Raw genomic sequence first — 137,201 nt, forward strand, 5'->3', positions numbered from 1 at the left:
ATGGACAGGGAGGCCTGGTGTGCTACAATTCATGGGGTCACAAAGAGTCAGACATGACCGAGTGACTGAACTGAACTGAACTAAGGAGACTGCTTTCCAATTAGTGTTGGAGAAGACTCTTGAGAGTCCCTTGGACAGCAAGGAGATAAAAGCAGTCAATCCTAAAGGAAATCAACCTTAAATAATCATTGGAAGAACTGATGCTGAAGCTGAAGCTGCAATACTTTGGCCACCTGATGCAAAGAGCTGACTCATTGGAAAAGACCCTGATGCTGGAAAAGATTGAGGGAAGGAGGAGAAGGGGGCAACAGAGGATGAGACGGTTGGATGGCATCATCAACTCAATGGACATGAGTTTGAGCAAACTCTGGGAGATAGTGAAGGACAGGGAAGCGTGACGTGCTGCAGTCCATGGGGTCAAACAGTGTCAGACATGGCTCAGTGACTGAACAACAAGGAGACTCCTAGCCCCAAGGGGACTTGAACACAACAGAGCCCTGGCACCAAAACAGCTTGGTTCTTAAGCATCTGCTCACCCCAAATCGCCAAGCTACAGTTAATAAACATACACTCTAAGTAAAACTAGTGTTGTCGTTTAGTTGCTAAGTTGTTTCCGACTCTTTAGTGACCCCATGAACCATAGCCAGCCAGGCTCCTTTGTCCATGGGATTTCCCAGGCAAGAATACTGAGGCTTCTCCAGGGGATCTTCCTGACCCAGGGATTGAACCAGAGTCTCCTGCATTGCAGGTGGATTCTCTACCACTTAGCTACCCAGGAAGTTAACACTCGTTGAACTGTAGGTTTAAAATAAGTAAACGCTTAGGCATGTAAATTAAATTCCATTAAGCACCTCTGGACATGAATGCAAATAAAACTTTCTGGTTATAAAGACAAATATTTTGATGCTAATTGGTTTTGGCAAATGGGAAAAATATTTGATTCTTCACCAAGTACAGGTACCTTTTATTTTATTTTTGGCCATGGGGTATATTAGTTCTCCAACCAGAGGTTGAACCCATGCCCTGCAGTGGAAGTGAGGAGTCCTAATCACTGGACTGCCAGTGAGTTTCTCCAGGTGTCCTTTAATTTTATGGATGTCACAATTAAAATTCCTTTAAGGTCAGATAAATAAGATTAAAATTCCTTTAAGGTCAGATAAATAAATACTGTATGAAACCATACAGGTCTATTGGTTTCAACTGGAGCCCAACTTTTTGCTCTGGAAATTGTGGTTTGTGAAATATAAGTACATGTGGAATTTTTTGGGAAAAAAAGTTCATCTATGACAAGTGTCACAAAAAAAGAAGTCTGGCATATGGTGTTATAAGGACCTGATATCAGGGGCATTTGACCTGGTCAGGGAAGTTTGATAGCCTCTCTGAGGAAGTGGTCCTTGAGCTCTGCAAACAAAATAAGAGCACTTAGCCCTCAAGCCTGGTCTTCCCTGGTGGCTCAGACAGTAACAAATCTGGCTGCAATGTGGGAGAGCTGGGTTCAATCCCTGAGTCAGGAAGATCTCCTGGAGAAAGAAATGGCAACCCATTCCAGTATTCTTGCCTGAAAAATCCCATGGACAGAGGAGCCTGATGGGCTACAGTCCATGGGGTTACAAAGAATCAGATACCACTGAAGGTCTAACACTTTGATTTCACTTTTCGAGCCTAGAGCCCATGCTCCACAACTCAAGAAGTCCCCGTGTGCCTCAACTAGAGAAAAGTCCGTGGGCCACTCTGAAGACCTACTGCAGCTGGGAAAAAGTTAAAAAAAAAAAAAAAGAAGCATCTCAACATCGTACAAAGATTAACCTGCCGCAGCTGCTGACCAACAGCACATGTGGTGTTCAGACGAAGAGATTAAGTTGATAATCAGGTGAAGCACTTTGTGCTCCAGACAGAGGAAGTTAAGGATAATAGGATGCTCTGGGATTGGAATTAACAGGCTGTTAGGTAGTTAATACTCATTTCAAGAAGAGTTTTAATGAACCCTGATGGGTGCATCTTCCCGTACATAGAAAAGTACTATAATCATTAATTTGAGAAAACTGTTCTTTGTTCTTTGTTGTTCTTGTTTTCTGTTTTTGTTTGTTTGGGACCACACCTTGGGGCATGCACGATCTTAGTTCCCTGACCAGGGATCAAACCCGTGCCCCCTGCAGTGGAAGCATGGAGTCCCAACTGCTGGACCGTCAGGGAAGTCCCCGAGAAATCTGTTCTTTGTGACTGTCAGTAATCTTTTACCAAAAAGTATACTGACAGCTTGTATTTCCTGACCAAAATATATACATGTAAATTGGCCTTGCCTGCTAGCTCTTTGGAGCAGTTTCTCAGTAAGCTCCTGAATAAAACCTCAGTTGTTGGGGAGGAGTCAGGCAGCAGAAGAGCATGTGCAAAGGCCCTGTCACAAAAGGAAGCACAAGGAGCACAAGGATCTGAAAGGGCAGTGTGGAGAGCAGTGAGAGTGGGAGACTGGCTCGGGAGTAGGCGGGGAGCAGGCTGGGCAGGCCCGGGCCATGTTTAAGGATTTCCTTCATTTTGAGTCCAATTTGCATTTGAGAAAATCACTCTGGCTGGATGGGAAGGGTTCAGAGATGCAGCAACCCGTGGCACTAGGCTGCAGGCTGTGATGGCCTGTAACAGGATGGGACAGAGGCAGGGAAGTGAACTGCTTTGGGGCAGTTGATTTGGTGATGGAGAAGATATGGGAATGAAAGGGGTGTGTGTTAGTTGCTCAGTCGTATCCAACTCTTTGAGATCCCATGGACTGTACATAGCTCACCAGGCTCCTCTGTCCATGGTGTTCTCCAGGCAAGACTACTGGAGTGGGTAGCTATTCCCTTTTCCAGGGGATCTTCCTGACCCAGGGATCAAACCCGGTCTCCTGCACTGCAGGCAGATTCTTTACCATCTGAGTGTGGCTCCATGAAAGAGGTATCAAGAATGAAACTTAGAGGGACTTCCCTGGCAGTCCAGTGGTTAAGACTTTACAATGCAGGGAGTTGGGGTTCAATCCCTGGTCGGGGAGCTAAGATCCCACATGCCTTGTGGCCAAAAAAACCAAAACATAAAACAGAAACGATATTGTAACAAATTCAATATAAAGACTTTTTAAATGGTCCATATTTTTTTTTTAAATCTTGAAAAAAAAAAAGAACAAAACTTAGGGAATTCCTTGGCAGTCCAGTGGTTAAAATTCCTAGGACTCCATGCTTCCACTGCAGTGGGGGCTGGATTAAATCCCTAGTCAAGGGAACTAAAATCCCACATACTGTGTTGCTGCTGCTGCTAAGTCACTTCAGTCATGTCAGACTCTGTGCGACCCATAGATGGCAGCCCACCAGGCTCCCCTGTCCCTGGGATTCTCCAGGCAAGAACACTGGAGTGGGTTGCCATTTCCTTCTCCAATGCAGGAAAGTGAAAAGTGAAAGTGAAGTCGCTCAGTCATGTCCGACTCTTAGCGACCCCATGGACTGCAGCCCACCAGGTCCCTCCATCCATGGGATTTTCCAGGCAAGAGTACTGGAGTGGGGTGCCATTGCCTTCTCCGACAGCCAAAAAAAAAGAGTTGGACTTAGGTTTGGGGCTCATGGATGGTAATGGGATTCTTTGAGATGAAGGATTTATTTATTCAACAGACATTTGTTAGGTTAACTACTATGTGTCAGACACCGGAGAAGGCAATGGCACCCCACTCCAGTACTCTTGCCTGGAAAATCCCATGGATGGAGGAGCCTGGAAGACTGCAGTCCATGGGGTCGCTGAGGGTCGGACATGACTGAGCGACTTCACTTTTACTTTTCACTTTCATGCATTGGGGAAGGAAATGGCAACCCACTCCAGTGTTCTTGCCTGGAGAATCCCAGGGACGGGGGAGCCTGGTGGGCTGCCATCTATGGGGTCGCACAGAGTCGGACACGACTGAGGTGACTTAGCAGCAGCAGCATGTGTCAGACACAGAGCTAGGGAATCTTTGGGAAAAACAAGATACAGTATTTTTTTCTAGGAACTTACAGTCTAGTAGGGATGAGAGACACAGACCAAGGAAGACAGCTTGGGAGTTTTGAGCTAGATCCTTGGTCCAGGCTAAGGTGGGACACACACAGGAGAACATGACCAGTCCTGGGGGGGGTTTTATGGAGGGAATGGAAAGGATGGGGTCATGGGAAGCTTTAAAGTTGTGAAAGTGAAAGGGTTAGTCACTCAGTCCTGACTCTTTGCAACCCCATGGACTGTAACCTGCCAGGCTCCTCTGTTCATGGGATTTTGAACACTGGAGTGGGTTGCCATTCCCTTCTCCAGGGGGTCCTCCCAATTCAGGGATTGAACCCAAGTCTCTTGCATTGCAGAAAGATTCTTAACTGTCTGAGCCACCAGGTCACCTTAAAAATGTGAAGCTCTAACAAAAAAGGAAAACGGCATCTTGCCACTCAGCAGTGTGGCAGCATCTGGGAGCACTGTTAGACATGCAGCAGCGGACCTCTCCGGTGGTCCAGTGGTTAAGAATACGCCTGCCACTGCCGGGGACACGCATTCAATCCCTGGTCTAGGATGATCCCACATGCCACAGGGCAACTAAGCCCACGCACCTAGAGCCCGTGGCTCCACAAGAGAAGCCACCACAATAAGAAGCCCAAGCACTGCAACAAAAAGTAGCCCCCGCTCACAACTAGAGAAGGTGGCATGCAGCAAGGAAGACCCAGAACAGCCAAAAATAAATAATTTTAAACCAGAAATGCAGCATTTCAGGCCCCGCCCCAAACTGTGGGTCCCCCATCTCCATCATGACAAGCTCCCCACCTGATCTGTGTGCACACTGAAGTGTGAAAAGCACCCAGCTCCTTAATTGAGTCATCAGCAGGCCCACCTGGTTTTCCTTCTTGCTCTGCATTCTGTGGCTATGTGGCCAGGGACAGGTTATTTCATCCAAGCTTCTATTTCTCTTCTGTAAAGTGGGAAGTATCACACCTACCTCCCAGGATCTCCCTGAGGATGAATGTGATTAGGAAAAGTGCTGAGCTTGGTACGTGCTACCAGATTAGGGCTCCTTCAAGTTGTGAAGTTTCTCATCGGGAGAATGGTAGAAAGATGTCCTGACAGGTGATCAATCTGTTTGATTAGAAGGATGAATAATCACTCTCATCAGAGAACTGCAAATCCTTTTACAATGCGGAATCTTTCCTGAATCCTCCCCAGATGAAGTGCCGAGAAAGAAAAGAAGAAACTGGAACCTTCTAGTATCTGCTAAGGCATTTATCATAAAGAGGTCCAGCCACTTGTACTCAAGTGAAAATGGGTAGGTGCACATTTGAGGATCCGTGATTCCATCCCTGGATATAAACCTGAGGAAATCCCACTCAGGGTCACTACAGCACTGCTTGTAATAGCACCATCCTGGGCTAGGATGGGGTTTGCTTACAAATGACAGAAATCCTCCAAAAGTAGGGGTTTTTTTTTTTTTTTTTTCTGTCTTGCCACATGGCTTGTAGGATCTTAGTTCCCCAACCAGGGATCAAACCCGGGTTCCAGGAGTGAAAGTGCGGGGTCCTAACCACTGGATTGCCAGAGAATTCCCATCCAATAGCAGTGATTTAAATAAGACAGGAAGTTCCCCTTCCTGCCAAATCCAGAGGTCAGTGGTGCGGGGCTAGTAAGATACCGTATGGAAGTTGAGACCCACGTGCCTTCTCTCCTCGTCCTGCCCTGCGTGGCTTCCTTCCCCAGGGTCACCAGGTGTCCATGGGGATGCTCCACCTCCAGTCAGCAGCTTGAAAAAAGCCAAAGAGAAGGGCACACGCTGCCCACTTAGGACTGATCCTGGAAGTCAAACCCCATTTCCCTGTATTGGCATTTGGCTACACTAGGGCTACAGTGGAGGCTGGCAGGCACTGTCTTCACCCTGAACACTCTGTGCTCTGCCAAAAACCGGGGCTTCTGAAGAACAGATGTGAGGGGCCAACTGATGGTCTCAGCCACGGGATTCATGGGGGTGGTGGGTCACACGGGGAGGCAGAGACAGAAATCCTCAAATATATACAAGTTTAATGTATTCCTGTTTATTCTGTTGACACTGAACATATCATTTTAATGTATTCAGACTTATTAATGGATATATCTTACCTGAAAAAAATGAGCTATACCATATCATGGATTATTTAAATATTAAAAATTTTCTTTCTATATTTCCCACATTATAAGTTCAAACGAATGCTACATTCCAACAAGAAGAAAAAAACTTTTTGAAGAGAGTGATGTGCTTTTGCCAAAATCATACCACATATCAGGTGGAAAATTCATGGCTTTATTAGTAGATGGCAGAGAAAACTGGCTCATTATACAGTGAAACTAAAACTTGGATCTCATAGACAAAGGTGAATTTTAAATAGTTTAAAAGTACTATTCAACATTTCAGCCTGGCATCAAGCAATGAAAACAAATATTTGACCACGCAGGGCAGATGTCAGCCAGTACACACACCAGCATGTACTGGCTGGACTTCAGCCCAATATTTAGTGGCCTAGATGTGAAAGAAAAGCCAATAAAACTAATAGAAGAAACTGCAAAAGTATTGTTAACTATTTTTAAATAAGAAATCAAAAAGCAACAAATGATATAACAAAATAGCTAATTAACCTACATTAAAATTAAGAATGTCTGTTCAGTGAAGGACACCCCTGGTTATACAAACACAAGTGCCATCTTCAGAGTTTTTGCAACTTCCCAGGAATACAGGAGGAACTTTTGAGAGTAAACAAAAAAAAAATGCTAAGAAGCCCCCATGAGAAAAGGAACAAAGATAAATTAGCAATTCACAGAAAGGGGCACCAGAAAGGCTGACAGGAAAATGAAGAAATTCCTCAAATTACTGGTGACCAGATGAATGTACATTAAAACAGGGCACCACTTTCTACCCAAGAGACTGGCAAAAGTTAGAAAGTCGGGCAGTAATAAATGCTGGTGGGGATGAGCAGAAATAGGAAGCTTTAAGTGGGAGAGTCAAAGACCATTCTAAAAAAACAATAGAGAAATTAATCTGTCTGATGCATAATTCCATCCTGGGTACCTCTGCTGGAGAACTTTACATAAGTATGGAAGGAGACATAGAAAAAGATGTTCACCATGACCATGGCCTTGCCTGTGGGCCGAGGAGTTGCAGGTAACCCAGGTGTCTACCACTTAGCAAATGTCTAAAAAAAATGCACTTAACACCCACCATGGAATATCTTGGAGCAGCTCAAAGAAATAAAGCTGATGTAGCCTAAGCAACCCATGTTGAGTGAGAAAAGCAGCAGGGCAAGATCAACGGGATTATATTACATGTGGGCAAAGTATATGCACACAGATAGCAGAGCATGTTCAAGGAAACATTCATATTCAAAGACATGGAGTCAACACACTAGAACGGATGCTTACAGGAGAGGATGACATGAAGGGAAAAAGCCATAAACCCTGTGTGGACTGCGATCCTGAGATCAAAACCAAAAGGTTCAAGGTGCTCAATTATGCTTTAAACAACACGTGTGCATCAGGAAGGTGGCTCAAAAGGGTCCTAGGGTGAGGAAGACACCCAAGCCTGAGAATCTACTGTACTCTTCAAAATAATAACCCAGTTTGCCTCTGGTGAAGCTATTGCATTTGTGAGGCTCATCATCTAGTTTCCGGCTGGGCAGAGGAACCACACCTTGGTTCAAGTCAACTTCACCTCCATCCCCGGATGACCCTGAGGCCACGGCTGGTCCTGGATGTGGCAGAATTCTGAGGCCTGGAGTCCCCTTCCAACCCTTACTAATTTCAACTCACTCTTTCAGTATGAGAAGTTTCATATAAGAGACATTTCAGTGAGTGATGGTGGACGAGTGAAGGTGAGGGATACCTTCTCCATGTCCCAGAGGGCCGTAAAATTCAGCACACCCTGTGGATGGAGCCACAGTCCACCTAAGGCAGCAAAGACCATCATACAATTAAACCAGGTAGCTAACGGCTTGAAAGTGGGGTCAAAGGAGAGGGAGTCAAAGATCACTCCTGGATTTTGCTTCAGCTTGAAGATGAGTTCTAACTCAGCTGCAGCTAACAAGCCCTTACGGGCCAAAATGGGGCAGCCCATTCTCCCCAAGTCCAGGCTGGGCCTCCAAACAGGGAGTGGGGTTTCAGCCCCAGACCTCGATGAGGTCCCCAGATTCCATTCCCAGGTCAGCCGGCAGCTCCTTGCCTGAAAGCTTCGTCCCATCAAAAAAGAAGGAGAGCTTGTGGCCGGAGAGTCCCATAGCCTCCTCGTAGCGGGACATGAGGGTCTTGAGAGGAGAATCCTGGGCGGAGAAGAAAAAAACATGGACGTAAGAATCTGAAAAGAGAGACTGAGGAAAACTTGAAGGGACAGACAGAGAGCTTGGGACATGTCAAGTTGGAGCCCACAGAGGGGGATACAAGTGGACGAAGAAGCCAGCAGTAGCTGGTTCCTTTCTCTAGGGAGCTGGGCCATGGAGCCCAGGGCTGGGATGCTGGCTCTGGGTCGGATACATTCTCCAAAGCTGGTCTCCTCACCTAACATGGAGGCATGATGCACAAGGAGGAAGCCAGCCAGGCTCTGGAGTGAGCATGACCCAAGCTGGGGGCCAGGTGCCCTTATTAAACTAGATGTGTAAGCTTAGCCAAGTGCTATGGGTTTGAGAGTCCCTTGGACAGCAAGAAGGTCAATCCTAAAGGAAATCAACCCTGAATATTCATTAGAAGGACTGAAGCTGAAGCTCTAATACTTTGGCCACCTGATGAGAAGAGCCAACTCATTGGAAAAGACCCTGATGCTGGGAAAGATTCAGGGCAGGAGGAGAAAGGGACAACAGAGGATGAGATGGTTGGATGGCATCACCGACTCAATGGACATGGGTTTGAGCAAACTCCAGGAGATAGCGAAGGACAGGGAAGCCTGGTGTGCTGCAATCCATGGGGTCCCAAAGATGGGGACACAACTTAGTGACTGAACAACAACAGTGGATTGACTGTGTCCCCCAAAAACATACCGTGTGCTCCTAACCCTTAAGAAATGTGCATGTGACCTCATTTGGAAGATATGATCAAGATAAGATGAGGCTGGGACTGCCCTGTGGTCCCGCTGCTAAGACTCCACCTCCCAACGCAGGGGGCCCAGGTTCAATCCCGGGTCAGAAAACTGGATGCTACATGTTGCAACTGAAGATTCTGCACGCTGCAACAACTAAGACCCAGTGAAGCTCAATAAATAAATACACATTAAAAAAAAAAATGAGGTCATGGTTGATTACACTGTGCACTAAGGTGACAGGACTAGTGTTCTTGTAAGACGGGAAAACAGATACATACAGAGATACACAGGGAGAACATCCTATGACAAAAGAGGCGGGAGGCAGCTGCAAGTCAAGGACTGCTGGCCACCCGCAGAAGGTAGGAGGAAGCATGGACCCAGAGGCTCCGAGGGAGCGTGAACCTGCTGACAACTTGATTTCAAACTTGCAGCCTCCAGAACTGGGAGAGAACACATTTCTGTTGTTTTAAGCCGCCCAGCCTGTAGTGGTTTGTTACAGCAGCTCTCAGAAACAAATACAGCAAGTCATTCCACCTCTACAGATGTTGGTTTCCATATCTGTTAAATGAGGGTAGCAACAGTGCTTTCTCATACAAGACTGCTGTGAATTTCAATAATATCCTGAATGTGAAATAATTAGCCTTAGCACAGGGACTGTCACTTCTATGGTACTTTTGATCGGTCTTACTGGTTACTATTCAAGGGTGATTTCCACTTTAACCAGGAGGAGTTAGGAGACCAGAGCCAGCTTCCCAGAAGAGGGAGGGAACCTAAACACTGAACGTTATACACTCTCTAGGATGGGCAGGGACCCAAGACCACAGAGGGCAGGGACTCCATCCTCCAGCCACTGAAGGGAGACTGCAGAGCACAGGGCAAGGGGCGTGGCCAGCCGGCTCCCCCACTCACGGGAGGCAGCGAGACTTCCAGCGTCTGGTGCTTCTCTTTTCCCTGGACCCGAAGTTGGAGCAGTGGCGACGTCTCTGCAGCCTCCGGAGAACTTGCTAGAACCACACAGTCTGTGGCAGGCAGGATAAGGAAGCCAGGCCTAAACAAGGGTTGGAAGCCAGGCCCCCTCTGGGCCTCTCCCCACATCCCCTCCCTGTGGCAAAATCCTCCTCAGGCCTCGTTCCTCTCACCAATGATGTCAGCCACGCCGAGCTTTAGGGCCCTGGGGGTGGCGGTAGGGGACAGCTCGGTCTCTCCCAACAGCAAGAGGATCCTGCTTGGGGACACCCCAAGGCGGGCGGCCATGTGGTCCACCACGCTCTTAAGGGGCTCCGACTAGGAGGGGGACAGAAAGTAAAGGAGGCCTTCCTGCCTTGACTTGCTTCCCCATCCCCATCCCCCAATTTCTGGCCTTAACTACTCGCTGAATTCCTCAGCAGTGAGTTCCATCACATTTACCTGGAAAGGCACAAAATAAAATCATGTCAATAAGGGGTTCAGGCAAGTGACACAGACACAAAGCAGCCATGAGTTAGGAGGGGAAAAAAGGGAGTGGTGGGGGTTGTGGCCAACCAGAACTGGATATGCCCCATCTAAGCCTGGGCAGCTGTTCCGCAGCTCTGGCTAATTGGTACCAGCTGGGAATATGGGCCAGGTACTGATGCTTTTGAACTGTGGTGTTGGAGAAGACTCTTGAAGAGTCCCTTGGACTGCAAGGAGATCCAACCAGTCCATTCCGAAGGAGATCAGCCCTGGGATTTTCTTTGGAAGGAATGATGCTAAAGCTGAAACTCCAGTACTTTGGCCATCTCATGCGAAGAGTTGACTCATTGGAAAAGACTCTGACGCTGGGAGGGATTGGGGACAGAAGGAGAAGGGGACGACAGAGGATGAGATGGCTGGATGGCATTACTGACTTGATGGATGTGAGTCTGAGTGAACTCCGGAAGTTGGTGATGGACAGGGAGGCCTAGCGTGCTGCGATTCATGGGGTCGCAAAGAGTCAGACACGACTGAGCGACTGAACTGAACTGAACTGAACTGCATCTTCCTATTTAAGAGAAGCCAGAAATCTGGACCTCAGTACCCAATCACCCATTGCAAAGGTTGGAAATGAACTATTTGGTTTTAAAATCACCGTACAGCTTGAAAGAAGATGCACGGGACTTCCCTGGTGGTCCAGTGGTTAAGATTCCCCGCTCCCGATGCAGAGGGCACAGGTTCAGTCCCTGGTTGGGGAACTAATATCTCACATGCCAGATGGCATGGACAGAAAAAATAAAGAAGATGATGCACTGTTGATAAGGCCATGGGCTGCTAGTTGGCAAGTTTTGGCTTAGCTGCTTGTCTGATACACTGTTACTACTCAGTAAGTAGTCATTTCTGTTCTTCTTTTGGAATGGGGGTCATCCCTATAATAGTAGTCATCACCAGGAAGCTAGGGGAGCTTGGAATGACCAAGTGACCCCTGGGTGTCTGAAGCAGTAAGAACAAGCACAGGAGGGCAGTACAGGGTCCAAGGGAAGGAAGGAGGGAGGGATGCCCCTCCCCTGGAGAGGGCCTACCAAGCAAAGTTTCTTAGGATGTTTTAGTGGAGCCCTGAAGAATAGGTGGGAAGTTTGCCAGATAGGCAAAGCTTTCTTTCTCCTTGGAGAAGGAAATGGCAACCCACTCCAGTCTTCTTGCCTGGAGAATCCCATGGACAGAGGAACTATGTGGGCTACAGTCCACGGGTCACAAAGAGTCGGACGCGACTGAGCAACTTCACTTTCACTTTGCCAGATAGAGAGGGCAGAGGGAGGAAAAGATCTGGACAAAGGGGACAGTGAGTGCAAAGGCGCAGACGGCTGAAAGCGTGCTGGGCAGCTCCAGACAGCAAGATGGGCAAAGGAAGACACTAGTCTCTCCATGGGCAGCTCCTGGAACCCTGCTCCCAGACCCTTCAGGCATTTACCATTCTGATGGGCAACCTGACCAGGTCAGCTCGGCACCGGATTTTGAGTGGCAGGAGTCGAGAGTTCTCTGGGAGACTGGGCCCTTCCACTAGCACCACCTCATCCTCTTGGCTCAGGTGGTCTTGGCCCTGGGATTGCTTGGGACTCAGGCAGGAACGGAGATCTTGGAGACGCTTGTTCACCTCCCTGAGGTGCAGAAAGGACTGTGCGTCAGTCAGGGTGGGCCCCCTCCTGACCGTCCCTTCTCCAATCTAGCCCAGAGCAGAGCACACTCCCCACCCCTGCCCTTGGTACCTTAACTTCCGGAGTGCCTGAGTATGCTTCCTGCTTTTGGTACGTGGCAGAGGTGAGGGCAAAGGCGAGGTGTCCTGATCCCTGCAGACAGAAGAGAGGGACAGAATAGGGAAAGAGATGAGACCCCAGCCTCACCCACAGCTCTCCTTCCAGGGGGCCCCTGGGCACCAGATGGGGACCAGGAGGATCAAGACGGAGCACTTCTGGTGACATCCGTCTTATTTGAAGACTGGGGTGGGTATGGGTAGGGGGTGAGGGGTGGAGGACAGGGAAAACCTGAGTCATGATTTTTATACTTATATGGCCCAAATATGAGGGAGGAGAATGCCTCACTTTTAAGATAAGTTGCTTTCCAGGTGAATATCTCATAAAATCCAAATGATACCAAACACTTACTATATGCTAAGGGTTAACTCTTCATTTACCGTAAAATTTTGACCCAAGTACCACTATTATCTCCATTTTACAGAAGAGGAAACTGAAGCACAAAGAGGATGGCCAGGGAGTCCCTGGTGGCCCAGTGGTTAAAAATCTGCCTTCTAATACAGGGGACGCAAGTTCAATCCCTGGTTGGGGAACTATGATCCCACATGCAACTAAGCCCTTATGCCACAACTAGAGAAGCATATACACTGCAATGAAGACCCCTTGCAGCCAAAACAGAGAGAGAGGATGGCCAAAAGACAGGGTCTGAAGCACAGGGCAGCCTCCAGAGCCACACCCTTCAGTTCCACATCACTACCTTCTTAGACACAAAGCGGAACCCCTCCACTTCCTGGCCAGTCTGGAGGGTCTGCTGTCATCCTCCAGTGGGACTCACTGCTTCTCCCAAGAGTTTCATTCCTCATCCAAGCCTCAGGATGCCTTCTGGGAAACTTCTTACCCTTCCAGGAGCCACCCAAGGGTCCTGCCCGCCTCAGCCCACCCTTCCAATTCCCGTTCTGCTCCTGAGGCCCCAGTACTCTTGCCTCACTCACAGTAACATCTTTTTCTTCTCTTCTCCATCCTTACTCCTCAGCTTCTTCTTCCAGGGGGAACTGGGACATGGGAAATCCACTGCATGGGGACTGCTGGCATCCTCCACATCTGCCTCTGCGGACAGGGGAGGAGGAAGTGGAAAGGGTTAGCCAAGAGAAGGCAGTGGGAGACCAAGGAGAGACAAGGCAGGGGCTTCAGAAGGTTCTGAAAAAGGAGGAGATTAGGGGGCCCCGGACACACATGACCACTGGGGAAGGGTTTGGGGGGACGAATCAAGAGAAAAGCCTAGAGGGCTTCCCCAGCAGCACTGCAGTGGTGCAGTTAAGACTCTGCCTTCCAATGCAGGGACGTGGGTTTGACCCCTGGTCAGGGAACTAAGATCCCACATGTGTGTGGCCAAAAAAAAGGAAGGGGGCGCCTTAGAGAGAAGGATGAACTGGAGTCTGACAGTGAGATTAGGAAAGTGTCCACACCTCGCACCAGTGCATGACACAGGGCCAAGAGTGGACAACGGGCAGTGGCTCACCCAACTACAGCGTGCTCTTCTCATTTTGATCACCTGCACCTCACAAATCAAAAACCCTGAGCACACAACCCGGAAAACATGTATTTACTTAATACACAGGTACTACTGACTATACATGTACAAACCATTATATATGTTATGAATCATACACTATAACAAATGCTATCAAAGGATGATTTTTTTTCCCAGCTATTTCTCTTGTTTTCTGCCCCTACTCAATTTGGTGGGCACAAAGAAGACGTGTCTGGGGCGGGGGTGGGGCGCGTCTTTGGTAAAGAGGTTAAGTACAGGCCCTCTAAGTCCAGGCTTCTCAAACGTCATCCATGTGAGTGTCGTTGTGGTATTTTGCCATATCTCGGTATTACGTGATATGTTTCTTTAAATCACTCATCTTCACTTAAATGTCTTAGAAAAGGAAACCAGGTATTATTCTAGACCACAGAAGCTCTTTTCCATTTGCCTGCCACCAGATCATCATTAACCATCGTTATTTATTTTTATAAATAAATACCATGAATACAAAACAATGGTAATAAATCCTAGATCAGTGGTTCTCAACCAGAGGCAATTCTGCCTCCTGCGGGACATGTGACCATGTCTGGAGACAATTTTGGCTGTCGCAGCAAGGGGAGGAAGGGGTTGCAGGGGGTGATGACGTCTGCTGGGTGGAGGCCAGGCTGCTGCTCCACACCCCGCAGGGCATAGGACAGCCCCACACAAAGAAGGATCCAGTCCAAATGCCAGTAGCACCAAGGGTGAGAAACCCTGTCCTAGGAGCTGCCATTGGCCTGAGACTCTGCATTTCTAACAAGCTCCCGGGAGATACCTAACACTCCTGGGCCCACATTTTTTTTTTTTAAAGATTGTTTTTATATGGACCATTTTTAAAGCCTTTACTGAATCTGATACAATATCGCTTCTGTTTTACGCTTTGGTTTTTCCATGTAGGGCATACGGGATCTTAGCTCCCAGATCAGGGATTCAACCTGCACCCCCAGCATTGGAAGGTGAAATTCCGAGCACTGGACCACCAGGGAAGTCCCTGGGCCCTGCATTTTGAGTGGCGAGGACAGAGGTGCCTTGGTACTTCTCTGTTCCAGATACCATATATGTAAACCTTATATGCAGCCCAAGGTGGGAGGGGGGACATGTTATTAAAACATATTTTCTTTAATTGGGCTTCCCTGGTAGTGACTCAGCTGGGAAAGAATTCACCTGCAACGCGGGAGACTTGGGTTCGATCCCTGGGTTGGGAAGATCCCTGGAAAAGGGAACAGCTACAGACTCTAATATTCTGGCCTGGAGAATTCCATTGACTGTATAGTGGCAAAGAGTGGGGTGGCATAGGGTGGCAAAGAGTCGGACATGACTGAGCGACTTTCACATACGTATATAGTTCCAAGTACCATATATGTAAACCATATATGTAGCCCAAGGGGGGAGGGCTTTCTATTAATACATATTCTCTTTAATTAATTTCCACCAGAATCCTTTGACACAGGTCTATTATTTATCCCCATTTGGCTGATGAGGAAATTGAAGCCTTAAAAGATTAACTTGCACAAGGTCACACAGCTACTAAGGGGGAGAGCTGGTTCCTAAATCAGCTCTTCATCGCCCTGCCATACTCCCTCGTGGCACAAAAGTCTTAGTCCAAGGTCTGCATTTGCCCACTGGATCTCTTCCCTAGCAGACCTGATGTCTATTCACTGCCCTTGAGCAGTTTACAAAAAATCATGTCACTGCAGGAGGACAAAGGCTGGGCAGCCCTGATAAGATTCAGAGAACACCCTGTTGGCTCAGAGTGTTCCCAGGAAACTTGCTACAGATGTAAAAAGATGTTACAAATTCTCAACACTTCTCCCTTCCACTGCTCCCAAGGTTATACAATCAAAGTCTCTGGGGATGACACCTGGAAACCTGTATATTAGAGACTTCCCTGGTGGTCCAGTGGCTAAGACTCCAGTGCTTTCACTGCTGAGGGTCCAGGTTCAATTCCTGCTCAGAGAACTAAGATCCCACAAGCCACGCAGTGTGGCCAAAAAAAATTTAGCACATTCTGATGCTTATTAGAGCTGGGGGAAGGAGTCTGGACAACACTTTCTGTGTCTTCTGGTTAACAAGCCAGCTCCTTTCAGGACTGGAGGTTTTTCTGGCTAGGATGCAGAAGTCACCTCTTTCATGTCCTCCCCTTTAGCTTCAGGAAACAACTAACTACAGGAATGTAAACTCCAGAAAGTCTTCTCAGAGAGGCCAGTGCTGGACACCTCTCCCTAGAAGCCCTCCTTACCTTCTTCAGCCTCTGGGGGACATAATTTCAGGAGGGACACGTTATCTGGGATAAGGTGGAGGCTGCTTTTCACCTGCAAAGAAATAGTAGATCAGTACCAAATGCTCCCTTACACTTAAAGAGAAAACCGGGGTCAATTCTCTCATGCTCAGCCTCCTCCAGCTCCCAAGCCCACCCTGAGGATGTAGATATTACCACTCTCCCACAGGGACGCAGGAGCTCAGCTTCACCAGGATCCAAAATTGGACTACTCTACCATATGATATTACTTGTATGTGGAATCTAAACTATAACATAAATGAACTCATCTAGGAAGCAGAAACTTAGAGAACAGACTTGCGGTTGCCAAGCAGGGAGATGGGGGAAGTTGGAGGGGGGGGTGCGGTTGAGAGATGGACTGGGAGTTTGGAGTTAGTAGATGCATATTACATACAGAATGGATGGACAACAAGGCCCTACGGTATAGCACAGTGTCAATGTCCTAGGATAAACCATAATGGAAAAGAATATGTATATATATATATATAACATAACCTCAGATATGCAGATGACACCACTCTTATGGCAGAAAACGAAGAACTAAAGAGCCTCTTGATTACAGTGAGAGAGGAGAGTGAAAAAGTTGGCTTAAAGCTCAACATCCAGAAAACTAAGATCATGGCATCTGGTCCCATCACTTCATGGCAAATAGATGGGGAAACAGTGGAAACAGTGGCTGATTTTATTTTTTGGGGCTCCAAAATCACTGCAGATGGTGACTGCAGCCATGAAATTAAAAGACACTTACTCCTTGGAAGAAAAGTTATGACCAACCTAGACAGCATATTGAAAAGCAGAGACATTACTTTGCCAACAAAGGTCCATCTAGTCAAGGCTATGGTTTTTCCAGTAGTCATGTATGGATGTGAGAGTTGGACTATAAAGAAAGCTGAGTGCTGAAGAATAGATGCTTTTGAACCATGGTGTTGGAGAAGACTCTTGAGAGTCCCTTGGACTGCAAAGAGATCCAACCAGTCCATCCTAAAGGAAATTAGTCCTGAATATTCATTAGAAGGATTGAAGCTGAAGCTCCAATACTTTGGCCACATGATGCAAAGAGCGGACTCATTTGAAAAGACCCTGATGCTGGGAAAGATTGAAGGCAGGACGAGAAGGGGAAGACAGAAGATGAGACGGTTGGATGGCATCACCGACTCAATGTACATGAGTTTGAGTAAACTCCGGGAGTTGGTGATGGATAAGGAGGCCTGGCGTGCTGTAGTCCATGGGGTCGTAAAGAGTCGGACACGACTGAGCGACTGAACTGAACTGAACATATATGTGAGTCACTTTGCTGTACAGCAGAAATTAATCCAACATCGTACATCAACTACACTTCAATTTAAAAAACACAGGAGTACTCTGATGAGGAGCACCCTTCCCTAATGCACTCTAAGGATGCAAGTTTCATTTCCCTTTCTTACAAAGGAGCTAGCCATCCTGCTGTCTTAGAATCCTTGGCAATTTCAGGCCCCTCGCTCACCATACCTCGTGGGGACCCCAGTCCTCTCTGAATTTTCATGGACCCCAGTCCCCATCTTCCTGAATCTTTAGCATCGAGAAACCCAACATGCCCCAAATCCCACCCAGCCCTAGGTCCTCCAGCTCTTCCCTTAACCATCAGATATCTCAACCTCTTAGGCTCCCTATACCCCCCGCCCCGACACTCCAGGTCCTGGGAATCTCAAACTCCAAGCACACTCCAAACCCCTTCAAGCTCCCCAATTTGCATCTTTCTGCCTCCAAGGCCCCTAGCCCCTGCTTCCATTTCGTCTCCCAAGACCAACCCTAGAACCCTACCTCAGCACTCCTAAACCCAGTCCCTCCGCGCTAACCGTCCCGGGAACCCGGCTGCACCTTCTCCGAGTACACTGGAACCGCCGGTGCCTCCCCAGGATCCAGCAGCAGCCGCCGCCGCCGCCTGACCAAGACCCGAGGGGCTCCACCAGGCTCTGCGTCCGCCCCTTCGCTGTCACTGTCGCTGTCGTCCCGGGACGCGGCCGGGACGGGGGATTCGGGAAGCGGGACCTCGGCCGCGGCCGCAGCGCCGCGCGCGGTTGCAACCTCCAAGACATCCTCATCGCTGTCGCTGACCAAGTCCACGAGCCCCGAGTCCAAGGTGTGTCGAGCTGGGGATCGCTGGGCGCCAGGACATCCGCTCCGGCCGCCCCGGGATCCCCGAGCCCTTCGGCCGCCGCCGCCGCCTCTGGAACGACCGGGTCTCCTCACCGGCTCCGCCATGGCACGCACCGGGTCTCCACAGTCGCCAGCTTCTGGTCGACTGGCCTGGCCCCCTCCAGCGGATTCCGCCCTTCATTGGGCGAACCGCCTGCTAGTCAACACCTCTCTCCGTCCACGCCCTCTGGCTCCACCTCTCCGCCTTTTCATTGGTCGCTGGACCCGCCCATCACGCATTCACCACTGAAACCAAGGCGCCAAAGATTCCAATCAACCTCGGCACAATCGTCGTAGGTTTCGATTCGGTCCGCCTCACCCATTGGCCTGGCCTTCTACAAGGCCCGCCCACTGGATGGAGTCTTTTTCCTGGTTGATGGAAGGGCGAGGTATCCTGGGAATTATAGTCCGCAAACCCTCAGGCTGGCGTGGAGGAAATCGGGCTGGGAATAGCTTTTAGACACTGCGGATCTCATGGGTATCCGCTTCCCCTTTCCCCCAACTGCGAGGTGGGCTCAGTAATTACACTACACGCCGAGACCTCGCATACGCCCCTCCTCATGTACAGAATCCACGCAACACACACCCGGAGCCACACTTCAGTACCATACAACTCTCCGAATTCCCTCCTACAGCGTTCCTCACACAGGACGTCCCGACAGACACTACACGGGCTGTATCAACACAACATGTACTCTTGCAACACTGTCCCTCGATATACACCTAAGAACACCCGCCTCGCAAAAAACCTGGAAGGGCAAACACAAATGAAAAATAAGAGGTTTAATTCTCCCTGTTGAAAATAAGGATCATGACTTCACTCTTTCAGAATTTCTTCCTTGGAACTTTTCAAAATGTGTGTAAATCTGTGTATGTGTGTGTGTGTGTGTGTTAACTGAAGTAGAGTTGGTTTAAAACATTGTGTTAGTTTTTGGTGTACAACACGGTGATTCAGTTTTTGTTTTTGTTTTTTTTTTCTAAACGTTAGCTTTTTTTACATCAACATTTTATTTTATTTTTTTGGCTGGACTGGGTCTTCCTTGCTTTGTGCGGGCTTTCTTTAGTTGCAGTGGGGGGAGGGGGGTGGGCAGCTACTCTTTGTTTTGGTGCCCAGACTTCTCATTGGGGTGACTTCTCTTGTTGTAGAGCACAGACTCTAGGCATGGGCTTCATGGGATCAGTATTTGTGGTGCACAGGCTTAATTGGCATGTGGAATCTACCCAGACCAGGAATCAAACCCATGTCCCCTGCTAACGCAGGCAGACTTATCCACTGTGCCACCAGGGAAGTCCATGATTCAGTTTTATATATATTTTCTTTTTCAAATTCTTTTCCATTATAGTTTATTACAAGATACTGATTGTAGTCCTCTGTGCTATACAATAGGACTTTGTTGTTTATCTATTTTATATATAGTAATTGTATCTGCTTAAAGCTCAACATTCAGAAAACGAAGATCATGGCATCCAGTCCCATCACTTCTTGGGAAATAGATGGGGAAACAGTGGAAACAGTGTCAGACTTTATTTTTGGGGGCTCCACAATCACTGCAGATGGTGACTGCAGCCATGAAATTAAAAGACGCTTACTCCTTGGAAGGAAAGTTATGACCAACCTAGATAGCATATTCAAAAGCAGAGACACTACTTTGCCAACAAAGGTCCATCTAGTCAAGGCTATGGTTTTTCCATTGGTCATGTATGGATGTGAGAGTTGGACTGTGAAGAAGGCTGAGCGCCGAAGAATTGATGCTTTTGAACTGTGGTGTTGAAGACTCTTGAGCATCCCTTGGACTGCAAGGAGATCCAACCAGTCCATTCTGAAGGAGATCAGCCCTGGGATTTCTTTGGAAGGAATGATGCTAAAGCCAAAACTCCAGTACTTTGGCTACCTCATGGGAAGAGTTAACTCATTGGAAAAGACTCTGATGCTGGGAGGGATTGGGGGCAGGAGGAGAAGGGGACGACAGAGGATGAGATGGCTGGATGGAATCACTGACTCGATGGACGTGAGTCTGAGTGAACTCTGGGAGTTGGTGATGGACAGGGAGGCCTGGCGTGCTGTGATTCATGGGGTCGCAAAGAGTCGGCCACAACTGAGCGACTGAACTAATTGTATCTGCTAATCCCAAACTCCTAATTGATCCCAACCCACCCCGCACGCTTTCCCCTTTGGTAACCATGAACTTGTTTTCTTCTGCTGTGAGTCTATTTCTGTTCTGTAAATAAGTTCTGGAGCCATCTTTTTGAAAGCCAAGTGTCAGGGGAAATAGCTCCAGCTCCAACGGGAGACTAACAGCCTAACTTGTAGAAGCTCCCCTGCAATATACAAAACCACCTACCATCTGAAAGATGCTAGAAGCTTGTTTCACCCTTGGATAAAAGCCAATCGCCATGATAAAGGGTGATCTACTACGTATGTCTTAAAGGTGAAGTCAAGTCCCCTTCTTGAGGCCTAGTCATTGGAAACAGGATACAGTTTTGAATATTTATCTTGAAAAGAGGATAATGGGTTATACCTGCTTGGCCTATATGAAAGTGTGAGATTTCTTTCGGCTTTTGCAATCAGTCTCTTAGGGGACTGCCTGTGATGTGCATCACATTCTGTTTAATGCTTATTTAATAATAAAATGGTTTTCTGTCTCTACTACCTCTGTAGAGAGGTTTTCTGGGTTGGAAGAAGGTTTTGTTTTTTCATTATATTTTCCCAACCAACCCAGCAATGACACTGTGTACCCCAGAGGTTACCTACCCTCCACGCACTACAGTTTTCACAACTCCTGTATCAGATGCACCCCAACACACACAGCACAGATACACTCCCTCCTACATGTCACACCTCCCACATTGCCTCCAATTGCATGACACTTGTTGACCTAAATAAAAGTCAGTTATTGTAGAGAATTCCCTGGCAGTCCAGTGGTTAGGACTCCTCGCTTTCACTGCCAAGGGCCGGGGTTCAATCCCTGGTTAGAGATCCCTCAAGGGGAGTGGCACAGCCAAAAAGACAAACAAAACCGAAGTCAGTTATTTTTACCAGCAAGAATAGATTTATTCAGGAAGAGCATAGAACAAGGAAGTTATAGCAAAAGCCATAGGCAAGGCCAACAAACAGAGAAGGTTATTGTATAGGGAAAAAAGGGAAGACATTGGGAGGGGTTGTTCTGAAGGAATGTCCACTGGAGAAAAGTGAGAGTTCAGGGTAATGATGGCTTCTCACTGTCCGAGTTGCTGGGGTAATGGATTTCTTCTAGGAGATGAAATGTACCTCTTTTCCTCTTGGGACCTATAACTGATGATTCTTTCCAGTCCATGGTTCTTCCATTAGGGTCTTTAACTGACAGTTCTTCCTGTAATTGATGATGAGTGTCTTCAACTGACAACTGTTCCTGCAATTGACGAAAGCATCCCCTTCAACTGCATTTTAGTGAAAGTGAAAGTGAAGTCGCTCAGTCGTGTCCGACTCTTTGCGACACCGTGGACTGTAGCCCACCAGGCTCCTCTGTCCATGGGATTCTCCAAGCAAGTACTGGAGTGGGTTGCCATTTCCTTCTCCAGGGGATCTTCCTGACCCAGGGATCGAACCCGGGTCCCCTGCATTGCAGGCAGACGCTTTACCCTCTGAGCCACCAGGGAAGCATTTTAGTGAGGGTTCCCTTTATTAATTTTCACACCCTGACACCTCACACTATACATGCTATACCATATTTCACTCAGAACGCCCACCCAGCATACAGCCAATACCACCTGTCTCTGACACACATAGGGTTCATGTGGCTTGTGCTTCACACACCCATCCAATACAGCATCTTGACATCCACCCACATCCTATCCCATCCCCCTCTTCCACCACACTGATATCCACTACACATACACCTCAAGTCAGCCAAAGTCAAGACTGAGGTCACACAAGCCCAGCAGGTGGGGCTGTTTCCCAAAGGACAAAGACTGGCTCTGGCAGTGTGGACTCCAAGGACTTCCCAGCCCCAGGAAATCATCTTCTCTTTGCAGCAAAGCTGGAAGAATAGAGACTGCACCAAAAGTCTTTCTGCCACCTTGGTCCCTACCTGAGCATGCTCAGCCTCTGTCGTGTCTGACTCTTTGCAACCCCATGGACTGTAGCCCGCCAGGCTCCTCCGTCCATGGGATTTCCCAGGCAAGGGAACTGGAGCAGGTTGCCATTTTCTCCTCCAGGGGATCTTCCCGACCCAGGGATTGAACCCACGTCTCTTGTGTCTCCTGCATTGGCAGGCGGATTCTTTATCACTGTGCCACCTGGGAAGCCCCTCCCTACCTGAGAGGCTCCTGCAAACTAGGGGTGACTCAGGGCCTGAAATTTCCTTCAAGCCTCTGTCTCCCTAAATCCTGTTCACGAGATATAAGCGGTCCAGTACCTGCCAAAGAAACAGATCATGGGGTGGGAAGTTGGGAAACTTTGGCGTGTGGCCATCTTCTGAGCAGGTGCCTACGCTGGAGGAAGTCCTGACCCAAATGTTCTGGGTGGCCTCTGGCTCTTGGGACACAGAGGCCCTTAATAAATGCCAAATAATTATAAGAGCTAGGACTTCCCTGGTGATCCAGTGGTTAAGACCCCATGCTCCCTATGCAAGGGGCAGGGATTCAATCCCTGGTCAGAGAACTAGACCCCCACATGCCCCAACTAAGATTCTTCATGGTGCAACAAAGATCAAAGATCCCGTGTGCCACAGCTAAGGCTCAGCACAGCCAAATTAGTAAATACATATTTTAAAAATAATAGTAAAAATAGCCAATGTTCGAGTGACTACTATGCCACTGTCACATGCTTCATGTTTCACTTAAGACCCTTTAATGTAGCTATCATTACAATGGTTATTTTACAGACCAGGAAACTGCAGCACAGACAGCTTGAGTCACACAGTCAGAAAAGAGTGGATCTGTGATCAAACCCAGATAGTCTGATTCCAGAGCACTGGGCTGGAGTTGGCACACCTTGGTTCCTCTCTTCCCCCAAGCGTTCCCCAGGTAACCGAGTTCACAAGACTCCTGTTTTTGCCCCCAAATCTCAGGACTTGCCAGAGTCCTTCATTCACTCCTCCTTTTCCACTCATTTCTTCATCTTTGCCATCCTCTGATTGGGTATTGGAGGCACAGAGAAGACCCAGACCTGAATTCACCCTCAAGGAGGAAGGATGTTTTCACCAGGAGTCACAAATTTACATGCTTCAGGCAGAGACAGGAAACCTACATGAATGAAGCCCACTGGGTGAGAGGCAATAGAGAATGGTGGGGACTATGGCAATATGGAAAGTTCATATTAGTTGAAGGATAAGGTAGGGAGAGGGTGAATCTTGAGCTAGATGTGGGAATTTTATTTTATTTTTTGCCACATGGACTGTGTCCAAGATGGAAGCCTGAGGAAATGCTGAAGGTTCATTTCCCAACCCCCACACTCCAAACATACACTATGCAAATATAACAGGAAGCATCACTTTCTTTCTTTTCTTTCTCTTAGTACATACCTGAGCTCAAATGCAGGACAGAATTTTCCCAGTGCTAGAAATCAAGAAGGAAATCAAAGTCACAGCAGTGAAACAGAAGCCCATCAGAATGCTGGGGTCCCTAAGATTGGAGTTTTAATGTCCACCTGGGGACAGAGGTCAAGTCTGCAGTTTCAGGAAGAGCAGCAAGCTGAAACTAAGCCCCCTGCACAAAGCTGGGAGCTGAGAAAAGACTGTCTCTCCTGGGCACAGAAGACAGAGGGGGGAAAAAAATCCATCCACAAACCTTGGGATACAGCTTGGAAAAAGTCATCAGAATTCCCGGAGCCATTGGAGTATGGGTTTGGATTCAGACCAAACCTCTAGGGTAAAAGCTTGCTCTGAATAAAATGATAAGAAACCTGTGTAGCCTGTAAAACTGTGGCAGAAGCCAAATCAAGCTGGCCCCAGGAGATGTGAGTGGGGCCCAGGGAACTCAGGGGACTCCTGCAGGAGAAACAAAGAATGCTTCCATGGTGACATCGCCATGTACAGATGACAGTAATCACCTCCTCCCTAATCCTACTTTATAACTGGGAACACTGAGGGTCAATGATTTTGAGTAAGTTACTTAAAGTCAGTTAGCAATTAAAGTATTTAATTTCTCTGTGCCTCAGTCTTCTCAGTTTTAAGGCAACAATAACTTTAGTGTAACTTCTTCATAGGATTGTCATAAAGATAAAACAAGATGCTACTTGTAAAGCATTTATTAATATTAGAACTATGCCTGATACATCATCCTATGAGGAAGGCATACTAAAATAGCTAAAATCAAAGTGTCAGTTGCTTAGTAGTGCCCGACACCACGACCCCATGGACTACAGCCTGCCAGGCTCCTCTGTCCATGGAATTCTCCAGGCAATAATACTGGAGTGGGTTGCTATTTCCTACTCCAGGGGATCTTCCCAACTCAGGGATCAAACTCGGGTCTCCTGCACTGCAGGCGGATTCTTCACCGTCTGAGCCACCAGGGAAAAAGTAAGTTCTAAAGTTTCAGAGACAAGAAAGAACCGAGTCTCAACAATAAACATAGGACATTATGAAGAAGCGGAGCATTAATAAAAGGAATTCTAGGACTTCCTTTATGGTTAAGGTGGTTGAGAATCCCCCTGACAATGCAGGGGACACGGATTCGATCCCTGGTCCAGAAAGATTCCACATGCCACAGAGCAACTAAGCCCATGCGCCCTAGAGCTCTGTGCTCTGCAACAAGCGAAGCCACTGCGATGAGAAGCCCACACACCGCCATGAAGCCCCACTCACCGCTACTAGAGAAAGGCTGCTCACAGCAACGAAGACCCAGTGCAGCAAAAAAAAAAAAAAAAAAGATGTATGGCTGAGTCCCTTTGCTGTCTACCTGAAACTATTACAACATTGTTAATCAGCTATACTCCAATACAAAAGTTTAATTGAAAAAGAAAAGGAACTCTAGAAATAAAAATGTAGGTATTGAAAAAGTCTAGCAGTCTTACAGAGAGCAGGAGAGGAACTAGGTTTCAGATACCAATTTTCAGAGGAGCATTGGAGCTGGGGCGGCCAGGCAGAAGATCCCAAAACCGTCAATGACCAAGTCCCTCTTTGCCTGAGATAGGAACCCAGGTGTGGTGGAGCTTGCTACATCATAGTTTCAGGGCCTGGAGACTTTTAGCTTTGAAGTCTTTGTGATTTACATCACAGGCAGTTTACCGGGTAATAGGCACAGTGGCTGGAACAGGAGCCAGGTTTCTGGATTCAGCTCTGTGAAGTGCTAGTCATGTGACCTGGCCTCTCTGACTCAGTTTGCCATCTACAAAACTGCACTTAGGAAGGGAGGGTGTCAAGAATGATACAGGTTCTGGAATTAGACTGCCAGAGTTCAAATCCTGACCCCAATCTTTATTAACTAGGCAAGCCTTGTGCATGTAATTTAGTGTCTCTGCCTCAGTTTCCTCATCTATGAAATAAGGTTGTTCATGAAGGTAAAATGAGTTAATATACATAAACATACATACACATGTAATAAATATAAAATACTTTTATACAGTCTTGGCACATAAGAGCTCAATAACCTTGTGAGGTGATTGGAAAGATTAAATGCGTTCACTGATGTCAGACTATAGTAGACACTCAGTAAATAACAGTGATGGGACTTCCCTGTGGCTAAGACTCTGTGCTCCCAAAGCAGGGGACCAGAGTTTGAGCCCTGGTCAGTGAACTAAGATCCTACGTGCCATGGACAACTAAGCCCATGTGCCACAACTAAAGAGAGCCATGTGCCGCAACGACTGAACCCTCTAGAGCCCATGCTCTGCAACAGGAGAAGCCTGTGCTCCGAAATGAAGAGCCTACACAGCAGGGGGGAAAAATGCCGAAGCTAAAGAGCCCACATGCCGCATCCAAGGTTGCAGATCCAGATTGCTGCAACTAAGACCCGCCACAGCCAATACCATAAAATAATAAGTGGAAGTGATGACTGCCAATTCCTGGATTGCTTCCTCTTCAGTTGGCGCCCCTCGTACGACTGTTGAATGAACCATGGTTGAATGCCTGAATGGCGGGAATGGCAGGCAAGTAAGGGAGATGAGTGCAAGCCAAGTCACGGGCGTAAAGGCCCGGTGGTCCCCAAGACACAGTTCTTGCTGGATTCCAGAGGAGCACAAGCGTTTGCGTCTTCCCTTCCCCTCTCCTACAAGGGCACTATGTCCCAGGATTGGAAGAGCTCACTGAGTTTCGGCTTCCCAGGTGGCTCAGTGATAAAGAATCTGCCTGCCAATGCAGGAGACACAGGAGACATGTGTTCAATCCCTGGGTCGGGAAGATCCCCTGGAGGAGAAAAATGACCATCCACTTCAATATTCTTGCCTGGGAAATCCCATGAATGGAGGAGCCTGGCGGGCTACAGTCCATGGGGTTGCAAAGAGTCAGGCATGACTGAGCGACTGAGCACACAAACATACACAGTTTATTTGGGGAGTGCAAAGGGGGCTGAAGTTTCACTTGTACACACACACACACACACACAGAGTTATGCAAATCCAAAGGGTGACATAACATCGCTCCAGAGGCTCACGCTGTCTTCTTGGGGTCCCAGATTTCAAAGTCGGGTGAGGACTTCAGGGCCCTGAGGAGGCCCAGGCTATGCAGAAGAAAGGCTGATGGGGAACGGGCCCAGCAGCCAGCACCCCACTTCCATCCCTTTTCATCTCCCTCCTTTCGCATCCTCTGGAGGGCAGTTCCCAGCTCACCTGAAGGGAGTCACCTAGTGCTCCACCCTATTCGAGCCCCTCCTCCCCATGCCGGTTCTGGTCCATCGGGATTATCCATGTTCTCATAAGAGTCTGCATCTGGTCAGAACCAGGAAGGAGTAAGGTGGGAGTAGAGCCTGAAGTCAGCCGGGAGGGAGGAAGTCTCAGAGGACCACAGGAGGTGGCAGGAGATGCACCCACCTTCCTCATGATTGGCACCAGGCTGGGCTCGAACGAAGCGGAGCTGGGGAGCTGCATACAAGATCCCTCTCATATCCTCATAGGATTGGGACCCTGTGTGGGCAGGGCACAGAGAGTTGGAGGCCTAGGAGCCATCCTGGGGACTTGGGGAAGGGAAGTGCAACCTAAGATATGGAGGGAGTCTTAGGGCCTTGAGCAATATTGTGCTAGGAAGAGTTAGCACCAGGTTCTGGGCCCTTGTTCATTGTAAGGTTTGGTCACATGTGGGTTAGATTACCTTCATGGTCAGAGGAAAAAGTCAAGAACAGAATTGGAAGGAGTAAGAGTCAGAGTTGTCAGGAGGTTGTAGAGAGAGCTTGGGTCAAAGCTGAGGTCTGCACTGGGGCTGGGGCGAGCTGGAGGTCAAAGTCCAGGCTGGAACCGCACTGAGACTGGGGCACTGAGACTGGGGCTGCTGTTGATAGTGAGGGATGGGGGTGGATACTGGGAGTCAAGATAGGCCGTGGGGTCAGTGCTGAAGTTAGGGTTAGGAGTCCAGTCTAAGGTTAGGATTGGGCCTGGGTTGGGGGTCAGAGCCAAGGTCAAGGTGGGGCCTGATTTCAGAGCCAAGACCACATCAACCCAATCTGGGCAAGACAGGCAGGTCCCAAGCACTTCTCACCAAGGGAGGCTGCCTCTCTGCTGGGGTCCCAGGCTGATCCATGGGGGCTCAGCAAGTCTGGAGAAGGAAGAGGGAAGTCATTTCTGGCTTTTGGGTCACACACCCACCCACCCCACAGGAACGTGACCTCCTCACACACACCTGTTGTCCTGGTGACGGTAGGGGCCAGTTCTTCATCTTCATTCTCGTAAGACTCAGCTCCTGCAGGAAAAAGAGAACTTCAGGGACCACTCCGCCCTGTAGGGGATTCCCAGCCTCGTGGATTCTCCCGAGTCTCCGAGGCCCCACGAGGTCCCCAGATTACCGTTAGAGAAGGAGTCTTCATCCTGAGGATCCAAGCTCCCTTCCTCAGGGTTCTCATAGCCGCTGCCATCTGGTGGGAAAGGAGGAGCATCCACCGACGGCCCACAGCCCACGGCCCCGAGGAGGTGAGGATGGGGGAGGGCAGTCTTACCCTGGGAGAGTTGGTCCTGCCCAAGGTTGGAGTCGTTCTCGTAAAACTCGGAGCCCTCTTCACTGTCCGGCTCCTCGTAGGCCTCCCCTTCCTCTTCTTCTGGGCCTGGGGTTCGGGGATGGAGGTGGGAACCGGGTCACGGGCCCCCTCCTCTAGGCCCCAGTCCACTGTTCCTACCCCAGACCGCTCCGACACCTCTCAAGTGAGTAATCACCACCCCCATCAATCACCAGGTCCTGGCGGGCTCCGGGACCCCGCGGCTCTGGCCTCCTGGACGTCGCTGCGTGGGTTTCCGTAGGACGGCGCGGCGGCTCCGAGGCCCGCAGCCCACCGCAGGGCGCGTCCTGGCGGGTGAGAAGAGATGGAGGCGGTCAGGGGTACGGGCAGAGGATGCTTCCAGGCCCTGCTGGAGGACTCCGCGTCTTGGTACCCAGCCTTGAGCCAGGGCAGAGGCGGGACCTAAATATAGAGGCGAGGTTCTGCTCTCGCAACCAGACAGGGGTCTCGAGTCCTGGGGGCGGGGATATGAGTTCTGAGGGCGGGCCTTAGTCCTGGGGGCGGGTCTCAGATGTGGGTGGTCTTAGCGTCGCGGGGGCGGGCTCTTCACTGAGGGCGATGCTCCGGGCTCGGGAAGACTTGGAGCTCAGGAGATTGGAGGAAAATGGGTGGGATGCCCGCTCTGGGTCAGGTACCTACCCGTGCCAGAGTGGGGCATGGAGAGGGAAAGCATGTTTCCGTACTGGCTGTTGGCCCCGTTTCCCGGGGGAGGCGTCACTTTGAAGAACCTGGGGGAGGAAAAGGGAGTTGCACTTGAGGCCAGGCCTCAAGATTCAGGCTAGGGCTTCCCTGGTGGCTCAATGGTAAAGAATACGCCTGCCAATGCAGGAGACACGGGTTCGATGCCTGATCCTGGCAGATCACACATGCCGCAGAGCGACTGAGCCTGGGCGCCATAACTATGGAGTCTGTGCTCTAGAGCCCCCAAACCGCAACTACTGAGTCCACGCGCTGCAATTACTGAAGTTCTCTCACCCTAGAGCCAGTGCTCCACAACGAGAAGCCACCGCAAGGAGAAGCCCGGGCACCACAACTAGAGTAGCGCCCACTCTCCGCAGCTAGGAAAAAGCCCGCAGAGCAACGAAGACCCAGCACAGCCAAAAATAAATAAATAGAACTATTTTTAAAAGAGATTCAGGTAAACCCTTAGAGGTTAAAATGTGGTCACTTGTTGAAACTTCGCTGGTGGTCCGGTGGCTAAGACGTGCTCCCAGTGCAGTGATTGGGGAACTAGATCCCACATGTTGTAACCAAGAGTATGCATGCCACAACTAAAGATTCCGCATGCAGCAGGGAAATCAAAGATCCTGCATGCCTGAACTAAGACCCAGTGAAGCAAAAAAAAAAAAAAAAATTGTAATCACTTGTTATTAGTTAGCACCTCTCTTCTGACATAGTGAAGCGACTTAGCAGCAGCAGCTTCTGACATAGCCTACAGAGGGATCTGTGATCATCCAAGGAGGACTTCACAGAGGAGGTAGCTTTGGTGCTGGGCTTTGAAGGCTGGGCAGCATTTCAACCATAGAGATGGAGAAAAGACAGCATGAGCAGACGAAACTGAGAGCAAAGCATAAAGTGAAAGTGTAGGAGTGAGAGCCTGGAGGGCACTGGAATAATTACCTTCTATTGGGATCTGTCATTCGCTTTCTTTTCCTCCTCAGGATCAGGGCTGGTGGGAGTTAAGGGGAATGATCAGAAGAAAAACTCGAGAGTGAAGATTTGGGAGATGCTGGGGAGATAACTTGGAGGAGAAGGGAGTTCAAATTTCAAAGGGCTCAGGTAGTTTGGGGAGGGTAGGAAAGGACGGAGGGCGGGATTCTGAGGTCTGTTAGGGAGGTGTGGGAGGAAAAATGGTTGTCAGACTGGCTAGAGTGGGCTCTCTTGAGGAAGGAGGGATAAAGCTTGGGAAGACAAACATGACTCACCTCTTCGAAGATAAAGAAAACCCACCAGGGAAGTCAGGCAGAAGATCAGATAAATTAAAGTCACAACAGGGACTTTCCAGACACCAGTCTCCAGCAGCCAATGCCATACTGGTAGGGGGAAGGAGCTATGAGATGAAGATCCCAGGCTGGCATCTTGCTTTTCAGCCTCAGTTCCTCAAAGCGCCATAAGTCTGAAAGACCCTGGCCAGATATAGATCCTCAACATCCCAAGCTACACGGAGGGCTCTCCTCCCTCCCTCTGAGGACCCGGAACCTCACACAGGGCCTGGAGCGGCATCTATTAAGCAAATTGTTGACGAACTACGACTATCAGCAGATGCTATGTTAGGATTTAGAGGAGCAAGATGATCAGCTTCCTGCTGCAGCTAAGAACAGCTATGGTCAGTGTGAAGGGCAGAGTGGGGTTCACAAGGTTAGATGTGGGATGTGGCCATGTGCTGAGGTTAAGTTAGCAGGGAAAATTCAGGTTGAGTATGAGAGTTGTGGTTGCAGTAGCACAGTAGGATTGAATGAAGGGAGACAGAATGGGCAGAACATTATGACCAATTTAATGGACGGGTAAGAAAAAAGGAAGGATGTCCAGGTTCCTGGCTTGGGCCTGTGGGCAGGTGTCCTTCACTTACGCAGGGCCACCCAGAAGACTATCGAGTTTGATTGTGTAAAGGTTGAGCTTGCAGTGTCCATGGGATATCAAATGGCAATTCCAGGTGTTGGCTGGGTGTGGGGTGTGATGGAGCCTGAAACCATGCCTCTTTAGGCATGGTGGCCTAAAGAGGCATGGGGGTAAAGGAAGTCAAACAGGATGTGGGAGTGTAGACAGACATAAGAAGAGGGCTCAGGGCTTCAACAGTGAGGCGTGAGGGAGGGAGGAAGACTCCCCCAAAGTTTATGGGAAGAAATAACCAGTGGTAGGAGAAGACGGGGAAAAGTGGGTGTCTCGGAAGCAAGGGAGGAAAAGAGTTGGGGTCGGTGTTCAGTGTAGAGGTTGGAGTTTGGGATGATGAGACTGGTACTAGGTCTCAGGTCAAGGGGCCAAGGTTGCCTAGCATCCAATTCTTCCCTCTCCTCAGCCAGCCCTCCCTGCCCCAGCTACTCAGATGAGCCACAGTTGGGAGAAACTCACCTGACTGGGCAGTGACCTTCAGCTGCATCTGGGTGGTCTTGTTGCCGTGGTTACAACGATAGATGTCAGCATCTTGAGCTGTAGCTTCAGGCAGTAACAGAACCACCTTTCCCCCAAGGGTGCCCATGACCCACATCTCTCTGAGCTGGGCATGTTCGCTGACATATAGGCTCAGCAGTTTGACCTCAGGCTTCATGGGATACTTGTGGATCCAGGAGACGGAGCCTCTGACCAGGGAGGTATGGGAGGCCCCACAGGACAGCAAGAGCGTGGAGCCCGGGGCCACAGTGAGATCTGGGGCAGGGAGATCCATGGCTAGGAAGGCGTAATCCTTGGGGTGGGGGCTCCTCCTCCCCTGTAGATCATCCAGTTCCCAGTCACCTTCCCCGCTCTTCCTGGCACCACCCCCCCCACCCCCCCCCGCCCCTGCCATCACCTTACCACGGTTGTCGCTCTGGTTCAATGTGCTGTTAGGTGGAGCACAGGGCAGGTCTGCGTGTGAGATCTCCTTAAAGTGGTCCGTGCCCCACACATTCAGCTGGGACTTTGTGGGGTGACCAGAAGAGGACCTGGGGCCCTTCGAGGTTTTGTTCCTCAGGTCACAGCTTGGGTCATTGAGGTCTGAAGCATTCCACCGGAACAGTTTCCCTGGGAAGATACCCAGAACCAGAATACAGAGACCAGAATACAGAGACATCCAGGAGAGGAAGAGAGATACAGAGACCCAGAAAGGCAGATGCAAAGACCCAGAGAGAGACAGAGAAAGAGCGACTCAGAGAAAAGAGTGAAAGACACAGAGCCACACGGCGCTGACGTCATAAAGCCGCAGGGGGTTTAGAAGCCACCTAAAACTAGCTCCCAGCGTGTCTCTTGGCCCCTCCGGCCCCTCCCTCCGGATTCATTTCAGCTGCTGGACCTCCTCCATCTCTGGTGGGCCTCCCTCTTCTCACTCAGCCCTCCCTGCCCCAGCCCGGACCTCACCGCTGCCCTGCACGCTGACTGTCCAGCCGGGCTGCCAGCCCTGCTCAGAAGACAGGCCTGGCTGGCACAGGTAGAAGCCCCCCATATGTTTGGAGACATTGAAGAGGAACAGCAGGGTTCCCTGGGGCTCCTTCAGGGTGCCCAGAGGCCCCACATGGATGCCCAGGCCTGGTAACCCTAGGCTCAAATTTAAGAAGGGTGTTGTTTGGGAGCCCCGAAACCAGGCCAGTTGTTCAGGGGGACCAGCCGAGGAACCTTCGAGGCATGGCAGCACAGCATCGCCTCCCTCTGTGGAGAGAGAGAGAGGGACAGGGTGGGGTGGCAGGGTGGAAGCGGGGAGAAAGGAACCCCCAGCCCCCTTCACTCCTCACACTGGGTGAGGAACCCCCAGTCCCTACAGCAGGGAGTGGATGAGTCCTCAGAGTCCTTCCAATCCTCCCCTGGATTTTACAGATAACAAAATGGAGGCTCAGAGAGGGTAAGTGACTCAGCCAAGGGCACCCAGCCGGAACCCAGATTTCCAGCCCTTCCATCCACCTCTGCCCTCCGGACATACCTTTAGCCTCCACTAGGCGTGGATCCTCGGGCCTGACTCCTACAGGGGTAAGGAAGAGGAGGAGAAAGAGGAGAGGAGGTGGCATGGTGGCCAGACTCCCCGGGGCGCCCAGCTTCGCCGCGCGGGGAATGCTGGGGCAGGCGGGGACCCGGTGGGCACTGAACCATGGGCGTCTGTGGGGGCGGGCGGACAGTCCCCCCGGAGAGGAAGGGGTGGTCACGCCTCAGGCCCAGTCTCCATGCACCCCTCCAGAACCACAAAACTCGCCTCCTCCCTGCTTCCCCGTTTTATTTTCATCTCATCACTTACCACCATGTGAATGACCTTGTCTGTGTGTTTCCTTATTTGATCGCTTTCTGTTCCCCACCCCTCTAGAATGTAAGCCTCTTGTGGCAGAGATTGTCTGGTTCAGACTGTACACACGGTGCCCCAGAACAGGGCTTGGCATGCTGTAGTTGCCCAAGGAATATTTGTTGAATGAGTGGGTTCAGACTCCTTCCTTCTCCCCCTCCTCCCTCCTTCAACCTCAGGCTCTGAATTCATTTCCTTTCACACACACACACAACCCCCTTCATTCATTCAACCGACATCTCTTGGGTCTTCTTCCACCTCCATACAATCAGCCCATCACACATAAGGTGGGATCCGGCAGACCTGAGTTTGAATCCTCTGCCTCTGCCGCTTGGCTAAATGTCTTCATCTTTCTGAGCCTGAGCGTCATTCTTTTTATCAACTGGGGATAATAATAGTACTATCCAAATATTGTTTGTGGAGATTAAACCAGATGATATACATACAGCATTTGTAGCCCAGTAGAGCACATAGCAAGCCCTCTTTGTCCGTGAGAGACGGGGTCCATTAAGAGCTAAGGGTTCAAGTCATTTTGCCACTGGGGCTCCTTTGCAGTGGTCCTGAGAAATGACTAATGGTTAATGCCCCTTTGTCTCCGGATGTCCCCCCATGAAGCCCCTGCTTCAGTTATGGGAGGAACCCATTCAGAAATGGGAAGACTGAGGCCCCCCAAAGGGCAGGGTGTGTCTAAGAGCACACATTCCGCTGGTGGTATAATTAGACATCAGAACGCAGGAGTCCTGACTCTTAAATCTTTTCTCTGCCCCACACAACCCACCCCCACCACGTCTCCTCCCACCCTGCTTTCCCTCTCTCTCTCACCTCGCCCCACCCCTGCATGTGAAGCTCTGTGTCTGTCACTGCTGCAGTCACGCAGGGAAAAGGGCCAGACCCAGGAGACTGGCTCTCTCAGTTGCTGGTTCCCAGGCCCGTCTCACTGGGCTGTGGCTTCCTGTTTGCCTGAGTCGAACCTCAGGGGACCCTCCAGCCGCCAGGGCCCCCACTTCCCTTTGGTCGGGTTGGGGTGGCTACAGGGGAAAGATTGGGGCATTGGGAGAATGGAAGGGGCGAGGAAGCAGGAGCCCATGTGCCTTTCATTCAACAGAATCTCTCTAATCCCTTCACTGGCTACTCAGCTGCCTCACACGTCGAGTCTTCTTGCTAAAGCATGTCAGCCCCTTGCTTAGAACATTCCAACGACGGTCATCTGCCTAAAGTCAACATTCCAAACCAGGGCCTCCAAAGGTCTGAGTGAGGCTACCCGTGACTACATTTGCTGTCTCAACCCTCTGACAGTCTGCCCCCACTTAGGGCCTCTGCACTTGCTGCTCTTCTTCCTGGAACGACACTCGGCTCTGCGCTCCACTGGCTCCTTTCCATCACTCAAGTCTGTTCAAATGTTACTTCCTCCCAGAGACCTTCCCTGACACCCCAGGTACTTTTTTTTTTTTTAAATTATTTATTTGGCTGAGGTGGGTCTTAAATGCTGCTTATGGGATCTTTTGTTTCTGCATGCCAACTCTTAGTTGCAGCATGTGGGATCTATTAAGTTTCCTGTCCAGGGATCGAACCCAAGGCCCCTGCATTGGGAGCATGGAGTCTTAGCCACTGGACCACCAGGGAAGTCCCACCCCTGGGACTTTTAATTTCACACCTCTGTTTTATTTCCTTCCCAGCATTTGCCCCAGTCCCAAAGTCTGCTTGTTTATTTTTCAAGTCTTCTCATTGGCCTCCTACCCTAGATTATTCACTCTGCTACAACAATGGTCTTTGCTTCACTGACATCCAGAAGGTGGTCATTAAGTGTTGGTTGTATAAAGGAAGGACGTTAGTTATGGTCACCAAAGGGGAAAGGGAGGGGGGTTATACACTAGTAGTATGGGATTAACAGGTACAGACTGCTATACAAAAAATAGATAAGAAACAAGGATTTACTGTATAACTCAGGAAACTCCATTCAAAATCTTGTAATAACCTATATTGGAAAATAATCTGATAAAATACATGTATATAATTGAATCACTTTGCCATACACCTGAAACCAACACAATATTGTAAATCAATTATAAAAAATTTAAAAGTAAAAAGGAAAGGAAGTTGGGAAGAGTGACAGAATACTTTTCTCTTTCCCCCATGTATAAAGTCACCAGTTAGTCCATTTCTGATCCTTAATAATTCTAGTGTCAATTTCCCCTATGTTGGACTCTTCTCAACCAGAATAATTTCAACAGCTTCGTTTATTTATTTGGCTGCATCGGGTCTTAATTGTAGCACATGGGATCTAGTCCCCTGACCAGGACTTGAATCCCAGCTCCCCGCATTGGGAACTTGGAGTCTTAGCCATTGGACCACCAGGAAAGTCCCTCAACAGCATCTCCTTGGGGCTCTCTGTCCTCTACCTTCTAATTCCCATCCACATGGCTCACAGAGAGATTTTCCTTGGGATCAGCCATGTGCTTCCCCTGCTCAACAGCCTTCAGTGACTCCCAGGGTGTCAGGTTAAAATCCAAACCTGATAGTTGACTTACTTACAGGCATCATTTCATGCCCTCATTTCATGCCTTTCCCAAGAAACCCTGCCGCATATACAGGGAGTCTGGACTTTATTCTGAGGGCAAGAGGCTCCTGGGGATTTGTAAGCTAGGAGTTGACCTGGTCAGATTTATATTTTCTAAAACTCTTCTTGCCGCAGTGGCAGAGGAGGGGATTGGAGGGAGTCCAGAGAGATCAGAAAGGGAAGCGTTCATTCATTCATTCACAAAATATTGACTACTTTAACAGTCAGTGTCACGGTTTATTTATTATTACTATTTTGGCCGTGCTGACTTTCTCTAGTTATGGATCTCGGACTTCTCATTGCGGTCGCTTCTCTTATTTCGGAGTATGGACCCTAGGGCGAGCAGGCTTCAGTAGTTGCACCACCTGGGCTTCAGCAATTGTGGCACACAGGCTTAGCTGTGCCACAGCATGTGGAATCTTCCCAGACTAGGGATGGAATCCATGTCCCCTGAAAGGCAAGGTGGCTTCTTAACCACTAGAGCACCAGGGAAGTCCTGTTTACTACTGTTTATTTACCGGACACTGTGCTAGGTGCTGGGAAAATAACAGGGGACAAGAAAGACAAGATTCCTAATCTCATGGAGCTCTGATTCAAGTCCTGGGGCCACAGAAGGCTAAAGGGTGCCAGGTAATAAAGTGAACCAATAGACAATTGGTTTATTATTAACCAATAAACAAATGGGGAGACGTCTCTAACGTGATCTAATGGTGGACAGGTTATTGAGCTGGTGACTTAAGACAGCGTGATCAGGGAAGGCGTCACTGAAGAGGTGACTTTTTAAAAAATTATTTATTTTTCCTTTTGATTGTATCGAGTCTTCGTTGCCATGTGCAGGCTTTCTCTAGTTGTGAAGAGTGAGGGCTACTCTCTAGTTGCAGTGTGTGGGCTTCTCATTAAGGTGGCTTCTGTTGTGGAGCACAGGCTCTAGGCAGTTGGGCTTCAGCAGCTGCAGCATCTGGGCTCAGTAGTTGTGGCTCATGGGCGTAGTTGCTCTGCTCTGTGGTATCCTCCAGGACCAGGAATCAAACCTGTGTCCCCTGCCATTGGCAGACGGACTCTTATCCACTGCACCACCGAGGAGGTCCAAGGAGGTGACTTCTGAGCCAAGACCTGGGGTGGAGAAAGCTTGGTGTGTTCAAGTAAGGTCATGTTTAGTCTCTAAAAAAAACTGTCATACCCTTCCACAAAGCGGCTATACCATTTTACATTCCCATCAGGAGTACTTGAGAAACTGTTTCTCCATCTATTCACCAGCATTTGGTATTATTACTCTTTTTAAATTTTAGCCATCCTGGTAGGTGTGCCAATAGGAAATTTGAACTTCTCTAATGGCTAATGAGGTTGAGTACCCTTTTTCATGGTCAATTTGCCACCTACATCATTGAAACTCGTGTCCTTTGCCCATTTTCAAATTGGATTGAACCAGATTTTAAGCAGGGATGAGACATGATCTGTTTTACAAAGATCACTCTAACTGCTTTGAGAATTAATTAACGGGCCCAAACGGTGACACAGGCGGAGCAGGAGGCAGTGTGGAAGTTCAGGAGACAGATGATGGGGACTGGGGCTGGGTGTCAGCGCTGAAGATGCAGAAATAGGGACCCATTCTGGAACATTCAGTCCTTTGGAGGTAGAGCTTGCAAGATTTGCAGGCTCCTGGAATGTTACTTTACAGAAGGAGAAGCGGGTTTGGGAGAAGGGGAATCACGACTCTAGACTTAAGTCTGAGTTACCTGTCACTGACTAGGGGAGATCTCAGGTCGGCTGTTGGAGGGAGAGGTCACAGATAATGAGGGCTTGACCTAGGGCAGTGGCCGACAGAGGAAAGGAGGGATTTGAGCGGCACTGGGAGGGGAAGATTAGCAGGAAGCGGTGACTGGCTGAATATCAAACTGGGGTTGGGACATGGAAGTTTCAGACTTCCACGACTGACGACGCGGGGGCCCAGGCGCCCAGAAAAGTGAAGTCGACCCAGCAGCCCTGCTCCGAGGGACGCTCCACGAAAGCGGAGGTGCAGGGAGGCTCAACTACAATTCGTTGTAACCTGAGCCAAGCTCCGGCGGAAGGGCGGCCAGGGACCGATCAAAGGGGTCAGCTCCGGGGACTGGGCGAGACCGCGAGAGCTTTGTCCTCCTTAGGCTGAAGCCGGCGGGCGTCCCGGAGGACGTGTAATTTGAGCAGAGCTTCCAAGGTCACGCGGAGACGCGCGAGGCCTTTGATGAAAGAGCTACTTTGGGATTTGAAGGGTAGGCGTCCTTGTCCAACAGTGGAACTCAAGAAAGAACGCGGGGAGCGGCGGGACCCCGGGCCGCGGCCGGGCGTCCACTCGGCAATCTTCGGCTGAGGCTCGGCCACCGCCCCCACTAACTCCGGCCTCAGCCTCGAGCTCAGGGCCGATCCGGAAACAGCCGAGCGGATCCGGAAACAACCGAGAAGACCCGGAAGCGGTGAGCGCCGTCACCAGGGAGTGCGGGAACCCGCCGTTTGCGCGGAGGCAATGGCGGCAGCTGCGCCGGCGGCCGCGGGCGAGGATGGCCGGCGGCGGCTGCCAGGGGCCGGTACGTGAGGGCTCGTCCGTGCACGCGAGGGGCGGTGAAGCCGGAGGCGGGGCCGAGTTCGGCGTCGCTGGATGGGGGGGGGGGGGAGTGGGGGGAGCCTGGAGAAAGGGGCGGGACCACGCCGCCGGGAAAAAAGGTGGAGGGGGCGTGGTCTAGGATGCAAGGTGGAGGGCCAGTGGCAGGTTAGAGATGGGGCCCAGTGTGAGAGGGGCGGGGCGGGGCCAGGTGGGCAAGGGGCGGGGCCACTGGAAGGGAGGGGGCGTGTCAGAGAAAAGAGGGGATTGGGTGAACCGAGGGAGGAAGAGGCGGGGCTCTAGACAACACGAGGCAGAGCTAGGTGAGAAGGAGGCGGGGAAGGGGCGGGGCCAGGTGAGCAGGGCGGGGTTAGGTAAAGGTGCAGGGACCTTGGCTGTAGTACTAAGTTGCAGCACTTGAGGATTTGATACCTTGGGAATATTGGGAATCAGAGTGATGAGAAAAGAGGCTGATCCCTGTGCTCCACAGCGCTGGACATCCAGCCCCAGGAGGGGGCAAAAGTTGAGGCTGAGTCCGGGGAGCTCGAGCGGCTTCGGGCTGAGCTAGCAGGCGCCCTGGCAGAAATGGAAACCATGAAGGCTGTGGCCGAGGTGAGCGAGAGCACGAAGGCCGAGGCTGTGGCGGCGGTGCAGCGGCAATGCCAAGAGGAGGTGGCCTCGCTGCAAGCCATCCTGAAAGGTGAGGCAGGTGGTCCTCCCAGCCTCCCTTGGCCCCATAACGGGGAGTGCATGACAAGAAAGGGGTCATGACCTACACCCATGGGGTAGTTTGGCGGGACTGCCTAGCACAGGCAGGCTCGGGACTCCGAGGAAGAAGCAGAAGAAGCGTGCTTTTTTAATTTGCATAGAACCCCAGCCTGGGCTCCAGCAGCACCTCTGTCAGTTCCAGCTAAGTTTAGCTCAGAAGGCTACCTCTTCCCTGGCCTCATGTCATTTCTGGTCCCTCACTAATGACTGATCAACCCTGAAAGTGAGCAGTTTCTCAGTTCCCCGAGAACTCGTTTGAGTCTTTGGCCTTCAGACTCAGCCCTGGGCCTCATCTCTGTAAATCTCATTATCTGATTTCCTTGCTTCCCCAAGCAGCCCTACATCCTCTGCTTCCATGGCCACCGCTATAGTAAAGCTCTCTGTCTGCTCCTGCATATTGTTGCCTCAGCCTTCTTAAAAGTCTCCCTCCATAGTCTGGCCTTGACCTTGGCTTCCAGATTAAACTTCTTACAATTCCCATCCCACCATGCCATTTCCCTTTCTAATGACCACTCCTGGCTCCAGACTTCTCTGGGCCCATATTTCTTACATTTTAGGCATCCGTGTCCCATCTGTGCAACGTGGTTGTCTCCTTGTATGACTTACCTTGTAATCTACTTGATGTTTGTTCTTCAAATAGATCCACTTTTTAAAAACTTACACACATCTATTTTAAAGGGAACTTCCTATCTGTCTAAGAAACTGTGTCTTAAATAATAATGATAACCAACATTTATTGAGTGCCAGGCTTCACTGGTGGCTCAGATGGTCGAGAGTCTGCCTGCAATACAGGAGACCTGGGTTTGATTCCTGGGTTGGAAAGATCCCCTGCAGGATGGGATAGCAGTCCACTCCAGTATTCTTGCCTGGAAAATTCCATGGACAGAGAAGCCTGATGGGGTAGAGTCTGTGGGTTCCCATAGTCGGCCACAACGGAGCAACTGACACTTTCACTGAACTAAATACTTGATGAATATTTAATCTTCATCAGCTATGGGGTCACACAGAGTCGGACACAACTGAAGTGACTTAGCAGCAGCAGCAGCAGCAGCAGCAGCAGCAGCAGGAACTGTTATCCATCTCCGTTTTACAGAGGAAGCTCTGAGGCTCAGAGAGGTTAGATAACTTGCCTAAGATTATATAGCTGGAAAGGAGAAGATTTGAACCCTGGCAGCCTGACAACAGAACCTTTACTTCTGATGTTAGTACGTGTTAAAATAAGTAACTATGCAAATGAAAAATGACCATGTTCCACTCAACATCACCTTTAACTCCCACTGACCTGTTAAGATGAATTCTAAATCCCAGCATGGCATTCTGCATCTTCACTGCTGTTCTTCCAGTGTCCACTATGCCCCAGCCACACCATCCACTTTCCCACCCGTGAGCCTTTGCGCCTGTTACTTAATTAATGTGTCCTTTCTGTCCTTCACCGCTTGCTGGTGTCTCTCCTGGCCAGGCAGGCAGAGCGAGGGTCTCCTTCTTCTGGGACCCCCAAGCCCAGGAGTGGTCCTCTCACAAGCTCTTCTCAGACTGCTTTGTAACTTTCCACGGCTGTCTTTCTCATTGGACTGTGGGCTCCTGGTGTCAGGGTTTGTGTTTGAATTTCTCTATTTCCAGAGCCCAGTTCAGAGTCTGGTCCAGAATGAATATTTATCACTATTATTAGATATTGCTTATTATTCTTATGTATTAGTAGCAACAGATAGCCTATCTTTAGCATTTATTATGTACCAGGAAGAGGGTTAAAGCCCTTCCCGATATCATGTCATTTGATTCTATAACAAGCCAGCAGGGTTATCATTAGCTGAGGACATTATGCAGAGAGGCAAATTGCCCAGGACCTTGCTGTGCTGTGCTCAGTTGCTCAGTCATATCCAACTCTTTGCGACCCCATGCACTGTAGCCCGCCAGGCTCCTCTGTCCATGGGGATTTTTCAGGCACGAATACTGGAGTAGGTTGCCATCTTCTCAGTCCAACTGCAAAGCCTCCTGTCATCAGCACTCTGGTAAATTGCCTTGCAGAGAGCAGCAGTGATGGAAAGCTCCCTGTTCGCCCCCAGGTAGGGCTGACGTACTGACCCTCCCTCTCCTCTGCCCTTCCTGCCCTGCCAGACTCCATCAGCAGCTATGAAGCCCAGATCACGTCTCTGAAGCAGGAGCGGCAGCAGCAGCAGCAGGACTGTGAGGAGAAGGAGCGGGAGCTGGGGCGCCTGAAGCAGCTGCTGTCTCGGGCTCACCCCCTGGATTCCTTGGAGAAGCAGATGGAAAAGGTTGGGGTTGGGATAGTCTACTTGCCCCCTCCCCGGGGACTTGAGAAGATGTTGAGGCAGCCAAAGGTGACCTTGGGGCACAGGGTTTGTTGATGTCCTACTGCCATGTCACTGGGAGCAGGGCACTCAGCAATAATTCTAGGTGCTAACCCTGTACTCAGCATGGGAAAATTGGGACTTCTCTGGTTGTCCAGTGGTTAAGACTCCTTGCTTTCACTGCAGGGGCCACAGACTCATTCCTTGCTCGGGGAACTAAGATCCAGCATGCTGTGTGGCATGACTCAGAAAAGTTAAGTCATGTGTGGGGGGCAGCTAACATTTAAGGATACCTCTTATGCGCTAGGTACTGTGGACAGACTCAGTGTCCCCAGTCTTTCCCGTGAAAGACAGGTCCATTAGATCCATTAGATGAGTAAGGTGAGGCTCAAAGACGTTTAGTCATTCTTGCCAGGTTATGCGCATAAAAAGGAGCAGATCTGGGACTTTCCTGGTGGTCCAGAGGTTGAGAATGCTCCTCCTGCCAATGCAGGGGACACGGGTTTGATCCCTGGTCCCGGAAGATTCCGTATGCTGCGGAGTAGCTAAGCCCGTGTGCTACAGTTACTGAAACCCAAGAGCCCTAGAGCCCTTGCTCCACAACGAGAGAACCCACCACAATGAGAAGCCCACGCACCATAACTAGAGGGTAGCCCCTCCTCGCTGCAACTGGAGAAAGCCCATATGCAGCAAGGAGGACCCAGCACAGTCAAAAAAACAAAGGAGCAGATCTTGGACTTTAAAATCTAGGCAGGCTAGTTCTAAAGCTTTATTCTTAATCTCTATGGCATACCATCACTTTTATTCCTGCTGTCATAAACAATCATAGGAAACACAGATTACCAAACTCTTCACCTTTCAGGGCAAGTTCACATCTTCCCTCATTTGAAGCTCACAGCTGCCCTGTGAGGTAGGTACTTACCTCACATTATGCATGAAGAATGTGAGGCTCACCTTATATGTGAGGCTCAGGGAGATGGAGTAAATCTCCTGGTGAGAAGGACAAAGATCTAAACAGGAGCCCAAGAAAGGAAGGCTTCCAACCCACCATTTGCCTGCAGAGGCTGCCACTATACTCGGATTCCGAGTGTTCCTCAGGGAGTGGTTGCACAGGGTGGTGAAAGAGAAGGCTCTGCTAAATTAAATCTGCCAGGTACGGTGGAAAGAAGCACAGGCCCAGAGTCAGGAAGTTCCGATCCTGGCCCTGCATCCAGCCGTCATTCATCCACTGTGTGGGCATCTGCAGAGCATGTACTTCAGGCCTCCAGATGGGATCGGAGGTGTTTTGTGTGGGCCACACAGGCTTACCCTACCTGCTGGCAGTGTTCACATAAGAGATTTGGAGGTTTGCACTGAGCTTGTCTGAGATGGGTTTTTGAATTACTCAAGAGGCAGAAATTGTATGAATTGGAAGAGGATGGATGACTGGCCAGTTTCTGCCTTGGACAACTGGGTGGATAGCAGGGTCATTGTTGACCTGGTGCTAACGAGAGGAGAAATGGCAGTGTGAGGTGGTTTAGATTGGCTGTACAAGGACAGAAGAGCCTGTCCAACACCCAAGTTGAGGTGTCCAAAAGGCTGTTGACTGTACAAGTTCAACAGAATTCCAAACCTGAAAAGAGAGCAAAAGAAGCAGCCAGCAATATGGCGGTGACAGGAGTGTGGAGAGACATAACAGGTAGGACAAAGTTTGAAAACCCAAATCAACAGTGGCTTAAACGAGGTAGAAATTTATTTTTCTTGGGCTTTCCTGATAGCTCAGTTGGTAAAGAATCCACCTGCAATGCAGAGACCCTGGTTCGATTCCTATGTCTGGAAGATCTGCTGGAGAAGGGATAGGCTACCCACTCCAGTATTCTCGCCTGGAGAATTCCATGAACTGTATAGTCCATGGGGTCACAAAGAGTCAGACACGACTTTCACTTTTCACTTCTATTTTTATTAGAGTTCAGAAGTAGACATTCTAGGACTGATGTAGCAGCTCAACAAGTCATTAGGAACTCAGGCTCCTCCTATGTTGCTGTTATGCCATAGGTAGCGTACTGCCTCATGATCCAGCATGACTGCCTGAGCGCCAGCCATCACGTCTGCATTGTAGCCAGCCAGAAGGAGGAGGAAGAGGAGTAAATACAGCCTTTCCCCCTGAGGGGTTGACCTGGAAGTTACACCCAGCACATCTGCCTACATCTCATTAGCTGAAACTTAGTCATATGACCATGCTTAGTTACAGGGAAGCTGAGAAATGTAGATGGTATTCTAGGATTCAGGTCACGAGCCCAGCTAAAAATGTGAGGCTCTATGATTTAAAAAGGGGACACATGATATTGGGGGAGAAAAGTATGTCACTCTACAAGTGGGCAACAGGAAGGTGGTTGTGACTTTAGCCACCTACCATGTGACCTGGGGTAAGCCTTGTAACTGCTCCGAGCATCTGTGTTTCTGTCTCTAAAATGGGGGTGATAGCACGTGCCTGGGAGGATTAGAAGAGCTGATGTGCTTGGAGGGAAAGCTCTGGACAGGCCTGAGGCTCCTGCAGTCGGGAGGACTGCCTGTCACTGCCCAACGCCCCTTCCCCTTCCCCAGGCCCACGAGGACTCGGAGAAGCTGCGGGAGATCGTGCTGCCCATGGAGCAGGAGATCGAGGAGCTGAAGGCGAAACTGCTGAGGGCGGAGGAGCTGATCCAAGAGATCCAGGTGAGGGGGTGGCCAGGGGGCGCTGAGGGAGGCAGGGGCGCTGCAGGACCCCAGCCCCTCAGCCTCTTCCCTGCCCCATCTCCCTAGAGACGGCCCCGGCATCCCCCTTCCCTGCACGGCTCCACGGAGTTGCTCCTGTCCCGGGACCCATCTCCCCCACTGGAGCCTCTTGAGGAGCTGAGTGAGGACGGGGGCCCAGCGGCTGAGGCCTTCGCCCACAACTGTGACGACAGCGCCTCCATCTCCTCCTTCTCCCTTGGTGGGGGGGCCAGCGGCAGCGCCTCCCTGCCCCGCAGCCGCCAGGGCTTGAGCCCCGAGCAGGAGGAGACAGCCTCTCTGGTGTCCACGGGCACCCTGGTCCCCGAAGGCATCTACCTGCCCCCTCCTGGTTACCAGCTGGTCCCAGACAACCAGTGGGAGCAGCTGCAGTTGGAGGTGAGTGGAGAGGGCAGGGCGGGCTGCCAACACACATGCATCTATCCATCCATCTCTCCCTTCAAGTCCTGACTGAGCTAGAGCCGGGCATCCTGCAGTGAAGAAGAAAACTACTCTCTTGGAGCTTCCTCTAGTGAGGGAGCCAGGCCCAGACAGACACACGGGCCCATGAGGAAGACAGCGTCACAGGGTGAGACTCCCACCACAGAACTCAACAGGGCTGTGGAGGGACTTCCATGATTGTCCAGTGATGAAGATACCGCCTTCCAATGCAGGGGCCACAGGTTCGATCCCTGGTCAGGGAGCTAAGATTCCATATGCCTTGCAGCTAAAAACCCAGAACATGGAAACAGCAGAAGTAACATTATACAAATTCAATAAAGACTTTAAAAATGATCAACATACAAAAAAAAAAATCTTAAAAAAAAATTAGGATTATGAGGTAGAGACTGGCAGGGCAGGAGATCTTCCTAGCTGGCAAGAGAGGTGCTTTCTGAAGATCAGAGACCAAAGGATCTGCAGGTTCCAAGGCCCAGAGGATGGACATACCGTGGTGTGTCTGAGGAGCTGGAAGGCTGCCAAGGAGGGGAAGAGAGATGAGGTCAGAAAGGCAGGCAGGGGCCACAGGAGGTCGGCCTCGGCTTCTGGGTCAGCCATGAAGTTTGTGTTTCAGACCAAGAGCTGTGGGAAGCGTCTGTGGGGTTTAAGGCAGGGAAAGGCCTGCTCTACTTTGGGCTCATCATGGGTCACTGGGCTCTCTGGGTGAGAATGGATTATAATCGGGGGAAGGGGCAAGGGGAGAAGCAAGGTGGCTGCTTGGAAGGGTGACGCTTGATGTAGTTTAGAGGAAGGTGGTGACTGGGGCCGTGGTCCCAGGAGGTGGCGGCCGAGATGGAGACGAGTGGATTTGGAATTCATTCTGGAGGCTGCCGGGCAGGGCCTGCTGGTGGTCTGGACCCGGGTAGTGGAAGACAGAGAAGAGTCAACGTCCGTTCCTGAGCTTTCAGCTGGAATGACTGGGTGGATGCTGGTGCTACCCAGGGAGATGCAGGAGGCAAGGCGTGAGAGGCCTGGAGAGGAGGGAGGCCTCCCCTTGGCCGTCGAGCCTGAGGCCGGGATCTATGGCAGGGGCGGCAGCTGCAGAAGGACCTGGAGAGCGTCAGCCGGGAGCGGGACGAGCTGCAGGAGGGCCTGAGACGGAGCAATGAGGACTGCGCCAAGCAGGTGGGTTTGGCCTCAGCTCCAGCCCCGGGGGCCTCTACTCCCGGCTTCCTTCTGGCCCCGCCTCACCCTCGCCTCACCTCCACCCACAGATGCAAGTCCTCCTGGCTCAGGTCCAGAACTCAGAGCAGCTGCTGCGGACCCTGCAGGGAACCGTGAGCCAGGCGCAGGAGCGCGTTCAGCTGCAGATGGTGAGGGCTGCGGGGCCAGGGAAGCCAGAAGAGGAGTGGGAGGGGAATTGGTTGAGGCCCATGTGGAAGGTCAAGACACCTGTCCTACAGCCCTCCCCCTCCCCGATCCGCTCTGGCTTCGCCCTGGAGTTGGTACCAGGCAGATAAGAGGGCTTCCAGGGCACCCAGTACCTCATTTAGACAGAGCCCACCACACACTCAGTGATCTTTAAGCTAATCCCACAAGCCCAGAGCCTCAGCGTTGACGCGTTGAAATTGAGATAATGGGTCCTAGCTTGCAGAGTCATGAGGATGAAAAGCAGAGATTGCAAAATCGGATGCTTTTTGAGACAAGAGAGGCAAATGATTGAACCAGGTCTGGTGTATGGCCAGAAGGAGCAGCAGGCAAACGGAGACCCTGTAAAGGTCTCTTCATTTGTCAAGAGAAGCCAGATCCGGATATTTGTGTGTAGTCTCCCAGGTTTTAAAGTTGTGGTTTAGTCGTTCAGTCATGTCCGACTCTTTGCGACCCCATAGATTGCAGCACACCAGGCTTCCCTGTCCTTCATTGTCTCCTGGAGTTTGCTCAAACTCATATCCATCAAGTCGGTGATGCCATCGAACCATCTTATCCTCTGTCATCCCCTTCTCCTCCTGCCTTCAATATTTCCCAGCATCAGGGTCTTTTCTAATGAGTCAGCTGTTTGCATCAGGTGGCCAAAGTATTGGAGCTTCAGCTTCATCATCAGTCCTTGAATGAATATCCAGGGACCACATAAAACAACCAGTGTGGCTTGTGGCTGCCACTGTGTGACCTCAAAATCATCGAGGAGGCTGGAGAAAGAGCTTGAGGGTCTTCCAGGTGGTCCAGTGGTTAGGACTCCATGCTTCCACTGCAGGGGGAACCAGGGGTTCCATCCATGCTTGGGGAACTAAGATCCCTCAAGCAAACAAGGGGAAAAAAAAAAAATAATGAGCTTGGGAGCCAAAGACGCTTACTGAAGGGTGTTTCTTCCTTTCTCGGCTGAGAAGGAGGGCGTGGGCTTCCTGGTTCTCCTTCCAGTGTCTGGGAGGAGGGCTCAGGGTCTGGCCTCACAGGAGACGCCGATCCCCTCATCGCCTCGTCCTAACTGTCCACCCCCAGGCAGAGCTGGCCAACTCCCACAAGTGCCTGAGCCACGAGGTAAAGCGCCTGACGGAGGAGAACCAAGGGCTCCGCGCTGAGCAGCCGTCGTCCTCAGTCCCCCGGGTCCTGGAGCAGGATGAGGGCTGGGAGGAGTCGCTGCCCAGCTCGCTGCCGGTAAGGGGGGTGTGGCCCTTCCTCTCCACGCGCAGCGAAGCACTGGCCTGTGGCCAGGGGACGCAGGGACAGACTCAGGCTGCTGTATCAGCTGCATCACTGTGGTCAACTCATGCGGCTTTGCTAAGACTCAGTTTCCTCCTCTGCAAAATGGGGCCACACCCCTTCCCAGCATTGGCACGGAGAGAAAATGAGTTAACAGAGCGCTTGACATGAAGAGGGGCTTCCCCGGTGGCTCAGAAGGTAAAGAATCTGCCCGTAATGCAGGCAGGCTACAGTCCATGGCGTCACAAAAGGTCGGACACAACTGAGCGACTAACACTTTCACTTTGACACAAAGGAAGCAGTCATTTGGCTTGTTATTTTTACTTTATCAATTCTTTTGGCCACACAGAACAAGCCTGTATGCTAAGTCACTTCAGTCACGTCCAGCTCTTTAGGACCCTATGGGCTGTAACTCAGTAGGCCCTTCTGTCCATGGGATTCTGCAGGCAAGAATACTGGCGTGAGTTGCCATGCTCTCCTCCAAGGGATCTTCCCGTCTCAGGGATCAAACCGATGTCTCTTAGGTCTCCTGCCCTGGCAGGAGAGTTCTTTACCACTAGTGCCACCTGGGAAGCCCACCAGCATGCAGGACCTTAATTCCCCACCCAGAGACTGAACCTGCGCCTCCTGCGATGGAAGTACCACTTCTGAAGCCCTGGACCACCAAGGGAAGTCCCTGACTTATTTTTAAGTGACTGGAGATCCACAAAATTGAATTCATCGGAATCTTTGGTTTGTTGAAAGCTATCATTGATCCGTGCATGGCCTCCGTCCATCAATTGACTTTATTAAGAATATGAAGATCACCTGGAACCCTTGCCCACCCTGAGAACTATGACTGACATCTCCTTACGTGCGACCCCGCCCCACATTCCTTGGCTCTGCTTCTGCCGTCCCCAGCTTTATCATTCCTTTGCCTTCTTTGGTGTCATTTTTATTATTGGGTTGGCCTAAAGAGTCGTTCTGGTTTTTCCATAACAGCGCCCAGAAAAACCCGAATGAATGTTTTGGCTAACCCAACACACATGTATGTCTGCCTAAACTGTGGAGTGCTCATAACTTTAGTTGTTTCTGAGCATTACAAGAGCTCCAAGTCTTGCTCTGGGTAATCTGGAACTTGCACTCAACTCCACTCCCGAGGGTCCTCCTACCTGGGCTTGTGCTGCAGGAAGCAGCCATCCAAGGGTGTGTGTGTCCACCCTCCCCACCATCCCCTTTGAGTCCCTGGCCCCCAGGGCCTCTGCCCCTCCTCCCCCCCACACACACACACACCACCCTGCAACCAGCCAGTGACTTGCTTCCTCCCAGGAGCTGCAGCAGCTGGTGCACCGCACGCAACAGGAGGCACGGGCCCGCCAGCAGGCCCAGGAGCACGAGGCCGAGAGGCTGCGGATTGAGATCGTGACTCTGCGGGAGGCGCTGGACGAGGAGACGGCGGCGAGGGCCAGCCTGGAGGGGCAGCTGAGGGTGCAGCGGGAGGAGACAGGTGAGGAGAGGGTGCCAGCCAGCCCCCCTCCCTCCCCAGGAGGCCAGCTCTCACGAGGACCCCCCCACGCCCCCAGGCTCTGGGAGGGGTGAGAGGTGCAGGGCGAGAAGGATGAGCCTTGACCTGTCTTTCTTTCCTTCCCACACAGAGGTGTTAGAGGGTGAGTATGGGCGGGAGCCTGTCCCCGCCAGGCCGGGAGGGGAAGGAGCAAGGGTGTGGGCCTGACGTTTTGGCCCTGCCTGACTCCCCAGCCTCCCTGTGCAGCTTGAGGATGGAGATGGAGCGCGTCCAGGAGGAACAGAGCAAGGTGAGGCAGGACCCGGGCCAGGCCGGGGTGATGGGGGAGGCTGGCAGTGCGGAAAAGACCCTCACCGGTCCCTGCTGCCCTTTATGTCTCCCTCAGGCCAAGCGGCAGGAGGTCCTCAGGCCATCACAGGGCACGGGCCGCACAGAAGAGGTCAGGATCAGGGGTGGTACTGAAGGGGTAACCCCGTCCAGACATCCCATCCGAGACCCCAGCTCTATGTCCTGTGCCCCCAGGCCCAGCTCACAGACCTGCTCTCGGAGCAGCGGGCAAAGATGCTGCGGCTGCAGGCGGAGCTGGAGACCAGTGAGCAGGTGCAGCGGGATTTCGTACGACTGTCCCAGGCCCTGCAGGTACTGCATGTCCCTTCCCCACCGGGCTGGCGTGACTCCCGGCGACTTGTCCTAGGTCTTGCAAGGACAGGCCCCCGGCTAGAGGAGTCTTCTTCCTCCCCCTGGGGCTGGCACAGTCCTTTCCTCTTAGCTGTTGCTCCCTGTTACTCGAAGCCCGTGGCCCAGGGCCGGGCTTGTGGGCATGCCACGTGCTCATCTCGTCAGTCCCGCCTGCCCCTGCCCGCCCCTCCTCAGCCTGCTGTCTGAGGACCTACTTCTTCCCTTGAAGTCAGTTTCACTGTGGGTTGGGGAGGAGGAGTCCTGAGCCCTTGCCCCTCGTGGCGGGGAGCAGCTGGCCGGCGGGGTGGAGGCTGCATTTTCCCACTGAGGGCCCTCTGCCTCCCTTGCCGGCCCCCACAGGTGCGCCTGGAACGGATCCGCCAGGCAGGGAGCCTGGAGCAGGTTCGCGGCATCATAGACGAGGCGCCCCTTCGGGACGTCAGGGACATCAAGGACACCTGAGGGGCCGGCACCCGCCCACCCTGGGGGAGACCGCCCTTCACTCCTGAACCATGAGGCCGAGGCTTGAGGGGGGTGGTCTCAGGATGGAGTTGTCACCCTCTCCAAGGCCAGGGTCGAGGTGACAGGGCCACCGCTGCCCTGGCCCCTGCAGCACTCCTCCTAAAGACGGCTGGGCCTTCTGCTTCCAAAGATGACACCCGGGCGAGGGTCCCAAGCCCCTCTGTGAGCCAGCTCGGCCCTGTGGCTTTCTGGCTGCCATGCTGCCTCCTGGGTTCCAACCCTCCTGCGCCCGCCGCCACCCAGACTAACAGCCACACCCGTCACCTCACGTCCCCTTCCCCCAGGGACAGCTGCGAGTGGTGGCCAGGAGTCTTGGGGTGCGTCCCCAGGCCCTTCTGCACCCGCGCCCTGGGCCAGGTGGCTGCTTCCCAGACTGCGCTGACACTAAGATACTTGTCCCCAGGGGCCCGAGCCAGGCCCCAAGATGTGTGCATGGAGACAAGGCCAGATTTTTCTGTCATTTATTTTCAATAAATAAGCAGCTCAGCTCAATCAGTCGCCTTGTCCCTGCGAGCCCCACGGGGTCGGGGAGGGGAGGTTTCACAAGGGCAAAAGGGGGACAGGTTGCTGAGGGGGGAGGAGAAGTGAAGGGGACATAGTGTTTATAAACAAGAATGTCGGGCGGGAGGAATAGGGAACGTTGTGGAGGGTGGGGCCTGTGCCACAGCTCTGGCTGAAGATGCGTCACTATGGGGTGGGGAGGGAGGGCAAAAGGCCTGGTTGCTTCCTTCTTTCATCTTCTGGATCTGGAAGGGGAAAGGGAAGGATGAGACTTTCTCATCTTAGGTGGGGTGGGTGGAGTGGGACCCGAGAAGAACAGTTCCTCCCAGCTCCCTGCCTGTCCCCTGGCACACTCACCTGGAGGGCCCCACCACCACCCAACCACTCACCTGTGTCCCCAGCCCCCCTCCTCCCAACCACTGCAGCCCCAGCAGCAGACAGCTCAGCGCCCAGCCAGCGCAACGCAGCGCAGCCCAGCACACAGTGGTGCCCGACACCCGGCCCCACTCAGAAGCGCGGCGGTGGCGGCAGTGGCTCCAGGTGGAGCTGCGAGGATAAGTGACCTCGGCGCCACCTGAAGGGAGAGAGGCGGGCAAGGGGCACAGCAGCTGGGGCAAGGGCAGGAAGAGGGGTGATACCTGTGACACGGTTCAAAGAGATGGAGGAGGGGGAAACGGGTTATCCTATGGCCAAAGAGGACAGAGAGACACCATTATCCAGGGAAGGAGGCAGGCACAGGGGCCAAGAGGGCTGGGGAGGTTGTGGGGGTGCCTAGGAGACCATGTCTGCATGGGGTTCAGAGGGGCGGGTGGGGGGAAAGGAGGGAAGGGCCCAAGTGGGCCACTCGGCGAAGAGCACGGGCCGGCGGAGCCCGGGACTCACCCACCTGCAAAGGAAGGAGGAAGGGGGCAGGCGCCTTGGCAGCACGCAGGGAGGGGGCTATGCCGGGGCTTTGTGGGGGGGCAGATGGGGCTCCGAGGAGGGGAGCCTCTTACCCTCCAGGTAGTTTCGAGCAACGAACTTGAGGATTTCGTCGAGCCCAATGACTGGTAATGAGATCTTGAGGACCATGAGCCAATGGTACAGGTCCAGGGCTTGGAGCTTGAAGATCATCTAGGGGGGAGGCAGGAAGGGCAGTGAGAAGGAGCCCGCGGAGCTGCCACTGTGCCAGCCTGACTATCCCTCCCTCTGGATCCCTGAAGAGACCCCCGTGGGTGAGGTGGCAGGTGGCTCCTGGCCAGAAGGCTCACCGGCAGAGGGTCCACGTAGAGGATGAGGAAGTGGAGGGACATGGAGAGGCCGATGGAGCCCACCAGCCAGATGTTCACCCAGGGTGGCATCCGCACGAGGGACTGATTCTCAGACAGGCTGCAAGCAGGCGGCAGGCGGAGCCAGGGTGGGGGGCGCACAGGGGAGAGAAGTGATGAGCGGGAGGGCTGGAGGACAAAGGCGGTGGCCTCCAGACAGGTGGCGGGAGGGGAGGTAGGCCCACCTGTTGAGAGCATTGCACATCTCGATGGTGACCAGCACAGACAAGGCCATGGTCATGGGCTGCGGGGCCTCGAAGACCTCACAGTCCACACCCTCGAAGTCTGTGTTGTGCTCCGAGCACTTCATGAAGTGAGTCTGCCGAGGGCGAGGGGAGAAGCTGGGATCCCCAGAAGCCTCCGCCACCCTCCTTCACTGCCCCCTCCTCCCGTCTCGGTCCTGCCCTACCAGCTGGCTGTAGGTGACGTGAGGCCCGTCCTCAGCATACAGGAACCACCAGGCCGCTGCTCCCACAGTGGCTGCACCCACATAGCCTGTGTGGAGAGGAGATGGGCATTGGGGGGGCGGTGCCAGGGCTGGGGAGACAGGAGGGCTTGAGAGGGCTGGTGGCCATGAACAGCGGTGCAGGCAGAGGGCCCACCAGCCAGGGTAGCTGCCATGGGGAAGCTGAGGGTGGGGAAGAAGCTTGGGGTTCCGTCCTGCTCACCCCCAATTGCCATGTAGCGGAAGAAGAGCCAGCCACTGATGAGGGGCTCCTTGGGGGTCCGGGGGGGCCGGTCCATGATGTCCAGGTCTGGGGGGTTGAAGCCCAGGGCTGTGGCTGGGAGCCCATCGGTCACCAGGTTCACCCACAGCAGCTGCACAGGGATCAGGGCCTCGGGCAGCCCCAGGGCAGCTGTCAGGAAGATGCTGCCAGAAGGAGGCGGTCACAGGTCTGTCCTGCCTCCCAGGCCTGTGGTCACCCCATCCCCCATACCAGCCACAGGTTCCCCGCTGATAGCCCTTCCGGCTGCTCACCAGACCACCTCGCCCACGTTGGAGGAGATGAGGTAGCGGATAAACTGCTTCATGTTGTTGTAGATGGCCCGGCCCTCCTCCACGGCAGCCACAATGGTGGAGAAGTTGTCGTCGGCCAGCACCATCTCGGAGGCTGTCTTGGCCACGGCAGTGCCGGATCCCATGGCAATGCCGATTTCCGCCTTCTTCAGCGCAGGGGCGTCATTGACGCCATCACCTGTCTGCAGGGAGAGAAAGAAGGTGGGAGCTGGCCCCTTCCTCGTATCCTCCTTGACACTCTTCCATCTGGGCCCGAATTCCTCCCCTCTGCACATCTCAGCAGGGCCCCCGCTCAGCCATGTCCTCCCTGGGCCCCCAGCTTCCCAAGACCGACATCTCAGTAGACACTGAGCAGACCCCACGTGCCCCGGTCCCCGCACCATCGCCGTGATCTCATCGAAGGACTGCAGATACTCCACGATCTTCGACTTGTGGGTGGGCTCCACGCGGGCGAAGCAGCAGGCGCGTCGGCAGGCCTCCCGCTGCTCGGCCAGGGGCAGGTCATCGAACTCCCGGCCAGTGTAGGCCCGGTCAGCCACATCCTCGTTCTCCCCGAAGATGCCAATCCGTCGGCAGATGGCAATGGCCGTGCCCTTGTTGTCTCCAGTGATCATGATTACTCGGATTCCAGCGTCTCGGCATAGTTGGATGGAGCCCATGACCTCCTTGCGGGGCGGGTCCAGCATGCCCACGACGCCAACGAATGTCAAGTCCGTCTAGGGGGACAGAGCAGAGAGTGACAGACTCAGGGGAGGAGGCTTGGGGGGTGGGAGGGAGAGCTGTGTCTACGCCTGGTGCTCAAACCTCAGCCAGGCCTCTAAGCTCAAGGGCAGGAAACATTCCTTGTTCCCATGAGGGCCTGTGGGATGCCAGGCCCATCCTAGGTGGCAGATCCTGTCTTTCATAGAAAGAACTCGACCTGGAAGTGAGGGAAGTGCTTTCTGCTTTCAGCAGGGCCACTTGCTTGGTCTCCAGCTTTGAGTGTTACCTGCCAGACCACACTGTTCTCTCTATAAAATGGAGTGGACTTCCGTGCTACTCAGAGCAGGTCCACTATGAGATAAACAGCCGGTCCCAGGATACAGGTTGATGCACCTCTTAAGAAAACCTCACTGTGGGACTTCCCTGGCAGCCCAGTGGCTAAGACTTTACCTTCCAATGCAGGGGGTGCGGGTTTGATCCCTGGTCAGGGAGCTAAATCCCACATGCCTCAGGGCCCAAAAAATCCCAAAACATAAAACAGAAGTAATATCATAACAAATTCAATAATGACCAAAAAAAAACCCCACAAAACCTCACTGTGAAAGCACGTCAGCTGAACCCAAGCGTGCTTAGTGACCCGGCTGGCTTCTGTTCTGGAACAAGTGCCTCACCCTCATATCAGATGAGTCCACGGACCACAGGCCAAGTGGCCTGGACTGGAAGACTCCTAAGATTCTTTCAAACTCTGACGTCCTGTGACTCCAGGCCCCGTGACGAGGCAGGACATGACGGGTGGCAGAGGGGGTGAGGCAGGTGACTCACCTCGTACTCCATGAACTTGGTAGAGTCATCCAGGACCATCTCCTCTCGCTTGGGGGGGGTGTCCCGAGTGGCCAGCGCCAGGCAGCGCAGGGTGTCCCGGCCAGTACCCCACTCTTTGATCACCGACAGAATCTTCTCCTTCACCGGCCCTGTCATGGGCACCCGGGTGGTGCCCACTCGCACGTAGTTACAGCGATCGATGACCCCCTCAGGGGCACCCTAGTGGAGCAGAACAACACTCAGAGACGGCTGTTCTTTCCAGCACGTGGTGAGCGGCACGGGTAAAGAGAAGGGCTCAGGATTAGGAAGAAGGGGGGCCAAGGCACACTCGGAAATTCCTGACCTTGACAAACATCTTATTGCCCACAGCAGCCCGGGATTTTGCTGGAGAGCAATAGACAGACATGGACTTTCGGTCCCGGGAGAACTCCAGGGTGAATTCCTTCTTCATTAGCTGGCGGATCACCTGAGAGAGAGGAGACAGGGAGAGAGAGGCCAGACTTGAGATGGATGGGGAAAGAGCAATGATGCTGTGCTAGAAGGGTCCCAGACCCTTAAAAGCATAGCCAAAAAAGATCTGGAGGTCAGAGCAGACCGCAAGCTGAGTCTGAGATAAAGCTGAGTCTGCTACCTACAGCAGAAATGGAGAGAATTCCAAGGCTAGTGGAGCTATGGTCTTAGTGTCCAACTGAAAGCACAATAGAAACAAGATGACATAGTGCAGCACTGTCCAATAGAACCTTCCAGAATGATGGGTATGTTTAATAATCTACGTGGCCGAATGCAGTGCAACTGAACAGTGGCTACTGAGCCCAGGATACGTGCTTAGTGCATCTGAAGAACTGAGTTTTCACTTTATTTAATAATTTAAATGTAAGCAACCACATGTGTGGGTCTGTGTGTTGTTAGACAGCGGGGAGCTGGTGCCTGGCATGCAGTACCAAGCACCTCATGAAAATGAATGTGCCAAATGCAGTCTGGATGTTTCTCCACAAAACAATAATAGCAACAGTAAATAAAAAATGTTGATGTTTATATTATAATTTGTAAATTTTAAAAAATGAATCCTCTATTGATACTTAGGTGGCTTTCAATATTTTTGTTATATTAAAACAGCAACAAGCATCTTGCCTTTACCAAAAAAAAAAAGAATGAGCAGTGTGGGAAATTTAATAAGACAACCCTGAGGAAATCAATATAGACCTTTAGTAAATATTAACATTGGGAACTTAGAGTAATAATCTCAGATTTGGACTTGTGTATCAGGGAAGCAGACACATATGAAGTAGTCATATTTCTCAAATCCTAAATCAGGTCTTGAAAGCATTAGTCATTCAGTCGGGTCCAACTCTTTGCGGCCCCATGGACTGTAGCCTGCCCCCTTGACTGTAGCCCACCAGGCTCCTCTGTTCATGGAATTCTCCAGGCCAGAATACTGGAGTGGGTAGCCATTCCCTTCTTCAGGGGATCTTTATGACCCAGGAATTAAACCCAGGGTCTCCCACATTGCAGGCAGATTCTTTACCATCTGAGCCACCAGGGAAGCCACAAATCAAGTCTTGAGATCTGATAAAAAAAAAAAATGAGTGTGTTCCTAGAGGCAGTGGGTAGCAGTTGACATTGGGCTGTCCCAGGATAGGTCACTCATGGTTTCTGGGACCAGCTCAGTCCCTTTCCACTAGGAACATGGTGGGGAAGGTGACTGTCGGTGCATCCAGGGATGCTCCAGCTGGGCACCAGAAAGAGCGGTGTAAGTGAGGGTCAGGAGACCCCACCCCAAGTCAGCCTCACCAAGGAAAGCTGTGGACAGGCCAGCTGCTTGTTGGGGCTGGCTCCCAGCACAAGGCCCTGCGGGGCCCCATCTCCTGAGGTTCCTTAGGTCCTGGCCTGTACAGGGTGGAGACAAACGGGAGGGAGAGCCCAGACTCACCGAGTTGCAGGCGTTGGCCCTCTCTACCTTCGAGAGGTTTCTCACTTCAGTGTTGAATACATTCATCTTCTCCACCAGGGTGGTGAGGGCTGTCTCGGTGGCCTCTCCCACCTTCTCATAAATACCTTTGGTCTGAGAGGGCAGAGAAGGAAGAGGAAGTAGGTGCCCTGGGCTCCTGGCCCCTTGCTCCCACCTTCCACCTAGAACGGGAAGGGAGCAAACTACTCTCTTCCCCTTACACCCAGGAGAGGCTTGGTATGAGGGACCCCCTCCCCCAGATCCCTTCTTTGCAGCCTGTGGGGGAGGCCTGGACGCAGCCAGCTCGAGGGGCAAGGAGGGGCCGCTTCAGGAGAGGAGAGGTTACCTCATTGAAGTCCAAGGAGGAGTCATTGCAGAGGGCACAAATGGTGGCCAGCTCCACCAGCCCGTCATACTGCCCTGAGCGGACTGGCTTATCATTCTTCAAGCTGGCGGCGGGGCGGGGAGGAAGGAAGGGAAAGAGACAGGTAGAGAAGATGGGGAATGAGATGCAGAGAGAGCACGGGGAAAGCAGCGAGGGACGGGGGCAGGTGGCACCAACGTGGTGATGAGCGGCGGCGGGAGAGAGAACGAGGCCAGGGAAGAACAGGAGAGAAACAGGAAGACAAAACTAGAGGGAGGGCCCCGGGGGAGAGAGGAGGTGTGTGTGTGTCTGTGTGTGTGGTGGGGAAGGGGCACAGGGAAATGGAAGACGACCTTTGAGGGGACTTACACCTCTCCTTCAGGAGCGTAAGTGGAGCCAGTGACAGAGAACTCGTTCAGCAGGCAGAGGTCCCCATCTATCCTGTCGATGATGAACATCTGCAGAGAAGGGGGTGTGCACACATGGCTAACTCTCCTTGTGTCCAAAGGCAGTCTGCACCAAGGCAAGGCCCAGGCCACGAGCATCCCTGTCCGGCCAGCTGCACACACTCACCCAACTTCCCCCCACCATCCCCCCACTCATTCTTCCTTTTTCCTTCCTGCATCCTCCCCTTTCCCACCACTCCCTTGCAAATCATTCTTCTTATTCTGTGTCCATGGCCTTAAAAGTTACGGGACTTCCCTGGTGGTCCAGTGGTTAGGACTCCACACTCGCAATGCAAGGGGCCTGGACTGGCTCCCTGGTCAGGGAACTAGATCCCATGTGCTGCCACTGAGAGCCCACATGCCGCAGTGAAGATCAAAGGCCCCAGGTGCCACGACTAAGACCCCGTGCAGACAAATAAATAAAATGAACATGTATGTATTTTGTAATTATTGCAGGGCTTTCCTGGTGGCTCAGTGGTAAAGAAGCCGCCTGCTAATGCAGGAGACACAGGTTTGATCCCTGATCCGGGAAGATCCCACATGCTACGGATCAACAAAGCCTGTGTGCCACAACTGTCGAGCCGTGCTCTACAGCCCGGGAGCCGCAGCTACTGAGCCCACGTGCCATGGAGCCCAAGCTCGGCAACAAGAGAAGCCACCAAAAGGAGAAGCCTGCACACTCAACGAGAGAGTAGACCCTGCTCGCCACAACGAGAGAAAACCTTGCGCAACTAGAGACCCAGCACAGCCAATAAATAAATAAAATTATTTTTTTTAAGTTATTGAAGGTCACACTGAAGGTCCCTCCAGATCAATTGGTAAAATAAGAGGTGCATCACAAGGTGTTCTGGGGACTGTGGCCACCGGTCCACGTGCCAGCACGTGACCCATCTACAGCTCCAGCCTCTTGCAGCCAGATCTTCCAGTTTTGCAGGAAGAACTAGAAATTCAGGTTATTTTTCTATGAAATCTCTTAACTTTTCAAATGTGGGCAATGAGTTCATTTTTATGAAACATGACAGGAGCCCAGTGGCCTGGCTTTGACGCCTGTGCTTTGGAGGGAATGTAGGTCACACAGCACAGAGGCGAGAAGCCCACCCTGAACCAGAGCAAGTGTGGAAGGGATGGGGCTTAAGACATGTTCCAAGATAAAATGGTTCTGCGGCCAGCAAAGTCTGGGAAAATCTGGGTTAAAAAAAAAGTGAAATCCACCCTCTCTACAGTCAGCCTCCTCTGAGGCTTTCAAACGCCAGCAGGCCTGTGCCTGGTCTGAGAGGCCTTGATTCTTTGGACAGTCATTTCTATTTCACAGACATGGTAGTCCAGAGAATTGTTTTTAGGTCAGGGGTTCTCTGCCTGGGGTCCATGGATGACCCCGCAGACCAAGGGATCTGTGAACTTTGATGGCAAAACAAAACTAACATCTTTTTCAGGTATACCTATGGCTGATTCATGTTAATGTTTGGCAGAAACCAACACAATACTGTAAAGCAATTATCCTTCAATTAAAAATGAATAAAAATTTTAAAATTACATTTCATTTTTTCTCTTATATTTAGCATTTCCTTCCAGTTATGAATGTGGGCAATGCACCACGTTAGCATTAGCAAAAGCTGTGACTTGGCCACCAATAAAATCATAAACACTCTCCTATCACGTTGCACTGTTTCAGGGCTCTCAAAATAGCATTTATACTCATCCCTGCCTCAGCGTTACGGCGCTTATGAGAACTACTGTTGGACTTGCTACTTAATACATTATTAAAGGAGCATATGTGTTACCAAACCACGAATCTGTTTTTAAAATATTTTGATTGCTATATTTCAATCAGTGGTTTCCTCTGTAATCCAGCGCATTTTATTTCTGTTTTTGCCTGCGCTGCCCGGCTTGACAGGATCTTGGTTGCCCGACCAGGGATGGAACCTGGGCCACAGCAGTGAAAGCATCGAGTCCTAATCATCGGACCGGCAGCAATTCCCAATCCAGTGTATTTTAAAAACAGGATCTTGTGTGTTTTACTTTATACACTGAAAATATTAAATGTAGAGGTCCAGACGGTCAAAGGGTCCAGGGCACAGAAAAGATCAAGGGCCCTGGCTCAGGAAATGCCATTTGGGATTCATGCGACCAGGTTCCTCCTGCCCCGTCACAGAGGACCACTCTGGAGGGTAGTCTGGTGCACAGGCAGGTACTCTAGGGCCAGATAGACTTGGGTTTGAAACTCAATTCTGCTCCTTATTAACTGTGCATGGAATTTCCCAGAGCCTCAGTTTCCTCCTCTGGAAAACTGGGTAACAAAACCTTCCCCTGGTGGGGCAGCTGTGGGGGATTAGAGCTTACACACGGCAGTGTCTGGCACACGGATGGGGGCCACAGAGAGCTGTCTGACGAGGACAGGCGGGCTTCTCTGCCCCCTCTCACAGCTGGCAGGATGGCGCCCTGTGCCCTCCGAGCATTTCTTTCTCAGGCCCAAATGAGAAGCTGCCCGTGATGAAGGGGTCACGCCCACCATTTCACCTCCCATCTGAGTGGGAGTTGCCACCCTGCCCTGACCTTGCAGACAGACATCTGGTTGGTGGTGAGGGTGCCCGTCTTGTCGGAACAGATGACAGAGGTGCAGCCCAGAGTCTCCACGGAGGGCAGGCTCCTCACGATCGCGTTCTTCTTTGCCATCCGGCGGGTGCCCAAGGCCAGGCAGGTGGTGATGACTGCAGGAAGGCCTATGGGGAAGGAGGGGGGGTGAGGGAACTAAACCGGGGCACAGAGGGAGACCTAGTGGGCTAGGCTGAATGCGTGTGCGTGCGCGCGCGTTGTGTGTGTACAACGCGTGCTCAGTTGTATCCAACTCTTTGGGACTCCGTGGACTGTGTAGCCCACTAGGCCTTTCTGTCCATGCAATCTCCCAGGCAAGAATATTGGAGCAGGTTGCCATTTCCTTCTCCAGGGGGACTCTTCCTGACTCAGGGATTGAACCCATCGCGTCTCCTCCACTGACAGATGGATTCTTTTACCAACTGTGCCACCTGGCTGAAGAGCAGCCCCCAAAGATACCCGGTCCTAATCCTTGGGGCTGGTAAATGTTATCTTATTCAGATAAAGGGTCTTTGCAGCTGAGAGGAGCAAATGGGAGGAGACAGAGAGGTCGCCCTACCCTCGGGGATGGCAGCCACAGCCAGGGCCACGGCGATCTTAAAGTAGTAGATGGCACCACGGATCCAGGAGCCCCCATGCACGGGGTCGTTGAAGTGGCCAATGTTGATGAGCCACACGGCCACGCAGATGAGGGAGATGACCTTGGAGAGCTGCTCCCCAAACTCATCCAGCTTTTGCTGCAGAGGGGTCTTGTCCTGCTCTGTGGCGGCCATTTGGTCACGGATCTTCCCAATCTCGGTGCCCACACCGGTGGTGGCCACAATGCCGATGGCCTTGCCGGCTGCGATGTTGGTGCCCTGGGAAGGGGAAGAAGAGGCAGGGAGTCAGGTGAGGCCCCAGCTGTGGGCCTCATCTCTTCCCTTGCCGTCACATCTCTCCCAGACCAGGGCCCCCTGGCTGGAGAACAGGACAGCTGGCCCTGAAGGGCTCACCGAGAAAAGCATGTTCTTCTTATCCTGGTTGACAGCTCGGGGGTCGGGAACAGGTTCTGTGTGCTTGATGACAGAGACAGACTCGCCTGTGGAGAAGGGCCGGATGGGCTTTCAGATGACGTCATATCTTTCACTCAGACTTCCTGCCCCTAACTCTCTCCCTTCTCAGCCTAGGAAGGATCAAGCAACAATCCTGGAGGAAGTCTGGACTCTGAAAAGAAGCCCCTGGAGGTAGATGGGAAACTCATTGCCCTTAGAGTAAAAGGCCTTGACCCCAATCCCCGCCTGACTATGCACAAACTGCCTGGCTTTGGATGACTTAACCTCGGTTTGCTCTGCTGTGAAACGGGGACAATGATGTGCACATTTCAGAACACAGTCTTGGTAAAAATCAAATAAGCGGATGTACCTGAAAGTGCGCTCTCAATTGGAGAGCGCTTTCGTGGAAGGGAGAGGCCCCCACCCTGGGGACCTTGTATCCCTCACCGGAAGGGCAGGAGCTCAGGCAATCACCCTGAGCCAGCCCAGCTGGCCTCCTTGGACCACAGAGCAAGCTCACTGGCTCTCTCTTCTCTCTCCCAGGGCAGAAACGGAAGCAGCTGAGGTGTTAAGTGGATCTGAACCCTGTATCTGATCCTAGAACCTATGCTTCCTCACTTGAGGGCTTTTGAAGAGGCAAGATGGTTCTCTGGGTGACGGTGCCCACGTATCTGTGTGGAAGGGATGAGTTATGGGCGATCTGGAGATGGGCATAAACATCCCACTGTCTCCCATGACCCCCTGTGTTCCAGGCTCAGGCTGTGAGCAAAGCTGACCAGGGCAGACATCGCTGCCACGATGGGGCCAGGACAGGGGCCCTATGGCCAGGGGTCCCCTTTCTCTCTGTCCACTCAGTTCCTCCCACATGAAATCCTCCTGTGATGCATCCCCCGCCCTGCCCTCTGGCCAGTAGACCTGTCAGGATGGACTGGTCGACCCGGAGGGTGGTAGACTTGATGGTGAGGATGCGGATATCTGCCGGGACCTTGTCCCCCACTGTGGAGAGAGAAGAGGGGCATGAAGTCAGCAGAGAAGGGAGAAAACCCCATCTTTGTCTGAAGACCCCTCCTCCTTCAGGTCTCAGGGGGTCGTCCTGTCATCCCAGCAAGGCTCTCCCTCTAACCCTCACTGCCACTGTCTCCCTGCCGAATGTTCTTCTCCCTATTAGGCAACCACACGGACTGTAGCCCACCAGGCTCTGCTGTCCATGGGGATTCTCTAGGCAAGAATACTAGAGTGGGTTGCTGTGCCCTCCTCCAGGGAGTCTTCCCGACTCGGGGATCAAAGCCATGACTCTTGAGTCTCCTGCAGGCGGGTCCTTTACCACTGAGTCACCAGGGAAGCCCTAAAAGTGAGGATGCTAAGTCACTTCAGTCGTGTCCGACTCTGTGCGACCCCATAGACAGCAGTCCACCAGGCTCCCCCGTCCCTGGGACTCTCCAGGCAAGAACACTGGAGTGGGTTGCCATTTCCTTCTCCAATGCGTGAAAGTGAAGTCACTCAGTCATATCTGACTCTTCGTGACACCATGGACTGCAGCCTACCAGGCTCCTCCATCCATGGGATTTTCCAGGCAAGAGTACTGGAGTGGGGTGCCATGGCAGACAGCAAAACAGAGAGGGAAACGAGAGGGAGAAAGGTGAGGAGGGACAGGCATGAAAAGAACTAGAGTAAATAGGGTGAGTCAGGGACCTCCCTGGCAGCTCAGTGGTTAAGACTCCATGCTTCCAATGCAGGGGTTGCAGGCTCAATCCCTGGTTGGGAAAGAAGACCCCACATGCCACAAGAGGCAGCCCCAAGCCCCAAAAAATAGGGTAAGTTGGACAGACGTATATCCATGGACGAGAACAAAGTGGAACAGCTGGAGAAGGTACAAGAAACAGGAAAAAAAAAAAATTGGGAGTTGAGAAAATCAGTGTCAACCCAGACAAAAGGTGGAGTAAGAAGACAGGAGAGGGAATGAGAAGAGAAGATGCAGGAGGAGAGGGGACAGCGGTGGAGGTCCTGCCAGGTCCACATGGAAGGGATGGATGCACATCAGAAGCCTGCTGGGCCGTGGTCTGAGCATCAGGGGAAGGCAGGAAGCCAGCGTGAGTGAGCTGGGGAGATGGGCTGGGGAAAACGGGCATCTGCAGGGAATAAGGCAGGGGTGGTGGCTTCAGTGGGGTGGGGGCAGGGGGGAGCCATAGACAGCAAAGAGCTGATAAAAGTGGGGGGAGGCCAAGGGATGTGCACAGAAAGAGGGGGTCAGCCTAGGAAACCGCCTGGGAGACACGGCGGATGCCCCACCAGACTTGGAGACCTCTCCACGGAAGAGAACCACCCCCCAGCCTCATCCCGCCTGGTCCCAAGGCTGGTCCTGGGGATGGGGTTTGACTGCTCTCCTTTTCCTGCTCCCAAGGTTCCTCCTCCCGTGCCAGAGGAAGCTGACGGAGGAGGGAGGAGGTCAGCAATGGAGTTGGGCGGGACACCCTGTCACCCAAGCCAAAGGGATATTTATAGACATTCATGGCGCTGACTCCAAAGCGTCATGGTGGCAGATGGGCCCTGGGATGCGGCACTGGGGTCTTCAGCCCGCCCTCCCTTTTGCCAAGCTTCCCAGGGTAGCAACTTTGGTGTCTGGTGGAGGGAAGCAGGCCCTAGAAAGACACAACTCCCTATGCCAGGGGCCTGGAGACGTGGGAAGGCCTGCGTGGGGCAAATATAAAAACCGCTGAAGGGGGCAGAATCCCAGTAATCTTAGCCTCCTGGCCCCCACCCCTCCCTGGTCAGGCATTAAGTGTCCCTCGCCGGAGAGGCGGGGCCCTCCTTGAGCTCCCCTCCTCCAGGTCCCGTGCTCTCTGCTGGGGCCTGAGTTTCCCTTACATGGTCGGGGGCTCGAGCCTCTGGCCCCCCCTTCCCTTCTACCGTCGCTCCTTCCCCTTTGAGAGGCCTCAAGGGCACGGAGAGGTCAAGATTTAAAGCTGACCAAGCTTGGGGGTGGGTGGAAGGAGAGGGAAGCCAGGCCTCAGGAGGGGGTGGAGACGGGGCCCTTGGCAGGGCCTGGGTTCCACCTGTCGCTCGCAAGGGCTGGCTGAGAGGAGGGGGAACAAGGGGTCTGCCTGCAGCTTCGGGGACAGGACTGGCTGTTCCTGCTCAGACTCTGGTGGAGAGGATGTGCCGTGGCCACAGTGCCCTGGAGTGACCCCCGAGGAGTCTGAGAAGGAGAAGCCGAGACTACCAGACATCATCCTGGCTACCTCCTGGACACGGGATCGGGGCTGAGCAGCCCCCACCCTCCCCACACACATCTTCTTGGCCTCAAAACCCAACCTGGACCACTCGTTCCCATCACTCACCAGCCACCTCCACGATGTCTCCAGGAACAATATCCCGAGCTTTGATCCTTTGTACTGACTTGCGGTCAGCCCGGTAGACCTTCCCCATCTCGGGTTCATATTCCTTCAGAGCCTCGATGGCATTCTCTGCATTCCGCTCCTGGGGGGAATAGGGTTGAGGAGAGGAGGGTCAGCAGAGAAAGGAAGGTAGTGGAGTGAGAAGGGACCGATCAAGGAGGATGGGGTGGGGTAGAGATGGAGGAGCAGGGGCCAGAGTCGTGGGGGAAGTTGGGGCATCACAGAGGAGGCAGGTTATGTGGTCCTGGCTCCTGGCCCAGGGGAGCAGACAAACTTCACACGATGAGTGAGGATACCGTCACCCATAGCTGAGAATAGGTGAGGGGGTTTAAGGCCTTTCCTGGTGGCTCAGACAATAAAGAATCTGCCTGCAATGTGGGTTTGATCCCTGGTTGGGAAGATCCCCTGGAGAAGGGAATGGCTACCTACTCTGGTATTCTTGCCTGGAGAATTCCATGGACAGAGGAGCCTGAAGGGCTACAGTCCATAGGGTCGCAAAGAGTTGGACACGACTAAGCAACTAACACTGCTACTACTACTACAGGGGTTTTGGGAAGAGAAAGAAGGAGAATCAAAGAAAATCAGGAAGCAGGGGATAGGAAAAGCAGAGGGTGGGAGAAAGCAAGAGGAAGGATATCAAATGAGCATTTACTGAAATCTTCCTACATGCCAGACACAGGGCTGGGTACTTTCACACTCATCATCTTGTTAAATTTCACCACAACTCAAGGGACAGGATTATGAGTCCCATTTTATGGATGAGGAAATTGAGACTCAGAGAGATGAAGGCATCTGCCCAGGGTTGAACAACCAGCAAGTGAAAGTGGGAATACCAAGTCTCCTGAACTGGGCAAAAGGACCAGATACTAGGCAAGCCCAGGGTAAGTGATGGAGGAGGAGGAGACAGGGAGGGAGGCTGGCCTCAGGTCCAGTGTCAGGATGTGAAGGAATGGGGGGGTGGGGTCAAAGCTAACCTGCCAAACCCCCACGATGGCATTGGCAATGAGGATCAAGAGGATGACAAAGGGTTCAACAAAGGCGGTGACAGTCTCTTCGCCTTCCTCAAACCAGGCCAGCACCTGGGGAGCAAGGGAAGGAGATCAACAGATAATAAAGCCCCTCAGGTGGTTAAGGGGAGCAGACAGAGATGAGAACACGTGCAGGAGCAAAGGGGGCGGGGCATCACGGAGGCACTGCAGCCCCACATCCCTTTAAGTGCCTACACGGTCCACTCCTTTAACTCACACAAGCGCAGCCACTGCTGTTATTCAGCGAGAACAGGCGGGCACAGACATGCACAGCTCGGGGATTAACTGGGAATGCTTTCAGGTTTCCCTGACCAAGTTGCTGGCTTGTAAACGAAGCTCAGGGGACACCCAGGCCAACTACCCCCAAGCCACATCCATCCCACGGGAGCCAAAACCCGATAGAAAAAACCCTGTGGTCCTCGCAGGCGCCCTGCCCACCCACAGCCCTCCCCCACAGCCCGAGGCAGGGAAGCTCCAATTTCATGAGGGAGCAGGAGGAGGGGATAGTGTTACGGGGCCTCCTGTACACACCCCACCCCAGCTGTTGCCACTGCCAGGCAACAGCCCCAGGCAAATGTCAAGGAGCAAATCTGAGAAGGGAGAAGTGAGGTTCTGCCAGCTAGTACTCAAGGGCCCGCGAGGCCTCTACCACAGAGACCAGGGGACAAGGAGACGCTTTTGCCTCCAGAGTCCTGTCTTCCAGGAGGACTACGATGTTAAGGAAGGAAGTCCAAAATGCAGGCGGGACTGCTAGGCTGGTGTGTGCGCAAGGAAGCTCCAGGGCAGGAGCGGAGGCAGGCCCTTGAGAGGGAGTGGGGGCAGCCCTGAGGTTGAGGGGGAAGGGGAGGGTCAGGTCAAGTGGACGAGGAAGGGGGTCCCGGGAGTTCCAGCGCTGATAGGGGGAGCAGGGAGGCGAGGCCCAGGGACAGGTGAGGGGTCTGGGCCTTTGGGAGCCTTTGGAGTCCCCCTCGCACCAGCAGCTCTTTCCCGCCTCTAGGAGGGAGTCTCTGTCTCGACCAATCAGCGTCAGGAGGGAGGGGCAGGAGCTTCTGGACGCTCGGGGATTGGCGGAGCCCTGTGTGAGCCCCGGGGCATGCTGGGAGCCGCAGTGGCCTGGGAACAGCAGTAGTGTCTGAGCCCCGGAGCCCGGCGCTGGGGGGGTAACCCGAGCCCTCGGAGCCCTTGAAGCTCCGGGGGCGGCTTAGCTTCAGTGTTTTGGCTGAGAACATCCTTAAAGCTTAAAATAAAACCTGCCTGCGGGGTGTGGGGGAGGACAGAGGAGTATGCAAGTCAGCGTCATCCCACTCCCTCAGTTCTAGTCTGTAGGACAGGATGCTGAGGGCTTGGACCAAAGGAGCCGCTGATTTGGGGTTGCCCACGAGCAGATTCTCCAGATCCCCCCAATCTACAGCCCAGGCTAGCCCCTAGATGCACCCCCCTCCCCCCACCACCGCGCAACACACTTACAAAGGAAATGCAGGCGGCCAGGAGAAGGATCCGCACCAGGAGGTCTTCAAACTGCTCTAACACCAGCTCCCACAGGGACTTCCCTGAGGGCAGAGGCAAGGGGAGGGGAGGGAAGTGGGGGGGGGGGGGCGGCGGTGTTAAGGTCTAACGGATGAATGCAGGGACTCCAGGTGCAGGCTGGGGTCCAGCCTGGAGCAGGAAGGGTCTAAGGTGACGGGCAGGCCATTTGGTACTGAGAAAAGGGCTGAGGGAGCTGGCCCGAAGTCCAGAAACAGGCTCCTCAAAGTGGTGGGCAGTTGTTCAAGGATTGGATGCCTCAAGGAGAACGTGCCTGGAAACTTCTGCCCCCAGCCAGACTCTAACCTTTGAGGAGGAACATTTCCCCCGGGAATTGGAAGGAGAGGACAGGGAGAAGGGAGTGGGGCCCAGAGGGAAGGAGGTGTCATTTATGAGAGCTCAGGGCTTCCAGTAACTTACCCTCCTCAGCAGGGAGCTCTGCCCGGGGAAAAAGAAGAAAAGGACATTATTCATTTGGCACTCAGTCTAAGGCCACCCACAACCAGGACTTTGTGGCTAAGGTAAGAGAATCAGGCCACGAAAAAACTGAGGTTCACTGAGGTTGTCCCAAAAAACTTCCCAAAACTCAGGGACTCAGGGATCCTGCTTTCTCAGTATCCTCCCCTCCCTTGCCCTCAAGTGACCAGGTCTTGCCTCTTCCCTAAGATACCCTGGAGGGAGAGGCTTCAGTGTGTGTGTGTGTCAGTGTGTGTAAGTGAGTCTGTGTGTGTGTGTCTGTGAGTGTATGTTGTGGGGATGTAGGAGGGCATTACCAGCCTTTTCCTCCAGGGAACACTTACCATTATGGCCATATTTCTCCAGATGCCGCTTAACTTGGTCCGGGGTGAGGCCTGTAGTTTCGCTCACCCCAAAATAGGCCAAACATTCTTCTGTGGTCTTGGAGTGCGCAGCCTCCATGGTGCTCCCTTCCTGGGGGCCAGGGGGCGGTGTGTTCCTTCTGGGGGGGTTCTCACACGTCGGGGGCCTTCCTCAGTGTGTCCACCTGCCTGTTTGTCTGGGTTTCTTCCTTTTTCTTTCCTTCCCCCCCCCCAGGTTATTCTTCCCTCCACGAAGCTCTGACCCCCGTTCTACTTACAGCAGCCAGCCACCCCCCCAGCCCCCAGCTGGTCCTTATGAGGGAGTGGGGGGGGCCAGGCTCCCCCCTCCCTCAGACCAGGGATTGGCTGGCAGGGACTCTAGCAGGAGGGGTCAGAAGAGAGAGATATTTCTGCTGACGAGGGGGAACAGTGGGGCTGCAGCCTGAGATGTCACTCATGAGGGAAGCTAAGGTGGCCCCAGCTCTAGGGAAGGGGGGCAGGGAGATACCTCAATTTCTGTCTTCTGCTGCTGAGCCCTTCCCCAATTGCCCCAACTTCTTGAGCTGCACTGAATTTCTTATTCCAGAGTCACCCCTTCCAGTTTTCCCTTCAGCCCCCTTCTCTCTATTCCCTTTCCTCGAACCCCCTTCCCATCTCATCCACCCTGAACCTACTACTGCTGCAGTCTCATCCTTCCTTACTGAGTTTGTTGAAATGGCAGCAGAGATACCCAGCCCTCAGGGGGCTGAAAAGGGGGAGAACATCCTTTGGGGGCAAGAGGAAGTGGCTCTAGAGGGACAAGGGGAAGCAGGGAGGGGAGAGGGTCAAGGGGACAGGGCAGAAGATGGTAACCCTACCCTAGGGAGGGGTTGCTGCAGCCATCAACAAGGGATTTAGTGTCCAGGTCCTGGTGAGCAGAGCCAGGACTGCTTGTCTCTCCCCTAAACCGCCCCCCTCCCATGGCTCTAACTCAACCTCTGGGAACAGAGCCTTCAGGGCCCCCCCATCCTTGAGAGGGAATCCCCCCCCCAAGAAAATGGGATACCCAGGCAGCCCGGAAACCCAAGAGCCTACAGAATGTGCTGATGGCAGACAGAGAGGGATCAAAGTTTCAGAATGGGGGCAGGGGTCACCCCAAGTCACGGAATGAGGGTCACCTCGTCCCACGCTGTGCTCTCTTCAATCCACAGGGTTTACATGGCAGACCCTGGATGGCATGTGGTCTGCACTCCACCCTGGCCCCGAAGGAGCTGTGCTCAAGGGGAGTGAAGATGGAACTGTGTGCTCAGGCGCTGGGCATACCCCGTGGGCAGAGGCACGAGGGAAGGGGCATCAAAGGCAGGGGCTGGGGAAGCAGAGGCTCCAGACGCAGAGAATGGACGCAGGCAGATTGATGGGAACAGGTCTAGGGGAAATAAGGACAGACAGAGCTGGGGGACTAGAGACCAGGCTTCCAGGGTCAGAGGGAAGTCTGAGGAGCAGTGGGGAAAGCGGACAGCAGGGAGCTGGCAGGCGGCAGCCAGGTGGGTGGGGGCCCAGAGCTGGGTGCAAAGCCACAAGCTGTTGCTGAGCGGCTGGCCTCGGTGTCAGCTTCCTCAGAGAAGCAGCTGCTCCGAACCTCCCACCCCCACCCCTGCTCTGGGATAGGGGCGTCTGTTGGTCACTACTAGGGTAGCAGCGGGAGGAGCAGACAGAGGGTGGCGTGGGGCGTGGGCAGGGGAGGAAACGGGGGCAGAGACGAGGAAGGTTCCGTGAGAGAACGGTGCGAGGTCAGTGAGGTGAAGCAGCAGCCTCGTGGAAGCAGCCCTGGCCTCAAGTCCTTCTGTCTGGGGCTCAGTTTCCTAAGTGCACAGTGAGGCACATGGACCGCTGCAAGGGTTCTCACGGTTGCTTCCCTGTCTGGCGCCCAAGTTCCCAAGCAGACAGTGGGGCAAAGGAAAGGGGAGCCCCACTTTTGGGGGTGGGTAGGCCAGCAGGGGTGGATGGCACTGCAGGATCTAGCCGCCCCCACCAGCTCATCCTTTCTTCTGCCTGCACTTGGGGGGAGGGTGGCCTCTCGGGTGGCTTAAGGACACGGTGCTCCCTGCCTCCCCCATTTCATGGGTCCAATAACCCTCCCTGAAGCAGAATCCTGTGGTGACCTGGGGGAGTTTGGGGGGCTCAGACAAGGGGGTATGCGTGTTGGGGGTCACATCACCAGGCACCCCCACCTGGGCAAGCACCCACCTTCTTAGGCCAGTATCAAGCCTTTCGGTGCTGGCTGGCCTGTCCCCGCCACCACCTGGAGGAGTGACAGGGGCACTGTCTTAAAGGAACAGGAATGCCCAGACAAGGAGAAGGGGGAGAAGACTGGACAGATCGTGGCTTCAAGGGCCTCAGACCATGAGGCTGAGGAAGGACGCAGGCTTTGCAGGGCACCGCTGCCAACGAGGCCCTTTAAGGTGATTCATTTCTGCCTCCCCCAACTTCCCCGAGAGGAAATGGCAGCCAGGAAGGGAAAGCCACCAGCCAAGAGCTGCAAAAAGATCACCGTCAGGGAGGCTGGGTGTGAACGGGGATGGAGGCGCATGCTCTTTTGGAGCACCCCCCGCACACACACACACACCACTATGCCAGGGTCTCCAGGCCCAGAGTTGGAAGGTGTTCATCCCATCCTGAGGGCTGGAGCTGAGAATGGGAATGGTGGACTTCTGAGGGACCACTGAAGCACAGCCTGGCCATTCCCCATCAGTTCGGAACTTCGGCCGAAACATCCGTAGACAAGCTTAGAGAGAAAGTCTCTTAGGCTCCTCCAGCCAAGACATACACATCTTGGGGGGGTGGGGGAGGGGGAATGAGGGGGTCCTGGTACTCTTCGCCCACTCACCTTCAGAAGGCGAGGCCCTGAAGGGTGGCAGGGTTGGGGGCGGGGAGGGGGAGCCTCGCAGCACCAGTTGCTGCTAGATTAGGAGACGATGAGCTCCTGCTTACCCTGGGGCGCCACAGCCTTCTCTCGCCACCTCTCTGAGAACACAGCATCCAGATCCCCAATCCATCCCCCTCCCTCTACAAGGCCAATTCTATCCCCAGGCTCCTGAGGCCCAGGTTTGGGGGAGCCCCAGGGATGAGACCAAACCAGGAGAGCTTCCCCCAGCGAGCCCCCAGGCTGGGTGGCCCGTGAGCCCAGCTGTCTCCTGTCCATCTCCCAACAGGACGCAAGGCCCAGAATAGCAAGGTCATGAGCATGGGTAGGGCCTCCTGGAGGTGGGGGCAGAGGCTGAGGGGCGTGAGCCTCCACACTGCCCGGGAGGGGAAGTGGGAGGCAGAAGGGGAAGGGGCCCAGCCAGATGGAGGTGGGGGAGGGAGAGGGCCAACAGAACAGGTGGGATTCTTCAGAACCCGGCTCCTCCTTGTTGGCACCTGCAGAGCTGGGAAGCCCAGGGGTGCCCTCAGTTGGAGGAGAGCACAGCCGCAATTCAGTCCAGAGAGCAGAGCCTGGGTGCTATGGGGGGAGGGGTACAGGGAGGAGAGGGAGATGTCACAAATTCAAACACTCACAGGCCCAGCTAGGCGCCTCCTGGGAGTAAAGTGGGCTGGTGGGCATGGAGCAGATGTGGAAGGCGGGTACCACGTGAGGCTGGATCTTCTGACTTTGGGGAGGAACCAGTGATCTGAACTTTTATGTGAAATTCCAACGGAAACATCATTCAGGCCAAGTAAATCATGTCAGTGGCTTCAACCTAGATGAACCTTCCCATTTTACCGATGAGGCTACTGAGGCCTAAAGAGGTTACACTTTGCCCAGGACACACCACAAATGAGAAGCAAAGGCCAGAGTGAAGCCAGCACTCTTTATCATCCAGCCTTCAGCTTTCCAGCTTGGCTCTGAGAAGAGAGGTGAGTCAGCCTGCCCCTGGGGCTCTCTGCAGCTAGGCTGTGGTGGCCACATTCAATCTCTCCCAACACAGCCACCGTGCCCCTAGCCCAGCCCCTCACAATCTCTCCTGGCCTGCTTTCTCCCCAGGGTAAGAAGCCTTAACTGAAGAATTCAGAGTAGGAAGGTCTGAACTGATTGGAGATCATCGATCCTGCTGTACACGGTCCTGTCCCATCAAGTTAACTTGGCTGGAGACCCCGAGAAGCATGATTTGGCTCCGCACTTAACCCTCAAGAAACAGGACAGCCCCCCGGGGAGCAATGGGCCAAAAGCTCAGGTCTGGGAGCAACAGGGATTCAAGCTGACCCAGACCTCTGGCCTCTCAGCTCTGAAGTTGGCAACAGAGTGGGCTACCTTCCTGACCCGCCTGTCCCAGCCCCCCACTGCAAACACTGGCCACAGCCATCACAATGGAACTGAGATAAACCCTTTTATTTAGTTATGCTTCTCCATTTTGTTTAAAACAACAAGAACAACCACCTTAATATAACTGACAGCCCTTCCCCCTCACCCTTCCTTGGGCTGAGGGGTGGTTAATGGGGAAATGGCCCCCAGGGGTGGGGCTGGCCATAGAGCCCCGTAGGGAGGTAATGGAGCCTGAATCCCCTGCCCAGGGGATGGGGCACCTGTAGTGTATGAACTGGGGAGTTAGGGCTTTTGAAACTTTTTGTACCAACATACATGCCCTTGGCCGTCAAGGGTCAGGAAGCATGTGGGGAGGGGATTCCCACCGCTCCTCTGTGTCTCGGCCCAGCCCCAATCTCACCAACTGTGGGCTAGGGAGCAAGAAGAGAGAAGGTGGGGTAGGGTGTCTCACACAAAGGAGTACTGGTTATTTATGGCTCTGGGATGGCCCCCTTCTTCTCCGTCGCCCCCTAGTGGTAACTGCTGGAGCTGCACCATCAGGGTCACCCCCGGGGCCCCAGCAGATCCAGCGCCTCCCTGGGCCTCCGTGCCTGGGGCTACGGCCTCTTCCAATTCAACCACGGGGACCAGCTCAACCACGGGGACCAGCTCTTCCTGGATCCCTCCACTGCCCGCTTTCTCTTTCTCTTGCCTCTCTTTGGCTGCTGCGGCTGCTGCTGCCGCCACTTCTGGCGCCCCCGACGCCTCTTCTGCCCCAGGATGTGGGGGATCTGTCCATGAAGGGGGTTCAGGGGGCTGGGGTGGGTCATGGGAGGTGCTCGGTTCTGGATAGGAACGGTAAGAAGACAGACTGATGGTGGAGGGAGGCAAGGTCTTGGAGCAGCCTCCCCTTCGCTCATCCCGTCCCCGGAGCCATGTGCTATCTCCCCCAGATCCCGTCTCCTGAGCAATCCCCCCATCCATGGAAGATGGATCATGGGCGGCGGTGAGAGGACCACACTTACACACAGTCACTCGCTCCGAAGGGCATGAGGGTGGAGGAGGCATCGGGGTAGCATCGATCTCCCTCGCACACCCCTGCATGGCTCCCGGCCTGCTCCCGGCCTGGGGGGGTAGGGGAGGGGCAACGTGGGGACAGATGGGACATTGGGGGTGGGGAAAAGGGAGAGATCAGACAGGGACATCAGACATCAAGGGAGGAGGGAGGGGGATCAGACCGAGCACCCCCAAGAAGGGCAGGCCCAAGGCAAGGCTGTGATGGAGGGCAGAGACAAGGCCAGGGAGGACGCGTCTAGGAGACAGACAGACGATGGAACAGACGGGCCGATGGAATGGGAATGCGCGAAACCCAGCTCTCCACTTCCTCCCAGCTCCAGCATGGAGCCTGCTGCCTTCCTACGTCCCCATGGGCTCCTTTCCCCCGAGAGACCCAACACACAGGCATCTCCTCTGCCCCCGCTCTCCTCCTCGGGCCCCCCACCCCGTCTCGCTGGCACACACACCTCCTCACTTCTTGGGTGCACGGGCACCTCCTCCCCTGCAGACCTGCTCTGCTCACCCTGCTGTCGCTGGGAGGACACGACATAGCTGACAAGGACAACGTCACTGGAGCCTCCAGACTCCAGGGGGATGGGGTGCATCCGGAAATGCTCGAGCATATCAAAGATGGACTGGAACCACAGGTGCTGGACTCGGCACTGACCTTCCTCATTCAGCGAGAGACGCAGGTGCTGAGGGTGGGACGAGCGGGATAAAACGGGAGCCTGAGCCCTACCAGTCGTAGAACCCTCCTCCCCCGATGGCAGCATTCCCCGACTAGACCCGCAGGCCCGCTGCCTGCAATGGAGCCTCCTCCTCAGGCACTCACCTTGGCCTTGCCCTGGAAGTTGAAAGTGAGGACATATTCACCCCGCCTCGTCTCACTCTGACGTACCAGGAAAACCCCGTGGGAGCCAGTGCCTCCAGCCAGCACTAGCTGGGCGGCCTTGAGTCGAGAAAGCATCCCATGGAACCAAGGATACCCTGAGAGGGGCTGGTCCCCCTCGCCTCCCTCTGGCTCGCCTTGGAACAGTAAGGACCCTTCAGGAAAGAGGGAAGGAAACCGGGTGTCAGGGAAGCCACCCCGATCCCAAAGAGAAGCCTTGCTCTTCCCTCACGGGTAACTCCCAAGCCCCCCAGGTCGGACCCCTGAGGATCCCAAGACAAGAGTTTCAGGCAGCTGGGCACCAGGCCTGGAAGCAGACACACACTCACACCTCTGGTACCTGTGGCTGTTTCCGGAGTGTCCAGGGGTGGGTAAGGGGCTGCGAGGGGATGAACGGTCCCTGCTGGGGGACCCTCTTCAATAGGGATCCGGGGGGGCAACTCTGGGGGAAGCAGTTCCATTGAGTCAAAATGGGAGGCGGCGATGGAGGCAGAACTGGGGGAGATGGATGCTGAGGGGCGGTCTGACAGGCCTCCGTAGGCCCCTGGAAGAAAAAGGGGAGAGCAAAACTGAGAACTTGAAGCTTCTTTTTGGGAGGACTGGTCTGCCGGACCCACTTCCCCAGCGGCCAGGCTACCCTGTGGGCACTGGCATCAGCCGGCCGAAATGCTGGCTCCTTCTTCAGGCACTGAGCCTGATGGTTCTCATCGGTGGCTCCTAACTTATGCTTCACACACTGCTGAAAGGGCTGCAATGATTCCAACAAGGTCTTAGAATCCAAATGTGCCCACATCTCTTCTGAATCAACAGTTGAAATTACAGCAACTCTATAGTTGCAGAATTGGGGGGTAGAACCCCTCAAGTATTTTCACATTAAAAATAGGTACTTTGTCTACAGGACAAAGCCCTCAACTCTCAGTGGCATCAAAGATTCTCCTGTGAATTCTGTCAACCTAACCAACCTGATCTTCATGTTATCCTGTATTCCTGTGTCCTCTGATTTAGCCCAATTACCCCACCTAACTTTTTCAGATGTCCAGGGCTCTCCCCATCTCAGGTCTCGGCTTGCACCATCTCCTTTCTCCAAGCCATGTTCTTTTCTCCTCCTCTGTGCAGAATTCCTCATCTAGCCCACCTTCCCTGATTCTCTTCCTCCCGAGTTCCCAAGGCCTCCTGCTGGTGCTGTTCAGGCTCACCAGGTCGAAGCCCTGCTTTTTAGGAGGGATGTCAACTCAGATCTGAGCTCCTCATCCCGCCCAGAGCCTAACACAGGGTCGAGGATGTACTAGGAGTTCCTGAGTGTCTGCTGAGCAGCAGGCAGGAGCCTACAGGCGCGTCCTACATATTAGTGCTCAGAGAACAGGAATATGCGGGGTGCAGGGCGCTGTGGCTCAGGAACAAGCTGGCATAGCCTTTGTCTTTGTCAGTGATCCTCGGATGACCTCAGAAAAGCCATTTCTCCTCTCTGCTCTTAGCTGCCTGAGAAATGAGGTGATCAGAACTGAAGACCTGGTAAAGCCCATTCTGGTCCCTAAATTCTTTAATACATTTCTTTACTCAGGCTGTGTGCAAGGCACAGTGAAACTGGAGCTCGGAATGGGGAATCAGAAGAGTGTAGTGGAGTCTAGAAAGGTGAGCTGGGGCCAGGTAGACACGTCTTTTGGTGTTTATGTGTGCGGGCAGCGTACATGTGTTTAGAAGTTGGGACTCAAAAGAAATCCTAGTACCATCAACATATGCGTGGAGGTCAGAGTAAGAACACAACAAAGATGTACACAGTGTTCTGCGAGCTTGAGAAGAGAACCATTATCTCCGGCCAGAGTGGTGGCCAGCACAAGGCTTATGGAGAAGGTGAAAGGGCGGGGATAGAATGCTGGAGAAGGGCTGGCTTGGGGCTTGGGTCAGGGCAGTGATGATGATGGTTCCAACTGGTAAACCGTGGCTGGGCCTGTTCAGGGACAAAAGTCAAATGTTTGGTGGGTGGCAGCTGAGGTGCACAGCGGAGCCTGGAGAGAGGGCCAGGGCCCGAGGCCTCCCAGCTGGGGGGCTTGCATGGCAGGTCCCAGGGTCCTCGGCTCTCTGAGGCCCCACCCTTACCCTGCGAAAGGCGGTCGCTGCTCTCACTGGGTCCCAGCAGCAGGCCCTGGCTGGGCAGACTCTCCAAGTGGTTCAGGCAGGGCGGCTCCAGGCTGTCTGTGTTCTCCCTTGTCAGGAAGGAGGTCCCAGGGGCCAGGGGGAGGGTCATGGGGCGGGGACTGGTAGCAGGGTAGGGTCTGCAGAGACAGGGAAAACGGTGCTGGGAGGACAAGTCACCTCGGAGAGGCGGACAGCTGCTCCCCACCCCCACCCCTGGGCCCCTCAGTGACAGAAGTCGGGCTCCTCACCCCGGGCTCAGGCATTCTTGGATGTCAGACACCCAGGCCTTCACATGTAGCGCATCAGCTGTCTCCAGGATGTACTCCGAGGGGCCTTCCACCTATGGGGACGAGAGGAGGCCCACAGGCCACTTCCAGGTCTCAAGGCCCTAATGCAACCCTAACAGGAGCAAGGACATCCTCCTGCTCACCCCCCTCCCAGAAAAGCCGCCGCCCTGGGGACACATTCTCAAGGCACCTGGCATCTGTGCCCTTCCTTGCATGTGTATCCCTTGCTTCAATCTCCGAAAAGAGCTTTCTCTCTAACGTGAGTGCTCCAAGAGGGCAGGGAGCCCAGGCCTCCTACCTTAACCACAAAGGTGTTCTCCCGGTCAGGCATCTCCAGGGCTGTGGTTGTCCGCACGTCGGTGATGGTGGAGCAGGGAATGCTCAGTCGAGGCCGAGATGCCTAGGTCACGAGAGAGAACAAGACCCAGACTGTTGGTGCGGAGAGACAATCGTACCCCTCCCTCCAGAGAGATTCAGCCTTCCTTCCACACCCAAAGGGAGTTAGACAAGTAACACTGCTTTCTCTGTCGTGCCCACAGCGACTAATCCAGAGTCAGGAGCTAGCTTTAAAAAACCCAGGCCCTCCCGGGTGGCTCAGTGGTAAAGAATCTGCCTGCCAGTGCAGGAGACACAGGTTTGATCCCTAGTCCAGGAAGACCCCACATGCTGCGGGACAACTAAGTCTGTGCGCCACAGCTACTGAGTCTGTGCTCTATAGAGCCCGCGAGCCGACACTATGGAAGCCGGAGCGCTCGAGAGCCACGTGCTCCTCAATGAGAAAAGCCACCGCGGTGAGAAGCCTGCAAACCACGAAAGTAGCCCCCATTTGCTGCATCTAGAGAAAAGTCCACGCAGCAACGAAGACCCAGCACAGCCAAATAAATAAATACAAATTATTTAAAAAAACAACAAAACAAATAAGCATAGCTCGGTATACGGGCCAAGCCACCACCCTGGTTGCTCAACCCCTTGCTCCCAGCCACTCCACCTCTGCTGGGCCTCACCTTGGGGGGTACGAAGAACTCCAGCCGACTTCCTCCTCCTTCTCCTTCACTTCGAAGCAGCAAGCGACACTTCTGCCACTGAGGCTGTCCCCCTCCCCCTGAGGTAGGCCCCGCTGCCCCTCCTCCCCGGCCCACTCCGGCGGGATCAGGGGCAGCCTCTTCAGCCCCCATGAAACTCAGCAGCTCTTCCCGCTGCACCACGCCTGCACCATCCTTCAAGGCCCCCCCTCCCCGACTGAGTCTCAGCCTCTCAAAACGGTGAGTCCATCTGTCCCCGGGGGACGTCCCGTCGCTGACCAGTCCCCTGCTGACAGTCCCAGCCCCGCCAGAGGAGTTGGAGTTGCTGTTCCCACCTAACGCCGGGGGTCCCGAAGCTGTCTCCAGGGGCCCCGCTGGAGAGGGCGGGTCAACGGTCCCCCGCCACTGCAGGATGCCGCGGACCGAACCGCGGACCGAGCGACCCACTGAGCGGAGAGAGAAGCGCTTCTTGAGCTTCGGCTTCGAGGAGGTTGTAGAAGAGGAAGAGACCGAGGAAGGGAGGGGGCCGGCCAGGTCCTCAGATGAGCGAGAAGGGCCCAGCACAGCCAGGGGCCCGCCCGCCCTGCAGCTCTCAAGGGACAGGTCGTGTGGCGGGACCTCCACACCAGGACTCAGAGGAGCCAGGAGGGGTGGCGACAGGGAGCCGGAGGCCCGGGCCACCTCCGCTTCAAAGTGCTGCAGGAAGAGCTCGGCAAAACGGCGGGAGAAGGCGGCCTCGGCCCCTGGCCCCGCGTACTGGGGGTGAGAGGCCAGGTAGAGGCGAAAACGGCGGGCAAAATCCAGGGCGGCCGCCCGGGCGTGGGACTCGCAGAACTCCCGCCAACTCGGGGGAGGCGGCGGGGGCAACGGGGGAGGGGAGGGCGAGGCCCCATCCTCCGGGGAAGGGGCACCATTCATGATGGCCCCCAGGAGGTGGAGAGGGGGAGCCTGTGGGGAGGGGCGGCAAAGAGAGAAGCGGCCAGAAGACACGGGGTGAGCGGCAGCAGCTGCAGAAGGAAGAGGCACATATATGGAGTCACTGCTGAGGTGGGATGGGGCCAGACCCCCTCCTCTGGTCTAGACTTCTTAGAGTGCAACTGGAACACACACCACACTGCCTCCCTGCCCTTCCCCAGGTCCTTGCGCCCCACAAGCCCCAGCCAATCAACCGCCCCCCTACTCCAATGTCTAGCCTGCACCCCTCCCCCTGCTGTCTCCCCGATCCACATTCCCTGGCTTCAGCTCCAGGTGTGATGGACCGCTGGACAGCGCCTTCCTCTAAACAGGAATCTGTTCCACGTTCCCTCCCTTCTCTAAAATGATCCTTTGATATTTATCACCTGCTTCCCAGTTGCCATTCTTACCTTTCCCTGCGAGAGGTTTTAACAACCTCTGTAACAAAAGAGGAACCCGGAGCTCAGAAAGTTTCAGAACTCCAAGTCTCCTGTTTTTCCCACTGCATAGTCCTCGTCCCCAGGCACTGACTGTGCCAGTCTCAAGCCACTGCCCCTCACTGCCCCAGCTTGCAAGGGAGCCAGGCCTGCAGAGCTTAAGAGACCCTGCCTCCCACGGTCCATCACTGAGGACGGAGGTTGCTCATTAAGGACAGACCGATGAAAGCCAACCCCAGGGCCCAGTAACCAAGCACTGTATTTGGAAGGCTTGGAAGGGCCAGAGCCCACTTCTTGGGTGGCCCTCCAGCCTGGGGCCCAGAGGCAGCAGCAGTGTGGGCTGGGTCTGGGCGAGTCTTTGCTGGCCACAAAGTAAAACAAAACAGGGAGCTGGGGCCTTGGGTTTCTCACCTTCCTCTTCTCTCACAGAGGAGTGTGCCCTAAAGGCTGGTTAGCTTGGTGGTTAAGGCCATAGGCTCTGGAGTTAGACTTAGGATGAAATTCCATCACTGCCACTTATTAGCTGGGTGATCTTGAACAAATTACACGTCCTCTCTGAGCTTTGGTTTTCGTATTTATAAAACAGGACTAATGATCCCTAAGCCCTAGAACTGTTGGGAGAATTAAACAGGACGTGTCCCGGCTTGACACAAAGTAAGCACACAACAAATGACAGTCGTTATTACTATCTTTATGGGGTTCTGATTTTCTCAAAGAGAAATCAGCAAAAGGAAGAGCCTTCCCAAGGTCTTACAACTAGCAAGTGGCAAAGCTGGGCAGGGAATTTACAAACCCATGGCTCTTCTGTTAGTGTTCCTCCCCCATGTTATACTTGAAGATGACTGGCACCAAGAAGGGGGTGAAGGCAGTTCAGGCAAATCTCCCCAAACCCCAGACTCCTGTTCAGACCCAGGTCAGCGCCCCCTCCCCTTTCTCTTTGGCTTGGACCCTACACACTGAGATGGCTCCAACCATAGGGGCAATTCCAAACCAACGAGAAGACGCCAGGAGATTAAAGAGTCATGGAGCACGGGGGAACCGAGCCAAGAGGTGTAGACACAGCAGAGAGCCCAATCTCCAGGCAGAGGCCACCTCAGCTCACACCGGCCCACCCAACCCTCTGCACCACAGGCAGACCAAGCCCCCCTTCAGGCCCGCTGACCCTGCGGGCCCTAAGCTGGTGAGTCAGTTTCTCTTTCGTCAAGCGGGACTCAGATACATTTTCCCACTGCACCTGCCTCTTGGCTCAGTTCTGATATTTCCCGAAGGGCGGGTGGTGGAGGGTGCAGGCTCCGCTCCTGGCTCGGACCCTCCGGACCCGGTGGTCAATCCACTTCGACCCGACCCTCCTCCCCGGACACCCTCTACCCGCCCATTCCCCGGGGCCGCAGCCCCCAAGGAAGCAGCCCTGTCTGCTGCACTCTCCGGGGCCGGGCGCCCCTCCTGCCTCTAGACCCCCCCACGCCCGCCCCCACCCAGGGCTCCTCGCAAGCGTCGGGGCCGGGTCGCGGAGAGGGAAGAGGGACTTGAAGAGGGGGGTTCCGGTTCCGGTCCCACCTGCATCTCGGTCCCCGCGGTTAGCTCCGGCGGCGGCGGCAGCTCCCGCTCCTGCCCCACCCCCCCTCCGCGACTAGCTCCCAGCCCGGTTCTGCGCAGGCGCCGGGACCCCCTTTTTTTCCGTCACCGTAGGAAGCGACCATAGAGAAGAGCGGGGAGAAGGAAGGGCACCTTCACACTCACTTCCGCCATCCTCCCACTCCGTGCAGCCCTTCCAGAGCGGAGAGTATGTGAGTCTCGGAGGGCTCAGTGACTTCTCCAGTTGCGCCTACCAGGATCGGCAGGAGCAGCCATAAGAAGGGGTTGGGTCCTACCAGAACATCCTCCCGGAGGAAAGTCGGGACAAAGGGGAGCTGTCAACCATAGCAAAGGGACTTTAGTGGAGTAGAGTCTCGGGGGCCTGACGGAGGCTAGAGGAGCCAGGTACCGGAAACCAGCGAGTTGGGAAGGCTGTTTGAAGGGCCCGCCGCAGCCTAGAGCGCCGTCCTGGGCCGCTGAGGGGTTCGAGGACACCGCCCCCAAGGAGCTGGGGGAGGGAAGATGCGGCTGACCTTGGTGAGGCCCTGAGAGGAGGCGGAGCCTGAACTTACGACCTTGGTGGTTTCTTTGACGAAAGTACTGGATGTTCCAGGAGATTCCATCTCTGAGCTTGGGAACTGGAAGTGGGGGCGGTAGGAATAATGAGGTCAGTTTTGGGCGTGTTTGTGGGACGTCAGGAGACAGTTGGACACACAGTCTGGAGCTCAGGAGAGACATCAAGGCCAAATACAGAAATTGAGACGGTATTAAGGTGTAGAGGGCAGTTGAAATCATGAGCAGGATGAGATCCTAGTCACTCAGATCTCTCATTGACCCAGCTCCACTGGCCTAAGCAATAAGGGACTCTTTGGACTCAAGCCATTAAAAAGAATGGATCAAGTTTATTCAGGAACAGCTGAATAAAAGGGCCAAAAGATATCAGTAACCTGTGGTTCACCTCTAGACTGAGCTCTCCCCGTGCCTCCCTTAGTGGCAAAATAGATTTCTATAGCTCCAATCTTAAGTCCTAATAGCCTAGCAACTCTTGCAGGGGCATGTTTTTGCTCTGATATTTGCAGTAAAATTTCCAGAACTGACTTTAGCTGATTGGCTTGGATCACTTGATATTCCTGAAACACAAAGTCTTGGCCTAGCCAGTCTTAGTCCCCATCTCTCCCCCAGCTCTAGCCGAATTAGCGTCAGCTCACCAGGTGGCCTTTGTTAAGGTCTTCGTCACCATCTTTGTCCATCCATCTTTCCAATTCAGAAGATGTCAGTGGAAAGGACTCTAGTTCTGTGATCACCCCGCTCCTCCCTGACAGGTTCACACTCCCTTTCTCTGTAGTTGGCCCATTTTTGTCCAGAAGAGAGACAAGGTGAGGAATACAGAAAGGGGCTGGTGATGATGACTTAAGTTTGGAAATATTGTCTAAACTGTCCAATAAACTGTGCAATGACTGAAATGTTCTCTGTCAGGACTGCCTAGTATGGTAGCCACCAGCCACATGTGGGTTTTGAGCACTTGTAATGTGGCTAGTGTGACTAAGGAACTGAAGAGTTTTTTTAGTTAATTAAAATAGTCACATGTGCCTAATGACTTACTGTATTGGTGTAAGAGATGTCTGAGGACGACTAGGTGGAGCTGTCCACCAGAGACAGATCTACAGTCTGAGCAGTGTGATCCGTGATCAGACACAAGTAGTGGTTAAAGGCATGGACATGAATTAGATTGTCCTGGTATTACCTGTAGAGAGAATAGGGCCTAGAACTTAATTTTGGGAAACAAACCACATTTAACGGGCAGGCCAAAAAAAAAAGAGTAGAAAGTGCCGAGATGATGTCTTGGATCAGGTTTTCCAGAAGCACACCCAGAGATGAGAATTTGTGTGCCAGTGATTTTTTTTTAGAGTGCTACCAGGAGAAACTAGTAAAAGAGTGGGAGGGGCAGGAGAGGAAACCAAGAGAATGTGTAATCTCAGAGAACGTGTGAGAGTAGTTCAGCTTGATTCCTCAGGGAAGTTCTGGATGTAAGTTGTGACTCAGATTTATCCAGAAACAAGGGAGCTGGGCCTTTCCTGTACCAGCATTCTTCAGCGGTTAACTAGGGCTTCCCCTGGGAGACGTCAATTCTCAGGCACTTCATCAAGGCAAAGCTTCCAGTAGCCTGAGGACAGGACAGTTCTCAAGAAAAAGAAAAAACATCTAGAAGGTCTAATTGTATGAAAAACACCACAGACCAAAGACCAGGGGGTGTGGTAATAAGAGCATGTGCATGCGCATAATTGGGTGGGGTGGGGTGGTTGGGCAAACACTTCATACACAAATGATAAGGGATCCATGGGACTGGGCATTGCTCTCGTCTCCTATAGAAAACACTGACTTAGATTGCTTAGTGACTTTGAGAGTCATTTTTAGGGAAGTGAAGGAAGCAGAAGCCAATGGTAGCAGACTGAGGGATGAATGGAAGGTGAACAAGTGGGGGTGGGAACGTGAAGAGCTGTGCTACACAGTTTGGCCAAAAAGGGAAGGAGATACGGAGGGCTGTAGAGGATGGAAAGGTTTGCTTGTTTGTTTATATCCTGAGGGAAGCTGGATTTTATGTCTGAAGTCTTAGGAGAAAGGAGCCAGTAGAAGGGATGGTAATTGAAGGAGTGAAGTTTCAATTACCATCCCAGGGGAAGGATGGGTCCAGAGCCCAGGTTAAGCAAGCTGTTAATGTGAAAAGCAAAACACTTCTTCCTCCTTAGGAACAGGGGATGTAATATTAAGGATGCTTTCAGCTACAAGTAATAGGACCACTGCTTCCCCTAGTCCATTTAAGGTCCTAAAAGAGGTGGAGTTTGTTGGTTCACAGAATTAAAAAGTAAGAGGTATGGACTTTCCTGGCAGTCCAGCGGTTAAGACTCTGTGCTTCCACTGCAGGGGGCACGGTTCCATCCCTGGTCTAGGAAGACCCCATGTGGCATAGAAGATCCCATGTGGCATGGCTAAAAAAAAAAAAAAAATCAGAGATAGAATGACACGAGGCATGGCAAGAGCCAGAGGCTCAAACAGGGTCCATGTGAACTTGCTCTCTTAGCTCTGCTTTCCTCTGGGTTATCTTCCTTCTCAAGCAGATTGCCCCCTCCTAGGGAGCAAGATGGCCACCAGAGTTCCAAGCTTACATTCTACTAGCTTCGGTCCCAGCAGAGATAGATCATAGCTTTTCCAATAATTCTAGCTCAAGTGAAGTAGGGCTACATCTCATCAGCTCAGCTTGGGTCACCCAGTGCCCATCTTTTGTATAATAAGGAATTTGTCTGGTCTTTGTTGCAGGTTCCTAGCACAGAACTTTTAAAATTCCTGCAATTTCCTGAGTGACAGAAGTGTGTTACTTGTGAACCCCTTCGATCACACCTGAGTTTTTGCTGATGAAATGACTAATCGCAAGCCTCTACATAGCTTCAAGTTGGGGGCTGGTCAGCAGAAGCCCCAACTTTATGATTAGAGGGTTGAGATTTTGAGCCAGTTTCATCTCCAGAGGGAAGGGGACTTGAAGATTGAGTTCAGTCACATGGCAGTGATTTACTCCACTGTGCCTAAGTACTGAAATACTAATACTGAATACTGAAATACTAATACTAATACTAGTACTGAAATACTAAAGTACTAATAAACACTTTGGACACTGAAGCTCGGTGGGGCTTGTCGTCAGTGAAGACACTGATGTGTGGGGAAAGTGATATGCCCCAAGTCTATGTGGACCCTCCAGGACTTCTCCCTATGTAGCTCCTCATTTAGCTGTTCCTGACATATCCTTAATTATAAAATATAATCGTAATTGTACTAAAATGTAAGTATAGTGCTTTTCCGTACCCTGTGAATTCTAGCAAATTATCAAACCTGAGGGGGCTCACGGACACTCCTGGATCTGTAGGTGCTTGGCAAGAAGGATAGATGGCCAGGGGACCCCACTTGCAGCTGGCATCTGAAGTGGGGGCAGTCTTGTGGAGTGAGCCCTTACCTTGTGGGGTCTCTGCTAACTCTGGGCAGTAAGTGCCGGAACTGAACTTCAGGTCACCAGTGGGGGCTGAAACACAATACTAACCCTGAATGGACAGTTGTGACCATGAAGGATAGATTAGGTTGATTGGTAAACACTGGATCATGGACCGATCAATCACCTGAGGTAGGGATGGGCTGAGCACAGCAGAGGGTGGTTCTTCAAAGGAAAACCAGAGTCTCTCCCTGAGGGGAAAGTGGCTGCTTACCGGTTGCTTCCGGAGGTCATCTGGACCCTCCCCCACCCCATGAGATGGAGACGTCAAATTCAGCCTTGGTGTTTTGGCCAGAACTTCCTGCCCCTCCAAACAAATCATGCTTTGCTCAGTCAGAACATCTGACAGCTAACACACTCCACCTTCATGTAGGCTTGTCTCTACGTAATATTACACGTAGGTATTACACACGCCATTCCCCTGCTTCTGCCAGTCTTCCTCCTCTGGTTTCAGGCTCCAAAGTGTAGCCCCCTCTAAGAAGCTACGCAAGGCCAAGGCACTGAGGCAGCCTCTCAAGTGCCTTTTATTTAGCAGCTTTTGTGTGAGCTTCACAGAGTGTTTCCAACTGGAATGTCTCCACTCACATCTGAGTGATATGAGTGTGATCGGAGTTCTGTGTTTGGAAGGATAATCAGGGCCAGTATGGGAGCGTTGAGACTGGACATAGAGAGGAGATGGGTGCAGTGGTCCAGGAGGGGGGTGATGCTGACCCGGCCAAGGCAGAATTCCAAGGAGAATGTCCAGAGGGATTTCTGAGGAAACACTGCCAGGCTGGCTGGAATATCCTGAGTGACAGAAGTGTCTGTAACTTGTGAGCCCCTGAAAAGAGTGAAAGATGCCCCTGAGTTTCCAATAAGTCTGCTGAGTGGTATCAAGGACAAGGCTTTAAGTCCTAGTCCCCAATTTGCTACTAAGTTATAGGTCAGCCCAGAACCCATTTCAATTACAGCAGACCCACCTCCTTTTAGAAGTTAAACAGCTACAAAAAATCCTTACAGATCATAAATTTTAGCCTCTTCACTCACCCCCATTTTATAAAGCAAAGGCCTCAGAAGTTATAGTGATTCACTTGTATTTTTTAAGTGAATGTGAATACAAAATTTGCTTTCCACTGAAAACACTGAGAAACTTAAGCCCAACACAATGCGTCACTGAATGATCAACTGAAATGATTCAACAAATTCTTCCTTCAACAAATGTTTCTTGACCTAAGTGTTAGAAACTATTCCTAAAATAAAAAATAAGTTATTAGTATCATGAGCTGGTGAGAGAGAAAAAAATAACAAAAAACAAAACCCAACAAACAAGCCAACTACTAAGATAATTTTGGATACTTAGGTGCTATGAAGAAAATAAGAGGACCGTTGGTAAGAGGGTGTCAGAAGAGGTGACATGTGAGGTTGGAAGATGAGAAGGAACAAGCCATGGGGAAAGCTCCGGGGAAGAACCTTCCAGGAAGAGGAAAGCACATTTGCAAAGACCCTGAGGTAAAAGCAATCGTGGGGTGTTTGTGGAACAGAAGGATGCCCAGTGTGGCTGGAGAGAGTGAGAGGAAAGTACCAGATGGGGATCAGAGGGGTGGACAGGGGCTAGATCATGCCCATGCCAGATCACAGGCCGTAGGGAGGATGTCGGACTTTTTTTTCTTATGTTTACTGACCAAAAAAATATATGTTTACTGAAATATATTTACCTGCCATACAATTCACCCATTTAAAGTAGGAGTTTGGATTTTATTCCACGTGTACTAAGGAGTCATTGAGGGAGGATTCATTTCTGATTCACATTTTAAAGACTGATCTGGTCGTGTGGAAGATGGATTTGACAGATATCGAGAATAAGGACAGAAGCTGGAGGACCCACTGGAGACATCATGAGGTAACTTAGGCGAGAGATGATCCCAGTTTGAACCCCAGTGTTGACAGGGGAGAGAGAAGCGGTCACACTGAGATTTATTTTGGAGAGAGAACCAGTGGGACTGGGTAATGGACAGATGTAGGGGTGGGGGAAAGGACAAAGGTGGTGCCATTTATTCAGATATGTAAGGAGAGTAGGGGAGAAACAAAGTGTCCTGTTTGGGGTATGTTAGGTTCATAGCATCACAGTGGTAGCACCCTTCGATTTGGAAGGCTCGTGAACAGTTCAAGTGCAAATATGCACAGAGGCCTGCTGTGGCCAGGCACACAGTATATGGACATAAAGGAAGCCCAGTCCTCACCCTACTCAAGTCACTTAGTCTCAGACAAGTGACACCAAGAAATACGTCCAAGTGCTGTAAGGCAGACTTAACTGTTAGGGTGTATTTGGCTTCAAGTAACAGACAACTCTTAACACTATCTGCCTTAAACAATAAAGATACTTGTCATCTCACACCATGTAGAGTCCAGGCTTCTAAGATCCTCTTTGCTTTGCCCACTTCTGGATTTTTGGCTTCACCATGGATGGGAGCATGATGGGCATGATAGTTCCAGGCTTCCCATCCTGATGCAACAACTCCCAGAGTCAGAAGGTGGTCTGTCTCCTCGGTGTCTCCTTCTTTTTAAAATGTTTATTCATTTATGGCTGTGTCGGGTCTTAGTTGTGCCAGGCGGGATCCTTGTTGTAGCTTACAGACTCCAGAGCACTCCACCAGCTCAGTAGTTGTGGCACATGGCCCAGTTGCCCTGCAGCTTGTAGGATCTTAGTTCCCCATCTGGACTTGAACTCAAGTCCCCTGCACTGGAAGTCAGATTCTTAACCACTGGACCACCAGGAAGTCCCAAAGGTCACTCTCTTGATGTGGAAGTGGTTGCAGGACCATGAGCAGCAGCTGTTGCAGACAAGTCCAAGTCCTGGCATTTAGTGTCTGGTGGCAGTGGCGGTAGAAGCGGCTTTCTTAGCAGGTCAGATCAGACCTATGGCTTAGGATCTGTTTCTCCAGCCCACCCCACAATTCTGTAGGCCGCCTACCACCTTGACACAATTTTCCAACCAGCCCATGTAAATTCTGTTATCTGCAAATCAAGACTCCTGTGACATAGGGTGCAACAGTCAACAGCTCTACAAAAACTCTCTCCCTCTGGACTCTTCTGAGCACTGTGTTTTGCAAATTTCAGTCATTCATATACACCTCTCCCCAGATTTGCCATATATTCATATCACCCATTTTATCTACCAAGTGTTTCTTTTAATTGATTCAACATTTTTTTAAACATTTACAATGCCAGCCTTTCTTTCAAACTAATACACATTAAAATAAATATAGCACCACTAAAAAAAGAAAGCATTAATTTAAGTACCAGCCCCCAATATTTCATATCCTGGTAGTGGCTGACAGTGTCTTAGGATAAATTTCTAGAAGTGGAATGACTGAGGTTCAGGTTGGGGACAAGGAGAACCCTTTCATATTGTACAAGCCCTTCCTCATCAAAGCTGATGGGTTTAGAGGGCCAGGAAGACGGAAGTCTTAGGAAGTTTCTCATTGTAAAATGACAGTTAAATTATAGTATGGTGAAGTAGCTAAGTGCACACTTTTTCGGAGTTTAGCTGGGTTGGGTTCCTTAATTACCTTGATGCTCAGTTTTCTCACTAATAAAATGGGGTCCTATCACACAGGATAACATTGAATGTGATACTGAATGTGACGCAATATGAAGCACAACGCCTGAACCATGAAAAGCTCTAATTCTGAGTCCCCCAAACTCCTCTGAGTTTAAGAAGAGTGTTAAAAATAAATATGGTTTTCTTGTCTGTACCCAGACACTACTGAATCATAATCTCCAAGGGAGGAATTAAGGAATCTATTTGAAACAGACACCATCAACTGAGTCTTAGGAGCTGATGAGTTTCGGAAACATTAATCAAGGTTAAGCAGCTGCTATTATCATCCCACGGTGATGAGATGATGGATGAGAAAGTTAAAGGTCATTTACTATCCTTGCACTCATTCATTCAGTCAACAGACATTAATTGAGCACTCACTGAGTGCCCCGCCCTGTGGTAGGTGCCAGGGACACAGCGGGAACAAGACAGACTCAGGCTGCCCTTAAAGGCACAAGAAGTTGGTCTCTCACCTGGTCATCTGTAAAACTAGGTGGGTTGACCGACGGTCGAGAGAATTACTCTCTGGCCTGCTGAGGGGCGACAGGGGTGGGCAGGAAACTCTGTCCCCGCAGGCTGTGAGCCGGGGTGTGGGGGTGTCTCAAAGACTGTGGGCTTTTCTGTCTCTTGCCCAGCTCATTTCCTCTCAGAGCTAGATGTCACGATCTTCCTGTGAAATAGATACTATTCCCACTTTACAGATAAGAAAACAAAGGCTTAGGAGAGAGGTGGGTCACACTAGAGACCCACGCCCAACAGGTTCCCGGGAGTCTTCCCTCAGCCTGGCCGCAGCGGCTGGTCCTACCTCCAGCTGCGACACAAGGCCGCCAGATCTGTCGTCAGACCCGCGCGGCGGGTCGGACTGGACTCCAAGTGGTTCGGGGCCAAGACGTTCTGGAGTCACCCACGCCGGGGCCGCTGCCTCTGTTTCAAGAACGCCTGGACCGTCCCTCCGGACCTGGCCTCGCCCTCCCACGATACGTGCCAGCACAGATTACGGCCCTGGGAACTACAACGCCCATGAGCCTCCCGGGCGTAGGCGCGCTATGAGATGCTCCACATCGCCGCCCGGCGCCACCAGAGAGAACTGCGTGGCTCCTGAGCCCGCGAGGTCGGAGGGCGCCTTGGAAAGCTTCCCCACCCTTACACCATCAGCACTTTCCTGGACGAGTTAGGTCGCGCGCCCGGAAGTTGATAGGGCCATAGAGATTGGAGGCTAGAGGGGCCCAGACTTGCCCTCTCGGCCCTAACTTCCGCCGGAAGCGACTTCCATTCTCAATTGCCCTTTTCCTGCTGCACGCGCCAGCGCCGGTGCTCGGTACACTCTACGGCGCCAGTACGACCACAATGGCGGCCGCTACCCTGCTGCGCGCGACGCCCCTTTTCAGCGGTGAGGGGGCGGGGAGGGCCATGGCAGCCCGGGTTCACGTGGGGGTCGTCGGGAGCTGCCGGGCTCAGACCCGCGCGGTGACTCCAGGCATCTGCCCCGGCAGGTCTCGGCGCCGGCCCGGCACCACTATTGCAGGGTCTTTTGCGGCCGCTGAAGGCTCAGGCACTGCCCGTCTTGTGCCGTGGCCTGGCTGTGGAGGCCAAGAAGACCTATGTGCGTGACAAGCCCCATGTGAACGTGGGTACCATCGGCCATGTAGACCATGGCAAGACCACCCTGACCGCGGCCATCACGAAAAGTAAGTGGGGTTGGGGTGGGGGGCTTCCAGCAGCGCCTGCTCTGCAGGTGGGACTTGGAGCCAGGGGGGCGGGGCCCGCGGAGCACCTGCCTAGATGTTTAGTGCGGCCCCAAGGCGCCAGGTGGCTTCCCAGGTGGCGCTAGTAATAAAGAACCCGCTTGCCAATACAGGTTATGCGTAAGAGACGCCGGTTCGATCCCTGGGGTCGAGGAGATCTCCTGGAGAAAGGAATGGCAATCTACTCCAGTATTCTTGCCTGGAGAATCCTATGGACAGAGGAGCCTGTCCATAGACTGTCCTTTTCTAAAGTGGAAAGGGCCTTGCTGAAAAGTGTGTTCCTTTCCGGGAATTCCCTTAGTTTTAGCAGGCTACAGTCCATAGGGTCGCACAGAGTTGGACACGACTGAAGTGACTTAGCAGGGCACAAGGCGCCAGAAATCGGGCGGACAGTACACTGCAGGATGCAGAAGACATTTCCCATGAACACGAAGTTTTTGATGCATAAGTTGGGGGACCCCCCGCAGTGGCCTCCCTCCAGCCCTGGGAAGGTGCCCTGTAAGCAGAACTGTTAGCCTAGAGAAGTCACAGGGCTAGCCCTTGAGGCTCTATAACCTTTTTTTCTGACCTGAAGTTACTAGCCCCAGGAGTTGAGGGAGGGTATCTTGGAAGGTTGCTTCTCCTAGACAGTCCTTTTCTAAAGTGGAAAGGGCCTTACTGAAAAGTGTGTTCCCTTCCTTCCCTTAGTTTTAGCGGAGGGAGGTGGGGCCAAGTTTAAGAAGTACGAAGAGATTGACAACGCCCCAGAGGAGCGAGCCCGAGGTATCACAATCAATGCGGCTCATGTGGAGTATAGCACAGCCGCCCGCCACTATGCCCACACTGACTGCCCGGGTCATGCAGATTACGTTAAGGTGAGAGAGCCACTGGGGACAGGGCTTGGGAACTGCCCCCCTCAGGAAAAATGTTAGGATTGTGGGGAGGAGGTTAAGATATTTGAGATGTATGGGTTGGAAATCCTGGATCTGTGGGCCTGACCAGTCATACCAGGTGGTAAAGAAGTGTCTGTGCTTAGCTAGGTGGCTGGGGAGCGGGGGAGGTGTGGAATCGCACTACTTCCTCTCCTCTCTCTCCCTAGAATATGATCACAGGCACTGCCCCCCTCGACGGCTGCATCCTGGTGGTGGCAGCCAATGATGGCCCCATGCCCCAGACCCGAGAACACTTACTGCTAGCCAGACAGGTACTCAAGAGCCTGGGAAAGGGTGGAAGGAGGGTGGGGTGGTGGGCCATTCAGGACACCATCTGTGTGTCTTTCTTACCTGCAGATTGGCGTCGAGCATGTGGTGGTGTATGTGAACAAGGCGGACGCTGTGCAGGACTCTGAGATGGTGGAGCTGGTGGAGCTGGAGATCAGGGAACTGCTGACTGAGTTTGGCTACAAAGGGGAGGAGACTCCGATCATTGTCGGTTCTGCCCTCTGTGCCCTTGAGGTGAAGGCGGGGTCAGGCTGGGGATGGGGCTGGATGGGCACCCAGAGCTCTGCTCTGCGGGGCCTGGCTCTGGGCCAGTAACAGGAACAGAATGGAAGTTTCAGAGTCTTGTCACCTCCCGCTCATAGCAACGTGACCCTGAGCTAGGCCTGAAGTCTGTGCAGAAGCTACTGGATGCTGTGGACACATACATCCCGGTGCCCACCCGGGACCTGGAGAAGCCTTTTCTGCTGCCCGTGGAGTCAGTGTACTCGATCCCCGGTGAGGACCTGGCTCACCGCATTCCCTTCCCCTCTCTGCTGCTTCATCCGGTGTCCCTGATGCCCTGTCCTGTTCCGTCCCAGGCCGGGGCACAGTGGTGACAGGCACGCTCGAACGTGGCATTTTGAAGAAAGGAGACGAGTGTGAATTCCTGGGACACAGCAAGAATATTCGCACTGTGGTGACAGGTACAGGAGGCGGCCTTGGGACCCAGAGCCTCCAGGATGACATCTCCCCCCGCAGACCCTCCCCCGGCCCCCGTGCCTTCCCTCTGCCCCCACACCCTTCTCCCGCGTGTCTCCTCTCTCTTAGGCATTGAGATGTTCCACAAGAGCCTGGATAGGGCAGAGGCGGGCGACAACCTTGGGGCCCTGGTCCGAGGCTTGAAGCGGGAGGACCTGAGACGTGGCCTGGTCATGGCCAAGCCAGGTTCCATCCAGCCTCACCAGAAGGTGGAGGCACAGGTGAGGGCTCCAGGTGATGGTGGGCAGGCGCTGTGGAGGGCCGGTGCTTCCAGCCAGGCCCGGCTCCACCCATGCTCCCTCTCACAGGTGTACATCCTCACCAAGGAAGAGGGTGGCCGCCACAAGCCTTTTGTATCCCACTTCATGCCTGTCATGTTCTCCCTGACTTGGGACATGGCCTGTCGGATCATCTTGCCTCCAGGGAAGGTATGATGTATATGGCAGCGAGGGTGACTTTTCCCTGGTAAAGAAAGCCTGGCTGATGATGCAAGGGGAGAGCTGGTGATGGAAGGGTCAGATCAGTGGATTCAGGCGGAATGAATCCTCACCCAGGGTTTCTTAGCTGTGTTAGCCCTGACCCACAGATTCCCCAGCAGAGTTCGTATAGTAGAGAGTCCCACTGTATTTTACGTAAAGGCTCAAAAGCAGTCTTGAGCCCAAGACCTGCATAACCCAAAATTTTATAAACATTTTTTTTTTCTCAAGAAAAACTTTAGAGACACTAATTGCTAGTCCTTTAAAATTTTTATCTTTATAGTTTGTTTATTGGCTGCCCTGGTCTTCGTTGCACTGCACAGGCTTTCCTGTTGGGAGAGTGGGGGCCCCTCTCTAGTTGCAGTGCATGGGCTTCTCATTTCGGTGGCTTCTCCTGTTGCAGAGCACAGGCTCTAGGGCACGTGGGCTTTAGTAGTTGTGGCACAGGGGCTTAGTTGCTCTGCGGCATGTGGGATCTTGTTTCCCAGATCAGGGATTGAATCCATGTCCCCTACATTGACAGGAAGATTCCTAACCACTGGACCACCAAGGAAGTCCCATCAGTCCTTTTCTGCCTTTGCATATGCCTAACAGCTGGGACAGAAGTTTCCCCAGAAGGAATCACCCTGCTGCATTTTCCCATAACCTTTAACCTTGGTAACCAACAGGAAGTGAAGATGCCCTGAAACACGCATGGTCTGTCTCTGCCTTTCAGGAGCTGGCCATGCCCGGGGAGGACCTGAAGCTCACTCTCATCTTGCGGCAGCCAATGATCTTAGAGAAAGGCCAGCGTTTCACCCTGCGGGATGGCAACCGGACCATCGGCACCGGCCTCGTCACTGACACGCCGGCCATGACCGAGGAGGACAAGAACATCAAGTGGAGTTGAGTCTGGATCTCTGCTGGGGCTCTCTTTTGCTCAGGGCTGCACTGGCCAGCGTTCTCTCCTGCCTCTGCGGCCCTCTTTGCAGGGCAGAGGCTGTGGCCCAGCCGAATTGCAACTAGACTGATACTTCCCCTGGCCCAAGGGCCGTGTGGCCAGCCAGGTGAGGTAGGTCAATAAACCGTTCTGTGAATAGAAAGACAGCCTGTGTGTCTTGTGTCATCTGTACTCTGGGAGGGTGGGGGATATAGAAATGGAGCTGAAGCCCAGGATACATGAGCTTGGGAGTGATCCCTGAGCCATTGGAACTGAGAGTACTTCTCTGGCCTCAAGAGTTCATCTCTGGTACATGGTGGAAGAGCTCTTAAAGCATTGCTGTGGCAACGTGAGCAAGGTAGAGAAACTAAAGGACTGAAAGCTACCCTAGTGAGCTTTGTATGATTGTTTCAGTTCAGTTCAGTTGCTCAGTGGTATCTGACTGCGACCCCGTGGACTGCAGTACACCAGGCTTCCCTGTCCATCACCAGCTCCCAGAGCTTGCTCAAATTCATGTCCATCGAGTTGGTGATGCCATCCAACCTTCTCATCCTGTCGTCCCCTTCTCCTCCTGCCTTCAGTCTTTCACAGCATCAGGGTCTTTTCCAGTTTGTCAGCCCTTCCCATCAGGTGGCCAAAATATTGGAGCTTCAGCTTCACCATCAGTCCTTCCAATGAATATTTAGGACTGATGTCCTTGAGGATTGACTGGTTTGATCTTGCTGTCCAAGGGACTCAAGAGTCTTCTCCAACACCACAGTTCAGAAGCATCAATTCTTTGGTGCTCAGCTTTCTTTGTGGTCCAACTCTCACATCCATACATGACCACTGGAAAAACCACAGCTTTTAGACAGACCTGTGAAGTCTTTTAATATGCTGTCTAGGTTTGTCCTAGATGCTCCTTTCTTCCAAGGAGCATCCCTTAATTTCGATTGCTTAGCAAAATGCTACATAAAACAGGCTAAATGTTGGATATTCCTGGAGATACTGGTCAAACAGTTATAGCTTGGGCCCAGGTCAGGTGCCTGGTCTCTTTGAGTAGGCACCAACCTATTCATGTCTACCTACCCTTATTTAAACTTGATACTGGGTGTTCTATCCTGCCTCTAGACCCAGCACATAGAATATTATACTTGGTAAATAATTTGTAGGCTTGATGGGTTATCACTAAGTCCAAACAGGAGTGAGACATTATAGAATGAAAGTTTCATTTTTAATATTAATTACTGAGATTTAAAATTAACAAGGTTTATCAAATCACATGGGGTAAAATGCTGAGATTTTGGGATGACCCCCAGTAACACAGGTGGCATTCAACAGGGATTAATGGCACCCTTTCAAACTTGTATCCTGACAAATGAATATACTCAGGACAGGCAACCTACTCACAAACAGCTCAAGAGAATGGACGCTCTTAGGCCCAGAACGAGGCAAACTTCAGATAAAGCAATTTCATGAAAAGTGCTGTCCACCAGGAAAACGTACTTGTTTTACTTCAGCGTGCAATGAGAAGCTGAGAGTTTTCAGGCAGATTCAGTCAGGGTGGAGGCTAAGTTCCTTATAGCTCATCAGATTTCTGCTCTTAGGAATAAATTATTAAGAGGGCTACCCAGGAACAGCTGCAATTACGTATGTCTCCAGCACTACAGAAACCAGGTCTCCATCTGCACTGCAAACATCTGGAGCCCACCCGAAAGCTTTCCTGCTGCTACCTCCATCAAGGCCTCCCAACCCCAGTTGGAGAGCTGTCACTTGGGACCGCACATCTGCGTCTTTAAAAAACATCTGGCTGCACCGAGTCTTAGTTGCAGCATGTGGGATCTAGTTCCCTGACCAGGGATCAAACCCAGGGCCTCCTGCATTGGGAACACAGTCTTAGCCACTGGACCACCAGGGAAGTCCCAAACCCGGCCCTTTTTAACAGCCAATTAGAGGCTACAGATCAGTCCCATTCTCTATCCTCTACTGGTAAAATATGCACTTTACAGATAAGAAACGAATACCAGGTCCTATTAATAAAGAATTCCCAACTCCTCCTGGAGCCTATTCTTTCTCCATCCCATACCTGGCCCCCGTCTATCTAATCCAGCCCCTGCTTCCCTCAGCCTGGCTCAACCCAGCCCTCCGCCACTTTCACCAGCAGCTTCATCCTATAGCTCACCCACAACCAGGACCTCTCAGCTGTGCACCACTCCGCCCTTATTTCAGGTGGCCCAAAACACAACTGTACTTTTTAGTGCAAAGAGATGTAATTCACAAAGTACTTTCCTTAGAAATGAAAACCTCAAGTCACACCTCACGATGAGGCCAGTTTTGAGGTGAGAAAACAGCCTTTGAGACAATGGTGGGCCTGCACGGCAGAGCCACAAAGGGCATCTCTAGATACTCTGGGCGGGCACCTACAGTGCCCCCACCTTAGAAATCTCGTAAAACCAACCGCTACCGTCTTCCTATTCAAACAGAAAACTACAGGCTGGTTAAGTTAGTTTAAAATTTTATTTTTTTTTAATTTTTTTAAATATTTTTATGTAATAAAAAGTAAAAGTCCTTGTCCAACCATCCTTGCGGGGCGTGTCTGTTTCTCTTACGCAGGTGACTCAAGTTAATGGGGAAGAAAGAACAGGGGGCCCAAGGTTATAAATAATAGAAAATAAAAGATCTTCCATCTCCAGCGGGGAGGGGGGGATAGATGAGGACGGGAGGGCAAGATGGGGTGGGGATGGGCAGGGGCAGAGCAGGAACCCCCCCCACCCCCGCTGGACCCTGGCCCTGCCCACTTTGAGGCCCTTCCCATTCAAGGTGCTTGGCAGGAATTCCCCAGCTCCCCCGGGGCGGGGAAAGGGGGTGGGGGGCTGGGACTGGTCCGAGCTGCTGGGGGAAGAGACATAGATCACTCTTCCCTCCACTCATGGAGGTCTCAGGTCGCGGCCAGGACAATCTTCAGTTCCCCGGGGGGTGGAAGGGGAGCTGCTGGGAGGGATGAGATTGAACTGGTTGGAGGGGAAAGAGAAGAGAGCAGGAGCATTAGAACCCAAGCAGCTGTCCCTTCATCCAATGCCGTCCAGTGTGGGGTGTGGGGGGGAGTGTTGGTAGGAGCGGCCGCCTCGAGGTGTCTCATGGGGCTGTCAGAAGCACAGATCAATCGCCGTTTCCCCATGAGCCAGAGCCCTTCCTCACGTGCCCAGCTCAGCCCCCCACACCCCAGCCTGGCCCTGTCTACTGCGCTGACCTTACCTCGGCTAAGTCAGGAGACAGTCGGGGTCACTGAGAGCTGGGGAGGCAGTGGGGAGGGGGGCTGCTGGATCACAACTGAGCGAGGACGGAGGGAAGCAAAGGACAGAGCCAGGAGCAAGCCCCTGGCGGCGGCGACTGTGGCTTCTGCCCACCCTACATACTTCACAGACAGGTGCAGGTCGGCAGGCGCCCTGTGGGACAGCCCTGCCTCCAAGACCCCTCACTCCCCGCCCAGAACCCGTGCATCCTGCCCCACCTGCAGCCCATCAGCTCTTCCATGCCAAATACCCCCAGCTAACGAGAACTCACGAATCCTGTCATCGGCTCCTCCTGGAAATCCAGGCGCCTGGCCAGGCTGCTCACCTTGGGGGTGTCCGATGTAGGGATAGGGTGAGGGTGTGGAAGCTGAGAGTGCAGGCACCCCACTCTGGGGCACCGCGCCTTGGGGGGGGCCCCCATGGCTCTGGGGTGGGTGCAGCAGCATCACCTGGGGCGGGTGGGGAGCCCCAGGGTGAGGGGGCGGGGCTGCTGTGATTCCAGTTTGGACATGGGCCTGTGGAGAACAGAAAAGGGCTGCGAGCACCATGGCAGCTTCACAAGGTCGGAGAACCCCAGGCAGCGGCACAGAGGGAACAGGCGCACCGCTGATTCCGGGAGGGGCACCCCACGGCTCAGGGCAGGTGGCATGGGCTCTTACCTGGGTAACATGGGCCATGTTGGTGAAGCCGTGGGGCAGCTGCTGGTGGGCATGGATGGCATATACAGCGGCTGGTTGGGGGAAGCTGCTCTGAGGGGACTGGGCAGAAGGTCCCGGTGGCAGAGAAGGCGGCGTGCCTGTCAGGGCCCCTGGGTGGTACAGGTTCTGCTGCGGCTGTCCACTGCCCAGGTGTGGGGCCTGCCCCGCCTGGTGCTGTCATCAGGGCAAGGTGACCAGTGAGTGCCACTTCCGGTACCACCTCTGACCCCCAGGTTCTCCCCACTAGGGAATGACCCCAAGTCCTAGTCCTCTCTTTCAGCCACCCATCCCTGCTCCACCACGTGGATACCCCACAGCAGGCACCTGGACAGGACTGGGGGCCGCATGCTGGGACGGCGGCTGGCTCCCAGTAGGCGTGGTGGCCGGCTGCGGCTGGTGGGCATGGAGCTGCGTGGCATGGTGCGGATAGGACTGGTGAACGGTGGCTACAGCAGGAAAGGGAAGACAATCAGTGACAGGCACCCCGGAGGAGCTGAGCAGCATGGCCCGGGTTGGGGGACAGGACAGAACTCACCATAAAGGGCCTGGGGGGTGGGCTGCTCTGCAGAAGGGTACTGAGGGGTGGAGGATGACACGATGGCCTGGGGATGGCTCCCCGACGTCAGCATGCGTGGGTTGCTTTGAAGCATGGGGGCAAACACCGGCTGGAGGAGGAGGAGAAGCGGTTGGCCCAGCAGAGGGCCTGGGAGAGTACCCTGCTGCCAGACAACCCGGACACAGTACTACTCTGCTCTCATCATGGTCACCTTACTTCACATTCACAATAACCTTATCAAGTAGATGCTATACTTTACAGAAGGAAAAAACAAAGGCCCCAGAATCCACTGCCTCCCTGGGGTCCTACTACTGGGCCAAGACTGAAGCCCAAGTTGGACCCCACCACCCAGAACTCCTGCTGGCTTCTCCTGTCAGCTCCTAAGTATGGGAGGTGGAGGAGGCTTGCTAAGATGCCAGGACTCTGTACCCCACCTTCCTCCCTGCCTCAGTCACCTGCGAGGGGTAGTGGGCCATGGGCTGCATCATGGCGGGCTGGCCTGGGAACTGCTGTGGGTTGTAGGGGATGTAGGAAGAGTAAGGGGTGGCGGCCACCAGAGGTGGACCGGCAGCGGCGGCGGCAGCCTGCATCATGGGAGGGGCGGAGGCTGGCTGGTGTTGGTCCGAGCGCTGGGGGGGCAGGGAGCCTGCGGGTGGGGGGAAGACGGTGCAGAGCTCAAGCTCCATCTGCCAGTAGGCAGCGGACGGCGCCGCGTGGGGCCCCTCCTGACCCTGCTCACCTTTGGCGCCCCGGTACTTGCCCTGCTGTCCAGGCACTGAGTTGGACACAGGATAAGGATACATCTGCGGTGCCTGGGGACCAGAACACAGGCGAGGCTGAACAACCCGCTCGTAAACGCCCACGACAGGCGGGCCTTGGTCCCCCAGTCAGCTCAGTCATACCTCTTACCCTGGGCCCACCCGTCTCTTCTCTTACCTGAACAGCTGGTCCCATGTGGATCTGAGGTATGTAGGAAATGTACTGGGGGCTATAGAGCCCACTCTGGCCTGCTGTCAGCACCGGGATGGAGGGAGTTGAATGAGTCCGGGGCCCAGGAGAAGTCGGAGTACTGGTGGATTTATTCTGTAAGAGGCAAATGAGGACATGTACAAGATACCTTAATGACTTCTCTATACCACCCTCCTCTCCCAGTCAAGGGCATCCAGAGTGCTGTGCACCAAGCATTTCCTACATTTTATCTTGGTTAAACCTCACATCAACCCACAGGAGATGAGCAATCTTAAATTACAGGCAAGGAAACTGAGGCAGAGAGGTTAAGTGGTTCATCCAAGATCACAGAGCTTGCAAGAGGTTCAAGCGCAGTCAGTGGGCCCAAATGAAGCCCATGCTCCTAACTGCCAAACTCTGACTCCCCCCAAACCAAACGCCAAGTCCCAGTGAGGAACCCATAATTATCTGTCAGATACTTCACGATACCCGGCCAGCCACTGCTAAGACCTGCTTCCACAACTGCTGCGGTCCTAATATACTTGTATAACTGCTCCTCACTCCCCCCACACCCAGCTCCCACTCCTCATGGAAACCCCAGCCCACATTCCCCTGTCCCATCTCACCACAGAGAGCAGGGGCTTAGTGGGATTGAACTCCTTGGCATTGGGGTTCAATGTTGACTTCTTTACTTGTCTAAGAGAGAAAAATGGAGTAAATTCTCACGGCCTGCCTCTTGTCACCAGACACCCGCCCCAGCTCCCCACCCCACTCACTCAGCAACTGGGCCCTCATCCTTGTCATCTCCCTTGATGAGGCCCACTGGGGGGCTGCCAGTTTGGCTTGGGCAAGGTGCCGGAGGCTGCTCCGGCCCCTCGGCACCCCCTGCTGCTGGCAGGGGCGGTTTGTCCTCCTTGTCCGATACTGATTCGGCCTTCGAGGAAACAGGAGACCCCAGGGGCTCTGAAGCCAAAAGACCATCCACCTCCTTCTCCTTCCCTTTGGCCTCCTCTTTCAGGATCCGTGGAGGAAAAGGATCCAAGCTGGTCTCAGGGGAGCTACTGGGCTGAAGCTACAAGGACAGAAACATACAACATAGAGAGTACTCTCCTATCTCAACCCCAGACTCACCTTCCTTCCTTCATCTTTGCGTGCTCTAATCTCTAAATGCCACCCAGTGCCTATTCCATAAACCTCTCCCCCGACCCCTCAACCTGCATCTCCTTCGTGTTAACATCCTAATCATTCCCACATTTCACTTACCTTAAACTGGGCCCCAAACTTTCTCAGTTCTTCCAGCTGAAAACGCTTCTGTTCATTCTGAAGGCCAGGGACTATGAGAAAGAGAAAAAAAGGAGGAAACACACTTTTCTTTTCTTGAAGGTGGCTACACAGCAACCCAAAGAACAAAGAAACCAAGGGAAAAAGCTGAGCTTGTTAGAACCTTTAAGTTAGGATCAAAGGGCTGATCCACCGTCATCTGTTTCTGAATCGCAACACTTCCCTAACCGAAATGTTCCCTAATCAAAAGGGCACGAGACGCTGGCAGGAAAGACAACAATGCTCACCTTTCGCTGCAATCCGGGACAACTCCTGGGACTCCAGCGTCCTTCCAGGTTCCTTGGCCGGGAGTTCTTTTACTGAGCAAGAAAGAACAGACACATGAAGGCCCTTCTGTCCAGAAGCACACTTCCCACTGTCCGCAGTCCCCCACCAGGTGGCTCTTACCATCTGTGGGGGCCAGTGAGATCTTTGGAGAAGCTGGGGAAACAGAGCCTACTCCAGGATCCCCAACTGCTGATGTCACTGGGATGGAAGCTGAAGAGGTTGGTACTGCTGAGCCCATGGGAGGCTCAGGACAGGAAGCTGAGATTGGGGCGGGGGCAGCTGATTTGGGAGAGCGCGGCGGGTACATCCGGCCCACTGGAACAAAAGGGAGAGTGATTTGTGTTGGTCACTGCTGGACATTGAGCAGTGAGTACTAGGGACTCACCAGAAACACCAAGGAAAGTTTATCTACAAGGTTACAAACTAAATGTTTAGAAGTGCAAGGCAGGTAAGGTAAGCAGATAAAATGGCCTCATGGGTACCATGAAAGACTGGAATGCTCCAAAGGGCAGTCATGACTCAGTTCCAGCCAACCAGAACTATACAGCAAGACAGGTTCTGTGTTGGCAGAACTTTCTGTATTTCATAAGATATTAAAACATTTTCTATGATTTCTCCTCCCTTAAAATTAGTTGCTAACTAATTTAAACAGAAGGCACCTGCCAGCCAGACACAATGCATCGATTGCCATGCTGGAATTTCTCCCTGAGGGAAACTGAAAAATTCTTTCCTAAAAAGCATAAATCCTAACCTCCAAAACACCTTTATCTTGGAACTCTCCCAGCCCAGCATTCTAACAACTGACTATTTACACCCCTAACCATTTCTTCATGTAACACTGCTGGAATCTTACCTGCAGGAGGAGGTGGAACAGAGGCTTCTCCAGAAGGCCTGCTGCTGGGGGAAGACAGAGTCTTGGCACCTCTCAGAGGTCGCTGGGCCTTAGGGGACATGCGGGAAGGGCCTATTTTTTTTTTTTTTTTTTAAAGATGGGGAAAAAAGAGGCAGAGTTCCTGCTATTACATGACTATCAATGCAACTTCCATCCAACCCACCTAAATCCTTTTCCTTGCCACCTACCACCATCCCCTTTCCCGCCACCATCAAGTCGGCTTCCTAACTCACCTCCATTGATACCGCGTGCCTCAGAACCTGGGCCAGGGCTGCTATTGTCAAGATGGTGAGGGCCACGAGGCGGCAAAGAGCTAAGGCCAGGCCGGCCGCCCCGAGAACTACCGCAGCGAACGCCTCCCCGGGGACCTTCCCGAACTCGCTGGGGTAGAGGGATATACTTTCCCTCCCTGGGGGAGAGAGTTCAAATAACATCAAGTAGCCACAAAACACACATTTCCCAAGAATGAAACCCTCCTTATAAAGTCCACCTCCTGCCTCAATGCACACACACAAATATGCCTGACTTCAGCTTTCTGCACTATTTCCCTTGAGAAACTGTCCTGTGGTTCCAGGATTATGACCCTACATTGCAGCTACCCCTGACCAGACCAAAGCAGCCAGTGCTCCATAATCCTACCCTCCTCCTGACCTATAAGACAGGTAGTATCACACTGTGGATTAAGATACAATACACTTCGGTTTCATTTTCATGAAAGGAGAAGTTAAGACACACGTAGGCATGAAACGCAGAAAAAAAAAAAAAAATGGGGAATTCCCTAGGGGTAGGACTCTGGACTTTCAATGCTGAGGGTCTAGGTTCCTGGTTGGGGCACTAAAATCCTACAAATTGCAGAGTGCAGCAGAAAGCAAAAAAAGGAAAAGGAAAAAAAAAAAGTATCAAAAATCTGGGCGGGGGGTGGGGGTGGGGAACCTGTCTTAATCCCTAATCTTTAGCCTTATTACTTCAGACAAATTAATAGTTCTAGGCTTCAGTGTCCTAAACCCCCAAATTCGGAATAACTACGTATTAACCTATATGATTGTGAGGCTTCAACAAGAGTATTTAACAAGCCCTTGGCCCTAACCTAAACCAAAAAATTGGGAGTAACTACATATTAACCTATGCCATTGTGAGGCTTCAACAAAAGTATACAGCAAACTCCGGGTGCAAACACTGAGCCCCACCAGGACCAGCCGCCCCCAGCAATCACCTGGCTGCCAAGCTGGGGCTCTCACGCCCTGAGCCCTGTCGCTGAACTGCACTGTGCTTCTCCTCTTCCGTGCGCCCATCATCATTCTCCATGGCGATCCGCAGGCGGTACTGGGGGCTCGATTCAATCTCTCGGGCCAACTGGGCAGCACGCAGCTCCCGCTGACGGAATTCTTCTGAATTGTCCTTCTCTAAGGGCACCCTGTGAGGACCGTCACCACCCCAGGGCCACGGGACAAGAGGGAAGAAAAAGAAAGACATTTCTATCAGTCCTATCACTAGCTCAGACATGTCGGTGTTTAAACCCTCAACAACTCAGCATACACTGATCTGGCATGTAGCAGGGTCCTAGGCAGAGCAGCAAGGCATCTCTGAATCTGAGGGACACTGAGACACACATATAAATTTGTTAAGATTTTACAGGAAAAGTATGCACTAAAAAAGCAGTTAATTCTACCCACGGAATCAAGATTATGAGAAAGAGAAAAACCTTTGCATGAGGAGTTCACAAGGCAGATCAGGAGTGGGGAGACGGCAACCCAGACACCCAGAAAAACATGTACAAAAGCTATGGTCCACCTAGAGACCTCCCTTCTGTTGATGACCCCATACCTCAAACTGCACCATGGGAACTACCAAAAGACACTCACGTGTAAGAAGAGAGACTGCTGTCATAGGTGGTCTTTACACCATAGTTCTCCTCATTGAACTTGAACATTTCGTTGGGGTCCCATCCATTAGACTAGATAAAGAGGGAGAATGTTTCAAAGATCAGCAAGGAAAGCAATAATAACCAATCTTTTTCTTCCCTCAGGTTGAAAGATTAAAAATCTGACCAAACCAAGAGTGGGAAAAAAAGGAACAGGACTGATGGGACGGCCATCTACTGACTGCAGTACAAACTGGCAGTTTCCAAGACATAGAAGTCTTTAGGACCTGACATCCATTTCCAGATTTATATCCCAGAGAAATTCTGACCTAAGTGCATGAGGATACACATTCTAAAAATTCAGTGAGATACTATTTTTAATACCAAAATAATGGCCCAGAAACACCAATAAGAAAAGGGATAAATACAATATACTGTGCATACACCCAAGTATATACATACAAATAGCTCAATGCATTTAGTTAAAAGCAATGACTAGGATCTATATACCAAAATGAAACATCCAAAAATAGGTAGGAAAAGCAAATTTTAAACAAACTAATACAGTGAAGTAACAATTCACTGACAAATTTTAAATCAAGATAGTTGTTCGGAGGAAGAGAAATGGGCCTATACAACATGCAATCTCATCTATATCTTTTTTTTTCCCCAGGCTGGAAAAAAACTGATTTGAAGCAAATTTTAACAGTTATCAGTTACTGACGGTAGAAAAATGAGTATTTGTTTGAGTATGTTCTACATCTTTCCATTGGACTCTGACCACCATCAACAGCCAATAGTAAAAGATTTCCCCCCTGCCCACCCCAGCAATTCTTGGGTCCAAGAATGATGTCACGGCTAACACCCACACTTGGGCAGCAGCTTCCCTGCTCTAGGGCTCTGCAGAAGGGACTGTACCATGTCAGACTCCAGGTCGTAGTCATCACTGTTGCTATCACCGCCCTCCCAGCGCTGAAGCACCTTCTCTTTGTGCTCCCCATTCACCTTCGAGTTCATGGCAATGGCCGAGTCAGTGAACTTATCTGTGAGGGTAAATTGAAGATCAGGGGTCAGGTGGTATTTCATAGCCTTCTTTCCAACACCCTTCCCACCACAGAAGCAAAGGCAAGCTTTTGTGTGTCAGAGTTTGGGGGTGCAGGGCAGCATAAAAAGACTTGTTCCAAGAGTTCAAAAGAAGCAAGGAGTTGAAAACAAAGCAGGGAAAGTATGAACCACAACACAGGCTGGAATTCACCCCACTGTATCTTAGACATTAACACATGTTCTCAAGGAAAAACTTCCAGTCATCCTCCTCAGAAATAAGGTGATAAACAACAGGAAGGAAGAGAATCAGAACATCACATTCTTTGCCTTCTACTCAAGAACCAGGTCTGACACAACAGCCTGCACCAATAAATACCTTTAGTAGCATAATTGAAGTCGACATTTCGGAAGTGGACAAGCATGACATCACTTGGCTTAAACACCATGGTGTCCACTATGTCTTCCCGACGAGGGCCACCCACTGGCTCCGATACCTTCCGGTGCACAGCGTCCACTGCCAGTTCAAACTATAAAAGTTCCATTTCCCAGCAACCAAGGGTCAGTATTAAGAAACGTGAAGACAAAAATATGACTTTTAATTTTACCCTTTTTAAACTTTCCCCAACACCACATTCTCAAGTGCACTGTCTTAATAACATCACCCACGGGATTTAGTCAAAGCCCCAAACTTAAAACATCACATCAAAATACCCAGCCCTCACATTTCAAACCCACATCTTTAACTGCATGCAGCACTATTCTGACACAGGCCTACAAAAACGAGGCTAGCCATCATGTTGTCCAAAACCACTCAACTTTGTATCTTCAATGAACCTATTTCATTCTCTTCTTTCTCCCATGAAACTCCAAAAAGAAAGCTAATTTGAGTACACTAACCTTTGAGCTCAGCGTCTTGAAGATACCCTCATAGGTGGTACCGTTCTTCACCTTTACATCACAAGTGGAACCCTGAAAGAGCAGGGGAAAGAAAACAGAAGAGTACCTCTAGCAAACCGATGCGTTACATCCCTCAAGCTAGCAGCAAGGGGCCCACTTACCACAACAGCGGTAAGGAAATGCAGCATTCTGGAATTGTTGTAGACACCCTCAAACACCTGTCAGTAACACAGGAGAGAGACAAAAATAAAGAAACAGCCAGTCAACACCTTACCCTCCTTCACAATGTCCACACTCCACTCATAACCACCTCGAACATATGGGATCCTTGCCCTTCGGAACACATCTATTTCTGCACCTAGTCTGCCCTCTATTCCCATATATGTATCTTTTAAGTATCCGTGCCTTAGGGGAGAAAAGGCACTCACCGGTGACTGTGGAGGTCCCTTTCCTGTGCTTTGTCCCCTATAAGAGAAGGAAACAAGAAGCTAGTTATTTAAGTACGGTCAAGCCCTTTTATTCAATTGCTTTCAAAGGACTCTATACCAAGACCACACACTATGTGACGATGACGACTTAGGCTACAAATCATTAACCAACAGATTTTCAGATTCTCACTTCACAGAGGAAGAAAAGCACTAAAAGCCATTTCCTCCAAATACCAGTAAAATAGGCTCAACCATCAACGTCTGTCAACTGCTTTAAAAGCCAATTCAACACAACGTTTCTGCAAGAGGGCCAGGGCTGCAGGCTTCCAAATGACGAACGTTACGGTTACGGTTTTCGACAATAACCCCAGCCAGATGTAACAGTGGGAGCTCAGAGAACGCAAATTTTGAACTGCCTAGGTTCAGGTAAATTACCTCCCAAACAGGAAAGACCATCATTTCCCGCAGCCTTACGCCCCAAACTAGGAGTGAAGGTACTCCCTCTACAATCTACCCTTCTGGACCTCTTTACTCATTCAGCCTGTTACCCACTCTGGGAGGGGTCACCTATCACCCAGTAACCCTGCTTCTCGCTGGCTGATGTAACCGGCGGTTGAAGAGGGCGATCAGGGGGCCGCTGGCAGGGCTGGGGGACAGCGCAGCCGCAAAAGCTATCCACCCAGAGGCCTCGCCCGGTCTGCGCTTGCGCACTAAAGCCCACGGGCCTCTTCAAAATCGCCCTCCCTCCCGCGATCAGAACCCACTGCGCCTGCGTGTACCTCCACTCTCAATTCCATAAACCCACAAACAGAAGAAACCGAGTCGGGTGTGCACCACTCATCCAAGAACACCAGGCGAACCCGTCCACGAACACTCCCAGCCGCTGCCCTATATGTTACCCGAGGCTGGAGAATGGCCGGGTCATAAGACACAGCATCCGCGCGCACGTACGGGAAGAGCGCGCGCGCTGGAGGTTCCCAGCCCGCAGTCCTCTCAGTCCCTCCTTCCGTCCCCCCGCCCACCCTGCTCCCCTCCTACTGGCCAGACTGGGACGGGGAGGTAGCAACTCGCTACCAAGTCCCTCCCTCCCCATTGGCCAAACTGTGAGCCGCGCGCCCCTCTCCATTGGCTACGGCCAGGGACCCCTTCCCGCAGCTGACTCCCCATTGGCTGAAGACGGGAACCGCGAGACCCTTCGTGGTAATGGAGCCGGGGACCCCGATCACCTCTTCACCCCCCCCAACTCCCCGTTCCGACGCCGCCGGCGGGATGCGCCCTGCTTGCCCTTAAGGCCCAAGCTCCCGAGCCCTGACTACGCTCGCAGAACTGAGCACTGCCCCTGAATACCCCGGTGGCCACCAGGGACCCTCTTCCTCCGACCAGTTAGGACCTGAGGGCCCACCCCCAGCTTCACGGGGCTTTCCCACTCCCCCTGGTGCCCCTCAAAGGTGGCCAGGCTAGAAGTCTGCCTGGCGCGGTGTACAGGTCTCGGCCACCTCGGCTCTAGCGCCCGGAAACCCACCATCCTCACCTGGCGCTGCCGATGGCCGCTGCCCCTGGCCTCTCCTGATGTTGCTGCTGCGGTGCCGGCGGTTGAGGCGCCAAGATACCCTCGGCTCCCCGGCGGAGCCCGCTCCCGGCAGCGGCTGCAGGCCCCAGGCAGGGGGAGGCGGCCGCAGGAGGTCCTGGGGGAGCCGAGGTGGAGGCCAGGGACCCCGGGAGACCGCCGTTGGGCGGGCTGGTGCCCCCGGGAGGGCGACGGGCCACAGCCTGTTGCGTGGGGGGCGGCTGCTGGGGCTGGGAGGTCTGTTGTGGCGGCTGAGGCTTCAACATGATGGCAGCGTCCGGAAGGGGAATTAGGGGGAAGGGAGGGAGAGAGGAGGCCGGGGCTGGGCCCCCGCCGGAGAGCGCGGGAAGCGAAGGGGACTGGGAAGCTGGGGACCCGCCGTTGGCGGGCGGGGGCAAGCCCCGCGGTGTCGGGGGTGGATAGAGAAGACCGCGGCGCGAGGAAGCACCGCGAGGCGGAAGGGGAGGGGGTCTCGCGGGCCGGAGGAAAGCGAGAGGGCGCGAGCCGGCTTGGCGCGCGTGCGCGTCGCCGGGGAAAGGGGAGGGGGAGGAGTGCGCGGGCGGGAGCTCCCGAAGGGGGAGGGGCGGGGAGGAGGGAGCGGCGGCCCGAGATGTCCGCGCGCACCGGGGCGGTTAGCTGCGGGCGGGAGAAGAAAGAATAAAGAAAGGTGAATCTCGCGCCCCTCGCCTTTGGAGTGGGGAAAGAGCAGCGCGGGGCGCTTGCGTGCGCCAAGGACTTAGGGTCTCTAGGTCTCAGGCAGCCTTGAAGACTGCCTGCCGCTGTCGCTTCACAATGAGCGTGTGAAACGCTGGGGGTGGAGCCGAAGAAGCAGAGAGGAAGGAAGAGCCGGCCGCCCCGCCTACGCCGGCGGCGTAGCGTCGGGATACCTCCGCAGTAGTGTGAGAAGTCACGACGTAGCGTGCAGTTCTTCCGCCATTTGAGGCCCATGGGCGGAGTCTTGAGTACAAAAAAAGTCCCGGCAAAAGAACGGATACTTATTTTAGGCTTGTGGTAGGTTTCATGGGGACTTTATCTGCTTTCCATAAAAGGTTGATAGGCATTAATGTTATCAGTTTGAGCATGCTGATCTTTGGAGATAACTCTATACCTAATTCTAAATTATTTCAGTGATTTTCAAACTAATGGTTTCTCCATGCCCTAGAATGAACCCTTAAAGTAGAAGTGGCAAGTCAAAGTGCAGTCGCTCAGTTGTGTCCGACTCTGCGACCCCATGGACTGACTGTAGCCCACCAGGCTCCTCTGTCCATGGAATTCTCCCTGCAAGAATATTGGAGTGAGTAGCCTATCCCTTCTCTAGGTAGTCTCTCCCAGAGACATTGCAGGCAGATTCTTTACCATTTGAGCCACCAGGGAAGCCCAGAATGAATCTTAAACTGTAGTAACAAAGAGGGTGAAGACCAAAGTTCCGAGGGTCTAGTTAAAAATCTTCCACCCTACTCTACAATGAAAACAGCTTTCAGTCATTCAAATTAGTTGGGCATTTAGGACATGGGACTTCCCTGGTGGCTCAGACAATAAAGAATTTGTCAACAATTCAGGAGACCCGGGTTTGATCCCTGGGTCAGGAAGATCCGCTGGAGAAGGGAATGGCAACCCACTCCAGTCTTCTTGCCTGCAGAATTCCATGGACAGAGGAGCCTGACAGGCTGCAAGCCATGGGGTCACAAAAAGTCGGACACAGTTGAGCAACTACACTCTTTAGGACATTAGACTAGGTGCCTTGGATATAACTGTTAATAATTAAACCACTTCCTACCCTCAAGGAGTTTAAACTAGCAGTGGATTCAGACAGATGGGATCTATTAGGTGAAGCACAGGCCCCTAAGAGTAGGTAAGAGTGACACCTACTTCAATGTTGGGTGATGGATTTCTAGGCAAGGGGAATAGGACACGACAAGGTAAAAAAACTTCAGCATGTCTGTAGCATAAAATAAGAGGAAGTAAGTTTTAAAAATAGAAACTGAAAAGATAGGTAACCTGAGACCAGTGGGGAGCCTTTTTCAGAAAATGAAGAGGACAGATTTGCATTTTTAAAGGATTACTCTTTGCAAGGTGGAGAATGCAGTGCAGGAGTGATAGGTCTTAGTCCAGGTGAAACTTTCAATATCTCAGTCTCTCTTCCCTCCAGGTGTTACCATTGGAACTCTTCCATCTCTCAACTCTCCCCTGAACATGCACATACTTAGCTAAAAGTCTGTCTTACTCTTTGAGAAGTGCTCCTTCACCCAGCCTCACTCCTAGTTTTGAGAGTTTGGGGTTTCCCAAACTGCTGTTTGGCCAGCAGTTTCCCCCCACTTTATTCTGTGAGCTCCTTCCATTCTGTTTTACTGCTGGTGTGTGTGCTTAGTCGCTCAGTCATGTCCAACTCTTCACGACCCCATGGACTGTAGCCTGCCAGGGTCCTCTCCTCTGGGGAATCTCCAGGCAAGAATACTGGAGTGGGTTGCCATGCCCTCCAGGGGACCTTCGCAATCCAGGGATCAAACCCAGGTCTCCCGAGTTGCAGGTGGATTCTTTACCGTCTGAGCCAGCAGGGAAGCTGGTATCTGCTCCCTAATGGTTGAGATCTTACTCTTACTGCTCCTTCTGTGGTACCTGGCATAATGCAGGCAGTCCGTTAAATACCTGTGAAGTGAATGGATTCAAGTGTTATTTTGAAGACCATGTCTCCTGAGTGTCTGAATAACTGTCCAGCTTTTCCTGGCATTAACTGTACCACGTGGTGCCAGGCCACCTCTTCAGCAGCATTATGGGCGCTCCCGTCTCCCCACTCACATACTGCTCCCACACTCTTAAGTTTCAGCCCATTAAACTCTAATTTCTGCAACCTGCCTTGCCCTTGTTCAACTCTGCCTTTGAAAGTGCTGTTTATTCACCTAGTTCTCATTATTCAAGCTCAGGTGTTAGTCCTTTTGAACAACTTGTTATTGACTCCCTCCTTTAAGTTCCCAGAGCACTGTGATGGTTGTTGCTGCTGTTGTTTGTTTGTATGATTTCGCTTTCTATTGGAGCCTGAGATCATTAAGGTAAGGGGCGATATTTTACTCATTTCTCTCTCCTTCCTGTCTAGCTCAGTGGCTGGCACAGTCATTCAATAAATTGATAAATGAATGAAATATTGTCATCTTACATACTATTTAGAAATGATAGGGACTTCCGTGGTGGTTCAGTGGCTAAGAGTCTGGGCTCCCAATGCAGGGGGCCCAGGTTCGATCCTTGGTCAGGGAACTAGATCTCACATGCCACAACTAAATGTCCCAAGTGCCTCAGCTAAGACCTGGTACAGCCAAATGAATAGGTACTTTTTAAAAAGAAAAATGGTATCACTATGATTTGCTCTGGAGTGATTCCCAGGATTTAAGTGAAGAAAGTGTAAAGAGTGCTTCCTTGTATGCAAGAAGAAGGGGAAATAAAACAGAAACGTATCCACAAATTCTTGCAAGGAAGAACAAGAAGAGTAAACCAAAAACTAATAAAATCGGGCACCCTTGAGGGGTAGGGAAAAATAACGGTTCCTTGGTTGTTGGGTTACATCCCTCTTGTTGAGGGGAAACAACAGAACCCTGAATGGGGAGAGGGAGACACTTCTTTGAGCCTTTTCATATAGTTTTGGCTTTTCAAGTAATGTTAATGGTCAACATACTCAATTAAATCAACAGAGTACCTAAAATCTGAATACAGATGTAAATAAATGAACCCAACTCTATTGTAGATGAGTAAAAAATAACACCCTGAAGGGCAAAACAGAAAAAAAAAATGGAACTAATTCAAGTCACTTTCAAACACCTGCTGAAGAAAAAAAAAATCTCTACACCTTGAATTCTTAGGTCGGTTTGTTCTAGTAAGGGCATGGCAATTCTGAAGCTATTTGGAGTGTACTGTAGGATTGAACACATAAGTAAATGTGCAGGCAGGTTGGGTCCTAGGGTTCTTGCTGAGGAAGTATGGAGCAGCAAATGTGGGCTGAGAGAAATGAACACAAATGGGGGACCGGAATGGAAAGCAACAGTATAACATTTCTAGGAGGGATTTGTGGTCCAGGGGCTAAGATGCCATGCTCCCCCAATGCAGGGGACCCAGGTTTGGACCCTGGTAGGGGAACTTGATTCCACATGCTTCAACTAAAGATCCCACATGCCACAACTAAGACATAATGCAGCCAAATAATATATACATAATTTTTAAGTAAAATAAAATTTATGGGAAAAATTAGATAGATAGATACACTGATATTTACAGAAGTTCCCAGAGCTTGTTTTCTAAATATCCCACAGAAACAAACCAGGGCTCCTTGAAGAAAGTAAGTACTAAAAACATTTATTGGGACATCCCCGATGGCTCAGTGGTAAAGAATCCTCCTGCCAATGCAGGAGAATAGTTCAGTCCCTGGTCTGGGAAGATCCCACACACTATGGAGCAACTAAGCCTGTGCACCACTACTGAGCCCACGTGCAGCAGCTCCTCAACTACTGAAGCCCGTGCGATTTAGAGCCCCTGCTCAGCAACGAGAGGCCACGGCAACGAGAAGCCCTCGCACCATAACTAGAGAGCAGCCCCTGCTGCCACAACTAGAGAAAGTCCACGTGTAGTAACAAAGACCCAGCACAGCCAAAAATAATAAATACAATAAAGTTTAAAAACATTTATAAGGACATCAAAGAGCCATAGCCATCTTGAAGAGGACAAATCTGGCACAAGTGGAGCATTGAAACAAAAATAATAAATGATTATAGCTCCTTGGTGGCTTTCCAGGTGACGCTAGTGGTGAAAAAAAAACATGCCTGCCAATGCAGAAGACGTGAGAAGTGGGTTTGATTCCTGGGTCGGGAAGATCCCCTGGGGAAGGGAATGGCAACCCACTCCAGTATTCTTGCCCGGAAAACCCCATGGACAGAGGAGCCTGGCAGGCTACAATCCATGGGGTTGCAAAAAGAATTCCATGAACCAAGGAGCCTGACGGGCTACATTCCATAGAGTCGAAAAGAGTTGGACACACTGAGGGACTTAGCGTGCATGCGTAGCTCACTGAATAAAAGAATCCGTAAATCCGTACTGTTAACATATAAATGTACATGCGTACAAAGCTGAAAAAAAAAGAAAAGAAACCTAGGAATGACTGTATTTTTCAGAACTGTCCATGGCATAAAACACAAAGGCTGAGGAACTGTTTCAGATTAGAGGCAGCTAAAGTGACTAAACCTAGATAGCATATTCAAAAGCAGAGATGTTACTTTGCCAACAAAGGTCCATCTAGTCAAGGCTATGGTTTTCCCAGTGGTCATGTATGGATGCAAGAGTTGGACTATGAAGAAAGCTGAGCGCTGAAGAATTGATGCTTTTGAACTGCGGTGTTGGAGAAGACTCTTGAGAGTCCCTTGGACTGCAAGGAGATCCAACCAGTCCATTCTGAAGGAGATCAGCCCTGGGATTTCTTTGGAAGGAATGATGCTAAACTGGAACTCCAGTACTTTGGCCACCTCATGCAAAGAGTTGACTCATTGGAAAAGACTCTGACGCTGGGAGGGATTGGGGGCAGGAGGAGAAGGGGACGACAGAGGATGAGATGGCTGGATGGCATCACCGACTCAATGGACGTGAGTTTGAGTGAACTCTGGGAGTTCATGATGGACAGGGAGGCCTGGCATGCTGCGATTCATGGGGTCGCAAAGAGTCGGACACGACTGAGCGACTGAACTGAAATGAACTGAGAGTGACTAAAAACTAGATGAATTACTTGATCCTGACCTAAATCCTGAACAAAACTGCTATAAAAGACATAGTGGGGAAATTGATTAATTTGGAATACAGACTATGAAGTGTTACATGCAGATAAATTTCCTAAATGTGCTAACTCTGTAGATGTGTTAAAATGTATTATAGGCAAAGGAACATGACTTATGCAACCTACTATTAAATAGTTCAAGTTATGGGACTTCCCTGGTGATCCAGTGATTAGCATTCTGTGCTTCCAAGGCAGGGGTGAAGGTTTGATCCCTGATCGAGAAACTAAGATCCCCCATGCCGTGTGGTGCAGCCAAAAAATAAATAATTCAAGTTATAGATATTCTTTATACACACACAGAGAAAATGAGGCAAATTGGCAAAATGTTAGTTTGTGAATCTGGGTAAACATTATGGTTCTTTGAAGTAGCCTTTTAATGTCTCTGTAAGTTTGAAATTATTTTAAAAATAATGAATTTACATCTAATTAAGTAAAGTTATTTGATACCCCTAAAGTCAGGGAAAGGAGTGAGAATAAACCATCTAATTATATACTAAACATTCATAAACTCATTGATAAATTAGGTGAAGAGTTTGTAGCTCATGAGAGTCCTTAGGCAGTGCCCCATTGGTCACTGCATTTTATTCAAGTATATCTGGGAAGTTAAGGTTACAAGGTAAAGAATCTGCCTGCCAAGCAGCAGATGTGGGTTCCATCCGTGGGTCGGCAACATCTAGATAAGGAAATGGCAACCCACTCCAGTATCCTTGCCTAGGAAATCCCATGGACAAAGGAGCCTGGTGGGCTATAGTCCATGGGGTCGCAAAGAGTCGGACATGACTGAGTGACTAAACAATGACATCTGGGAAGCAATTCCAGTTTGAGATTCAAGGGTTACCCAACTCCACTGATACCAAAGAGGCCACATTCTCACTTAAGACTTGTCAAGAGAGTGGCTGGGGCAGCAGGAGACATTCATTATGATTAAGTCCAAACTTGACTACATCTCCCTGACAAATCCTATGGAGGAAGTTTTCCTTCACAAAGGCCTGAACGTTTCCCAAGAAGAGGCAGCATCTGGTAGCAGAAGAAATAAAGGGTCCCAGGAGACAAGAGTTCTGGCTCTGCCTTTGTCTGATTAGCATTAATAAAGGGCAGGTGATTGGACTTCTGGGACCCCCGTCCCAATCTATAAAAGGAGAGGCTAGATTAAAGATCCCAAACTCAAATTCTGCATGAGATGGGTGATACAACAGAGTGAAGCAAAGAGGCACCATGAAACTGGAAAGCACGTTCCCTATCTAAAAGGGATGCCTACTTCTCAGCTTCAACCAACTTCTGCCAGTCAGGGATGTATCCCAGTGTTCCCAGAGATCTCAATTAAAATGTAAAAAAAAGGACCTCCCTGGTGGTCCAGTGGTTAGAATTCTGCCAACCCAAGGGACACAGGTTCGATCCCTGGCCAGGGAACTGGATCCCACATGCTGCAATTGAAAGATGGTGTGCGCCACAACCAAGATCCAGTGCAGTCAAATAAATACTTTTTTAAAAAAGCATTTCTTCACTTTTCACTTCTAGGATCTGGCTCTCTTTGTCTCCCTTGACCAGTCTCTCCTGTTTATCTCTGTCCTTCTGAATATAGCCTCAAGGACTGAGCTCATTTGCTCCCAAGCTCACTGCTTCCATCTCCTTCCAGGAACCTCTCTATCCTTCAAAACCCATCTCTCTCTCCCATCTGTGTCTGGCCCCCAGTCCCTTCGCACTTTGCTGGGCTTTGCACTTCAGTATTTACCTATCATGTTTTCATCTCTCCCCACCTTCCACTAATCCAGAGAACTTCGGGGTCCAGCACTCCCGTCTCCTGGGAGCTCCAGCCAATGTGATCACAGGGACTCTGCTTCCAAGTCCACTGCAAGGACAGGAACTCAATTCTCTGTGGCATTTCTTCCTTGTCCCCTCCATCTGCTGCTTTTCAGATCTTGGAGACCGGGGTATGTGAGGATGCTAGATGCTAGTTTCTCCTTCAAAAGAAACAATTTCCTGGGAGTTCCTTAGTGGCTAGGTGGATAGGAATCCGCCTGCCAATGCAGGGGACACGGGTTCAATCCCTGGTCCAGGAGGATTCCACACGCCGTGGAATGCGCCACAACTACTGAGCCTGTGCTCTGGGACCCGAGAGCTACAACTACTGAGCCCACATGCCGCAACTACTGAAGCCTGCGCACCTAGAGCCCATGCTCCACAACAAGAGAAGCCACTGCAATGAGAAGCCTGAGCACAGCAACCAGAGAGCAGCTCCTGCACACTGCAACTGGAGAGAGCCCACGTGCTGCAACGAAAACCCAGGGCAGCCAAAAGTAAAATAAATTAAAAAATGTTTAAATAAACAATTGCCTAATTTTCTCCTCTCCCTTACTAGAATCCCAGGATTTCCACAAGAAAGGCAGCAAGATTCCAGTCCTTTTCAAGCGGCCCTGAACCTCCCAGTCCATGTCACCATGGTGGCAGTGTTTATTTCTTATCTCATTCTGGGCTCTTCACCTTGCTCCTTCTCTACCCCAGATACCTCTGTGATTCTTTAGATATAGAAAATCACACAGCCAGGGTAGTGATGCTCAGCAAAATAGTCCCGATAATATCCCTCTGGTTCATCATCACCCTGAAAACCCTGTCGCCAGTCTCCTGACCATGGAGGATGGAAAAAGTGGAGTCAGTTTCCTGAAACCTCTGGAGCAGACTCTTCTCCCCGATAATTTACTCACTTGTTCCAAGGAGAAAGCCCTTCCCCTAGCTAAGTATTCAAATCCTTTAGAAATGACCCATCTCTTGAGTATCCCCCAAATCTCTGACTATCCAGCTTCTTCTTGATGTTGGCTGGGTGAACCCACATTCAGGAACATTCCTTGTCCAGTCCTGAAGCCCAGACTTTTATCCATGAATACCCTCTTCTGCCTCTCAGACCTGAGTTCATTCCTGCAGTGCCCTCCTGTCTCTCAAACCTAAAAGGCCACAGGCTGATTTAATTTTTCATTCACTTCCCCACGTGACTTTTCTCTGTCTGCTTTCTCTTTTCTGGTTCTCTGCCAACTTCTACCTTCTCTCTTCCTTCAACCTTTCCAATTCTCTTTTAGTTGGACTCACTTCATACCCATGTCCCTATCTCTTCACTTCTGTTTTCCAAAACTGTTTCCTTTCCAGCGATAACCATCTAGTCCATCCCGTTTCTCATTCATTCACTTACACATCAGCATTAATGTGTCTATTATATGCCCACAACCAGAGCAATGAAGGGTAGATTTGAAACTGAGAGGCAAAAAACTGATAACCATCAACGTAGCCAGCTTTTTGGCTACTCAGCTTTTGTATGCTCCCCTCCTTTAAAAAAAAAAAAAAAAACATTAGGGCACCTATACCACTGTTTTCACAATATAAAATACAGCTAGCCTTCATACAAGTGAAGTTCTTTCCTGTTGCCTAAAAGGAGGGAAACATCATTGTATAACTTGCTGGTTATATGAATTACTCCTCAAAGTCACAATCCTCCAGAATATTCTACTACCTAAACACTAATTATAAAGTTAACCCCCAACAACTTGTATAAAAATATAAATGAAGACAGAAAAAGAAATTGGCTAGCATATACAAATAAACATGTGGATATATTAAAGGAAGAGGAAATATGCCAAGCTTCTACAATTGTCATCTCTGTAGCTGTTCATGAGGCTGTAATTGATAGGGATTCCCAGGTGGCTCAGTAGTAAAGAATCCGCCTGCCAATGCAGGAGACTTGAGTTTGGTCCCTGGGGCGTGAAGATCCCCTGGAGAAGGATATGGCAACCCTCTCCAATATTCTTGCCTGGGAAATCACATGGACAGAGGAGCATGGCAGGCTACAGTCCATGGGGTCGCAAAGAGTCGGACACAATTGAGCAACTAAAGAACAACATTCCAAGCTCAGGATCCAGTTCTTTCCCAAACAGTGCCCAGAATCACATGTAAGAAATTGGTGAAACTGGGGACTTCCCTGGGGGTGTAGTGGCTAAGACTCAGAGCTCCCAATGCAGGGGACCCAGGTTTGTTCCCTGGTCAGGGACCTTGATCCCACATGCTGGCACAGTCAAATAAATAAACATTAAAAAAAAAAAAAGAAATTGGTGAAACTGAATTTAACTATCGTTGTAATTCATCAACTCAAATAATTCATTTTTAAACCAGCCTGAGGTATAATTAAAATACAATAAATTGTACAAAGTACAAAATTTGGTATGTTTTGACATATGTATACAACCATTAAACCGTTACCACAATCCCAATAATGAACATATCCATTACCTCAAAGGTTTGTGATCCTCTGTCATCTCTCCCACCTGCCCCTCTCCAAGCTCTCCCATCCCCCAAAAGCCACTGATCTGCTTCATGTCACTATAAATTGTTTGCTTCTGTACCCTCCCCCCAACCAGTGCCATTTGGCATTTGGGATCTTATTAATAGTACCTTGACCAGGGATTAAACCCATGCCCCCTGCAGCAGAAGCACAGAGTCCTAACCACTGGGCCAACAGGGAAGTCCCTGTTTGCATTTTCTAGAGCAAGAGTTGACAAACATTTTCTGTAAAGAACTAAATTGTACATATTTTAGGCATTGGTGGGACAACAGGCAAAAATGAGGATATTATAGGTACTTGTGTAACAAGACAGAAAAACTATTTTTTACTTGTCAGATTAAAAATATAACAATAATTGAATACACTTTTTCTAATACAAGTCTACTAATAGAATTTTTTGTGTAACATTTTTGTTTAATTGGGGTTCAAAGTGAGGTTCTCTATCGTCAAAATCTTTTACATTTATGTTAATTCAGATTTATAAAGATATAAAAATATTTATTCATCTGGACTTGCTGGGTCTTAGTTGTAGCACTCGGGATCTTCGATCTTTGTTGCAGCATGCTAGATCATTAGCTGCAGCAGGTGGGATCTAGTTTCCTGACCAGGGATTGAACCCAGGCCCCTTGTGTTGGGAGCGTAGAGTCTTCACCACTGGACCATCAGGGAAGTCCCTGTAATGAATGGTATTTTTAATCTGTGTATTTCACACAGATAGGTACTGCCAAATACAGATATCGGTACATAAGCGTATTTTATTTGAGCATATTCATCATTTGGAAGGCATGAATTGTATAGAAGAATTCTGTTAAGAGTTTTCTCTGATATCTGCTTTAAAAAAAAAAATTTCTTGTTATTTGCTCTGTAGCATGTCACAACACTACAGATTGATCACTTCCAATGGAAGGTTATGTGAAATTCCCTCAATCACACAGTTCAGTGGATTCTGAGATATGGAAATTTCCTCTGTACTGCCCATATTAAAGTCCTAAAAAATGCTGCTGAAACTACAGTTTGAGCTTGCAAAATAACTGCTCTTACAAATCGGTGTCAGATGCTGCTTCTTAATTTTTGACATCGTCTGCAGAATGCAGTTTGACATGTGATTCCAACAATGTTGTCATTGAAACTACTTTATGTTATAATGTATGTATATAAGTGCTATTCTGCTTTGTAATTTTAGGTTTAGTTCATTAATAAACATTATCAATTCTGCAACAAAAGCTAGTTACTAAAGCCATTCAGTGTGGGGTAGCAGTGTTTGAGTGTGATTCTTTCCACTCAGGAAAAATTTCAATCTAAACCCCGAGTTCAAAAAACCACAATGAAGTTTTAGCACTGCTAAGACATCAAACTGCCATGTGGTAGGTTAAGACAGCATATTTAGCTTCCATTTCTAGCAAAAATTCATGATGGTTAAGTCCACAGGAGCAAATGAAGTTCATAATAGACAGTACTAGTTTCATATCATGTAACAGATTCGAATAACTTCTGAAAAGTACCTGTTGATGAATAATACAGTTATTAGTTACAAGCTTTAAATACCTCACATTTTCACAAGCCTTCTGAATTTATCCAACTAAGGCTTTTTTTTCTACTCCACAAATAATTTTACCAGTATCATTTATAACACATCTTAGCAGAATCCCCATCAGTTTGTATTGAATTAATGTTTTCTCAATTTTTTTTTTTCAATTTCTTTAAAAATAGTCTTGGATGTGTGGTTTAGTCACTCAGTCATGTCCAACTCTTTGTGACCCCATGGACTGCAGCCCACCAGCTTCTTTGCCCATGGGATTCTCCAGGCAAGAATACTGGAGTGAGTAGCCATTCCCTTCTTCAGGGGATCTTCCCAACCCAGGGATTGAACCTGGGTTTCCTGCATTGCAGGCAGATTCTTTACCATCTGAGCCACCAGGGAAGCCCCTCCCCCAAATATTCTTACCTGTAGTTATTTCACACAGACTATTCATAGAGACTAATTTTGAGTTACTGCAAACTCATCGATTCCTCAAATTAACATGAACTAAACAGTACTGGCAACATCTGTTAAATCAAGAGGTAAAAAAAAATCACTTGAAATCAATCAGCTTGGTTTTATTTTTGTTTTTGTTTTTCCTTTGGCCAAGCCACATGGCTTGTGGGATCTTAGTTCCCCAACTAGGGATTGAACTCTGGGCCCTCAGCAGTTAAGAGAATGGCATTCTAACCACTGGGCCACCAGGGAATTCCCTCTAGTTTTTTAAGGTAGAGATTTTAGCCTGTTGATTTAAGATCTTTCTTTTTTTAAATATAGATATTTATAGCTATAAATTTCCCTCTAAGTATTGACTTTGATGATTTCCCTAAGTTTGGTATATTTTAGTTTTGTTTTCATTTAAAGTAATTTCAAATTTCCTTTGTAATTACTTCAATTCATCAATCATTTTAGAAGTGTGGTCTTAAATTTCCATGTATTTGTGAATTTCCAAAATTTCCTTCCGTTTTTGACCTCTAATTCTTTTATGGGTGGATAAGATATTTTGTATAATTTCAGTCTTTTAAAATGTACTGAAGTTTGTTTTCTGGCCTAATATATGTTCTATCAAGAAGAATGTTCCAAATAAACTTGAAAAGAATATTTATTCTGCTGTTGTTGGGTAGAGTGTTCTATAGATGCCTGTTAGGCCTGGTTGCCTATGTGTTGTTCAAGTCTTCTGTTTCTATTATCTTCTGCCTGCTAAGTCACTTCAGTCGTGTCCAACTCTGTGCGACCCCATAGATGGCAGCCCACCAGGCTCCCGTCCCTGGGATTCTCCAGGCAAGAACACTGGAGTGGGTTGCCATTGCCTTCTCCAGGGGATCTTCCCGATCCAGGCATCAAACCCAAACCCTGCCTAGTTATTTATAATTACTGAAGTGAGGTTTCCAAGTTGTCAACTATTATTGCTGAACTGTCTATATCTCTCTTCAATGCTGTCAGTTTTTGCTTGATAAGGCTCTAATGTTGTTTAGTCGCTAAGTCGTGTCTCTTTTGTGACCCCATGTAGCCTGCCAGGCTCCTCTGTCTATGGGATTTCCTAGGCAAGAATACTGGAGTGGGTTGCTATTTCCTTCTCCAGGGGATCTTCCCGATCCAGGCATCAAACCCAAGTCTCCTGCACTGGCAGATAGGTTCTTTACCACTGAGCCACTGGGAACCCCGCCCAAAGAGTGAGGCTCTAATATTAGGTGCTTATATGTTTTTAACTGTTATATCTCCATAATTGTATCCTTCTATGTTATAAAATAACATCTTTGTCTCTAAAACCATTTTTTTGTTGTTGTTCTTGAAGTTTATCTTCAGTTTACTATAAGCACTTCAGCTTTCTTTTGCATAGTATCCTCTGTAATATACAAAGTGGGTCTTGGTCTGTTTTTTAAGGAATGGCGCCCCCTGGGGAAATAAAAGTGGTACAGAAGGTGAAGACAGACACTAGGTCAAGAAAGGAAGTCAGTTCAGAGTGAGGATTGAAAGGCAGCAAAATTGACTCTTCCGCACTCAGACTTGAGGAATCTGCAGCCTGGTGGCTGGGTCTGAGGGGATCCTGGGTCCTGAAGAGCGGACCAAAGGCTTGCTTTGTTTTCTCGGCTGTGGTCTTCGTTGTGGTACGCAGGCTCTAGAGAACAAGGGCTCAGTAGTTGCCAGATGTGGGCTTAGCAGTTGTGGTGAGCAAGCTCTCTGTTGTTGCCCGGGGGCACGTGGGATCTTAATTCCCTGACAAGGGATCAAACCTGCGTCCCCTGCATTGGAAGGTGGAGTCTTAACCACTGGACTACCAGGGAAGTCCCCTAAGGCTTGCTTGTGACAACTGTCTGGACCATCCTGACCATCTTTCTCATCTCTTCTAACTACAGATCTGTTCTCCAGAGCCCAGGATGGCTCTTCCTTTCCCTGGTCTCTGGAGAGTAAGACTTTGTTCATATGTATCCACAGGGCCTGGATCAGGGGCTGGCACAGAGAAGGTGCACCAAAAATGACTGTTTAAATGAATGACATTTACTGAATCTAGCCCCAGTGCCTTCCACAAAGCCATGAGTGAAAGCCTCAATAAATTGTGGTTGAATGCTTAACTAATTCTTACTAACTGCACGATGAGTGCAGAATTCAACAAGCTGAGAGCCCTGGGGATGAACCTAATCAAAGTTTCTGCTTCTGAAAAATCAGCTTTGGCAACACTAGGCCCATACTCTGAAGCCCTGCCTCCTGATACAGGGCGAAGCTCTCCAGTTTGTTACCTTTCCACCATTCCCTACTGCCTTTCTCATTATCTTGTTTCACGGCATTATTTACTCATCACTGGTCCCTGTAGGCATTGTCTTATGATCCCTAGACTAGAATGAAGGGGTGTCTCTCTCCTGACCCCTGGTAAGACACTGGGAAGTGAAACATCATTCTCAGAAGTGGTTACCCAGGTCTCAGGGACCTGTTTTTCCTGTTATTTTCTGTTAAATTTTTCTGTTTTTTTCCTGTTAAAATTTTCTGTTAAAAATTTTTCTGTTAAAAATTTTTCTGTTAAAAAGACTGTGACTCAGGGACTCCCTTGGTAGTCCAGTGGTTAAGACTCCGAGCTTCTGGACTTCCCTGGTGGTACAGTGGATAAGAATCTACCTGCCAATGCAGGGGACACAGGTTCAATTCCTGGTCTGGGAAGATTCTACGTCCCCAGGGGCAACTAATGCCGGCACTCTAGAGCCCTCGAGCCAGTATGCCTAGAGCCTGTGCTCTGCTGCAACAAGAGAAGCCAACAAAGAGTAGCCCCCACTCTCAGCAATTAGAGAAAGCCCGTGTGCAACAATGAAGACCCAGTGCAATGAAAAATAAATTTTAAAAAACCCTCCAAGCTTCCATTGCACAGGGGTGTGAGTTTGATCCCTGGTCAGGAACTAGGTTCCCATGGTTCAAGCCAAAGAAATAAAAGCAAACATGACTCAGAGCAGAAATCCTAGAAGCCAGGTCAGAAATTCCCCTGGAAAGATCCAGTCGTTGTTATCCAGAGGCCAAGAAAACACACCCATGCGTGTACCAAGCCCCTCCTGCTGGCCCACCCCACTCACTGGAGAGTTATACAGGATGATCCTAATCAGTAGTAAATTAATACAGACATGACAGAAAAAAGGGGCACTAAAATAAAATAAAAGTGTTTATTTCCTCTAGGTAGTGGGAGCTATTTATTTTTTAAATATAGGTGATTTTATTGTTTTTATACTTTCTCCTGTCTTCCAAGTTTCCGACAATAAGCAAGAGTGACTTTTATAGTCAAAGTGTTTCCTTTGAAGTATCACTTGGATTGCATGTTCATCGGAGGGTCTGCCACACCTATAGACTACATGCTCCTTCCTACCACATTCCATACCTCCCGAAGTCCCAGAGCCTGGACGGAACCCAAGTGGTGGCTGGACATTTGTTAGCAAGGCTCTTAGCTTTTATTTATTTATTTTTGGCTCTTAGCTTTTAATTGGCCATAGTCTTTCTCTCTACCTGACCGAGACACACCTTGGTCTTCAGATCAAATGTTTGGGCTGTGTAGCCACTTTCTACCATAAACAAGGATACTGCTCGTTTTCAGCCTCCAGAACTTGTTTCTTAGGTCGAGAAGTGTCAAGACAAGGGTGAGGAAATCTGCTTGCTTTCTGAGGGATGCCAGCCCCAGGAATTTGCGGCAGAGATTCCAGGAGAGGCATCCGTAACTTGTGTGTGTCTATGTGTGCTCAGTCGTGTCCGACTCTCTGCAACCCCATGGACTGTAGTCCTCCAGGCTCCTCTGTCAAGGGATCTCCCAGGCAAGAATACTGGAGTGGATTGCCATTTCCTTCCCCAGGGGATCTTCCCAACCCAGGGGTTGAATCCAGGTCTCTTCTGTCTCCTGCACTGGCAGGCGGGATTCTTTACCACTGAGCCACGTGGGAAGCCTCACATCCCTATGTGACTCCCACCAATGCTCACGCCATGATTCTCTCCCCCTTTAGTATGGGAGAAACTCAGCCTCAAGTTATCATCTTCCTGCTACAAGTTATGGGCTTCCCAAGTGGCGCAGTGGTAAAGAATCTGCCTGCCAATGCAGAAGATGCAAGAGACATGGATCCCATTCCTGGGTCGGGAAGACCCCCTAGGGAAGGAACTGGCAACCCACTCCAGTGTTCTTGCCTGGAGAATCCCTTGAACAGAGGAGCCTGGAGGGATACACTTCAAGGGATCGCAAAGAGTTAGATGTGACTGAGCACGCACAAAAAGGATGCAAAAGACCTTGGGAAAACAGCTCTCATTGTATTTTACCTTACTCATCTGGCAAAAGTCAGAACTGACTACAACACCTGAAAATCCCTTCAAGTTCTAGCATTACATATTTTTTTTGCATTTCTTTTTAATGCTATTATTTTTAATTAATTCCTAGCTTTTAAAAAAAATAATCGATTTTTATTTTTGGTTGCGCTGGGTGTTCGTTGCTGCACACAAGCTTTCTCTAGTTGCTGAGAGCAAGGGCTGCTCTTTGTTGCAGAGCTCGAGCTTCTCACTGCAGTGGCTTGTTGCTGAGCACGGGCTTTAGGCGCACGGGCTCAGTAGTTGTGGCACACCAGCTTAGTTGCTTCCAGGCACATGGAATCTTCCTGGACCAGGGATCAAACCCGTGCCCCCTGCATTGGCAGGCGGGTTCCTATCCACTGTGTCACTAGAGAAGTCTCATTTCTTTTAAATTTAAAAGCTGTATGACCTCAAGCAAGTAATGAAAACTCCCTGATATTCATAATAACATAGCATATTTCATGCTTAAATAGCTTTTTATGATACTATCACGTATCTTGTTAAATCTTAGTGTGTCAGTGACGGAGCCACGGAGAAACTGAGGCTCAGTGAGGTTGAAAGAAATCTAGCCCAGACCACAACTACACCAAAGTGGTGGCAGAGGAACCAAAGCCAGGTTCTGGCCCTGCTCTCTCATCTCTCTCTGTCCTTCCTATCCACCGGGTTTTCACCAGCCCAAGGAAGGCAAACCAACCATGGAGAGTATTATAAATGGGTGTCCTCAAAGCTCTAAACCTCTTGAGATCTCTATCTGTATGGTGGCTCTTCTCAAGATAAAGTGCCCAACTGTTTTCCAGAGTGGTTATGCCATTTTACATTTCCATCAGCGGTGTATGAGAGCTCTGGCTCCTCCACATCCCCCACAACACTTATTACTGTCCGTGTAATTTTGGACATTCTCATAGGTACATAGTGGTTATCTCATGGTAATAACCAGTGACGTTAAGCCTCCTTCCAATGTGCTTACTGGCCATCGATATAGCTTCTTTGGCGAAGTATCTCTTCAAATCTTTCACTTATTTTTAGATTGGGTGATTTTCTTAAGAGTTCCTTATATATTCAGGACACAAGTCCTTTGTTAGATAAATGATTTGCAAATTTTACCCAGTCTGTATCTTCTTTTTGTTCTCTTTATCAGGACTTTTGAAGAACAGTTCTCAGTTTTGATGGTCCAATTTATCATTTTTTTTTCTTCTTTGAACTACGCTTTTAGCATTATATCTAATACCTCTTTGCTTAACTCATGGTCACAAAGATTTCTGACCAATGTTTTCTTCTAACAATTTTATAGTTTTACATTTAGGCCCTTGATTCATTTTTTATTGTGGTAAAATATACGTAAGATGAAGTTTACCGTATAAAAAGACAATATTTTTATGAGGTGTTATGGGTTTCCTCTGCTTTTTATGGCTATGCTGAACAGCTTGTGGGATCCTAGGTTCCCAGACCAGGAACTGAACCTGGGCCCTCAGCAGTAGAGCGGAGAGTTCCAACCAACGGGCCACCAGGGAATTCCCATTAAGAGCAACTTTAGGTTCACAGCCAAATTGGGCAGAAGGTACAGAAATTTCCAATATACCCCTTGCTCCCACTCATGTACAGCCTCCCTATCAGCGTCCCCTCACCCTCTGTACATTTCTTAAAATTGATGAACCTACGGTGATACGTCATAACCCAATGCACATCATTTACATCAGGGTTCATTCTTGATGTTACATGTTCTGTGGGTTTGGAGGAATGTTTAATGACATGTATTCATCATTATAGTGTCACACAGAATAGTTTCACTGCCCTAAAAATTCTTTGTGCTCCATCTATTCATTCTTCCATCTCCCCCAATCCCTGGAAACCACTGATCTTTTTAGTTACCATAACTGTGCCTTTTACAGAATGTCACACAGTTGGAATCATACAATATGTAAAAACTTTCCTTCTTAGGAATGTATTTCGTTTCCTCCACATCTTCTCATGGCTTGAAAGTTCATTTCTTTCTAGTGCCGAAAAAAACTCGTCTGGATGTACCACCGTTTATTTATACATTCACTTGCTGAAGGACATTTTGGTTGCTTCCAAGTTTTGGCAATTATGAATAAAACTGCTATAAACACGCAGGGGCCGGTTTTTGTGTAGAGGCAAGTTTTCAGCTCCTTTGGTAAATACCAAGGAGCACGATTAGTGGATGGTATGTAAGAACATGTTTTGTTTTGTACATAATTGCCAAAATTATCTCCCAAAGTGGCTGTGCTATTTTGCTTTCCCGCCAGCAATGAATCCGATTTCCTGTTGCTCTACATCTTTGCCAGCATTTGGTGTTGTCAGTGTTCTGCAACTTGGTCGTTTCAATAGGTGTACACAAGATGGTACTTTTTAACCATCATTAAGTACACAATTCAGTGGCATTAAATACATTGACAATGTTATGTAACCATCACTATGATCTACTTCCAAAACTTTTTCTTTCATCACCCAAACAGAAACTCTCTAGCCATTAGCAGTAACTCCGTTTCCCCTGCCTCAGCCTCTCTAAACCTCTATTTTCGGCCCCTATGAAGTTGTCCATTCTTGATTCCTCATGTAAGAGGACTAAGAGAATTATTTGTCCTTTGCGTCTGGCTTTTCCCTTAGCATATTTTCAAGGTTCATCCATGTATGTTTTGCTTATCCGTTATCTTTTAGCTATTGTGAACAATGCTGAAGCAACACTGGCGTGCAGGTGCCACTTAAGTTCGGTATTTCCAATTCTTTGGGGGTATATACTGGGAGTGGAACTGCTAGGTCACACGGTAACCATTTAGCTTTTGGAGGAACCACCAGTCTTCCGCAGTTGCCTATTTTACATTGCAACTATTACAGCGACATAGAAGAGTTCCAATTTCCTCACACCCTCACCAACACTCATCTTATGTGAGACGGCAGCCATCCTAATGGGTGTGAAGGTGTATCTTGATGTGGTTTTGACTTGCATTTCCCTGAAGTTTTAATAATGTTGAGCATCTTTTCACGTGCTTATTGGCCATATGTTTACCTTATTTGGAGAAGTATCTTCAAGTCCTCACTTAAAAATCTTTTTGTTGTTCTTTAAGAGTTCTTTATGTATTCTAAACAGTATCTCATCAGATATATAATTTGCAGGTTAATTCCCATTTCTGTGGGTGGCCTTTTCACTGTGGACTGTAGTGTCTTTCAATACACATACAACTTGTGTTAACTATGTACTCTGTGATTTTGCTGAATTCATTTGATCAAGTAGTTTTCTTGTGGATTCTTTGGAATTTTTTTCTATATAGGATCACCTCATCGGTGAATATTTCACTTTTTCCTTTCCAATTTGGATGTCTCTCTTTCCTGTCTAGTTGGTTTGGCTCAACCTTCTAGTACAATGTTCAATAGCAATGGTGGTAATAGGTGTCCTTGTTCCTGATCTTGGGGGAAAAACTTTCAGTCTTTAACCAGAGGATATTGGCTGTCAGTTCTTCATAAATACCCTTTGTCAGGTAAAGGACATTCCCTTCCATTCCTAGGTTTCTAGCGTTTTATCACAAAAGGGCATTGCTTTGTCAAATGCCTTTTCTGCATCATTTGAACTGCTCATATGAGTTTTTCTTTGTCCTATTAATGTGGTACATTGTCTGATTTTCTTACACTGAATCATGCTTGCATTTCTGCAATAAGCCCTTTTGATCGTGTATAATCCTTCTAACATGCTGTTGATTTAGTTTGCTTGTATTTTGTTGCTAAAAAATGTCTCTCTCTCCATCCACTTAAAGTGTGTTTATATTCATTTCATGCAGTACTAATAGCTGGCATCTGTCAATGGACTTTTCCCTTGAGAACTGGTTACATGGTTAATTCTGGATGGTCTCCTGGACGTTTTGATTACGTTGTGTGACTCTAGATTCTGTCTAAATCCCAGGAATATTTTTGTTTTAGCAGGCAATTTAATCTGTCAGAAAGATAGGGGTCCTTAGACCTTTTAGCTGCCTATGCCACCAAACAGCTCTAGCTCTACGATGGGGCCATACTTGGGCCGCAACAGGAGAAACAGAACGGTGATTCCCCTTCTTCGGTCTAGCGTCCCCCTTTCCTGGTTCCTCTGCCCAGAAGGTAACAGTTTTAGCTGTCAGAGCTAAACTGCTGCAGCCTTGCAACTTTGCCTGCTCTTAAGGACGAGGAAAGGAAAAAAGAAGTGGGATTTTCTGTTATGTTCTCCAGCTCACAGGGTCCCTTTTTCTGGTCCTCTGGTCAAAGCTAAGCTGGGTTCTTTTAGGGGTTTTGCAGCCATGTGTCAGAGGTGAAAGTCATGAAAAGGAAAAATGCCAGCAAACTCAGCCCTGTAGGGACTATGTAAGTTTTGACTCCCGCTCCTAATCTGCTTTTATTTTTCAGAATCCTCAGGTTAACTTTTGGTATTTTTGCCAATTTTTGGTTATAATCAATTAGAGACAGGCTGTAGTGGATTTAAATCTTGACCAGCAGGGACTTCCCTGGTGGTCTAGCAGTTAAGACTCTGTGCTTCCAATGCAAGGGACTCGGGTTAAATCCTTGGTCAGGGAGCTTAAGATCCCACATGCCACAGAACTTTTTTTGGTGCGCCCCACCCTTCCACCCTGCCAAAAAAAAAAATCTTGACCAGCACCAGAAGCTGGGAAGCATCTATAGAGAACTCATGAGTTTGTGCTTTATACACAATTTCACAAGAGCCATTATTGTTTTCCATCTAAACTTGCTCAAACCAATGCTAGAAAGTTACATCAGAGAACAGTGTGAACTGGAGCTTGCTTTCACAAAAATGTCTGTCTCAAATTCATAATAGGAAAATTTATGAATCAGCTTAACTTTCACAAAAACTGCTTCATTATTATTTCATCCAGATTTGTTTGAATATAATTTTGAGATATTTCTAATTGGAGTTTCTTTTAATAAAAATCGTTTTTTAACCTCTAGGTTTGTTCAAAATACTGCTGGTGTTTTGAAAACTTTTAAATCTGACCTTATTTTCCTAAGACTGTTGTTTCAGCTAGATTTGTTCAAGTAACTCATCTTGGGAAATTTGATGACCTCTAGAAAATTTTAAGAAAAACTTGTAAATTTGAGCTTCTCACCAAAACGGAAGGGCATGCATTGGTAGCAGCCATGTTTTGCCTCCCTCCGCAGGGTAAAGGCTGAGGCAAAACCATGTGGAACGTATTCTAGGCCTCTGCCAATAATGCCATGTGGTACAATTCCAGGAGGCACCAATCACTTTGTAAGGACAGGGATTGGGACAAACCTCATCCATGGACTGTTTTTGTACAGTTAGCCAAGAATGGATTTTACACGTTTAAAGTGTTGCTCAAAAGAAAAAAGGTGTATGTGACAGATCATATAGGGCCTGCTGCTGCTGCTAAGTTGCTTCAGTCATGTCCAACTCTGTGCAACCCCATAGATGGCACCCCACCAGGCTCTCTTGTCGCTCGATTTCTCCAGGCAAGAACACTGGAGTGGGTTGCCATTTCCTTCTCCAATGCATGAAAATGAAAAGTGAAAGTGAAGTCGCTCAGTTGTGTCCGACTCTTCGAGACCCCATGGACTGCAGCCTACCAGGCTCCTCCACCCATGGGATTTTCCAGGCAAGAGTACTGGAGTGGGGTGCCATTGCCTTCTCCACATACAGGGCCTACAGAGTTTAAAATATCTACCATCTAGCTCCAGACAGAAAAAGCTCTGACAACACTGTTCAATGGTTACTACTTCTAGACTGGAAAACGGAAAGATACCTCTTGGAAATGGGCTACATAATGGATCTACCTTTGGCCCAAAGATGCTAAACTGGCCAAATTTAGCACAGGGCAGCCTTGTCTATAGAGATGTACTCTTCAGCCTTTCTCTTACCCTTTCTCCCTGGTTCTGCTACCTCTGTGGCCACACGTTTCCCTGGCTTCCCTTTCACCTACCACTCCCATCTTGAGAGTTCAGTCATTAGCTCTCTCCTCCTCTATGCTGCCCATCCCCGAAACGTAAGTACCACTAAGTACAGTGGTTAAAAGCTACGATCACGGAGTCAAGTTGCCTTATTGTGCATCTACCTATCTCATTTCCTAGTTATGTGATCTCCAACAAATCACTTAATGTCAGTTCCCCAACTGTAAAATAGGGTTATCAATGGACTATAAACTATTTTCTTTGAATCACTGTTTTGGAGTCCCTTTGTTACAGCAGCCTTAGCCTATAGTCTAATTAATAGGCATTGCAAACACTTAATCTCCAACTGCCTTGCTTATGTCCCAAAGGCACCTCAAACTCAACATTTATAAAACCAACCTCATCATAAAGCCCACTCTGCATCCCTGCTCTTGTATTTCTGAACACAAAGACTAAATTGATAACAGGCCTATTACATTTATCCCCACACAGATTTAGACTAACTCTCCCGTTTCCCTGCCTTGTGAACCACCACCCATCCACCTGAAACGTTCATTACTATTGCCTCCATTATGCCGTCCCTGCCGTTCATACCCCACTGTGCTGTGCTGTGCTGAGTTGCTCAGTCATGTCTGACTGTCTGTGATCCTATGAACTGTAGCCTGCCAGGCTCCTCTGTCCATGGGGATTCTCCAGGCACGAATTATGGATTGGGTTACCATGCCCTCCTCCAGGGGATCTTCCCAACCCAGGGATTGAACCCAGGTCTCCTGCACTGCAGACGGATTCTTTACTGAGCCACCAGGGAAGCCCCTTTATGGCCCATAATCACATCCTATTCAACACTTCCACCACCTTCAAAAAAACAAACTAAACCCTGTTATAACTTATGTTTTTACCATTTTTTGCCAAATGTCAAAGAGCAGCAAGCTCATGAAGTCGGGAATATGCCCAAGTCTACCCTGAATCCTGAGCCCTGTGCCTGTCACGGGATAGAAACTTAGAAACATAATTAGCAAATAAATGCATCTAACACACGTGCCAACCTCTGGCAACATGCAGACAACCAGGAACTGCAGTAACTCTAAACAGACCTTTAATGACAGACCTTTAATGCAGTGTGGTTGGACCTAAAGGGTGAATTGTCTAGGGCACTGGGGACAGAAGTCAAGCCTTCAGTAGGCCGTCTGAGACTGCTGCTGGCGGTAGCCACCTCGGCGCATGTAGCCCTCATTTTTCCGGTAGCCGTCTTTCTGGTCTGCAGGAGAGAGATGGGGAGGGGAGGTGGTGAGAGCCAATGGAGAGGCGGGAAGGGGGCCAAGATCCTGAGAGCGAACAGGGGGTGGGAGCACTCACCTCGGAAGTAGCCACCATAGGTACCCTGCTTGTGGTCAAACACCCGCTCGTTGTTCTCCACCAGGCTGCCCAGCTTCTCGGCCAGCTGCAGGGCCAGGTTCTGCTGGGCAGTGGGCTCCGTGCGGTGCATCACCACGGTCTGCGTCGGCTGGTCTAGGGAGGCCTGATAAGAGGGAGGCAGAGCAAGGGTCGGATCAGTCTCCTCCATGCCGAACTCTCTATGACACCACCTGCCCTGGCGCCACCCCTGGCTCTCACCATCAACTCCTCGTTAATGATCATCTTGCTGATGATGGAGTGTACCGTGGGCAGGTCCAGCTCAAACATGTCGGACAGTGTCTCCATGCTGGGGAGAAAGAAGGCCCAGAGCAGGGAGCGATGAGAATCCATGACCACAACCTGGGGCTCCTGTGTCTCCCCAGGGCCCATCCTACCTGATGGAGTCATAGACACTGCTGTAGGTGAACAGGTAAGTCCGCAGTGACTCCTCCTGGATCTTCCTGTGGGGAGAAGGAAGCAAAGGGGGAGACTGTCAGAGAGAAGACCAACCGGTCTTTTCTTTTCCCCCCACCAGGATCTCACTCTCGGCTCACCTAACCAGCATGGTTCTGACTTTGTCGGCCTCCGGGAAAAGGTCCCACACTTTGCCATTCATCTTCTCATTGATGATAAAACTGTGGCAGGTCTTCCAGTCGCCCATCTTCATGGCCTTAGAGGCAGCAACCACATGTTCCCTCATGGACTCAGGGGGGCCTGAAAGGTTGGGAATGAGGCAGGAACTAGGGAAACTTGGGACAAGGGCTCCTGTACCCACAAGCACTGTTTAAGGAGGAACCCGGGCCAGGAGAGCCAACAGCCAGACTGAGACTCTCCCTGCTCTCGGTTAAGTAGCCGTGTGACTGTACAAGTCACTGAGTATCAGAATAAATTTATTTAGACTAAATCAGTCCATGACGTGCCTCAGGGGATTGGTCAGTTCCCTGAAAACGTTGACAAATTGCTGTGTGCACCCTTATGTACCTTTTCCTAGGAAAGGGTCCAGAGATTTCATCAGGTTCTTACAAGATTCACTAACCTAAAAAAAAGTCTAACATCTCAATTGTTCTCTACTTTTGGTTTCACGCGGGCAGTAGTAGAGAGAGGCGGGGAATGAACTAAGAAGCCCTAAGAGACGCTGGACACACAGATTTTCACTGGAAATTTTCCAATTAGAAAAAACACAAAGCACCACTCCAGAGCCCAGACAAAACGTGCCTCAAGTGCACGTGCACTTAACACGACCACACACTTATCGGCAGAGGGCAAGTGCCTAAGGGCGTGGCGTGGGCAGGAAGCCTGGCTCAGTCACCAAGTCCTTCCATGCACCAGCCTCACAGGAAGGACGCAGTTCAAACTCTTTTCCCAGTGAAATTGCAAAAACCTCTGGACTGAGTGACTGGATCTTTCGAAGTAAGCAAAGGAGCCAATGCTAGACTCTTAATGCCCTGGATCTAGTTCATTAGCTGAAAAACATGCATGAAAGAGGAAAATGTCAGAGAGACACATATCAGCTGTGTTTACCCTGGGTAAAGTCACTTAACTTTTATGCCTCAGTTTCTTAATCAGGAAAAAGGGGGTCCTAATAGTATCTACATCATAGGATTATTACTAATGAAAAAAATTACTATTTATAAAACATCTAGCGTCAGACAGTACTATGTAAGTTTACAGTAATTTAAAAATATTGTTGGAATCAGGTCACAGAAAGTTTAAACCATTCTGAGGGAAAGTTACTCCCTGTAGCATCTCAATCCTCTGATCACAAGCAGTGAAGGAACAAACGAGCAGAGTCTGCTGCGCCAGAGCCCCCCACTCACCCAGCAAGGGCTGCCGCTCGCCCACCCGCAGCTGGTGATGGAACTGCTTGCTGATCATGCGTCGGCGGGCGTCACTCTCGTGGGCGGCCATGTAGGGGATCTCCAGGAGCATGGCTGACACCAGGTAAACACACTCCAGCAGTTCCAGATTTATGTGCAGGTGGAAGGGCACCTGCCGGCGCCGCTCCACCTTCTCCTGCTCCTGGTTGCGCTCCTGCAGGCTGCGCAGCAGCAGACCCTGGCCCAGAAGCTCCTTGGCCCGGCCGCTTGACTGGATGTCCAGCAGGGCGTTGTGCGCGTCCTTGGTCAGGCCTTGGCGGAAGGCACAGATGCCCAGCTGCACCATGGTGCGGTTGTACAGGATCTAGGAGCGAAGGGCGATGCGCTCAGAGGTGACAGCCACAAGGCAATCGTCACACATACAACAGACATCGAGGACTACGCTGTGGGCTAGGACAGACACAAAACAGACCAAGTCCTGCCCTTCCATGGAGTTTACACTCTAGAAATAGGGGTGTGGAGGACAAAATAGCCATAATACACAGGTGGTGATTCATGCTAAGGAGAAAAATAAAGCAGAGGCGTTAAGAAGGGACTTTGTGTGGTGGTAGCAGTGGTGGGAACTCACAATTTTATGCAGGATAACTAGCAAAGGCCTCATTTTGAAGGTGATGTTTAAAAATAAAGACCAAATAGAAAAAGAGCAAGTCATGCAGATATCTGGGGGAAGAAGAATATTTTAGAAAAAAGGAAAAGTAAATGCAAAGGCCTTGAGGAAGAACTGTGCCAGACATATTCAAGGAACAAGGAGTTCCATATGAATGAGCTGGTAAAAGATGTGATCAGAAACTGGGCAAGTACAGGACCTTGTAAGCCATGTTAAAGATTTTTAAGATGATGAACTACTGGAAAGTTTTGAGCAAATAAAGTGATATAATTTGACTTTATCAATAGGATTACCCTGCCTGCTGTATAAAGAACAGCCTGAGGAGATGTAAAGGCAGAAGCAGACAGACCAGGAAGCTAACAGTGGCTTAGACCAAAGGGCAGGAGTGGAAGTGATATAAGTGATCAGATATGGATTTTCAACACAAATGCCTGGGGAATCAGATGTGGAATATGAGAGAAAAACAAGAATCAAGAAGGTTCTGCAAGGTTTCTGGCTTAGGCAATTGAAAAGATAGACTTGTCAATAATTAAGATAGGGACTATTGTAGGCAGTGTTTAAGTACAGATTTTGGCAGGGGGGAAAGACCAACAAAAATATAAACATCAATATCAGTCACTAACTTAAAATACAAAGAGCCTTAAAAAACACTAGCAAGCAGAATCCAGCAATATATAAGAGATAATACAGCAAGACCAAGTAGGATATATCTCAGGAAAGAAAGGCTGGTATAAAAATCTAAATCATGGTTATTTACCATATAAACAGAATAATGGCAAAATAACTGTGCACTATTTCAACAGATACAGGAAAACATTTTAACAAAACTCAACACCTATTAAGGACAAACATTCCCAGCCAGCTAGGACCAGAAGAGAATTTCATCAATCTGAGAAAGTCTATCTACAAAACTACTACAGCTAACATTATTTTACATGGTGAGATGTTCACTGCTTCCTTGCTAAGACTGGGAACAAGGCAAGATGGCTGCTCTCACTTCTATTCAGCACTAAGTATTAGATATTTGAATCATTGTAATATGGTAGAAGAGAAATTAAAAACAAAGAAGTCATAAAGACTGGTACAGTAATAAAATTGTTCCCATGTGCAGATAACATGATTCAGCAAAAAATCTTAAGTAATTTATAAAATACTAGACCCAATACTTTTGCCCCTCCGTGTCCATGGGGGATGGTTCCTGGATCCCCCCAACACCAAAATCTGCAGATGCTCAAGTCTCTTACATGAAATGACAGAGTATTTGTATATTTACAGTGTGTGTGACCTCAGTTGTCTGACTCTTTGCAACTCTATGGACTACAGCCCACCAGGCTCCTCTGTCCATGGGATTTTTTTCAGGCAAGAATACTGGAGTGGGTTGTCATTTCCTCCTCCAGGGAATCTTCCTGACCGAGCAATCGAACCCGTGTCTCCTGCATTGGCAAGCGGATTCTTTACTACTGAGCCACCTGGGAAATCCATATACATGGTACATCCTCCGAAATAATTCAAATCATCTCCAGATTACTTGTAACAACTAATAGAATTCTAAGTGCTTTGTAAATATTACCAGTTAAGACAAATTCTGGTTTTTTGGAACTTTCTGGATTTCCCCCCACAATGCCTTCAATCTGCAGTTGCTTGAATCCTTGAATATAGTCTGCTAGACTAAAACTGGGAGAAGGCAGTGGCACCCCACTCCACTACTCTTGCCTGGAAAATCCCACGGACAGAGGGAGCCTGGTTGGCTGCAGTCCCTGGGACCTCGAAGAGTCAGACATGACTGAGCGACTTCACTTTCACGCGCTGCAGAAGGAAGTGGCAAACCACTCCAGTACTCCTGCCTGGAGAATCCCAGGGACGGGGGAGCCTGGTGGGCTGCCGTCTGTGGGGTTGTACAGTCGGACACAACTGAAGCAACTTAGTAGCAGCAGACTAAAAGTGAATTTAGCAAAATGGCAGGATCCAAGGCCAAACATGAAAAAATTAACTGTATTTTTAAATACCTGTAGTTAACAATGAAAAAATGAAATTAAGAGGGGTTTCCTGGTGGTCCTGTGGTTAGGTGCTTGCACTGCCACGGCCCAGGTTTAATCCTTGGTTGGGGAACTGAGATCCCACAAGCCACAAGCCAGCCAAAATAAAAATTTAAACTAAAAATTACATTTATAAAAGCATCAAAAATCATATAATTCTCAGGAATAATTTTTAAAAGGATGTGTAGTATCTATGCAGTGAAAACCACAAGACACTGCAGACAAGTTGTAGAAATTAAATGAAGAGATAACATGTCAGATTGAAAGGTTCAAACTTGAACAGAGTCAGAGAAGTCATATGGCTTGACTTCAAAGACTTACTCTAAAAGAACAGCAATCAAGACAGTAGGGGCTGGCATAAAGAAAGACAAAAAGATGAAGAAATGGCATAGAATAAAGAGCTCAAAAATATACCTACAAGGTCATGTAATTTTTCATATGGTTTTTGGTTTCAAAGGCACCAAAGCAATACAATGGGGAAAGAATACAGTCTGACCCTGACTTCACACCATTTGCAAAAATCATAGATCTAAATGTGAAAGCTAAAACCATAAGAACTTCCAAAAAATAAAAAAAGAATATCTTTATGAATTACAGGTAAGCAAAGGTTTCTATAGACAGAATTTTCAAAATAATAACTGTAAGAGAAAAAACTGATATTTTGACTATGTACATTCAAAACACATGGTTAAAAAAGTGAACAGGAAAACTACAGACTGGAAAAATATCTGGAAAACATTTATCTGACAAAAGACTGATCTCCAAGATATATAAAGATTTCCTACAACTCAGTAAGATGAACAATCCTTTAAAAGAAAGGGATGGAGGAGTTGACAAGACATTTTATGTAAAAAACATAAAAGGCCAACAAAGCTTAAAAAGTAGTCAATTTCAATAGTTACCAGGGAAACACAAACTGATACGAGATGCCATTAGACAACTACTATTATGGCCAAAACCGAAAAGACCAACAACACTAAATATTGACAAAGTTGTTCAGCTGCTAAGTCGTTTCTGACTCTTTGCAACCTCATGGACTGCAACCCTCCAGCCTCCTTTGTCCACTGGATTCTCCAGGCAAAAATACTAGAGTGGGTTGCCATTTCCTTCTTGATGGGATCTTCCCAACCCAGGGATCAACCCCTTTCTCCTGCATTGGCATGTGGACTCTTCACCACTGGGCCACCTGGAAAGCCACGTGCAGGAGAACCAAAGAACGATGGCACCCGGGAAGAACCAAGCGTCTCCCTGTATCTGCGTCAGCCAGACAAGAGGCTGATCCGACTGAGCCGCCCCGCCCGAACAGAGAGAGAGGACAGGGCCCAGCCTGGTCTTCCCAGGGCCAGAGCGCCTCCCTGTCATCTTACCTGGACTGGTGGGTCTGCGTGCTGAATGTTGTCCTGCAAGTGGCTCATGAGCATGAGGTCCCGGGCCTGGTACCAGCGGGAGTGCAGGGCGTGATGGTAGATATGGCAGAGGATGGCGCACGTGCGGATTCGGTCTGTGCGGTCCTTGGCATAGATGTACTTGCACAGTCTCTCCATCAGCACAGCTGAGTCCTCACCCTCATTTTCGGCCTGATCTTGCTCAGACTGGAGGAGGAGATACGGCAAAGATAATGGTTCTAAATGGCTCTGGCTTCAGCAACCAAAGACGAGACTCCACCCTGCCTCATCCTAGTCCCTCGGGGTTTCCGTCTCTGCTCCACCTGACAGTCCCCAGGGAAAAGGAGATCTGTCATCAAGTCCCAATAGATGAGCAGAACCAGTGGACATACCCCCTGCCCTCTGAAATGGCGGCTGAGCACTCACCTTTGAGGAGCCCTCAGGGGGCGTAAGCTGCCGCTGATGGGCCTTGTAATCAAACTTGTAGTAGGTGTGGAGAATGCGCCTCAGGTAGATGCGGCAGACCTCCTCAGTGGTGCCCTTCTCCTCCAGGTAGCGCTGCACACGCTCAATGATGGCGCATACCTGGGCCTCGTCCTTCAGGTGCTCCACGTACTCTGGCAGGGACAGCACCCACCCCCCACTTAGCCAGGCACCCAGGCCTCCCCAACCATTCGCCCCTCATCAATCCAACAACCTCTCTGTTTTCTGTACCCATCAGAAAAGTGTGCCCATTGTGCGCTCAAAACACCATCCTCTCCTGGGACATGTTAAGCTCACTTTCCAAGCCTTCTGTCAGGCATTCTCTTCTGCTAACTCCCCCACGATTAACTCCTCATCCTCATTCAGCTCTCCCCTCAAATGGG

The 137,201-nt window shown here is 50.8% G+C and overlaps 8 protein-coding genes and 1 long non-coding RNA gene across 33 annotated transcripts in view; 3 read left to right on the forward strand and 6 right to left on the reverse strand.

Annotated features, from left to right (window-relative positions):
• Nucleotides 1-6,274: 6,274 nt before the first annotated feature.
• On the reverse strand, nt 6,275-18,431 carry NFATC2IP (nuclear factor of activated T cells 2 interacting protein). Its single transcript, XM_061401507.1, has 8 exons — nt 17,940-18,431; nt 16,044-16,116; nt 13,227-13,341; nt 12,250-12,330; nt 11,955-12,141; nt 10,192-10,336; nt 9,962-10,071; nt 6,275-8,300 (listed from the first exon to the last, which is right to left on the reverse strand). The coding sequence occupies exons 1-8, from the start codon at nt 18,321-18,323 to the stop codon at nt 8,142-8,144; spliced, it is 1,254 nt and encodes a 417-aa protein (XP_061257491.1). The 5' UTR covers nt 18,324-18,431; the 3' UTR covers nt 6,275-8,141.
• Nucleotides 18,432-21,284: 2,853 nt separating this feature from the next.
• CD19 (CD19 molecule) lies at nt 21,285-33,813 on the reverse strand. 5 transcript variants are annotated; one of them, XM_061401535.1, is made up of 16 exons: nt 32,980-33,790; nt 32,424-32,711; nt 31,884-32,090; nt 31,443-31,736; nt 30,299-30,406; nt 29,994-30,042; nt 29,013-29,101; nt 28,547-28,660; nt 28,317-28,421; nt 28,167-28,235; nt 28,004-28,063; nt 27,863-27,919; nt 27,202-27,294; nt 27,001-27,099; nt 23,759-23,792; nt 21,285-21,646 (listed from the first exon to the last, which is right to left on the reverse strand). In XM_061401535.1, exons 1-14 carry the CDS (start codon nt 33,062-33,064, stop codon nt 27,011-27,013), a joined length of 1,707 nt encoding a protein of 568 aa, XP_061257519.1. In that variant the 5' UTR covers nt 33,065-33,790; the 3' UTR covers nt 21,285-21,646; nt 23,759-23,792; nt 27,001-27,010. The 5 variants fall into 5 exon arrangements, with proteins under 5 accessions (XP_061257519.1, XP_061257517.1, XP_061257516.1 ...); XM_061401533.1 differs by lacking the exon at nt 23,759-23,792 and having other exon boundaries at nt 32,980-33,789; XM_061401532.1 differs by lacking the exons at nt 21,285-21,646; nt 23,759-23,792 and adding an exon at nt 26,696-26,891 and having other exon boundaries at nt 32,980-33,784.
• Nucleotides 32,142-50,600, forward strand: RABEP2 (rabaptin, RAB GTPase binding effector protein 2). Of its 4 annotated transcripts, none has more exons than XM_061401529.1 (17): nt 32,142-32,493; nt 32,877-33,026; nt 34,642-34,765; nt 38,029-38,448; nt 38,953-39,162; nt 41,346-41,503; nt 44,123-44,233; nt 44,321-44,668; nt 45,797-45,892; nt 45,982-46,080; nt 47,204-47,359; nt 48,713-48,890; nt 49,039-49,050; nt 49,142-49,197; nt 49,294-49,347; nt 49,431-49,547; nt 49,947-50,600. In XM_061401529.1, exons 4-17 carry the CDS (start codon nt 38,388-38,390, stop codon nt 50,046-50,048), a joined length of 1,758 nt encoding a protein of 585 aa, XP_061257513.1. In that variant the 5' UTR covers nt 32,142-32,493; nt 32,877-33,026; nt 34,642-34,765; nt 38,029-38,387; the 3' UTR covers nt 50,049-50,600. The 4 variants fall into 4 exon arrangements, with proteins under 4 accessions (XP_061257513.1, XP_061257514.1, XP_061257512.1 ...); XM_061401530.1 differs by having other exon boundaries at nt 38,158-38,448; XM_061401528.1 differs by lacking the exons at nt 32,142-32,493; nt 32,877-33,026; nt 34,642-34,765 and having other exon boundaries at nt 36,993-38,448.
• On the reverse strand, nt 50,554-67,906 carry ATP2A1 (ATPase sarcoplasmic/endoplasmic reticulum Ca2+ transporting 1). 2 transcript variants are annotated; one of them, XM_061401521.1, is made up of 23 exons: nt 67,587-67,906; nt 67,207-67,224; nt 66,730-66,812; nt 65,209-65,313; nt 64,178-64,316; nt 61,755-61,835; nt 60,801-60,886; nt 60,368-60,665; nt 59,770-59,936; nt 57,140-57,228; nt 56,753-56,855; nt 56,389-56,520; nt 54,802-54,924; nt 54,459-54,677; nt 53,315-53,650; nt 52,896-53,116; nt 52,585-52,787; nt 52,326-52,411; nt 52,102-52,235; nt 51,860-51,977; nt 51,605-51,722; nt 51,248-51,292; nt 50,554-50,854 (listed from the first exon to the last, which is right to left on the reverse strand). In XM_061401521.1, the coding sequence occupies exons 1-22, from the start codon at nt 67,702-67,704 to the stop codon at nt 51,288-51,290; spliced, it is 2,982 nt and encodes a 993-aa protein (XP_061257505.1). In that variant the 5' UTR covers nt 67,705-67,906; the 3' UTR covers nt 50,554-50,854; nt 51,248-51,287. The 2 variants fall into 2 exon arrangements, with proteins under 2 accessions (XP_061257505.1, XP_061257504.1); XM_061401520.1 differs by lacking the exon at nt 51,248-51,292.
• Nucleotides 67,907-69,326: 1,420 nt separating this feature from the next.
• LOC133238437 (uncharacterized) lies at nt 69,327-71,958 on the forward strand. Its single transcript, XR_009733529.1, has 2 exons — nt 69,327-71,480; nt 71,608-71,958. It is a non-coding gene; the product is annotated as an uncharacterized LOC133238437 (long non-coding RNA).
• On the reverse strand, nt 71,938-80,470 carry SH2B1 (SH2B adaptor protein 1). Of its 6 annotated transcripts, none has more exons than XM_061401527.1 (10): nt 80,204-80,289; nt 77,238-78,262; nt 76,532-76,633; nt 76,195-76,286; nt 75,908-76,083; nt 74,151-74,354; nt 73,754-73,965; nt 73,445-73,616; nt 72,891-72,990; nt 71,938-72,710 (listed from the first exon to the last, which is right to left on the reverse strand). In XM_061401527.1, the coding sequence occupies exons 2-10, from the start codon at nt 78,171-78,173 to the stop codon at nt 72,692-72,694; spliced, it is 2,013 nt and encodes a 670-aa protein (XP_061257511.1). In that variant the 5' UTR covers nt 78,174-78,262; nt 80,204-80,289; the 3' UTR covers nt 71,938-72,691. The 6 variants fall into 6 exon arrangements, with proteins under 6 accessions (XP_061257511.1, XP_061257510.1, XP_061257509.1 ...); XM_061401526.1 differs by having other exon boundaries at nt 73,389-73,616; XM_061401525.1 differs by lacking the exons at nt 72,891-72,990; nt 80,204-80,289 and adding an exon at nt 80,387-80,470.
• Nucleotides 80,471-88,883: 8,413 nt separating this feature from the next.
• On the forward strand, nt 88,884-93,081 carry TUFM (Tu translation elongation factor, mitochondrial). The gene is made up of 11 exons (XM_061401222.1): nt 88,884-88,943; nt 89,044-89,227; nt 89,331-89,525; nt 90,270-90,436; nt 90,661-90,765; nt 90,851-91,015; nt 91,144-91,276; nt 91,360-91,464; nt 91,589-91,740; nt 91,828-91,947; nt 92,711-93,081. Exons 1-11 carry the CDS (start codon nt 88,884-88,886, stop codon nt 92,882-92,884), a joined length of 1,560 nt encoding a protein of 519 aa, XP_061257206.1. The 3' UTR covers nt 92,885-93,081.
• Nucleotides 93,082-95,391: 2,310 nt separating this feature from the next.
• On the reverse strand, nt 95,392-107,482 carry ATXN2L (ataxin 2 like). 11 transcript variants are annotated; one of them, XR_009733528.1, is made up of 23 exons: nt 106,650-107,142; nt 105,119-105,155; nt 104,852-104,908; nt 104,691-104,762; nt 104,170-104,320; nt 103,668-103,792; nt 102,751-102,842; nt 102,102-102,302; nt 101,122-101,297; nt 100,850-100,960; nt 100,117-100,311; nt 99,957-100,028; nt 99,652-99,722; nt 99,165-99,460; nt 99,015-99,084; nt 98,377-98,523; nt 98,180-98,252; nt 97,896-98,086; nt 97,420-97,549; nt 97,209-97,330; nt 96,846-97,058; nt 96,149-96,701; nt 95,392-95,881 (listed from the first exon to the last, which is right to left on the reverse strand). XR_009733528.1 is itself a non-coding variant. In XM_061401513.1 (23 exons), exons 1-23 carry the CDS (start codon nt 106,949-106,951, stop codon nt 95,832-95,834), a joined length of 3,144 nt encoding a protein of 1,047 aa, XP_061257497.1. In that variant the 5' UTR covers nt 106,952-107,482; the 3' UTR covers nt 95,392-95,831. The 11 variants fall into 11 exon arrangements, 10 of the variants coding, with proteins under 10 accessions (XP_061257497.1, XP_061257502.1, XP_061257495.1 ...); XM_061401513.1 differs by having other exon boundaries at nt 96,512-96,701; nt 106,650-107,482; XM_061401518.1 differs by having other exon boundaries at nt 96,458-96,511.
• A 22,632-nt stretch (nt 107,483-130,114) lies between these two features.
• Nucleotides 130,115-137,201, reverse strand: part of LOC133238438 (eukaryotic translation initiation factor 3 subunit C) — a 20,234-nt gene continuing 13,147 nt past the window's right edge. For both annotated transcript variants that reach the window (XM_061401538.1, XM_061401539.1), the window contains exons 14-21: nt 136,762-136,952; nt 136,318-136,542; nt 132,248-132,611; nt 130,985-131,144; nt 130,826-130,891; nt 130,650-130,737; nt 130,392-130,554; nt 130,115-130,293 (exon numbers count right to left, since the gene is read on the reverse strand). In XM_061401538.1, coding sequence (XP_061257522.1) covers nt 130,211-130,293; nt 130,392-130,554; nt 130,650-130,737; nt 130,826-130,891; nt 130,985-131,144; nt 132,248-132,611; nt 136,318-136,542; nt 136,762-136,952 — 1,340 coding nt within the window. In that variant the 3' untranslated portion in view covers nt 130,115-130,210. The remainder of the gene's footprint in view (nt 130,294-130,391; nt 130,555-130,649; nt 130,738-130,825; nt 130,892-130,984; nt 131,145-132,247; nt 132,612-136,317; nt 136,543-136,761; nt 136,953-137,201) is intronic.

Source organism: Bos javanicus, chromosome 25 (assembly GCF_032452875.1).
Source record: "Bos javanicus breed banteng chromosome 25, ARS-OSU_banteng_1.0, whole genome shotgun sequence".
In the NCBI taxonomy this organism is placed as follows: Eukaryota; Metazoa; Chordata; class Mammalia; order Artiodactyla; family Bovidae; genus Bos; species Bos javanicus.

Coding starts and splice junctions, on each gene's coding strand:
- SH2B1 (XM_061401525.1), bottom strand. CDS start 78,173: ATGAATGGTGCCCCTTCCCCGGAGGATGGGGCCTCGCCCTCCCCTCCC. Junction 76,634..77,237: donor AGTTCTTCGTACCCCCCAAG/GTGAGGCCCAGC, acceptor CTCGTGACCTAG/GCATCTCGGCCTCGACTGAG. Junction 76,287..76,531: donor AGAACACCTTTGTGGTTAAG/GTAGGAGGCCTG, acceptor TCGTCCCCATAG/GTGGAAGGCCCCTCGGAGTA.
- RABEP2 (XM_061401529.1), top strand. CDS start 38,388: ATGGCGGCAGCTGCGCCGGCGGCCGCGGGCGAGGATGGCCGGCGGCGG. Junction 39,163..41,345: donor GCTGCAAGCCATCCTGAAAG/GTGAGGCAGGTG, acceptor CTGCCCTGCCAG/ACTCCATCAGCAGCTATGAA. Junction 49,198..49,293: donor TCCAGGAGGAACAGAGCAAG/GTGAGGCAGGAC, acceptor TGTCTCCCTCAG/GCCAAGCGGCAGGAGGTCCT.
- ATXN2L (XM_061401516.1), bottom strand. CDS start 106,951: ATGTTGAAGCCTCAGCCGCCACAACAGACCTCCCAGCCCCAGCAGCCG. Junction 104,321..104,690: donor TCAAGACGCTGAGCTCAAAG/GTTAGTGTACTC, acceptor GAACTTTTATAG/TTTGAACTGGCAGTGGACGC. Junction 99,461..99,651: donor AGTTTGGGGCCCAGTTTAAG/GTAAGTGAAATG, acceptor CTGTCCTTGTAG/CTTCAGCCCAGTAGCTCCCC.
- CD19 (XM_061401535.1), bottom strand. CDS start 33,064: ATGCCACCTCCTCTCCTCTTTCTCCTCCTCTTCCTTACCCCTGTAGGA. Junction 32,091..32,423: donor AGTCAGCGTGCAGGGCAGCG/GTGAGGTCCGGG, acceptor GTATCTTCCCAG/GGAAACTGTTCCGGTGGAAT. Junction 29,102..29,993: donor ATGACAGATCCCAATAGAAG/GTAATTATTCCA, acceptor TTCCTCCCCCAG/GTTCTTCAAAGTGACGCCTC.
- TUFM (XM_061401222.1), top strand. CDS start 88,884: ATGAGATGCTCCACATCGCCGCCCGGCGCCACCAGAGAGAACTGCGTG. Junction 91,465..91,588: donor TATTCGCACTGTGGTGACAG/GTACAGGAGGCG, acceptor CCTCTCTCTTAG/GCATTGAGATGTTCCACAAG. Junction 91,741..91,827: donor ACCAGAAGGTGGAGGCACAG/GTGAGGGCTCCA, acceptor TCCCTCTCACAG/GTGTACATCCTCACCAAGGA.
- ATP2A1 (XM_061401520.1), bottom strand. CDS start 67,704: ATGGAGGCTGCGCACTCCAAGACCACAGAAGAATGTTTGGCCTATTTT. Junction 60,666..60,800: donor AGAAGAACATGCTTTTCTCG/GTGAGCCCTTCA, acceptor TCCCCTTCCCAG/GGCACCAACATCGCAGCCGG. Junction 56,521..56,752: donor CCTCCTTGGACTTCAATGAG/GTAACCTCTCCT, acceptor CTGCCCTCTCAG/ACCAAAGGTATTTATGAGAA.
- NFATC2IP (XM_061401507.1), bottom strand. CDS start 18,323: ATGGCGGAGCCGGTGAGGAGACCCGGTCGTTCCAGAGGCGGCGGCGGC. Junction 10,337..11,954: donor TCAGGTTGCCCATCAGAATG/GTAAATGCCTGA, acceptor TCCCCCTCCTAG/TCGGAGCCCCTTAAGAGCGT. Junction 10,072..10,191: donor CGGCGTGGCTGACATCATTG/GTGAGAGGAACG, acceptor TGCCTGCCACAG/ACTGTGTGGTTCTAGCAAGT.